Genomic DNA, 144,179 nt, shown 5'->3' with positions numbered 1-144,179 from the left:
CACTAGGGAAGAAGGAGCATTTGTACACATTTTTTCTTAGCATGGAACGAGGAATGTATATAGCTAATTACATTCACCATTTCACCTGTGAAACAATTTTTAAAAAGGTAAAAACGTGATTTAAAAATGTCATTTTATTACTCACAATAATAAGAAAGATAATATAAAATTCTATCTTCTCGATGTTTATGTTTTTGTTCTTTCGGGGTTCTTTTTTTTAAATCAAATCACATAACTTTTGTAAAAAAATTATTTCTACCAGACTTTGTTTATTTTGTCTAATTATTACAAATTCTCCAAGTCTACTCTTCAATTGTTTTTTTCAGCGTCTATGATATGGCCACATTTCTTTATATTGCTTTCTCTTCTTTTCCTGTCTTATTGTAATTTATTGCTCGAAGAATGTAAATGTGTGTGTGTGTGATTTGTGTATGGAGGTCTGGAGGTATCGATGAGGCACCAGTAATGTTTCTTTAATTCCAATACGATATCTGTTTTTGTCATGAGTTGTTCTTATCAATTCTGCCTGGTATTGTGCCCTGTAGGTTCGTCTTCTTCCACATGGTACTGTGTCCTGTGGGATCGTTTTTCTACCACCAGCTACTATTACTTGTACTATTACTTGTAGGATTTTTTCCACTTGGTACAATGCCCTGTAGAATCGTCTTCTTCCACCTGGTGCTGCGCCCTGTGGGATTGTCTTTTTCCACCTGGTACTGTTACCCGTAGAATCGTTTTTTCCACCTGGCACTGTGTCCTGTGGGATCGTTTTTCTACCACCCTGTACTATTACTTGTACGATATTTTCTACCTGGTCCTGTATGATCATTTTCTTCCACCTGGTATAAAACTAAAATGTTATTTAACCTTGGTTAGGCCAATAATAGAATATGCATCCTCCGTTTGGGACCCCCCCCCCCAACTCAAGAAAACATTAAGAAACTGGAACAGACACAAAATAGAGCAGTGAGATTCATAACAAACGAATATTCACACTTGACTAGAGTAACACCTTTAGCAAAATCACTAAATTTAGAAAGCCTTCAGGATAGAAGACATATAAGTAAAGTCGCAATTATACATAAAACACTGAACCATAATCTTCAAATACAAAAACAAAATTTAATAAAATACTCTGAAAGACACAAAGATAAAGGCATATTCCTCGTCCCATATGCTAGGACAAATTTGTACAAATACTCCTTTGTTTTGTTTGTAAAAATGTTTTACGTGTTTCGGATGTTCCTTCAGAGTTGAAGATAGTTTACTTCCTAGTCCAAACCTCCCGCAGGACGACGGGGGATGGGAGCGGGCAGGGTTTGAACCCTCGACCGTCGATAAATCCGAACGACAGTCCAGCGCGCAAACCGCACGACCAGGCAGCCATCCTTCTTCCCAAGTGCTATTAGATCATGGAATGGGTTGCCTTAGCTAGCCAGGAAAACCAGTGACTTGGCAGAATTTAAGTCATTGGTTAATATGCATGACTGAATGCATGACGCGTGGGACGTAATCATCTTCTTTTTTTAAGTAACGTCTGTATTATAAAAGGTATTGTGCCGCGTACGATTGTCCTCGACGAGATATTTAATCTTGTGGCATTTCCGTACGACTTTTATACGATTTGGGGCTTAGGCTAGACTGAGCAAGGTATTCATACTATATAATGTGTAACGCTATGGCCGATCTCATCAATCAACAGCGAATGCTATAAACAAAATGTTGGTGTTGGAAAAGAGTTTTCTCTCAAAATATTTATGGGTACGTTGAAAAGCTAAAACAGGGAACCACTGGCATTGGAGGTTTCGACACACCATCGAGTATGTACTGCGGACAGTTTGTTTTTTTTTATTATTACTATTTTATTTCTGCATTCAGTGTTATTACCACATGTCGCTTTAGTTCGAGGGAGTGTCTGTTAATCCTAGAAATCAATCTAGCCTGTCGTCAAGACACGACCCCACGCTGGGATTGGCTATCTTAATATTAATGTGTTCTTAATAGAACAGTAGCACAAAGGGAGGTAGCCAGGCCTTTTGAAACGCTTAATCATCACCTCTAGAGTTGTGTACCTTTACCAGGTTTCATTAATATGGGTTGGGCTCTAGGCAGACAACTGTTTCAAAAAATAAAATTATATAGTTCTATGGATCATCTATTGTGTAAGTCTGGCTTTAGTCAGGATCTGGTTTGTTTTGTATAGTGTATAAATAATGACAGACGTACGACTTGCTAGATGGAAACAAGCCTTTTTATAAATAATCGAACCAGGGCCGGATTTAAAAAACAGGGCAGGCGAGGCTACTACCCCGGGCCTTCACAAGAAAATGGCTTCTACAAAAGAGATTTTAAGACTCAAAATTTTGAGGATCGGCATCTTTTAAATAGGGGGGGGGGGGTTCGAACTATTTCTTTTCTCATTTTTACCGACACAAGACCAGTCCGCTTGTACCGTGCTCTAAATACAGAAATGCAGCTTCTGATCTACGGAAGTGGGTCAACCCGAGGCCTTACCCTCCACAATCTCAAAAATATAGACAATGTATATTTATTTTTTTTTTGAAAGTAGGAAAACAGATTAAATTTACAAGTACTCTATTTCTTTATTGTAAAATATGGCGTGCTTTTAGATATTTTAGATATTTTGCTTAGCTAATGCAGATAAAACCGTTGTGGTTCTATTTATGTTTTATCTTCGGGAAAAGGATTTTCTTTTGGGTCTCAATTTCTCAAATGTATGTCTCGACATTTTCGAAAGAGCCTGTCAGCTTTCTCAGATGTCATCTGTTGCCGTGTCAGAGATGGCAAATGGTTTGATGTTTATAACACTTCTACTGGGACAATCTAATCATCACACGTACAAAAAAAAAATCTAAACCCTTTGCATAATTGTGTTTAATATATGGGTCAGCGGATATCTCCTTCAATTAACAGTCTCTCGTGTTTTGTTACTATTAAACTATTAATAGTGAATATTTGTAAAAGTGGTGTATTTTTATGAAAAGATTGCTAGCATAAGTTTTGATTTTAAAAAAATAGATTTCAGAAAAGAAATAAGTAGCCGTTGCATCAGAACTTTGCATGGTCTAAAATATCAGATTTTCCTTATCTTTTCTAGTTTACAAGATCTAAACGAAACACTCCACACAAAACTAATAGCGTCTTTTCCCCATTCGGGGGTCGCTAAAAATGTGAAGATTATAGGAAAATAAATGTTTAAACTTTTAACACAATTTTGTGTAGTATCCCATCATTCCCATGTGTACGTTTCGTTGTACTCTCCATTGAGCGGGAAACAGCCAAATGTTTAAAAATAGATGCATTTGGTTTATTTTGACTTGCTTCCCTTGGTAGGTCAATTATACGCAATAAACACATAGCCACATTTCATATCCCATACACTAGAACAAATTCGTACAAGTACTCCTTCTCCCATGGTGCCATTAGAGAATGGAATGGGTTGCCTGAACCAGACAGGAAAACCAGTGACTTACCAGAGTTTATGTCATTGATGAACGCGCATGACTAGATTGACATATGAAATGCGTAGGACGTAATTATCTTTTTTTAAATTAACGTCTGTAATATATTAGTCAGATAAATAGAAAGATGAAATCTTCTGATAAATGATTGGAAGGGTGAAGAACTATATTTTTTAGAAAAGACGCTATTAGTATTGTGTGGAATGTCCGTCCGTCCGTTCGTCAGTCCCGTTTCGATATCGTAAACTATATAAGAAAATCCGACATCATAATATTTTAGACCATTCAAGTTTCTGATGAAACGGCTCCCTTTTTCTTTTCTGAAAGCGAAAAATCTAACATTTTTAATCACTTATGCGAGCAGTTGTTTTTTTTTCGTAAAAATACACCTCTTTTACAACTATTCACTATTATAATAGTAGCAAACACGGAAGGCTCCTTAGTAGGTGAGATGATAACTTACCATATGTGTAACACATTTATGCAAATGGTTTTAGATTGACCCTTTACAAAACAATTAGATCAATTAGATACTCATTATAATACATCAGTTAGGCCAGGTTCACATTTAACTTCACATTCACTTTCACCTATCCTTTGGTGGGCTGGACCGCTGCGGCACCACACAGGATCTGTCAACCTTCTTTCTACATTCTTCTCAGTCATGTGTCTTTGATAGAATTTCATTCTGATGTTCTTTCTGAAAATATTGAAACCTGCCTTTTTACCTGCCTGGGTGGACCACTTCAGGGGTCGATTTTGAGTTTGTGTTTCCACACAAACTGTCTTTGTAACCTTGTTTTTTTTTTAAGAAAATCTCAAGAACAATTGTCATCACTAGTTGTAGACTATGATTCACATCTGGTAGAGAATTCCTTCATAAGGCTGTAGAGCATTATTCCGGAAAGTTTTTTTTTCCCGTCCAGATTTTTAGATTTTTTTTTTCGTTAGACTTTCTTTACTTCCAGGTTTAATTTCATTACATTTTCACAGTCCATTGCTTTATTCTGTATCATCTCTCTCCACATTGTGCGATCCTGGGCAATAACTTCCCATTAGTCAACATCGATGTATTAGAATAGAAGAATAGAATATGCATCTTCTGTTTGGGACCCCCTCAACTCAAGAAAACATTAAGAAACTGGAACAGACACAAAATAGAGCAATGAGATTCATAACAAACGAATATTCCCATTTAACCGGAGTAAAACCTTTAGTAAAATCACTAAATTTAGTAAGCCTTCAGGACAGATTACGCAAAAGTAAAGTAGCAATTATACATAAAACACTGAACCATAATCTTCAAATACAAAAACACAATCTTAATTTGTAAAAAAAAAGTTCTAAGACATGAATTCGAACTCAAGGCTTAAGCCTCCTCGCGGAGGCCAATTTAACTTTTACCTCCACATCTGTCAAGTACGATTTATTGCCTTTGTCCAGTTCTGGGTTGCCTGAGCCAGCCAGAAAAACCAGTGACTTGGCAGAATTTAAGTCATTGGATAACATGCATGACTAGATGGATGACGTGTAGGACGTAATCATCTTCTTTTTTTAAGTAACCTCTGTATTTGATAAGAAGTTAGAAGCCTACATGTTTGTTGTTTGTTTGTTGTTTTACATATTTCGGATGTTCCTTCAGAGTTGAAGATAATTACTTCCTAGTCCAAACCTCCCGCAGGGCGACGGGTGATGGGAGCGCAGGCAGGGTTTGAACCCTAAACCATCGATAAATCTGAACGACAGTCCAGCGCGCAAACCGCACGACCAGGAAGCCATACATTGTATATAGCCCTACACTATAAGTAACTCTAGGTTTAGCCACCGCTAGTTACAACAGACTATCACTTTCTCTGGCAATTAATTACATCTCGCGTTTTTTTTTTTTTTTTGAAGCGCGAAATAAGATAAATGTCATAGTCAAAGAGGAAGAACTGTCATGTTCTATCCAATCAAAATAAGTGTCCTGGCCACGTTAACCGTTCGTCCACTCCCTTTGCCGGGCCAATCAAATCGATTGTCTCATTTACAATTACAATCGCCTGGCCGTGTTTATCTGCCCATTCATCACGCTTTACCTCCCGCGTGAAAATGTTTTTCTACCATTACACGGCTTGCCTGGCATTAAGAAGGAAGCTTATATGTTTGTTTAACCACAGGCGCCTTTGAGAGGTATGGCCACCGAACAGTGGCCGTCGCTTTTTATTAGGGGTGAAAATAAAACTAACAAATAATATCAGAAGTAAATATTGCGTTGGGACTCGCTCGGACTTAATCTGTTGACACAGTCAAGTCTGGTGACGGGGAGCCAATCGTATTGAGGGGTGTGAAAACAGTGAGATGTCAGCGTGACTCTGGGAGATTAAATTAGACAGTGGTGACCAGACGACGTCGCTGACGTAGTGCCAGATTTAAACTTGAGAGGGACCGAATCTATTTGAGATAATAAAGTAGAGCAAAGCAGAGGCGGATTTAGAAGTGTGCTGTTATCTGGGCAGAGGCGGCCTTAGCACCGCGAGGGGCCTGGGCGAGTCTCTTATCAGGGCCATGAAATATGTGTACGATAGGCTGACGGTGACACAAGTATTCTCTTTATCGCAGGGACTTGGGCGGTTGCCCTACTCGCCACCCCCTTAAGGCTGCCTCTGAGTAAAGTACCCCTTTCAAATCTTGCGATCTTTAGAGCAGGTGATGTTAAGCTCATGTTTCGACCGCTGACGGTTGACATGGGTGTCATGTACAACGACTAACAGCCTTTACATTCCCTAGTGCTGGGTGGACTCAGAGGCGCCCTAAAAATCCCGAAATTCAAAATCCTAGTCTTCATCGAGATTCGAACCCAGGACTCCCGGTTCGGAAGCCGAGCACATGTTATTACTCTGTCACCACCCATTTAAGATATGGAACCCTAGATATTATATGCCATTGCTAAATATTTCTTGGTGACCCTAGGTTATAGCTTGTGTTGCATATAAGTAAATCTTGCCATGGGCCCGGGAGCCATATCAAGCCTATGACACGGTTCAAATCTGGCACTCGGAGCTTCTTCCTAATGAAGCCTCTGAGAATAGATTCCAGTTGACTTGACACGTTTTTTTGGGGGTATTTTTGTTTGTTTGTTTTGTCTTTTTTTTTTCGCTAATGCGACCAGTGACGCAGCATTTTAACATCCATACAGCCAAATCAAGAAGTTTTCCTGGAGGTGACATTGGAAGTGACCATGACCTTCTTATGATGATTTTCAAATTGTTCCTAAAAAAAAAAAAAAAAACGTGACAAAACAAGGACCTACCACGGTCACATTCTTATACGCTTGCGAATCCTGGACGCTGACTGCAGATCTCGAGAAGAGGATCCTATCAATGGCATTGAGATGCTACAGAAAGATCCTAGGTATCACATTCAGAGACCGCATCACAGATGAAGATAATACAGCAATGGGACCCCACGATGACCTGCTAACTACTGTCTGAAAATGCAGACCTAAACTCTATGGCCACATCACAAGGAGATCAGGGCTCGCAAGAGAAAATGAAAATCGGACATCATGATACTTTAGATCAGCGATGCCCAAACTACGGCCCGCGGGCCGACGTTGTGCTATCCGGCTCGTCAAAATGTCGGCACATATTGTAGAAAATAAAAAGAAAAAGAGATAAAACTATATTTCCTTAAATAGTGATTCTCAATTTTTTTTCAAACAAATCTCAATCTATAGTATTATAAAAGTCGTACTTTTTTTTTGTTATCCAGCTGAACATAACATTTATGTTTCAGGCAACAAGATGATTGTTAGTTTTAGTTCTTGGGCATATCTGCTTCTGTCTGGCCGTGGCACCTTGTGTGTATGTGACACCGAGCACTCTTTCTGTATTTTGGATCGCGATCTTGAGATATAAAAGCTATTGACGCCGTGCCATTAGTGCATTAATGAAAAGAGAGACGAAGAAATTAAAAATAGACTCTGGATGTAGAAACTTCCGCCTAAACATTGGAGGATTGACGAAAATATTTATCGTGAAGAGACAGGAACTTTCACGCCTCTAATCAACTTAATATACTGTTGAATCTGAACCATGTATTGATTGTGTTCAGTACTGTCAATTGCAAGAAATCACTGGCGTTGAACCACATACCTCTCCAAGTTTTCTTGCAGAAATATTGAGTCCGAATATGAAGACGACTCTTTGACCATGAAAAGTGCTGTTTTAGGTTTAAGAGAATGGACCTCATTCACCAGTCGTAAACAAACAACATTTAGTCACGTGGCTAAATGTTGTTTGTTTACGATTGGTGAATGAGGTCCATTACTCAAACGTCTTTGACTTGACACATGAAATAGAACTACTTACGACGGAGTAATCAAAGCAAGTGCCTCAACTGAACTATCCCTTACGAGTTCGAGCGATGCACACAATTCGTGCTGCCTGCGGAAACTTTTCCAAATCTTGAAATACAAGCGTCAATCATGATCACACTTCTACAGTAATGAGACAGGCGAATGCCATGTTACGTATGCTTATCGCCTTACTGTCGAACATCTAGACTCCTTGCTCCATCTTGATGTCATATCTATAAAGCTAAATTTTCAGATAGTTTCGTATACACTTTAAACACCCTATTTACTAATTAATACTAAAAACTAGAGCCACTGGTTTTTAATAAAAATACTTTCAAGTCAATTTCATTTTTTTAAAAATCTTTTTTCAATGTGGCCCGCGACACGAGTGTACAAAAATAAAATGGCCCGCAGGCGGAATATGGCTGGGCATCACTGGACTAATTAATTAACTTTTTTAAATTTAATTATGTCTTGTCAATGCCGTTGATTAATAGTGCAAAGTTTAAACTTGATCTGAGAATGGGTGTGGGAGAGATAATGTAGACAAACTGTGAGGCAAAGTGAGTTGATATAAACTTTTTGAAAAAGTAACAGGTAGGTAGGCAAGAAAGGAGGTAGGCAAGAAGGGAGGTAGGCAAGAAAGGAGGTAGGCAAGATGGGAGGTAGGCAGGTAGAGAGGTAGGCAAGAAGGGAGGTAGGCAAGATGGGAGGTAGGCAGGTAGAGAGGTAGGCAAGAAGGGAGGTAGGCAAGAAGGGAGGTAGGCAAGAAAGGAGGTAGGCAAGAAGGGAGGTAGGCAAGAAAGGAGGTAGGCAAGAAGGAAGGTAGGCAAGAAAGGAGGTAGGCAAGAAAGGAGGTAGGCAAGAAAGGAGGTAGGCAAGAAGGGAGGTAGGCAGGTAGAGAGGTAGGCAAGAAGGGAGGTAGGCAAGAAGGGAGGTAGGCAAGAAAGGAGGTAGGCAAGAAGGAAGGTAGGCAAGAAGGGAGGTAGGCAAGAAAGGAGGTAGGCAAGAAGGGAGGTAGGCAAGAAAGGAGGTAGGCAAGAAGGGAGGTAGGCAGGTAGAGAATACATAACTATGTCTAACTAGAAAGAAATACAGTTGAGTATTTAGTTTGAAATGACTGATCACCTTGCTCAACGAGAATGTACAAAGGGAGAGAATGATACAAAATAAAACAAAATCTCTTTGTAACAAATTTAAATTTATTGTAACAATGAAGAGTCAATATGTTTTCAATGTTTTTGAAAGGTGAGTCACAAGTAAACATTTTTTTTTTAAAGTAAACTTTTTTTTTTCAACTCTGGAAAATAGCTGTGAAAGTTCTGGCAGTACCAAGTAAACTGATTCATTGCTGTAACCTAAAAATATTTTCATTTAATCAGAGATATCTCAGTTCCTCTGAGCTATGAATGAAATGTTTTATTTCTCAACTGTCTACAAAAACATACTTTTCAAAAAGAAAAGTCCATTTGTACAAACAGAAGAATTTAAAAGTAACATTCTTTAAAATTAAAAAAGAAAAAAAAAGATACTTGAAAGCTACATGTATAAAAAAAATTTCAACAAACAATGTAAAAACTAGGATTGTTCGTAAACAAACTTGAGTTCAAGCTTATGCATAAAAAGTTAGCCTAAGTATAAATGAAGTCCATTTTATACTCATGAGTACATTGGCTTTGTAAGTCATTATCCTCCAGATTTTTAGATCTACAAGGCCAAATTGTGACTTAATGTTTGCTATCAAATCAAATGAGTGCACATAATTAGTACACAAGTTTATAGTTGAAATAATTATACTTTTTTTTTAAATTATATGATATAAAATGATCACTTCCCTTTCTAAAAGCATAAAGACAATTCCTGCAAACATTTCTTTATTAAAATTGAAAATTTGAATTGTATTGTAAACATTTCTTTCATCAACTTCAGAATAAGAAACAAAATATAACAAGAAAAGTAAACACCTTAAAAGATATTTAGCAGTTGATTGAGTTGATTGAAAGACTGATCAGTCCCATGGGTGACTTTGTACAACATGTGCAGCAGCGTGGCAGGCGCTTGATTTATAACTGCGCCAGTTCAGTAATGTAGGCTCCAAATGTTTTCATCTGTGAAAAGTAAATCAATATAATTCAATGCCATTAGGAATATCTTTCTATGTTATACTCAATGTGTTATGCCCAATGTTACATATGATATCATTACAGGTTATACTTCTTTTAGCCAGCTTTTTGCTGCAGAGCTGTCAGCTCTTTTGCAGACTGTGCCAAAGAAAAATAGTGTGCTGTTCTCTTCAGTTGTTCAGCACTACCGTACAGGAGGTTGGTTATGTTAGGCTGTAGTGGTAGAAGGGTCTACCTAAAGTGGATTAGGAAGAGGCACTCAAAGAGGATGTGAGTTACGGTTTCATAAGGGTGGGCGCAGTGTCAAGAGTTTATTTTGTTAAGATGGTAATTTACAAGTGAAAGATTGTAGATTGGTCCAATTGCTGTAGTAACCCTGTCTATAATCTTTTTGTAATGCAGTCTTTAAATGGTCTAATATCTCTCAATTTTGTAGGATTTATTTTCCCTTTTCAATATCAATTAAAACTTACCAGTAATTAATTTTTAATTTTTTAGATTGATTTAAGTTTTCTTAGGTCCAGGGAATAATTGTGTGAAGTTTCAACTTGATCCCAGAATGGAAAGTGGGAGAGATAATGTTTGAGAAAAATGTGACATACGGACAGACAGACAGAGTGAGTTGATATAAGCTTTGTAATAAAGCTCCAATTTGTTGTGAAAATTAGACACCAAATTTAAATTGAGCTTTTTTGAAAACTCCTTAAATTGTGAATTAGAAAATCAAAACAGAATTTAGCATTCACTTACCCCTTTGATGTAGTTGGATCTGTTTAACTTTTCATTCTGGGAATGTGCTCCATCATCACAGGCCCCCATTGGAAGCAGGATGACATTTTTGCCAGTTGCCTCCTGAAATGTCAGAGTGACAGGAATGCTGCCTCCTTCACGAGTCAGATCTGGCTCAACCCCAAACACTGTTGATAGAATAGTAAAGTAAAGTTAGGTACCCCTTTCAGACCTTCCCATCTATGGGGGAAGAGGGTTGTCATGTCACCAGCACAGTAACTATCCACCTTGATTTCCCCAACCATTGTCAGGTAATTATTAGAGCTGGGTGAACTTAGGGGCTTCCTAAAAATCCTGAGGTTAAAAATCTAAGTCTTGACCAGGATTTGAACTTGGGAACACTGGTTTGGAAGCCAAGTGCTTAACCACTCAGCCACCACACTTGCTGAGAGTATGAGTATGCACAATGGTAAAAACTGATTCAATGTTAAATTTGAAAAGCTAAGTTGTTGTTTTATCCACTACTAACACATTTTGACAGCCTAAGCATATATTAAATATTCATATTTATAATTTATATTTATAAGAACTACCTAATCAAAAGCTAAATTTGTGTACAATCTAAACAATGTTATCCTAATAACAGAAAAGCCTTGAATCTGTTGTAAGACCCCATGAACCCAATATATTTTCATGTTTGTTTCCTTTCCTATGTTAAGTGTTTTATGCCTAGATGGCTATGTTCATTACAAATTGTGACTAGGACCAGTGGGTAGAAATGTAAACATTACAAAGATAGCCATAGAGTGTTGGGGAAATGGCAGAGTTGTAAAGCAGACCTGCCAAACCATTGGTCAAACTGATGCTTTATGATATCCTTACCAGACACCACTGAGTCCACCCAGCTCTAGCGAGTATTGCCTAAGTCTAGTTTATACAATTGAGACCATTCGTTATTGAATGCCTCAACACTGACCAGCGACGTCGCAACCTTTGGGCAGTGGAGACCATTAGCTTGTAGCCACGTCACAGGTCTGTATGACGTGGCGACAAGCTATTGATCACAGGTTACAATGTCGCAAGTCAGTGTTCAGCCCTTCTATGACTATTGGTCTCGGTACAACCCAGTGTTCTAAGTACAACCCAGTTGTTCATAGTCACTCTTCATTTTATGGGCTTTTATGCCACATGAAAATTTCGTCAAGTGATGGCAGATGTTAAGAAATAAGCTTTACATCACCTGACAATGGACTTCTAGTTCTTATTAAAAACCTAAGTCTCAAATAGAGCTATACATTCATCTGTCTATTTGGAGGTCTTTTAAAAGAAGTTTATATATTAAACTCATGAACTCTTATTTATCAAGTGTTATAAGACCAGCATTTAATTGATACACGTTTTTATTTGCTTGTTTCGTTATTAATATACATGTGAGATTCACTTGCTACAACATTCAACTGACCTGTTTTAATAGCTTTTCTGGCAGCCACATAGTTAGGGTCATTGATATCACTAACCCAAGGCTTGCCTCCATGTCCCATGGAAATCCTGCCAAAACAAAAGAGTCAAGTTATAAATACTTCCACCTCTAGGATTATAAACACACAAAAAAGAAAATAAATCATCTTTTTAAATTAGTATAAATTAAAAATAATTTCATTATTTAGTGGCCAGGAATTAAATTTGGATCAAAGGGACAGTATTGTAGTAAAGCTAAGGGAAAGCACTCAACAAAAGGAGGTAATAATAGACAATGTATTTAATTATGGTTATAAAATACACAATGAGACATGGACTTCAGCTATCAAGTCACAGGGAGTCTTGCCTTAAGCTCTACAAGTCCTTTTCTACCTAAACACTAGAACAGACCGCTGACACACTTCCCAGTGTCTCTCCAGGTCCTCAATATAGTTCACGTTCACTGGTAGCATGAAGGACGGCTCTGAGTTGTTAGCCTAATCAAACTTACTCCACATGGTTCGGGCTGCCTCGCTCTGCATGGACTTTATTGACGTGGGCTTTGACAAGCTCTTCAATTTTGTCTGGTGTTTGGTGGGGCACCAAACGGAGGGAGAACTTGCCAATGACTTTCCTTGGAATCACTGTTTTGGCCCCTGGCCCACTGAAAGCTCCTTCAATACCTGCACACAACCAAAAAGAAGATTCTAAATGTGTAATTTGATAATTGACAGACCTTTTCCTTTTACAAATAACAATATGTTACCAGCAGACGTCAATGACAATTTAATATGTTTTCTAATTTATTATGAATGAACTGAAATATTTCAATAAGATTTAATGAACTGAAGGTTTTCTGAAATGGTATGTAAGTTGAAAAAAATTATTACTAACTAGAAATGAAAAGTCAGAGCTAGTTGTTAAGTTTTGAATTAATTTTCTATTGAAAGTACCTTTGCTTACTATTTTAATATTTTATGTTTGTTTCTTTAAATGTATTCAAAGCTGAAACCAACCAAGAGGTTACAAAGGTAAAAAATTTGACCTAATCACTTTTCGAAAACATCTTACTTCCTAACACAGTTTACAAACTTAACTTTAGGTTCATTCCCAAGGGTATAACAGACTGAGTCTTTAAATATGGCTATAAATTATTGATTTAAACAAGTTTAATGAATAGAAAAAGTGTCATTGAAATTTTGTGTCATGATATATAACAAAAAAAAAACACATCAGCTTTATATTCAAAACTACTTTTTATCGCAGTTTCAACTTTGAAGTTTGCACTATTCCAAATATAACTTTACCATGAAGGGAGAGAGATGGGTAGCGCCATCTGGCCATTAAAACCTCGTGTTTCTTTGACTTCAGAAGTTTCTTAGCACCAATGTCTTTTTGGTAGTCTTCCTGTTTGGCAATGAAATAAGTTTTACATTCAAATCTAAGTTTTTTTCTGACTCAACAACTTAAATTGGGAGTGGAGAAAGTAGAGGTATAACTGTTTAACAGCTGAGATGGGTAGAAAACCTATCCAATATGAAGCATGGATGGTTGCCAAATGTGTGTGTGTGTGTGTGGGGGGGGGGGGGTTTGGAGAACTTTAAGGTGTATGCAGTAATAGAGGTGCCAACCCCCTAAAGATCAACTCAGGTGTCAATTTGCCCTTTCTGAATTACAGGGAAACAGCTGGCAGCAAATGGTTTTCTAAATGAGACAGCTGGTAACTCTCACCAAGATCACTGGACACACATTTGAGACGCAAAAAGAGAAGCAAAGCCAAAGATAAACACAAACAAACAAACAAAATTTTAACAGGCAGAAGCCAGACAACATCTTGGTCAGATCAGATGTGGCAAAATATGTAGGTCACAACTTTGTCTGCGTAGTCAAGTGAAATACTGCATTTACCTTTAATCTTTGAACTGTTAAGACAATGCAGTCCATAATATTAAAATTTTTGTAAGGAAGCTTGGTTTCAAGTCATTTGACCTGATCTTTGTTAATGTAACCAGATATTTACATGAAACCTGGTGTTCAAGGCCCATGACCACTGACCTTTCCACCTGATCATTGGTGATGTAACTATATATTAGAAGCTATTGTACTATTTAAGTTTTTACACAAAAGGGACATAATCCAAAAAAAAAATCACTGAAAACCAAACATTCTGTAGCTGAAATTTTATCTTTCAACTTTAAATAATGCCTAAGGTTTAGCAGACTCTTAAGACTTTCTAAAGTTTGGAAACCCACACTTACAAAAAATTAGCAGCAACCCAGACTTTCAAAAAATTAGGAACCCAGACTTTTTAAAATTTACCAGCACAGACTTCCTAAAGTTTACCAACACAAACTTCTTAAAGTTTAGTAACAAAGACTAACTAAAGTTTAGCAGACCAGACCTACATGATCAAAATCAATGGGCTCATAAGTCTGCAGTTCAGCATCAGTCAGTTCCTCTACGTCATCATAGATGCCAGGAATGAGTATTTTATGATTGACATCTGTGAGAGATGACATAATGGCGATGACATCATTCATAGCCTCATGCCTGTAAAATAAACATATTTTTAGTTTATATAAAACATTGGCCAAAAGAAAAAATTTGGATTGAATTCAAAGTCTGAGTTTAAACAAGAAAACATAAAAAATATTTTGAAAAATAAAAAAGCTTAAACAAAGTGTAATTGTACCGATGAGTTTGGATCAGTCATGTGATTAAATTTTTAATAGATCTAGACCAACAACAATAAATCTGTGCGATTAGAAATATTTTTACCAATTGTTTTGGTTTATCCCTATTTCATGCTTTTAGCTTTCTCACTACGCTATGATCCTATCTACCTATAAAATGCTTCCAAATGGCATGCATCTCAAATAGCCTCTGACAACCAGTCCAACTCCTGGCCTTCACGTGTGGCGCAGATATTGAGTCCGGCGGAACTGTTCTCACTAACAGGAGAAGGGACAAAGGCGAGTAACTGGCATCTAAACCAGTAAGCTTCGGGCAGGAGGGGCTCATTAGCCATGGCTGGCTACCCACCTAGGAGAAGGAAAATTCTGAATTCAAACCTCTGTTGCCTTGCAGCTTTACCCAATCATGGGAAAGGCTTCGGGAGTCAACCTTGAGGAAAAATCAGGAGCTGGCGACCCTAAGGCAGTTTGCAGCACCCAGTGCTACACTCTGGCAGAACCTGCGACGCCGCTGACCCCAAACTGTATCGGCACGGCCGTTCCTTTGGGTACATCAGCTGCGTGGAGAGGGGGAACTGATTTGTGGGTAACATCGTTCCGACCACAGCTAATGCCCAGGCATTCATCTCACTGAGATGATCCATAGTCGCTTTGCGACTGAAAGAGGCCATAGAATGATCCTATCACTTGCCTGGACCAGTTGGAAAGGGGTGGGGGAGAAAGAAGGGGGTATCTGGGTGATTGCTTTTTAAATGCATTTATAAAGTTTAAAAAAAAAAAGCATGCTCTAAGGAAAGCTTTGCTCTACTGTTTTGTTTTGTTTTTTTATTCTAAATAAAACTTACAATAGATTAATCAGGATTATTTCTTTTTCTTATAAAAATTTTAACACATTGTTCCTTATAAGGCCCATGATAAACATAAATAATTATCTTTTTTACTACTGTATTATAAAGATAAAACAGTTGTTTTTTTTTAGGCTGTTTTTTTTTATCAATAATCATTTCCTTTCACAGAGACAACACATCAAGCAAATTGTGGGGATCAGACTAATTAACAATGAATGAATATGGTGTGCAATACATATTTCTGAAAATGAAGTTAGACTGGTAATAACTCACACTGTGCCCCCATAGATGCCTGAGTGTAGGTCTTTGTCAGCGCAGGTCACCTCTAGGAAGAAATAACAGATGCCTCTAAAGGGTGAAGAAATAACACAAAAAATTAAGACTGGCATGATCAACATAAAACCCAATTTTTTTCACACCAATATACCCAGCTAGATTCAATACAAATTATGGCTAATTCAATTACAAACACGCACATTGATCCCTTTTTTTTTCAACAATAAAATCTTTACAATAATTGTATTATTTCTCAGTTAAACTTAGAGTTCAGAAAATAAAGTAAAAAAGCAAATACCTCAGTCCATAAGTCAAACATGGCTTGTTCTTTCCAAGCCAATAGTTGTCTGAGATGCATACATAGTCCACACCCTGAAAAACATGGTTCAATTTTTATATAGACATCCACAAACTAGACATGGTTCAATCTTATATCAATATCCACAAGGCAGACTTGTTTCAACAGTATATAAACATCCACAAGGTGGACATGTTTCAACCTTATATAATCATCCACAAGGCAGACATGTTTCAACCTTTATATCAACATCCACAAGCCAAACATGTTTCAACCCTATTAGAGATTTTCAACATGGCATAAAAAAAAAAACAAATTTTATTTTGGAGTATCTGGTGTACAGAACTAAGAACTTGTTGATTTATTTGGAGTATCTGGTGTACAGAACTAAGAACTTGTTGATTTATTTGGAGTATCTGGTGTACAGAACTAAGAACTTGTTGATTTATTTGGAGTATCTGGTGTACAGAACTAAGAACTTGTTGATTTATTTGGAGTATCTGGTGTACAGAACTAAGAACTTGTTGATTTATTTGGAGTATCTGGTGTACAGAACTAAGAACTTGTTGATTTATTTGGAGTATCTGGTGTACAGAACTAAGAACTTGTTGATTTATTTGGAGTATCTGGTGTACAGAACTAAGAACTTGTTGATTTATTTGGAGTATCTGGTGTACAGAACTAAGAACTTGTTGATTTATTTGGAGTATCTGGTGTACAGAACTAAGAACTTGTTGATTTATTTGGAGTATCTGGTGTACAGAACTAAGAACTTGTTGATTTATTTGGAGTATCTGGTGTACAGAACTAAGAACTTGTTGATTTATTTGGAGTATCTGGTGTACAGAACTAAGAACTTGTTGATTTATTTGGAGTATCTGGTGTACAGAACTAAGAACTTGTTGATTTATTTGGAGTATCTGGTGTACAGAACTAAGAACTTGTTGATTTATTTGGAGTATCTGGTGTACAGAACTAAGAACTTGTTGATTTATTTGGAGTATCTGGTGTACAGAACTAAGAACTTGTTGATTTATTTGGAGTATCTGGTGTACAGAACTAAGAACTTGTTGATTTATTTGGAGTATCTGGTGTACAGAACTAAGAACTTGTTGATTTATTTGGAGTATCTGGTAAACAGAACTAAGGACCTGTTGATAAGTTATATTTTTATTATTACAAAACTCTTTCAGACCTTGCAATCTATAAGGCAGATGATGTGAAGGTCATTGGTTTCTATGGCCAATGGTTACAGGGCAAAATGACCAACCATCTTTACTTTCCCCAGCTAAAGTCAGGTACCCATTAGAGTTGGGTGGACTCTATGTGCATCCTAAAAACCTAGAAATTCCAGATCCCAGACCTCACCAGAACTTGAACCTGAGACCACTCAGTTTAGAAGCCAAGCACTTTACAACTCAGCCATCAGTTCACTATGTATTTTAAAAATGAAATGATCATTTGTTTAGCAAGCAAGAGAGAAACACAGCCTATGGATGATTTATCCCAAGACCTGGGGGCAAAGCTCATGATGTAGTTTATGACATGACCACGTGTTTTCTTGATATTATACGAACCCTAAGATACAAACTTTCAAGTCGTCTGGGGAATGAACAGATCTCAAATTAAATTTATAATTAATTGACTGAAACATTTTTTTTTTCAATTAAAAAAAATTAAGATTTTTTTTTTAACTTCCACAGCCTTGAACTTTATACAATCAAACACATACAATCTCTACCATAGATCAACTAACATAATTTAGTTAACACCAGTATTGTGTTATCAGTTGTGATATAAACTGTATATCTAATATACTGATAAGATACTGCAAGATTCAGTCTAAATATTAACTTAGACAAGCACAATGTATAAGTTCTCTTAATCATCTGTTTTATACGTCATTTCATAATTAGGATAAGGGCCAAGTTACCTTAAGGAAATCATTTTTTCTTTTCTCGATCAAATCATCCAACCCTTCTGAGCCTGACTCTTCCATACCCTCAAAGACAAACTGTGAAAACAAATGAGATATTTTAAACACTTTTAATCAAATATCTCACCGGTCAATTAACGCAGGTCTCTAGCAAGTAAAGCATAAGTCATAGAGCCTGCAGTAAAAGAAAAATAAGTTCATTAATTTGATAAACAAAAAAAAAAAAAAAAATTTACTTTGAAATTAATTAAAAACTTACTTTGAAATTAATTAAGCACTTACTTTGAAATTAATTAAAAACTTACTTTGAAATTAATTAAAAACTTACTTTGAAATTAACTGGGATTTCTTTGCCCAGTTGTTGAAATGCTTCAATAACATTCAACCAGCCAAGCACTGGCCCCTAAAAAAAATAAACATCAATTTGGGTATATAGATCACAGGTATATTATCCGAAGACATAATGAGCTAACAAAGCATATTCATAAAAGTTTATACTGACCTTGTCATCTGTAGATCCACGGCCGTAAAGTTTTCCATCTACTTCTGTCAGTTCAAATGGCTCAGTGTCCCAGCCATCAATCTGTTGCAAAAATAATGAAAGAAATATTGATATCTTGTCAATGTTGATGTAATTTTATCAAAACATAAATTACAATTCAGACATGTCAGGGGGAGGTATGGCGAGAGTGAATGTTAGTTTGATATTTTGGTATGATAGTTATATCCCCTTGCATATGTATTCCCAGGTTGTGAATGTAAACAGTCTTGCACGTGTTATGAGCTGAATGGTTAAGTCTTCGTTGAATGTAACAGAGAGTGTGTTAAGTTAGTGAGGTCTTGTTCCCGGTCCAATTGGTTGGACGTTTACTTCCTGGACTGGTGTTTGTATTATTTCTTGAGAGTGATATAATTGTGTGCTTTATTTGATAAGAGTTTTTGGTATTCATGAAAGCTGGAGTTAGAGTTGAAGTATATTGAGTATTAATTGTTCTTATTTGTGTAACAAGTATTTGTGTAGCAAGTAATAAGCAATTGGAATTGTTCGTAATAGTAATAATCAAGCAACCTCCTAGCGAGCCACAGGAACCAAGTCAAGTCAAAGCATATAAATGAACCCCTGATAAGACAATTATTGTCAGGCAACATAAATTTCACTTATTTTTTAGCCAACCATTTATTGGATGGTTGGTTTTGTAGTATGCGGGCTGGAGTGTTGTTTGGTGGTTGTCTCGATGGTCCCAGGTTCATACCCTGTCCATTGCCATCCCCCATCGTCCCGCGGAAGTAGATTATCTAGAACTCAGAAGGATCATCCAAAACATCTAAAACATTTTACAAACACTTTACAATCATAATGCAACCAACATTTTCTTTGGTAGGTAACAAGTATTAAATAGACAACCAATTAAAGCAGTGGTGGCCCAACATTTTTTTTTTGTTATTTTAGACATACTTGTCACTGAATCGATTCCAAAGAAACTGAGGATCTGAAGTTTCATTATGAAGAAATTTCAAGGGGGCTGGATAGCACCACAGCATGGACCAGATAAGGCCTGTGGGTCTTAAGTTGCTGGATAGCACCAAAGCATGGACTAGATATGGCCTGTGGGTCTTAGGTTGCTGGATAGCACCACAGCATAGACCAGATAAGGCCTGTGGGTCTTAAGTTGCTGGATAGCCCCACAGCATGGACTAGATATGTCCTGTGGGTCTTAAGTTGCTGGATAGCCCTACAGCATGGACCAGATATGGTCTGTGACTCTTAGTTGGGTATCACTGCACTACAGTATGCTAGATTAGAGATGTCCTAAAATTAAAAAATTCCAACTTTCAACACGTTTTGAATCTACAACCCTTGATTATACAGTCAGCAACCGCTTTCATTTTTCCTTTAAATTCATAAACAAATTCCAAGAATGTTTCAACTTTTCTACTGACTGATTAAAACCAAATTAAGAAACATTTTCTTGCTTAAAAATGCTAACGTACACTATGTTAAAATGATTTATAATCTTTTTTTTTTTACACAGACCTTATCTGCCGGTTGTACGTCCAAGTGGCCATACACCAACAATGTTTTCTTGTTATGGTCATTTCCTAGCTGACCAAGGAGTACTGGAGGCAGGGGGATCTTGCTTCCATCTGGTAGGGTCTGGTCACCTAAATCTGCATATTCAACAGTCCCACCTAGTCTTTTAAGGAACTGCGTAGAAGAAAAATTTAAACATTTAGCACACAAAATTCTGAATTGTGACAAAATAATAAAAGGAATGAAACAAAACTTTAGAATGTTCCATAACAAAACAGTTTAAATGTCGACACATTTGAAGGCACAATATAAGATTTAAAAAAGGTAAAACATAAAATGAATGCTCAGTCAATGTGATGTGTAGCTTTGTAATGGGGGAGGGGGCCTCAACTTTGAATCTCAATGCAGACTAGGAATATTTTATTAAAGACTTATTTAAGCTGATAAGTGTTTGCTGAGTACCAAGAAAAAGGTAAGTTAAGTTCCCCTATCAGACAATGCAATCTATAGGGCAGATGACGTAAAGGTCATCTGTTTCTGCAGCCGAAGGTTTACAAGGGTGCCATTACAACGACAAACTGCTTTTACTTTGCCCAAAAAATGTCAGGTACCCATTAGAGATGGGAGTGAATCAGAGGTGCCCTAAAGATCCCGAAATTAAAATTCCAGTCTTCACAAGGATTTGAACCCGGCACCCTCCAGTTCAGAAACCAAGTGCCTTACCATGTAGCCACCACAACTCCACTGAGTACTTACAGGTAGAATGGAAACATTTTCACAGATACCTTCCCCTACCCTACCCCCAAATGTACACAACAGACTTAGGACCAAAGAAAAGTGAACATATAGTAGCAGCATGGAAGATGATTTTTACAAAAGCAACAATACTAGGTAACCTTCAACATAAGATTTCTCTGTAAAGCCAGCTTTTACAATACAAACTAAGCCATTTACCATGCCCTTTTTAGATGAAGCCTTTTAGGTTATGTCATATATGCACATTTATGGCGCAAATTTACATCTAACTCTCTCTTAATATACCATCGTTGACTTGACCCCATTCTTTCAGACTAAAAACATTAGTTGCTTTGTTTGCTTTCCTCCCAAAATGTTTTTAATTGCTTGTAATTTAATCTAGAGTAGTTTCCCTTTAGAATCATACAGATTTTTTCATTTTAAATGAGTTTTTACAAAAAATTGATGTTTTTCTATATAAATTTTCTGCATAGTAATGGCATAGGATAGTGATCTCAAGACAACTAATTTATAAGTTTTATAACTGTTATACATTATACATTAAGTCTTATGAAAATATGAATACCTATAATAAAAAATACATTTATTTCAATTTGTATTCTTCTTCTTCTTCTTCTAGCCAGCTTTATTGCTGCTGAGCTGTGAGCTCTTTTGCAGACTGTGCCAAGGAAAAAAAGTGTGCTGTTTTCTTCAGTTGCTCAGCACTGCCGTACAGGGTGTTGGTTATGTTGGGCTGTAGTGGAAGTAGGGTCTGCCTAAGGTGGATTAGGGAGGGGCATTCAAAGAGGATATGGTTTACGGTTTCAGAGGGGTGGGTGCAGTGTCTGCAAAGGGGTAGTTGTGTGGAGTTTATTTTGTTCAGGTGGTAATTTAATAGTGGTGTGTGTCCTGTTCTTAGTTGGAAGATTGTAGATTGTTCTTTGCGGGGGAGGAAGTTAATATTGTCCAGTTTGTTAGGCGTAGTCATTTCTCTGTACATGGCTCTGCCTGTGTTTCCTGATGCCCATTGGTTGAGCCACTCCTCTTTGTGATTGTTGACTAACATTGACCTTAGGGTGAGGTAGTTAACAGGTCTATCTGGTTGTTCCATAGTTGAACCTGCCTTTGATAGCTTATCTGCCTTTTCATTTCCCATGATGCCAATGTGTCCAGGGATCCACTGTAGTGTAATATTGATATTTAAATTGATATCATCTGGTGGATTATCACACTGAGTGTTGTCAACTCTCTTGGGCTGTTTGAGGTGCTGCTGTTAAGTGCTTCCAGAGTAGATTGGGAGTCTGTAAAGACAACAATATCTGATGGTGGTTGCACTCCTTCATATAATTTGTTTTCTACTGTCTGGAGTGCTATGGTAATTGCCTCAATTTCGGCTTGGAAGTTTGAGCAGTAATCACCACAGGGTGCGCTTATCTCAAAGTGTTTATTTTTAGGGAAGACCAGGAAGGCACCAAGACCAGCATTGATGGTAGCTTTGAAAGCCGATCCGTCTGTATAAATATGGATAGCTGTTTTTGGATAGCTTTCGATTGTTTCAAGCGTGCCTACTTTGAGCTCCAGTGGATTTGATTCTTTTGTTAAGGTGTTATTTAGTAAATGTGTTTTGATGGTTGGTTGTTTGTAGTTTAGTCCGGGTGTAATGTTTGAAAACCTGGTAATTTTTTCTCTGTTATTGGGTAGGTGGTGTTTTAGGGCTAGTTCGTCAGTAAGTTGGATCAGAGTCCTTTGCTTTTTTTGGTTGTTTTTCCTATTTCTCTGTGTTAGTAATTTATTTGGATGATCGTCCTCCAACCTTCTGTATCTCTCAATAGCTTCTAATGCTGCTCTGTTGCGCCTTAACTTAAGAGGTTCAATATTGGAGTCTATTTCACAGGCTGCTGTGGGAGTAGTTCTCATACCTCCACTAATTAACCGCAAGGCTTGGTTTTGGATTGTATCTAATGATGATTGATAGGTTTTGTTGGCAGCTACTTGTATGGAGAGACAGTTATCCATTACAGATCTGACATATCCAGTGTATAACTGTCTTAAGGTTTTCTTTTCAGCTCCCCAGGATGTTCCTGCTAGGTGTTTTATTATGTTTAATCTTTGTGATGCCTTTTCTTTTAAATCTGCCATAAAGTGTTTTAGAGACAGTCTTTGGTCTAGTTTTACACCAAGATATGTTGGATTTTCTTCTTTATTTATTGGCTGAGAGTCTATTTTTAGGATGTAGTTTCTTTTTGCTGTTTTGTTGCTGTGGCTAAAGATTGAATAAACTGACTTCAATTTGTATAAAAAAATCTAGTTCTAAAGCCACCTGTAGACAGTAGGTAAGTTTGTGTTGTTTTTTTATTCCATTATCAAAAATAAAATTTCATTTTGGTTTTATATTATAAACATCACTTTGTCTTATATAAAAAGGTCATGCAGTCCCCTTTAATTCTTACCAAATAAAACATTTTCTAATAACAAAAAAAAAACAAAGGTAGTGAAATACAAATGAACAAAATGGATAATTCCGTTGGAATGGGGGAAATAATTACGGAGAGAAAGAGTTAAATTACAATATAGTCACACACAAAAAAAAATAATTTCATAAATAAAGTTGATTGGGGTGGGGGGAGGGGGCTGTAAATTTTTTTTTTTACCTCTCCAGCCCATTCCACCATGCGTTTGATTTCTGGCCTTTTCTCTGGTATGGCGGAGACACTCTGTATAGCCACTGCTTCACGAAGTCTGTCAACATAAACTTCTGCCTTGCTGTCAATGTGTCTGCGGAGATTACAAATGTAACAAAGTAATGAGAATCAGACTTGTGTACACGTTTGAGGTATTCCTTCAAAAATGTTCTGCAGGATGGAAGAGAATGAGCACTTATGTGTCCGAATTTAGAAATATCAATTCCGAAGCACATACCACACAACTAGGCAGCCAAAGAGAAAGAAATGTTGTCAGTCAAAAAACTACATTTATAATGAAATTTAATTCGCCTTACCCCCAGCATAGCTTTTTCAAAGATACAAGTCACTTCTAGCAGTAATTAGTGCACATTATATGAATACATGTTACATATTAATTTAATTAAGCTGAATTTAAAATACCAGCCTCCACTAACATCTAAGCTAAATATCTTTGGCTCTGCAGATGTGTAAAAGTTTTCTCTCCCCTCATGTTGTACTAGATTTCACTTTTGTTCAACTTAAAACAACTCTTGCTGGTTTTACATTTTTCCATACTATGATTTATGACCCAATCTTTATATATATACAATTGTATTCACAGTAATTAATTACATTTTGTCATCATTATCTAATTGCTTTTAGTTGGCTCAAGTTCCTCGAAAAAAAAAAAAAAAAAGAAGATGATTCAACATTTCCTGCAACTCTGATGGGGCCATAACCCAGTTTTATTGACTAAAAATACTTGAGACTGGTTCACATACAATTATTTTATTTTTGAACAACCCAGATCTGAGGACTAGGAATTCTAAAGACCAGTTCATATACCAGCATTTTATTTCTCAAGGATATAAATCTTATCATGATAATGACATCAAACACACACAAAAACTAAGGTCTCATTTAAGAGGCAAGCTTATTTACTTTGTATGCCTAGGCATGAAAGTATCAAGTAACTGCCTAGATAATGTTATCATTGTGCATCTAATTTGTTAGCCATGTGTATATTGAGAACTTTTGTAGATGTTTAACAAATGACAACACTGACAGGGAAATGTGCACAATGCTACCTTGCTGTAGTTTTAATAATGTTTTCCTTTTGTAATTTTTCTTCTTGTACTCTTGCTTTACAAACCCCATTGTCATGATGGCTAATATCCCAAGGATATACCTAGGCTTGTTAAAAAAGTTTGTATTGCATGGTTAGATACTAAAATATAGGAGATTTAAAAAAATATTTTATCAATTGCCATTCTCTTACATTGGTGTTTCAGAGGCGAGGTGACTGAGTGGTAAATAGCTGCTGGACCAGAGTCCCGGGTTCAAATCCTGGTGAAGACCGGAATTTTTAATTTTGGGATCTTTGGGCGCTACTGAGTCCACCCAGCTCTAATGGGTACCTGACATTAGTTGGGGAAAGTAAAAGCGGTTGGGCATTGTGCTAGCAACATGACACCCTCGTTAACCGTTGGCCACAGAAACAGACAACCTTTACATCATCCTCCCTATTGATCACAAGGTCTGAAAGGGGGACTTTTTACAATGGTGTTTACACAGATTAATAAATGGAAAATTCCAAATGAAATCTAATGAAACAGTATAGGTTATTGTCATTTGTATATGTACAATTTGGCATTGCTAATTATTTCCTCACGGTTGTTATGTTACTGTTATATTTATTCAAAGTTCTGTGTCAGCTCACATGCTAAATGGAGAGTCTTCACAGGGATATGATATTTCTTTGTGACAAGCATTAAACTATAAATCATCACCACAACCATGATAACATTTTACTCAAAAATAAAATGAGGTCAGTAAACCAAAGCAGAAATATGTTTCTTAACAAGCAACTGAATTATGGTAAGTCTCAGATCAAAAAGTAGCAGCTTTTGCTAACAAATCTCCAATGGTACGAAGACGAATCATTATAGCAGGCCTGCGCACTGACCTGCAACATTGCAAACTGGGCAGTTTAGACCAACACAGGCATGAATACAGGTTGCAAAATAGCGGGTCAGTGCCCAGGCCTTCTAATACAATTGGTCTCAGTTGCACACACCAAATTTAGGAACATACAGGTTTAGGAACATACAGGTTTAGGAACATACAGGTTTAGGAACATACAGGTTTCATCATAAAAAAAATTTTTCTTTCAATTTTGCATGAATAGAAAAATCTGAAGTGAAGAAAAAAAACTCATTTTAAACTTCTGGCTGCATGTTGCTACACTAAGGCCCCTCTTTATCTGATAAGTTAACAACCTTGACCCCTTATGTCCTTCAAATGCTTGACAGCAAATATCGACTTCCTATAAAAAGTAACCTTTGTTGTGTTAGTCTTTGGAAGGGGAACAAGAAGCTTTGTGGATCATTAGCTCCTCAGATTTTGCCCACATATTGCTCAAGCATTAATAATGTCTACCTTTTGTAATTTTTCTTGTACTCACTGTACAAAACAGAATTCTTGTGATATTTACTTTCCCAAGTACATATCTTCAAGGTCTGATAAAATTTTAATTATTTTAGCCATCTTAGCAGTGAAATGGTTGTATGTTATCAGTTGGATAAATCGTTAAATGATTTACGAGTTCAAAGTCCTTAAATACCTTCCTATATGAGGATCAATCTGGTTATTTGATGACTGATGGACGCATAAAGCCTGAAGCCAACGTATATTTATATAAAAATAAATTAGTAGATAATAGCTGGACACAGAAAGCCCATAGGTCCACCCTTATCATCTTATCTTAATCTTCTACTTGTTGTGCACTTTGACCCCTGCTTTAATGTTCTAGCAGTATAAACCTGAACTCATTCTGAATTGAAATATTAATTACAAAATTATTTGATGATGCATTTGCAGAACTAAAAAAAAAAATGTTTATTCCTATGCAAAGTTTTACTGTGAAATTTCATAGTAGTATTTTAATCTCCCAATCATAAAATTACATTTTTTTAAGATTGTGAACATAGTCTGTTATGCCAATTTAAAATGTTCTAGTTTCCTAAGAATTAAAAAAAAATATATAAAATCTTTTGATGCATCTTAGTGTAAAGATTTACAATATTGTATTTAAATTTCTGGATCAATTATAGATATCTACTATATTATCATTTTATATGCAAGAATACAATTTAAAAAATCTAGATCTAGTATCATTATCATCTACTCAGACTGAAGTCTATCTTATCCTATCTTATATAATACAGATGTTACTTTTCAAAAAAAGAAGAAGATTACGTCCTACACGTCACGTGTCTATTACCTATTCAAGATCTTATCTTCTAAATTACACAAGTTAATTCAAATGAGAAGATAATTAAGCCTTACGCATATACCGGTCAATCTAGTCATGCATGTTAATCAGTGACTGTGACTTAAAATCTGCCCAGTCATTAATTTTCCTGGCTGATTCAGATAACCCTTCCATACTCTAATAACACCAGGGAAGAAGGAGCACTTAAGGAATGGAATATGGAACATGGAATAAAAAAATTTGCTTTTGTCTTTGTGTTTTGCTGAGTATTTCATTAGATTTTGTTTTTCTATTTTTAAATTATGGTTCAGTTATGTATTATCACTATTTTACTTTTTAGTCTTCTGTCATGAAGTGTCTCTAAATTTAGTGGTCTTACTAATTGTGTTACTTTAATCCAGTGATGCCCAAAGTATGGCCTTTGGGCCAGATTCGGCCAGCCCTAACATTGGACCACAATGTAGAAAACCACACAAAAAAGGTTGAAAAAATGTATGTCCTTGTGCTAGAAATGTCATTCTTTCTTCCATGGATTTCATTCTTTGCTATTTGTATATTCAATTTTTTTTTTTCTTGTAAGAACAAAATGTTAATGTTATAATTTTTAGGCGACGTGAATCTTCTATTATTTTTAATTCTTTAAAATGTCTGCTGCTGTCTTGAGCTAGCTGTTTCCTAGACATCTTGTGTGTGCAACCCAGGGCATCATTTCTGCATTATTTTAGATCATCTTTTGGTATCAAAGCAAGTGGTACTGTACCATTTAATATGTGTGTGTGTTAGTGAAAACAAAAAGTAGACTGAAACTTTGAAGAATAGTGGAAAAGTATACTTGGATGTCACAGCGGACTTCTTGCAACAAAAGTTATCAGAAAAGTTCTTTTTTTTTTCATTGATAAGGCCAGCGACATGAGTGTGAGAAATTAAAATGGCCTGCAGGCCAATCTAGGTTGGGTATCACTGCTCTAATCAAATATGAATATTTTTCGTTACAAGTTTCACTGTCTTTTTTTTTTTTAGTTGAGGGGACCTAGATCTAGGGTCTCTGTGACATTTTACACCTCGAGACATGACCTTTTGCCTTTGCAATTTCTCTTGTGACTAAAGACTGTAGAATGACTGACCTCTCCATTGCTTTAAAAAACCTAGGTGCAAAATTACTAATGATGGGCTGGCCACATTTGCCTCTCTTCCATGCTGACCAGATCCTAGTAAAGGGAGAACACCATCGCAATTTGGGGTCAGAAGGATGCAGGAGTTTACCAGAGCACAGAGGTCTTACCACTGTTCCCCTGCCTACACCTAGCTGCAAAACCAGCTTTTCTGTTAGGGTTTACTCCCTTAGTCTAGACTCTAAATCTAAATGTCTATAAAGGTCTATATCTTTGATCAAGTATATCATTGTATGCATAATAAATAAAATGAATATATTATAGATCAAGAATCAAGTCTTATAGTGCCACTAGCCGGATATTGCCAGCAGCCTGTGGGCGTTAGTTTGTGTATTACTAGTCTAGTGGAGTGGATTTAGATATAGGCCTATGTCAAACTTAGCTAATGTTATTTGCAAAAACTATCTTTGTAAAGTGTAGTTCTTAAAGTTAGATCTAGATTCTTTTGATCTTGTCTCATATAAACATGGCTGCATAACCTAGACCCATGAAATAGAAATACTTATACTTTCATCGAGTTGAGCAACTTTTTTTTTTCTTTTGAGGGTCTTAAGCTTGTTTTAGGGCTACTTTGCATATGTTACTGTTCCAGTTAAAACCCAAGGAACATTTATAAATGCCAAGTTTTATTAATATTGGTCAAACGGTTTTGATTCTTATCTTATATAATACAGACATTACTTCATAAACGCTAAGGACATAGGCCTACATACGTACGCCTTACTATATGCTTTATAAGTTTATATTATAGATTAGAGCATGGAATGGGTTGCCTGAAACAGACAGGAAAACCAACGGCTTAGGCTGACTTAGCAGAGTTTAAGATCCAATTTAACTTAATTTAAGTCATTGACTTTAGACATTTACATTGAATTTGAATGATTGATTAACATTCATGACTTATTACATTATATATAATTTATTAATTATAATATAATTTAAGTGTAGTTATTCAAACTTATTGATTATTGACTAGTGACTCTATTACGCAAGTTTTGTCTATTATTAATTATTATAGTTTATATAGAGTCTAAGTACCTGGATGACCGATCCTAGCTCGGTTAAATAATTTCCTAAGTCATTTTGGGAATATTTTTGTAATTACGAAAATGAACGATCATATAAATACTACTAATCTGAAGAGTTACATTTAGTGTTCTGTTAGTTCTAAATGTAATTATACATGGCGATTAAATATAAAGTCCCTTAAGTCCTTTTATAGTCTAGACAAACCACAGCTCACATTCGTCTTATAGTTTTACAATCCATTTTTTGTGTAAAACTATTGTAGGTCTACTATTACTGGCTTAGAAGAAAGTCTTTGCAGTGTAACTTCTTAGATGGTTGCGTTCAAATATTTCATTATGGAATTAGTTTACATTCATTATGTCTTTAGTACGAAACATCAAGTGACGCAAATCTCTACGTTATAGGGTAAAACAGGCACTTTGTGACAAAGTAAAATGGGGCATTTTTTCTTAATAGACTTAAATCATTGCATTAGTTTTCTAAAGAAACGTTTCCATGGGACACCTCTGTTACGCCAAACAATATGCTCGTTACCCATACGGGATACGTGCCCTGCCCAGCCTGACTGTCGGACTATAAGAAGTTCATACCATCCATCCATCCCAGTGGTGCTACAGCCCGTGGAGGGATATGGCCTGCTTATACACATCCCTCCATTCAGATCTCAACTGGGCCTTCCATCTCCAAGCCCTAACCCCAAGCTTTTTACCGAGGTGTATAGTTAAATAAAAAGAGGTTGCAGCGTACGCAAACTCGTTGGCCGCTGGCTAGATATCATGTTCAGTGTGAGCACGTAAGGCGTAGAGAAGCTTTGTTATGACCATTTCCTTTGTTTTGGTACGGGACAGTAGACACAAAGCACGAACTTATGGTAATAATTTAACAGCAAAAAAATAATAATACGGCTTGTCTTCGATTCCTAAGATTAATGAGGATTGCAGTATTTCCCGTGGCTACGCAGCCCCTGCTGTGACCTACAAATTTTGCCACATCCAGGGCAAGCATAACCATTGTCAAACAGTGGTCGATTAAGATTTTCTTTTCGCGTCTGCCTCTGTTCTCGGCAGCAGATTTTCTTTGGTCTCAAATGTGTATCCGGGGCTTTGAATAGAGGTTACGCTGGACAGAGCGGTATCCTGTATGGAAGACGAATCTCAGACGAACGCATGCCAAAGGCAGTCTTTTTTTGGTGAGCTAAAAAAGTGGACGACGTAAAACCGAAACGCTTAAAAGACCAGCTTATGGCGCAAACTTGCTTTAGCTGAAATAGAACAGCTGAAGGTCACCAGCAAAATAAACAACAAAGTACAAGGTATCTACACCGCTCTAGGCAATTCAAGTGTTATCAATTTATAAAGCCTTCAAAACACAATAACTAATCGTACATTGGCACATTTAATTTCATTACTTCTCTTTCATAGTTCTATAATAAATCAATCTACAGTAAGATGGTGTGCAAATGTTTAATTAGGTCTATTGATCCTTGAGAACTCGTTCTTGTTTGCAAAGAAATATTTTAGTGTACTGCGCTAAGCCTAGTGACGTAGGCAGCGTTTTTCCCGTTCACGTCATGGAAAATTTTCATTCATAAAACATTCTAGCCAAAATTAATTTTTCGATAATGAGGCATTTTCAAACCGATATAACTGTCGACCTCGAGTTTTCCCGATGTGGCCAATGAGTTGAGAATTTTTTTCTCACTATTATGCACATACCGTGAACTTTTAAAGAAAATCGTTAGAGCCGTTTTCAAAATAAAATTTATATATATATAAATATATATACATACATACATACATACATACAAGAATTGCTCGCTTAAGACTTAAGAGTATAGGATATCTAGTAAGTTTAGTAACTTAAGTCTTAAGTCAAGTTAATTAAGTAACTAATAACTAATTCTAAGTCTCTAAAGTAAAGTACGACTACTAGATGAGTAGATCTACTCTAGATCTAAATCAAAGTAAGTTTAACTTTGTAAGTTACTAAAACTTAGACTAAGTAAAGTCTAAGTTAAATTTTAACTTTGAGTTAAAGTCATATGATAAAGTTTAAATTTATTTAAACCGTAATTTAAAGTAGCACCAAATTTACTTACGCAAATAAAGACTCCATAGTAACAACTTAATCTAGGCTCGGATGGTAGATTTAGAATCCTATGTAGATCTATATCAATTCTAAATTAGATCTAGACTAGAGTCCACTAGGCTACAGTTACAGTAGAAGACTATGCGTTTGTATGATCAAAATCTAGTTTTATATCCAGTTGTAAGCCGAGGCAACTGAGGCCAACAATGCTACGTAAGTCTGTCACGTGAGTTCTATTTTAGGCACTTTTATATGAACATTTTCTAAGAAAAGAAAAGTTTAATAATATTTTGGCTTTTTAATATTGACATGTAGCTTATTTTTATCAAATTTTCAATTTCAAATTCTTTCTGAGAACATTTTCTTCAAAACTCTGACCTGAAGGGGCCTCGAATAACTGAAAAGATAAATCTTCAAGCCTTAAAAAAGAAAATAGATCTAGAATAATGTGCAGAAACCAGTAAAGTAAAGTAAAGGTCGTTGTCATAAACAAAACTCTGGAATCCCAATATTAATGAATTAAAAACAAAAACATCAAAGTTTCATTGTTTATGAAGTCTTAACAAATAAGACAACAACTAGAATGCTATTAAATATTGGTTAGACCGATATTAGAATATGCATTCGCAGCATTCTCTGTTTGGGAGCCTTCAACTCAAGAGAACATATAAAGACAATATAAAAGATACTACAAGAAAGACAAAGTTTTTCGAGCCTCGGTCGGCGCATGCCCTTATTTTCGTAGCATTTTAATTCACTACTTTCTCTCTTAAAAACTTTGTCCCTGGTGCTGTTATTCATTTATGTTTAATATATGTATGTATCATTTGTTTCAGCACCTAGCTTCAACTCTATGTTTACATTTAAGAAAGACAAAGATATAATAAGGCTTGTTTTCGAGTCCGAAGATATAAAACCTGTGTAGAAACGAAAGTTGCCACTTTTAACGAAAACGTATAACAGATGGACGCATATTTGACTTGATTTGAAGTTACACGCTCAGGCTAAATAAGAAAGGACCAAAAAAAAATCAGTGAGGAACTAGCATGTACATACTGTTGTAGACTTTGGCACTGTAGTGCAATTTTTCAAGAAAAGATCTAGAACAGGTGAAGGGGGTTTTGATGAAAATGTACAATTAAACAGATGATGGATATAGAGATATATAGAGATAGCTCCATATAAAGCTAAGCCATCTTATCTTATATTATAAAATACAAACGTTACTTCAACAAAGGTCAATCTAGTCATGCAGCCAAAGAGAAACCAGCCGTTCTATAAATTTGTAGAAGACCTAACAAGATAGTTCATGCGCTTGGTAAAGAAATTGTCTAATAATGGGAAGACTTTTGGGAGATTTTCACATCATGCAACCCTCAATTAGCGGCTTTCCTTGACGAGAGAAACCCGAAAGATGTGCCAAAGCTTGTAAAGCTGTGCCAACAGTATATTACAGCACATTTTTTTTTGTTACAAGCTGGCGCGGAAACATCAAGTAATTTTATTGCATTTTTTTTGGCAGAGCCTTCGGCATTTTTTTTTTCTTTTTTTACAATTCCTCAATTGAGCTTTCAAAATATTCGTCGGGTTAAAAAACAAATGAGCATCAACAAGATTACAAAGATAGTTTGTGTGGAAACACAAACTCAGAATCGGCCCCCGAAGTGGTCCACTCAGGCAGGTTTCAATATTTTCAGCATGAATATCAGAATCTATGAACTGCAAACTATCAACAACCACAGCCCTAAGCTATTTCCGCCTACAGAACAACAAAAAAAGAAGAGACGTGTTCGTAATGAAAGTGTTGCCAACCGATACTATTGTAATCAGGGCCGGACAATAGGGGAAGGTAGCCGGGCCTACTCACCAGGGAACCCACAAGAAAGGGGCGCCCACAATAGAGAAAAATTATCTTTTTGTTGTTGTTTTTTTTTTACTATTTTCACAGTTTTTACCGGCAACACTGTCGAGGTTAAAAAGAGTCCGTTTATAGTGTGCTCGTTGTACACCAAAGTAGCTCCGGATTTAGGCTACTAAAGTGCGTAAACCCTAAAAATTTATTTCTTTTAGTTGTTACTAAAATAGGAATATTAAATATTTTTATTTTTTTTAAGCGAAGAAAATTAAATTTAATAAAATTTATGAGTACCCTCTGTTATAATTTAATTATATGTATAAGTACTCTCTTGTATAATATGGCGCGTGGTGTAGATATAAGTATTTGTATTAAAAGCTATGTGTTGTTTTTTTATTAAAGCTTTAGAAAAAGTTTAGGGGCCTACACAAAAAAATCTGCCCCTGGGCCTCCACAGGCCTAAAAATCTGGCTCCGATTTTAATGTAAGGCCGACGGACGACATGATATACCACAAGATACAGAATTTAGGCCTATTAATTAATGTTTTCATTATTATAATAGGCCTATATATATGTATTCAACGGGCATATAGTTCAATGTAAACCTGGCCTAACTGAAGTTATTGAATGATTATCTAATGGAGGTTTTGTAAAGGGCCAATATATCAATTAGGCCCTAAATGAAGATACGTTTCCCTTTTAATATAATGGACTATATTGTATGTGATAGCCTACTACTGCTTGCGTGTAGAATATGAAACACTACTTGTTAATGGTTGTTTTAATTTATGTGTTTAACTTGTTTACAAACTAAATGCATTTTTTTTCATTTTTAAAACAATAGTAAACATTATAGTTAAAATAAAACATCTTGTATAACCAGTGGCGTAGCAATAAGGTAGCCTACCGGTGGGCCCGGGTTTGAGAATATAATATCTTATTGGGCCCCCTATTTCCAATAAGACAAATTTAGTGTCTGACAAAAAATATCGATTAGATCTATCTCTAGATCTAGTCTGTATTCATCGATACATTTTCAAGGCATAAAAGTATTACGTTTCATTCAGGTATGACTCCGTTCAGAAATAATGTATTAACTCTTTCTATCCTAACTGACGATACCAGCGCTGATTCCACCAGATTGTGGTAAATAATTACGGAGAGAAAGAGTTAAGACTCAATGTTTGCACAAGTTCTGATGACAAAAAAAATGTTTCAAATTAACAAACAAATGTTTATTAGTTCTTTTTTCCCATTATACACATTTACATCCAGAAAATACTCCTATTAGTCAAACTATTAAATATTAATAAAAACTATATAATTCTAGTTTTAAACCAAAGAAACGAAACGCATAAGCGCAACAAAGCGCATTAAATTTTTGCTTTTAGAAAAGAAAAAAAAAAGTAGACTGGCATCAGCAGAACTTTGAAAGATTTCAAATTTCATGATATCAGATTTTCAATATCTTTTCTAGTTTTTTTGCGATCTAAAAGAGACGGACAGAAGGACGGACAGAAAGATCAAACAAAACGAATAGCGGCTATTCCCCTATCGGGTTCCGTTAAAAAAAATCCTGGGTGAACATGGATCTCGAAAAGGGCCCTAACGATTTTATTTAAATATTGACAGTTTATGTATATCTGTTGGAAATATTATTAGCCTACTAGCTAATTGGCCACACAGGGAAAACTCTGGTCTCTATATCTTAACCAGAGGCGTTGTGTTAATATTAGAAGATATTACGTCATTGTTTGTTGTTTATGTTTTATGCAAAAGCAAAGAATCGGACGGAAATAAAAGTTAGTTATATATGTCTACCTTGATAAAGACAGTCTCGTTATTATCATTATTAAATAGTAACGTCTACAGTAATTTATTATTAATCTGTGACAACAGAACATGGTGTCAGATTTGGTTTCAGATCTTGTGTCAGATCTGGTGTTAGATTAGGTGTCAAATCTAGTGTCACATTGCTTTAAAGTGCTGGTAACAGGTAGATTTAGATCTATAGTGGTTTCTAAATTGCTAAAAGTACATTTTATTTGTGGTGTCGTTAGTTCATGTTGTTAGATCTAGATCTAGACATAGAATCTAGAATCTGTACGAATAATGGAATTATTCGATCCTCCTAAACCGTTGTCACTAGACGGTAATCTATCTGAAAGATGGAAAAAATGGAGACAAAGTTTTGAACTGTTTATGGTCGCCACTGAAAAAAATACGAAGCCCGAGCCAGTGAAGAAAGCTTTATTGTTACACCTGATTGGTGAACCCGCTCGAGACATCTACAATACTTTTCAAGTATGTGAAGATGAGACTGTAGACAAACTCATTGAAAGGTTTCAGAATTATTTTTTGCCTAAGTCCAACACTGTGTATGACAGATTTAAATTCTTTTCAAGAAAGCAGAAAGACGTAGAAACGTTTGAACAGTATTATACTGAGTTAAAGAATTTGGCAAAAGAATGCAAGTTTGACAACCTTCGAGATGAACTCATCAGAGATCGATTGGTATGTGGCATACAGTCGGATCGAGTGAGAGAGAGACTTCTGAGAGATGTAGACTTAACTTTAGAGAAAGCAGCAAGCATAATTCGTGCTGACGAGCATACACAGAACCAAATGATAGATATGAAAGGACTACATGTGGATGCTGCTAATAAATTAAAGAAGACAGAAGATAGAAAGCCAGTCAAAACCTCACAGGGAAAAATGGCAAAGAATCATGTAACAAGTTTCATTAGAGATTGCAGATCTTGTGGTGGATCTCATGGAAAATACAATTGCCCAGCATTTGGACAGACATGCCGAAAATGTAAAAAGAGACATCATTTCGCTGTAAAATGTCGTTCGAAACACTTCAAAGCTGTGAAGGAAAAATTGCTACCTCATGCTGTACCAGACACACCATGGAAAAAGGTTGCGACAGATTTGTTTGAATGGCGAAACAATGACTATTTGCTAGTTGTGGACTATTTCTCAAAATATCCTGAAATAAAACGACTAGAGAACAAAACAGCAGAATGTGTTATCAGGGCAATGAAAGGTATTTTTGCTAGACATGGCATACCAGAAGAAATAGTGAGCGACAATATGCCATTCAATAGCTATCAATATAGAGAGTTTGCTTCTGAATGGGGTTTCAAGATAACAACATCAAGTCCCAGATACCCTCAATCAAATGGACAAAGTGAGGTGTATGTTGGTATCGTAAAGCAGATATTCAACAAAGCATACAAAAGTGGGAAAGATCCATATCTCGCTATGCTCGAGTATAGAAATACTCCGATAAGCGGACTGCTTTATTCGCCATCACAACTGCTGATGAGTAGAAGACTCAGGGACATCATTCCAACTGATCCCAAACTATTGAAACCATCTGTAGCTGAAAATGCAGAGACATTACTCAACGAACGACAGAGGAAAAGCAAAGTGAGGTACGATGCAAAAGCAAGGTTACCTAAAGACTACTCTGTCGGGGAGAAGGTGAGAGTTCGTCTAGGACAAACATGGCAGAAAGCAGTCGTCATTAAGAAACATCCATCACCCAGATCTTACATCATAAAGACAAATGATGGGAAAACATACAGACGAAATCAACGGTTTTTAAACAAGAGCTACGAAGAAGACATCTCTGGGTACTATGACACCGACGAAGACAATGAACAGCAAACTGTTAGAACAAAAGAAACAGACAATTATAAACCAACATTTAGAGAACTTGCTGTGCCGGTCAAGACAACCAGAAGTGGTCGAGTTGTCAAAATTCCTTGTAAATATAAGTATTAAGAACTTTAAAAGGAAGGATGTGATGATAGCTTCAAAAGGAAGGATGTGTTAATATTAGAAGATATTACGTCATTGTTTGTTGTTTATGTTTTATGCAAAAGCAAAGAATCGGACGGAAATAAAAGTTAGTTATATATGTCTACCTTGATAAAGACAGTCTCGTTATTATCATTATTAAATAGTAACGTCTACAGTAATTTATTAATCTGTGACTACAGAACAGGCGTAGTGAGCAAAACGTGCGCCCGGGGCAAGAAACTTTATTGGCGCCCCCCCCCCTCAATTTTCCATGAACATCACATAAAAATATAGGCTTATAATAAAAGTATTTAATAATAATATAATACAAATAGCCTTAGAATGTATTACCTAACTAAAATATCTAAAATAATTTTATTTTTGGCGCCTATCTGCGTGTGGCGCCCCCCCCCCCCCAACGGTGGCGCTTGGAACACCGTGCCCCGCATGCTCCCCCTCCGTACGCCTTTGCCTTAAACACACGTACGTCAGAGGATATTTCCGAATGTATTCATTATTAAAGAAAGACAGAAATAGACGTTTCGGAACATTTGGCGCACCGTCTTCTAAGTCTACATCATATACTAGTACATAAGTCTTTGGTCTAGAATAGTTTAGATCAGTGATGCCCAGCCTAATTCGACTTGCGGGCCATTTTTATTTCCGATACTCGTGTCGCGGGCCACATGACCGAAAAGATACAAAAACGTAACGAAATAGAACTGAAACTATTTTATTAGAAACCCGTGGATCTAGTACTTACATTAATTAGCGAGATGTTTGAAGTTTGTCTGCTTTTCTACCCTTCGGGAATATGGCTTCATCTCTCTACTTAAAATGTGAGTAACATTATATCTAGCTTAACCACCGACTCATTTCATTTTCTTATATGTTTTTGGCAACTATTAAATTCTCCAATCTCTAGGCAAAGTTTAATAATATTTTATTCGCGGATCAAATCAAGAATGCTGCCATATTTGTTTGTTTGTTTTTTAAACAGCCACACTATCTTTACAAATCAAATACATTGGCTCATTGTCATATTCCGCAAAAAAAAAAAAAGTAAAGATCCGTTCACTTTTCCAGTTAGATTATACATTTAGTCCCATTTCATAAACACAATGTTAAAGGTCATGGTACCAGTCCTTCAGAGAAAAAGTTAGGGCCATAACGTAGGTAAAAATAACTTTATCAACCCTTTGGAGAGGGGATTTTCTACACTTTTTGCCGTCGTTTCGGCGGGCCGGATGGAAACAGTTCGCGGGCCGGATCTGGCCCGCGGGCCGTATTTTGGGCATCACTGGTCTAGATCTATGGGCCTATCACCAAACTAGAATCTGTCTTTTAAAGTTTCCATATTAAAACCAAATTAATTTTTTATTTAAAAACAAAAAGTAATCAGTTTCTTAAAGGAGGAGTTGTCTTTAAAAAAACTAATGTCTATATCACTTGTTTATCTCTTGGTTTCTCTGATATTCTATATTAGTTGTTTATCTCTTGGTTTCTCTGATATTCTATATCACTTGTTTATCTCTTGGTTTCTCTGATATTCTATATCACTTGTTTATCTCTTGGTTTCTCTGATATTCTATATCACTTGTTTATCTCTTGGTTTCTCTGATATTCTATATCACTTGTTTATCTCTTGGTTTCTCTGATATTCTATATCACTTGTTTATCTCTTGGTTTCTCTGATATTCTATATTACTTGTTTATCTCTTGGTTTCTCTGATATTCTATATTACTTGTTTATCTCTTGGTTTTCAATGATATTCTATATTACTTGTTTATCTCTTGGTTTCTCTGATATTCTATATTACTTGTTTATCTCTTGGTTTCTCTGATATTCTATATTTCTTGTTTATCTCTTGGTTTCTCTGATATTCCTTTTGCTTTGCTTTTTTTCGCTCCATTTATGGTAACGCTCGTTTGTCTACGATAATGAAAGTCATTTATGAATGCCCCGTAGCGGGGAAATCCAGAGATCATGTGACCAACTGACCAACTTGGGCACTTCACCTTTGTGTCAGTTTCGTATATACTACTTAACGTGTACAAGTCAGTACTCGACACGGGCCATTCGGGGATTTTTAAGCCCAGGATACATTCATACGAGTATGTTCACATGAACGCGAATAGTCTAGAGTCTAGAACTATATAGATAGAAAACTAAGGAAGAGAGGGGGGTAGGGAAGGGAGAGGGGGAGGAATTCTATGTTAATGATTGTGCGAAGCTTACTGGAAAAACTGGGAGTCAACGACCGCTAGGGTGCACGACAAAACAACTGGTATTTCATTTCTCGAAAACAAAAAAAAATGTTACTCAAGGGAGGTAATTTTTTAAAAAAAAAGGGGCAATTATTCTTCAACTACTCCTAGAGACGGTGGGAAAATTTGAAAGGTAGAAAAACGCAACAAATCGAGACATTGTTGAGTTAAAAGCACACGAGTACCACTTAACAAGGCTTGAAGTTCCAACAGTTGTAAGTAGATTCATATAATAATGATGATGTTGTCTAATCACTGACTACACATTTATAAGTAGGCCTAATAGAAGTTGTAATGTCACTCAATTGAAGCTAAAATTACAGAATTCAACAGATTATACAGTAGTAGTAACAATAGAGCCAAACAACAATGCGCCACAGACCACCAATACATTGAGTTTATGGAGGTGTATGTTTAATAAGAAACCAATACACTCATTGATAACTGGGAAACAAGAAACCTTTGGGAAAAAAAAAGGAGGGGAATAAAAAAGAATAGAGAAAGAGAAAAGAGAGCGAGGACATATGGAGAGAGGGAAGAAACATAGTAGAGAGAGGACGTGAGAGTAGAGAGGGGGGAGAGATTAAAGGAGAGGAGAGAGTATGCTAAAGGAGAAGAGAGAATAACGGAGAGAGTAGGCTAAAGGAGAGGAGAGAAAGTTAAGTAGAGGAGCGAGAGTAAATAAAGAGGAGAAAGAGAGAGTAAAGTGGAGAAAGGAAAGGAGATAAGAGTAAAGGAGACGAGAGGAGATAGAGGAGAGGCAGAAAGAGAGGAGACATGAGAGAGAAAACAGAGTGAAGACAGCGATGAACATTATTTATTACGAATTGTAACTAGGTCGAAATAGGTCGGTCAATATGGCACCTTCTCAATATGGCACCTTCTCAATATGGCACCTTCTCAATATGGCACCTTCATGGAACGACCATTTTCCAAAGAAATAAAGAAGAAAACCTGGCTATAGATTTACCAGCTCGTTAAGGCTATTGTAACGTACTGAACAAAGGGAGTGGGTGGGGAGTGGGAAGTTAAAGCTATTATACATCTATCTACAACTATCAACAACAAACTGAAATAGAGTGAACACTGTCAAAACCTTTACACAAAAATTCACCAACGACTCTCAGAAGGCTAAGAAAATGTAACATCGACAAAACAATAATTAAAATTTTCAATACAGCAACCATCAGCAGTCTAATTAACTTTGCCATCACCTGCTGGTATGGTAATACTTCACTGGCACAAAGACTTAGACTAAATAGACTAATTAAAAAAGCATCGTATATCACTCATGTACAGCTACCATCTCTTGAAGAGCTTTTCCAAGAAAGATGCCTTTCCAAAACACTCACGATTCTTAAAGACAACCTGCACCCATTAAACTACTGTTACATAAGATCTGAACGAAGTGGTCGTCTCCTTTTCATTAGAACTAAAACAGAAAGATGAGTATTTCATTAGGTTTTATTTTTCTATTTGTCAATTATGGTCCAGTGTTTTACTTTTTATTCTTCTGTCCTGAATCTTGACGGGCCATTGCTATCTTAAAATAATACAAATAAAAAATAACAATTAGGTGACTTTTAATCTCCCAGATGTACTGTTTAACGATAAAAAAAAAGACATATCGCAACTATCAATGACACTGCAGTGCCAGTACCAATTATATTCAGTATTCACTTCAAAAGAATGGTAAAGAACAGAGGAGCAAACATCGACAAAAACCAAAAAGGCCGACCACGAGTACGGTGGCTTGATGATGTAGTAGGCAGATCTAGAACAGCTAAAAGTTCGAAGCATGGAGACGTAAAGTCCAGGATAGATCAGAATGGAGAGATGTGCTAGAGCAGACCATGGCCCTCCATGGGCTGTAGCACCACTGGGATGAATGATTCACTTAAAACCCCCGTCTCAACCAAGACAAATATTCATATATATCCATCGTCACTAGAGGATCCAGAACTTTGGAGTGGGGGGGCGATTTTTTTCCAAACCCTAACCCTAACGCCCAGTAAACCCTAACCCTATGAATAAACGTGCGTAAAGCATATATATATATATATATATATATATATATATATATATAAGAATAAATAAGCAGTATTTCTCAGTATTTTCATGCATCCTTCACTGCAGAAACGCATTCTCCTGACATCTACAGCTCTTCATCCATCAGTGGAGTAGCCCCGACGCCAAAAGCGTTTTCTTGCATTCTTCACTGCAGAAACGCCTGCTCCTGACATCTACAGCTCACTATTCATCAGTGAGATTCGCCCCGACGCTAAAAGCGTTTTCATGCATTCTTCACTGAAGAAACGCATTCTCCTGACATCTACAGCTCATTATTAATCAGTGGAGTTCGGGGCGTAGCCCCGACGCCAAAAGCGTTTTCTTGCATTCTTCACTGCAGAAACGCATTCTCCTGACATCTACAGCTCTTCATCCATCAGTGGAGTTCGGGGCGAATCCCGACGCCAAAAGCGTTTTCTTGCATTTTTATCTGTAGAAACGCCTGCTCCTGACAACTACAGCTCACTATTCATCAGTGAGTTTCGGGGCGAAGCCCCGACGCTAAAAGCGTTTTCTTGCATTCTTCACTGAAGAAACGCATTCTCCTACCTAAAGCTCATTATTCATCCTATTAAAAAAAGGACTTTTTGAATAATATTGTACTTGAAAAATATTCTAATTTGAATTTATACGCCCTTAATACATTGCAAATAAAACCGATTTGTTCCTTGAAAAGATCAGATACCCCACATATTTAGATTAAGGCTTTGAGGATCGCCTCCGAAAAAAAAATTCGATAAATAATATTCAATAATATTCAAGCATAAATTGTGAGTTATAGTCCAAAATTTAACTAGAAAAATATTAGATTGAGTAAAGGTTGGAAAAAAGGGTACTCATCTCAATCGTGACTCATACTGAAAATTTTTGTTTGAATTCTAACTTTTCCAAAGCAAAGTCTTTCTTAAAATAATTATGATAAATTCATGTGAAATTACATAAACTCTGTTTGGAAATGGGAGGGACGGTAGAACGAAAACGATTTATCCTCGCTCCTTTTTTATAATTTCTGCTAATGATTGCATTTGGTATTAAAGAAGAAGGGTGGGGCGACTCGATATAAGAATTTAATTTATAGTATATATAAATTATATTAGTGGCTGATTTTGTTTACATTTAGTAATTTCTTAACTATAATACAAAAAGAAAAATTATTGCTTTGTCCGATGAGGGAAAGGAGATGGCATGTGTCGCCCCTCCCACCTTTTTCCTTTTTCATTTTATGTTTACTAATCATAAAATTTGAGATTAGAGTGTGGTGCGACATAATATACAAATGGTTTCACATATCAATTATATAGATATTCAACTATTTTTGTTCACAAACTATGATTTCTTTATACAAATAGGACCACTCCCCACTCAGAGGGCTAGAGCGGGGAGGGCAGTACGTGCAATCGCCCCCCCCCCCCCTTACCCCACCGAATCGGCCAAGATACCAGAAGGGGAGCGACATAATATCAAATTTATATATCAATTCAACTAATCTTGTTCACAAACTATGATTTCTCCATAAAAGTAGGACCGCCCCCCCCCCACTCAAAGGGTTTAGGTGGGAAGGGCAGTAGAGGTTTCGCACCCCCCCACACACACACACAAATCGGACAACAGGGGAACGACATAATATAAAGATCGGTTAAAATGTCAATAACAAGTTTTAATCACATAGATATTTAACTGATTCTTTTAGCAAGCTGTGATTTCTACAAATAAATTGGACCGCCCCTCCCACTCAAAAGTTTATGGTTGGGGGGGGGGGCGGATTGATGCTATCGCCCCCTCCCGACCCCACCAAATCGGCCAACATACTAGAGGGGGGGGCGAAATAATCTAAAAATAGTTTGAAATATAAATAATTAGTATATATTATTAACATAAGTAATAAATTCGTATACAAATTGTGTGACTTCTATACTAAAATTCATCCGCTCAGGGGGGGGGGGTCGGTCGAGTGGGGGGGGGGGGGGCGATCGCCCCTACCGCCCCCCCCCCCTGGATCCGCCAGTGTATCGTGGTTTGATAATGACCACTGAGGGCTTTGTTCTGGCGTTTTGTGCCTCCTCATGTGGCTGGTGAGACCTATGTGAGCCCGGAATGTTCGGCTGCACACTGTGCAGGTTATTTCAGCTGGAGCTAGTGTCGTTGTCATATAAGGATTGGACTCGCAATATTGTTCCTACAGCGGTCTTTCAAGACAGAACACGAGAACCTGGCAGATTCCAACTCTAACACTCTAGCCTACTTTAAATATTAAGTGGCAACAAAGTGGGACTTCTAGGATCCTTTTGGTTGACATCATACCCGGCACAATTGATGCGCGCAGATGAATCACTGGCGTTATTTCTTCTTAGGTTGTAGCATATCAGAATCTGTTGTGGCTTCAGGCAGATTGTCACAAGTTCAAACATTAGCAGGATTGGATCTACGACAGTGCATTATATAAAAATAATAACCATTAGGCTACATATTCCTATGATATCACTAACCATTATATATTCTTATGATATCAATAATCATTACATATTCCATTGGTTGCAATAACCATTACATATTCCTATGATATCAATAACCATTACATATTCCAGATGTAAAAATAAGCAGCTCACAAAAATAAATGATGAAGGCAGGCTTGTATTTTATGCGCTTTCCTCAAGATGGTCACTGGTTTGGGCCCTTCCCGCTGACATTTCCTACCGACCTGGGGGAGTGGGTTCATACGAGGATGTAATATTCAAATCTGCAGGTACATCCGAAACATGTAGGCCTAAAACAAACGCAACTATGGTTGCCAGACAAACAAGTGGACACTGCCTTACAAAATAGAAGTGGACAAATGAAAATTAAACTTTAAAAACTAGGCTTACAATGTATTTGATAAAATATGGCTCCACTTTTATTATGTACTTATTTTTCAAACGTAGGGATTTTTCAATAACTCATATACAAAGATATAGAGAGTAAATGGCTTCTGAACCGAGGGATCAGGGTTTTTAATTTCAGGATCTCTAGTTAGGCGCCTCTGAGTCCATCCAGCTGTAATGGGTACCTGACATTAGTTGGGAAAAAAAAGTATAGGGGGTGGTCGTTGTGCTGGCCACATGACACCCTCGTTAACCGTGACCACAGATACAGATGACCTTGACATCATCTGCCCCATATATCTGTTCATGCAGGGAGTAGTCAAAAATCTATTTATGAGCGAGCTTGTGTAAGCCCATTAAACAAAGATAATATGAAAATCTAAATCCAGTTGATGGATATATAGGCAATATCAATAAACCTTATCTTATCTTATAAAATGAAGACGCTACAACAAGAGTGTAAAAGCCGGACATTTTCATACTTCAGGCTAATGCTTTCTGGGCGGAGAACACGATCCCAAGAAAGGCGGACATGTTCTGATTTCGCCGGATGTCAAAGAGCAACGGTATAAGTGATGATGCCTAGCTAGGCATTCTATAGTATGGCAACAATTCGTACAAGTGCTCCTTCTTCCCTAGTGTCAAGAGATAAAGGAATGGGTTGCCTGAATCAGGAAAACCAACGACTTAGCTGTGTTTAAGTCATTGAATAACATGCGTGACTAGATTGACATTTTAAGAATGTAATTGTCTTCTTTTTTTTAATGAATACGTCTGTAACAGGCTATATAAGATAAGATTTCGTACTTTGAATAGATCTAATCCATCCATTCATCCCAGTGGCGCTACAGCCCATGGAGGGCTCTGACCTGCTTTAACACATCCTTCCATTCAGATCTCTCCAGGGCCTATCGTCTCCACGCCCTAACCCCAAGCTGCTTCAGATCTGCTTCCACATCATCAATCCATCCCATTCGGGGTCTGCCTTTGGGTCGCCTGCCTTTTGGTTTTTGTCTGTATACGATTTTCGCTCCTCTGTTATCTGACATTCTTTCAAGGTGACCTGTCCAACGTAGTCTGTTCTTTTTATTTCCGTCACTATTGGTGGGTCTTCATACAATTGATATATCTCATGGTTAGTGCGTGTCCTCCACCCTGTTTAATCCTGTATGGCACCATAGATTTTCCTAAGAATGTTTCGTTCCCAAGTATTAAGTAAATTTTCAGATGTCTTAGTTAGTGTCCAGGTCTCACTTGCATACATTGCTGCTGGTCTTATTATAGTTTTGTATATTATTTTCTTGGTTTTCCTTGAAATTGTTTTGCTCTTAAGTAAATGGTGGGTGCTATAAAATGCCCTGTTGCCTCCTGCTATTCTTTCCTTTATTTCTGTTAGTAGGTCATTTTTTAAATTAATAGTACTTCCTAGATATTTGAAAGTTTGAACGTTTTCAAATTCGTGGTCTTTGATTTTGATATGTTGTCCCTCTGTTTGATTGTCTCTTGTCATTGCGATGTACTTGGTTTTACTGTTATTGACCTCAAGTCTTGCTGGTCGAGATGCTTCTTCTAGTTGTGTGAAGGCAATGTCATCGGCATAAGCAAGGTATTGTAGAGGTTTGAATAGATCTAATAACGAAAACAATTAGCCTATCAGTCTTGCGGGTTTTTTGTTTTTGTTTTGTTGCTTATTTCCATGGTTAGATTGTTAAAATGTTTATTAGTGAGCACATGAAGGATAAAAGAAAGAGTACAAAAATTTGATGAAAATCCGTTAAATTCGGTCGTTTCTGAGATTTCGTGATGTGTGAATCAGTGAGTGGGATTTCTCGTACGTGTAGGCCTAGATCTATTTATAGAGGTTGACGTAATCAATTTCTTAAAAAAAAAAAAAACTGAGCTTCCAAGTTAATTTAAATGGTTAGCTTAAACACTGCCACTTAGACGCTTTGACAATATGATATTAATAATAAGTTCGTATTGATTATTTTATGTACAATAATAGATGAAAACCTTGAATCTGTTTCTCTCGCCGCTTCTATTTTAACAGGGAAAGAGAATATATAGGTTATGGTCTACTCTACATTTGTAGTCCTACACATGTAGGCCAACATATATAAATCTGGCTAAAAATTAATACTTACAATAAACTATCGCAAGGCATGAACTCCCTTCTATTTATTATCATCAGTTCTTTGGCTATTAGCAACATGCGCAGAAAATAATTTTTCCCCCTTTTAAAATGTAAAGTACACCCTTCCATCCTTGCGATCCATTGGGGCAGATGATGTAAAGGCCGTCTGCTTCTATGGCCAACTGTTAACGAGAGTGTCATGTGGCCAGTACAACGACCAATTAGAGTGGCTGTACTCATGGTCGCCCTATACCCTAGAAATCCCGAAATTTTAAAACCCAGCCTTCATTGGGATACAAACCCAAGACCCTTAGTTTCGGAAGATAAGCGCATTAAAACTCGGCAATCCTGAGTTACAAAGGAATGTCTCAATATATGTGTTTATTCATTTAAATGTTAGGCTACTATAGACATAACTGCGTCCGAAACTAAATCTCATTTGATTACACGTAGGCTACACGTCTGCGTCCGAAACTAAATCTCATTTGATTTAATGTAGGCTACACGTTTCTGACGTTCCATCATATGAAGATTCTTACGTCCTTGCCCAAACCTAGGGTTACCAGATGTCCGACAAAAGGAGGACAAGCCTTCCTTTTTGGGGTCGTGTTCTCCGTCCGGCAGGCACTGGCCTGAAGTGTAAAAATGTCCGGCTTTTAATAACAATTTGATATTATCCATCAATCGGTTTTATTCCTTCATATTTACTGGATTAATAGCACAGACTCACTCATAGACAGGAATGCCACAGCAACTTCAGCAAGTAAGATGACAAGTTTGACAAGCTCCTTCTAAGACAGGCGTTAGTTTGTTTCTAACCAATGGCTAACCTGTTCCCACCGTCACCGTACAAACACACACACACACTCAATACACTCCATAACATGTGTCCATCTTCAAGTAAACCTACTCAAACCGGCACCTTCGATATACGAAGGTCACGCCAAAACCCCATGCAGGAGATGACAATAGGCAGGATTGGAACTCGGGATCATCGTCGTAAGAGTTTGAAGTGCATTTCATCTCCTGGCTGCAGGACTGGATTTAAACTGGGAAAGGCGAAGAGCCATTTGAGATATGGGGCCGGATATTATATGACATTGCTAAATATGATTTGCAAATATCTACATTTTAGAGGGTTGAGCTATAGAGTGTACATTTAATATACAGTCTACAATAATGAAATAATAATAGTATAAATATCGGAACAATACGGGAGAATTCCTCGGGAATAGTTGGGAATCCCCGTATTTAGAGCTAGCCACTAAGGCACTTTTCTTCGAAAATAATGTAGACTTATAAAAAAAAAAGTTGGGAAAAGATAGAAGAGTAAGGAATGTTTCAGACTTGTGGCATTGGTACAAACAATGCTGAAGTAGATTCACAGCCAGTTTGGGGGATCTGGAGGCTATGAGCAACGAAGTATCGGAGCCCCAAAAGCCTAATTATTTTCCGAAAAAAAAAGAAACGCTTTTTTTTTTCGTCAAGTCTTTCAAGAATTGTATGCCAACAAGTAAAATTATTTCCAAAAAAAAAAAATTCATTTAAAACAAAGTCAGATACAATTTATTAAAAAAACAATTAAATGACCGAGTTAACAAAATGGATCTCTACTGACTCCTCTCGGCGAAAAGTCATTGATGATTTCGCCTAAATCTAGCTCCAGAAGTAAATTAACTTTTAATACTTCGATATCCGGTTTCGTCCCATTCTTAATCATTTTCATTTTTGAAAACTAGCAGTTTTCTGGTGCCATTCAAAACCAAGTACTTGTACTGGAATAATTGTCATGTCCGGGACGGTAGCTCTGACCTTTTTATTTTCAAGAATGCGATTTGCCTCGACCCCTTGCTGACACTTTCAAAGGCTACAAGGAAAGTGACAAGATATTTGGCAGACGATAATTTTAATGAAATCAGATTGAAAGATGTAGGCCTAACAATGTGTGCAGCTGGATATTCTAGATTTATCTGGGTATCTTTACATTAACATGATAATTTGGTTTACTTGTAAGAGTCAACCAAAGACTAAAGCACCTTGCTTTGAAATTTTGTGGCTAATGAAGAACTCATTTAAACTGAAGTTATTTATTGGAATTTGACTCGTCAGAAAGTTTAAAGGCTTGAATAGTTATAAGATTTAGATTCTTTTATATAGCAGAAGTCTCATTGGAAAATGGATGTCTGCCTGCTCGTGTGGTATGCGCTCTGGACTGTCTTTCTGTGGTCTCGATGGTTCAAACCCTACTGGCTGCGCTACGCCGTCGTCCTTAATGAGGTTTGGGATAGGATGTCATCTTCAACTCTGAAGGAACGTAAGATAGATGTCCACATTTGACAAACAATTTCAGCATCAGCTACTTGTTTTGAGATCAATAAAGTTATGGCACGAACTAGTTATTTGTTTCGGAAATAGGGAAAAGTTTTTACTCCGTGACGATGACGTGATTTCTCTTAAAAAGTAAGAACGAAATAGGAATCGACAAAACTAGACGCTCTTCACCATGTTATCTTATATAATACAGACGTTACTTTAAAAAAGAAGATGATTACGTCCTACGCGTCAAGCATATTAACCAATGACTTAAATACTGCCAAGTCACTGGTTTTCCTGGCTAGCTCAGGCAATCCATTCCATGCTCTAATAGCACTAGGGAAGAAGGAGTATTTGTACAAATTAATTGTAATTTGTCCTGGCATATGGGATGAGGAATGTGCCTGTATCTTTGTGCCTTTTTTAGTATTTATAAAATTTCATCATTGTATAAATAAGTAGATCTAGTATTGTACGGACGTAGCTGACATTCGGCGGTTCCCTTCTTGAGTATTAAATGTGTTAGTTGTTCAACACCAGAGTCGGCTACCTCTATTGATTGCTCGGCTTTTCGCCGGTGTTACTGAATTAGTTTTAGGGTTACCTCCAAGTTCATTGTTTGTATTCGACACCGCAGAAGCGCCTTAACAATAAATATTCAAAACCAGCCTAATGTAACCCAAAGACATAAATCATAAGGTTATCAGTTTTAAATTCTTTTATAAAGGCACCACAGATATTACAAGTTACACCACTTAGCTGGATCATCAGTAATGCTATGCCATTGGTTCTCCCTCCATCTTCCTGCCTCGTTCAGTCAACTTGCATTAGTTCTTTGTTGTTGATGCTATTCATGTTTCACTGATCATTCTCGTTCGAAAGTTGTACTACCCAGCCTACATTCCAACACAGTAATGTAGGACCATTCACGGCTTCAACACGGCAACGTGTGTGTGTGTGTGTTGTAGAAAAGAAATTTTAGTCTTGTTTTTAATCAATGTAATTTAATTTTAACTGAGCCTTTTTCCTGCCTTGTCAAGTACCGGAAGTTGTAGTTATTTTTATCAGTTTGTGTGTTTCTAAACAAAAGCAAAAAAAAATTATGGCTTTTATATAGCGCTACTTTCATGCTTATAGCATGCTCAGACCGCCTTGGTCCAATCTCAGTTGTGGACCGGTGGGGGGGGGGGGGGCGCCGGGAGCGGGTATCTAGAAGGTTTTTTCCGAGCTGCCTTTAGGCTCAGTAAACACTGAGTAAACCCTAGTCGGGTGTCGAACCTCGAGCCCCCTTCATAGGTAGCCAAGCCAAGCTAAGTTCAAGCGCACTTAGCCTCTCGACCACGCTTCCCACAACCACAAAATACTTCCACAATAAGCTTTTCACCAAACAGTATCAAACAGATTTCCTGCTAATGGACACATTCCCGGGGTGTGGTAGCTAACTATAGTGTTAAATATGAATATATATATGATGTCAGCTTTTAATTACGTATACTAATTAAAGGCAGTCAGAAACACATTTGAAACAAACGTTTCAAGGATATGGCTTTTATTTCAATAAAAAATGTTTTGTCCATCTAACAATAAAATACCGGTCACAAGTTCAAGTTGTTGAGTTTAAAACATAATTCTTCACAATATTAGAAAAATTCATCAATCAGCCATGACTGGAACAAGTTTCAATTAGCCTTTAAAAGTTTTTTTTTTTTTGGCAAAAGTGAAGTTATCTCCCTTGTGACAAGCTCTCTTCCACATATGCTCAAAAAATTTGTTACAATGGAAGGTGCAAAAAAAGCTACTACATCTTGTGACAGGAGCAAACTAAGATGGCTTGACTGACAACACTCTCCCACAGAACTATGGCTGCACTCAACTATTTAGAACAAACTATTTAAGTACAAATACATATGTACAGGTTTTTAAAATCATGAACTGCTCCTACATCAACATTTTGTGAAACAAGCTCATCACCTACAGCAATCAGTCACCCATCCACATACAAACTTTTGTTACAACTGCATTTATAGATCATGAATCACAAAAGTTTGGGGATGACCAAAGCAAATGTTGTGTTGCTTTTTTGGTCAACCTCCAAACGAATACATTTCAACAAAAAAAACAAAGTATGGCTCATGCCTTGTTTTGGCCACGACCATGGTATCATGAAAGATGAAATGCCCTGAAAAAGAACATGTGAGCAGAGAAGTGAACGAATAAGGCGAACCACGAGGTTAGGGTTAGCTTGTTCTAGCCTTCCTAACTTTGATGACATAAGCTGTGACCAGTGACTGGATCTTCTCCTGGTGGACTACTGTCTCATTGGAGCCACACACCTGTGTCAAGAGAAAATAATACAACAATAAGGTTATACCACACATAGGTCAAAGTATATATGCTAAAAATACTAGATAAATTTAAAAAGGTAAAAGTATATATATGCTAAAAGTACTAGATAATTTTAAAAGGTCAAGGTATATATGCTAACAGTACTAGACACATTTTGAATGGTCAAAGTATATATGCTAAGAGTACTAGATAAATATAAAAAGATCAAAGTGTATATGCCAACAGTACTAGATAAATTTTAAAAGGTCAAGGTAAAAAGAACTAGATAAATTAAAACTATTATTACTTCTCAAAATAAACCTTAAGTTTAAAAACAAAAGGAGGAGTTGCCAGTTGTCTGTCCAACAAATGACTGAAGTTTGTTGTGTGGTCCAAAATCTTTGCTGAGACTTAATTTACTCAAAAGTTAGTTGTGAGTACTGACACTAACTACATCAACTTATTTCAACTCATTGTAATTAAACTTATAAAACTACAGCTGAATGGATTTGTCAATTTCAAACTGATGAGATTAATTAATGAAATACGCATGATTCACCAGATCCCAAGTTCATCTGTCATGGATAGATCTAAGCATGTTTGCGAGTGTACTAAATTGGTGGCATAGTCAGCCAAAAGTGAAACAAAAATCAAGACACAAGGTGTTGTAACTAACAAGATAAAAGATAAGATACACTGAGTAAATGAAACCAATGTGATGAATGTGGCTCCTGCAACTAAGAAGATAAAAAGATAAAGATACAATGTGTAAATCAAACCAGTGTCCAAGAAATGAATATGTCTCCTGTAAATAACAAGATAAAAAAGATAGATACACTGTGTAAACCAAATCAAAGTGATGAATGTGGCTCATGGAATGATAAGTTTTCATAAATTACTATGCACCATCAACCACATAGATTGACAGACCAGCTCGGAAATTACTATAAATTTTCAAACTTGATCATTTAAGTAAATGGTAATCGCTGAGTGTTTGCAGATATAAAGGCCTTCACTAAAAAGGTAGGCATACCACTATGATGTACTAAGTGAGGAAACAAGTTTGAATAAGTATTAATTAAGAGCTTCTAATTTGTAAAACTCACTTTCTCCACAGCTCGTTTGAAAATATCTTTATATTCATCTTTTGTGATTTTTTTAGCGCTCCAGGCAGACTTGAGTGCACATCTGACTGCGTCTTCAACAAGCTGCCGAAAACCTTTTTTAACCTGCCAATGATAAATGTTTAAAGATGTCCAGCTTTTCGGTTTAGAAACGGATCTTCAATAGAATCATAAATAGAATCACTTGGTTCAAGGCCAAGTTCAAGAAAATTGTTCAAGCTTTTTTTTTTCAAAGGTTCTGAAGATTAAAATTGGGAATTTCAAGGTCAAAATGAAAAATTTAAGGTATAGCATTGCAGGAGAAATACCATTAGAAATGAAAATAAAAGCTTAACATATATCATTTCAAACAATTAACTAAGAGAAGATAAAAAATATTATCATTTAAAAGGTAATGACTATGAATTAATTTTATTTAATAATTTTATACAGTTTGAATTGTAAGAGTTTCTTTTTGTTTTGATCTATATTCCAGTTATATGCAAGACATAAAACATTGAACAATATGTCTGTGAGATGGCAAATATTAGCAATATAAACAAAAAAACAGGCGTTTATTTGAAATTGTAAATAAATTAATTCAATTGAGATCTGATTTCTTAAGAGACAAAAATTTTCTACCCATTCAATTCAAGGCTCTATGAGGAAATAACTCTTTCAGTAGACTGTCTATTAGATATTAAATCATAAAATAGACATTACTTGGGAAAGTATTTGAGTAGCTGCTGTCTTGTAGACATAATTAATTAACAAGTCTTCAATTCAATCTCTTACTGTGTTTCAGTCAAAATTGTATAACTAGATCTTTAACAGGAATCACTTACTGTTCTCCACGTTATTGAATGAATTTATATTTTTAAAATCATAATTACCTCACTAAGTAAAATGCTGGAGTCTACTTTATCAAATGTAGTTACTCCTTTGAATGTAGGCATGGGTGGCGATATACAGTAGCTGGCAGGCCTTCTCTCTTTAGGGGCCTCGGGTGACACACAATAACTGGTAGGTCTTCTATCATTTGGAGGCTCAGGAGGGCTTCTGATTTTGTGGGATATTAATTGGGAATATCTCAAGGATTCCCTCTTAGACTGAGTGTTCTCTGAATGCTTAGATAGACTTCTAGGTTCAGGTGGTGGAGGCTCCGGGGGATTCAATGGCCGGGATGATGTCAGAGGAACTGCTGATGTGCGGGTGTCAGTCTTGGTGATGGGAGTTGCAGGCTGAGCATAGTGGGAGGGGGTAGGATAAGGTGGTCGAGGCGCTGCCTGTTGGTGTGAAGCGTATCCTGCTGGCACAGTGCCACTGGAATATAGTGGCATCTGATTGGCTGTGGTTGGTTGGGACAAGGCTGATGGCCTTAATGGGTAAGGGGCTCTGGAGTATGGAGTGGTGGCCGCTTGACCCTGAGGGTGTGTCGGGGTAGGGTAGCCTGGTCTTAGGTGTCCATTCATGGGAATGTGTGTGGTGGGTCGCATTGCTGTTGATGCTGCCACATAGGCAGGATGAGGTGGCACTGTAGTTGGATGACCTGCAGCTACAGCAGGTGGATGAGGTCCCCTAGGAACACCTGCAGTCGGATGCCCATAGTATGAGGAATAAGATGGGTGAACCATTCCTGGGTATGGGTGTCGGGGATTGATATGACTCATTGGGTGAGTATAGGAATGCTGACCATTCGGTGCTGGATAAGATGGTTGACCATATGGATTTTGACCAGGTTGAACAGTCTGAGGATGAGGCTGGACAGCATGAGGATGAGGCTGGACAGCATGAGGATGTGGCTGGACAGCATGAGGATGTGGCTGGACAGCATGAGGATGAGGTTGTACAGCATGAGGATGTGACTGGACAGTCTGAGGATGAGGTTGAACAGTCTGAGGGTGAGATTGACCAGTCTGGACAGCATGAGTGTGAGGCTGACCATAATGCGGCAAAGAGACTGTTACTGGAGGCAGAGACTGAGCATAGGCTGAAGGCTGATATGTAGCTGGTGGTGGTGGAGGAGTTGGTGGAAGAGGAGGGTTTGGTGGCTCTTCCGGAGGCTCTTCTGGAGGATGGGGAACCGAGTCATCATCCACCACCCTCATCTCCTCTTTTTCCTGGTCACTGACTTCATCATCTTCTTCTTCCTCTTCACTGCTAGAGCTTTTGCTCTCCTCTTTAGTCCACCGGGGCTTTTTTTTTAACTTCCCACGCTTCAATTTCTTTCTAGGTTCCTCTTCTTCATCATCATCATTGAAATCATACTCAAAGTTCCTCTTTCGTTTCACTTTCCGTTTGTCTTTAGAACTTTTCTTGCTACTTTTATCATCATGGTGTTTAGACTTTGATGGCTTCTTGTCGAGAGAGTCGGAACCTCGACGGCTTTCTATCTGAAGATATTTTTTTTCTAATGAGCTTGATCTATGTCTCAAAGTTCCTTTAGTGTAAGGCCTTGTGGCTGGAAATCTTTTTTTGTTTTCATATTGGGGGCTCTCCTCTTCCATTTCATCTATTTCGTTATCCCCAATGTCCTGCGGCTGCCATCGCGTCGACCAGTTATTCAGCCTTTTGCCTCTGCCTCTGTGGTTAAAAGGTCCATCAGACAAACCTCTAGACATTCCAGGTACTCTTTTCTCCCTAAGTTTGTTTTGCTGAGGGTCAGGCAGACCTAGCCCAAATTTTTTGGCACTTTCATTACCTATGAAGTCTAAGATACTAATGGCATGAGTAGATTTATCTTCAGCCACAGTTTCTGTTGGTATTTTTTCTTCCTGCACTTCTTTCTTTGGTTCTTTCTTCTTTTTGGCTTCACTGCTCTCTGAAGATTTCAGAAGGGTGAGAAAATTAGCAAGTGTGAATGGATGAATGACAAATGTTTCATCGTCATCACTAGATTCTTCATCCGATTCCTTCTCTGGATTCTCAAGTTCTAGCTTTGCTTCAGGAGCAACGGTGGCGTCGATAGGAAGCTGCTTTTTGCATTCTTCATCATTGTTCATTTGCATGGTATCACTGACAATGTTCTTGACTTTACATGAGTCTTCTTCATCCTCAACTATCTCCCCTTCTTCATGATCATCTTTCATATCTTCCTCCTCTGTTTCAGAAGCCTCACCTTCCTCTTTATCACTCCTGTGATTGAATAACTCCTCTTTCACATCTGTATCACTCCTGTGATTGAATAACTCCTTTTTCACATCTGTATCACTCCTGTGATTGAATAACTCCTTTTTCACATCTTTATTTTCAATTACATTTTCAGAAAACTCACCATTCACGTTTTCGTCAATTCTGTTTTTGCAATCCTCTGTGATGCTGCCACTTGTCTGAGTTTCTTCATAAGAAGTTTGTTCTTGGAGCTCTTGTTTGATTTCCTTGAATGACTGACCCACAGAAATATCCCTCGACTCAGTCTCATGTGGAGTGTTCTGAATTGACACTTCAGTTGGTTCCTGTCGAACGACTTGAACATTATTTACGTCACTAGACAATTGATCTCTTGATGGACTCTTTCTTTCACTGACCTCACAATTCATAAGCTCATCATCAGAACTTGCTGCTTTCTGGAATTCAGCTTCCAGGGTCACTGCAGTTTTAGGGGATTTGTTGTCAAAATTTTCTTTCCTTGGAGATGGGGAATTCATCTTTGATGTGCTTGCATGTAATGAAGGACTGGTATTATTTTGCTTAGCCATTGATGTTGATGATTCTCTGGATGTACTTGGGGACACACTAGGGAGAGGTGATTTCTTGACAGGGGATGAACTTGGTGAGACTGCACTCAATGATCCTGATACCAAGAAAAACACTTTATTGTAACAAACGTTATCCATTCAAATGTTTCTATTCAAGAATGATACTGTCTAATCATTAGGTTGCTCTAAATAAAAATTGCACAAGAAAAAAGTAAAGTACCCCTTTTAGATCTTGTGATCTATGGGGCAGATGATGTAAATTTTAGTAAGGGTGTCATGTGGCCAGCTTAATGACCAACCACCTTTGTTTTCCCAATTAATGTCAAGTACCCATTTGAGTTTGATGTTCTTAAAAATATGAAATAAAAAAATCCAGGCTTCACAGACATTCAAACCTAGGGATTCCCTAATTTAAAGGCTACCCAAAGCTACCACTCAACCACTAAGCCCCCCCCCTCCCAAATCAACATTGTAAGGGCCAAATAAACAGGTTAAAATTAATAACTTAAAAATATTCATGTAGGCTATGCTATTATATAAGCAACTATATAATTTGACTGAAAGTTCTGTGGTCTAACACCAGAGTTAAAAGACACTCCTGTACTATTGGGTTACTGACAAATGTTGAGCAAATCATTTCATAAACCATGGCCAGCAGAAATGTATGAGATCTACATCACCTGCCACATGGACTTTTGTTTTACAATGTACTTCTACTGTACTTCTCTGGGGCTCAGTGGCTGAGTGGTTAAGAGTTCAACTTCTGAACCCAGGGTCCTGAGTTTGAATCTCTGAGAAGACTTGGATTTTGAATTTCAGGATTTTTAGGGTGCCCCTGAGTCCACCCCTAATTGGTACCTAACTCTAGCTAGGGAAAAGTAAAAGTTGTTGGTCATTGTGCTGGCCTAATGACACCCTGTTCATGAACCGCTAGCCATACAAACAGATGACCTTATCATCTGCCCCACAGATCACAAGGTCTGAAAGGGAAACTTTACTTTCTTTTTTTAACTGTAATTCTACAAGAAGTCTAAAACTTAAATGGCTCACCATCTCTATTTATAGTAACATGTTTACTGCCTTTGTGGAGCAAGTCCTGGTTCTGCATGATTGAGCCTAGCAAGTCAAAGGATGTAGATACAGCTGGACTACAAACATTTGATGCAGGAGCTTCAGTAACAATTATCTTCCTATTATTAAAAAACAAAAACATGTAACCCATTCTTTTCATCTTTTCATTTACATTCAAATTGCAATATTGTAATCCTAATGATCAAAGAATTCTTAAAATACTTGTAAGTGCCAGTAAATAATCATATATATGTCAAAAGAATTTCCACATAATGTTTCTATTCATACGGCTTGATGCTACTCCATTAACAAAGAATTTTGTCCAACCTTGACATAATTTCATTTGTTTTTGAAACTCCATCTGTCCTAATTAAAGATACCATGTTGATTCGACCACATTATATTAAATTAATTTTTGGTTTTATAAACTTGTATTTGTGTTATATAATAAGAGCATGCATTCTCCTATAATTCTATACCAAAAGTAATGTTTTCTGATTACAAACAAAAATGTAATTGAAGTTTAATCATAACAGGGTAGAATGTACAAATGTGAAAAATGAACAATTCTGTCAGAACGTGGAAAATAATTACGGAGATAAAAGAGTTTATCATCCTAAGACAAATTTTGCACACTCATTTCAAATATTCTAAACCATTTTCACTTGTAAATATTTACTCTGCCAAAATTTAATCAATAAATTGATAGGATATTGATCTCTCAGATATATTTCAAAAATTCATCAGAATTCCATGCACCCAAAAAATATTGAAAAATTATTCACTATTTCTCATTCAATCAGCTCCAGTAACAAACGCAAACATAGCTGTACACAACAAAAAGGCATGTACGGCTGTCTCACCTCTTAGGCTGGGAGAAGCTCAATGGTAGTCGAGATGATTTAGCTGAGCTAGACAGCAACGTTTCTACGGGGATGGCTGGACGATTGACTATCTGTCTTTCCTCGCCTTCTTGACTACAAGATGAATCAATAAACAAATTTTAAATAAGATAGTTGATGATTTTATTAATGCCAAAAATATAATTTGTTCAGAATTTTGTCAAAGTAATCACATTCTGGAACAAACATATTAGAGCCTTGTGCAACTAAAACTCTCAAGATATTTATAATGTTGCAATACTTCTACATGTATGTTACTATGGTTCTTGATATATTAATGCTGTAGTACTTTACATATATAAGATAAAGCTGAATTTGGCAGTCTCAAGAAATTCTATTTAGATGAAGTGAATATTAACTCTTTCACTCCTAACTGACGATACGTTGATTTGACCCTATTAAATTAAATTAAATTTTGATTTTATAAAATGTAATTTGTGTTTGATAAAAAGAGCATGCATTCTTCTATAATTGTATACTTTATAGAACATTTCCTGATTACATACAAATAGTTTAATCATAATAGGGTAGTGAAACAAAATAAATAGTTCCATTGGAACGTAAAAAATATTTACGGAGAGAAAGAGTTAAGAAGTATTAAGAGAAATTTTAGTGCAGGACGCTGGATATTTTAAGAGACACAGGCCTCTGTATATTTATTATTAGAAAATTAAATTTCTAATAGTTGCTTTAAGGTTTTGGTCATGTTCTGTTGTAAACTGTACGCTTTCTAGCTTTCATTTGTTTATGCTTTAATAGTGATCTTAAAATAACTGGGAGTTCTCTTTATATTGTTCTATTAAAAAGTGGAGCTTATAGGAGTGAATATTTTAAAATTGAAGACAGCAAGACAACTTACTCAGCAAACAAATAAAGCTCATCCTTACTGCCTAAGATTGAGAATGTTGAAGACTTGAAGTCTAAAGATGACCTGCTACTGCTATCTTGTCTGGCACCAGGAGGAGTTTTCTGTAGTGGAATCGACCTACCCACTGGTGGTCGTGATAGCCCTAATTTGTCGGCTATACGACTTTTGACAGTTGTGCCAGCACCTGCGGTACGAGCCTTGAAAAACAACATTTCATATTTCAATTGTTGAAATCAGATTGTTCAAGAAAAAAAGATTTATAGACAAAACATTGAGCAAAATACTGAAACATGTACAACTTCAAGGCCAAGTTGACTTTTCAACTCTCATTACTGATGTCTCACTAATATAACATTGAAATAAAAAGTATATATATAGTATATTAGTAAGATATATGAATGTAATCATAGCATAAAACACAAACATAATAATGAGGGCTTCTCGCATTAATTATAGTAATAAATATGTATTTAATTAAGTTGAAGTAGTAAATGAGATATTAAGTTTTAATTGTTCTCTTAAAGTGATTTTCATTTTCAAAAGGTGAGAAATAATTTCAATTTGCCTACCAAGTTTAACTAATCAACTTTATCATTAGTATCTACAGTAGTGTTAATGAAATAAGGTAGGGGTTCTTTAATTGGATATGTGCATTATCAATCCTAATGTACACTATAAAAAAAAAAAAAAGTAAAGTTCCCCTTTCAGACCTTGTGGTCTATAGGGCAGATGATGTAAAGGTCATCTGTTTCTGTGGCCTACGGTTAACTAGGGTGTCATGTGGCCAGCACAACGACCAACCGCCTTTACTTTTCCCTAACTAAGGTCAGGTACCCATTAGAGCTGGGTGGACTCAGAGGCGCCCGAAGATCCCGAAATTAAAAATCCCAGTCTTCGAATCGTGATCCCCGGTTCGGAAGTCAAGCGCTTTACCGCTCAGCTACCGCGCCTCCTATGTACACTATGCTTCCATAAATGTATTCCATTTATAGGAAGTTGGAATCATGAAGTTCATTTGGATCTTTACTAGAAGACCCTCCAAATTTCTGCTGGACACATAGAAAAAGAAGGCTTTATGCTCAGTAGTCAATAGACTTGGGAAACTTAACAAGATTTAGGGAAACGCTAATCACTCCCACTGATTCCTTACAAAAGCTGGTGAGGCTGAAGTAGATCTACTTGTTTTTTTAGTCTTCTTTGTTTTCCTTCTTTTTTTCCCTTTGGTTTTTCTCTTTCTCTTTGTTTTGCCTTTCTTGGTTGTTTTCCTTTTGGTAGTCTTCCGTTTCCTTGTCCTCCTTTTCTTTGTGCTTTTTCTTTTTCTGGTCACTGTTCTCTTTGTGCTAGCAGTGGAAGTGGAAGGCAAGGGCTCTTCATTCTGAGAAACAAAAAAATCAAAATAAAAGGCTTAACACAAGAATCACAAAAAATGTGAACAATGGTAAGAAGAATAGAAACAAGAAAAACATTTTAAATACTTTAAAAAACAACAAAGCTTATACTAAGCGTAGTTGTATCAATTCGTTTGAATTAGTCATGTATTTAAATTTGTAATAGATTTAGACTAACAATAATAAATCTGCGAGATTACAAATATTTTTACCAATTGTTTTTGTTTAGAGCCATTTCAAGCTTTTAGCTTTTTCAAAGTGCTGCTATGATCCTATCACTTGTCTGGACCAGTTGGAAAGGGGTAGGGGGAGAAAGAAGGGGGTTTCTGGGTGATCACTTTTTAAATGCATTTATTAAAAAAAAAAAGGTGAACAACCTGAATTCAAACTCTAGGGCTGAAGCCTCCTCAAGCCAATACACTAACCACTCTGCCAGCAAAAGACTTATGAACTTAACTTACAAAGTATCAAGGGGGCCGGATAGCAGAGTCAGGGGTCAGAAATAGCCCACAGGCCGTTAGTTGCACATCACTGGTTTATTTCTACATTAGTTGATACTTTGAGAAGCAGAGTCAGCTGGAATAGTTTCACTCTATGAAATACTTAGAAATAAACATGCAACATGGGAGATTTTCTTCCATGGCCAGGTAAAGGAGAGTGCTGAGTAGATCTTTTCCATGAAAGTGTGGGGAAATATCATTACTTTTGCTGATAATTATCTTCTACTATTATCACTGCTGATAAAGCAGAAAAGGCTACTCTTTCCTGGATATAATAAAATTAGCTAAGGAAGACGTCTTATAGTCATTACAGCATTTACATGGGGTTAAATATCTCCTATTATTATTATTATGATTGTCAAAGCAGAAAAGGATAGCATATACCTTTAGTGCAGGGGTTCTCAACCTGTGGGTCGCGATTTGCCAGGGGTCGCCTAAGACCATCAAAAATATGGATTGTTATTGTCTACTCTTCTATTGATGTATGAGCGTGAGGGGTCGCGGCAGAGTGGGAAGATTGTAAAAAGGGGTAGCCGAGCCTTAAAGGTTGAGAACCGCTGCTTTAGTGGATATAGTAAAGTTATCTAAAAGGAAGATAGTAACATTTTGGGCCTTCTCCTAGATACAAAAAAAAATAAGCACAATAGCAATAACAAATCAGCTGCTCAACATTTTGTTTACTTTTATTTTTACCCTTTTTAAATTAGGGACACTTTGGTTCAGAGAATGTTAGATTGCAGTAATTAAACTAGAGGAGAAAAAACTTTAAAAAGTCATTTTGCAAAATGAAATGTTCAAAACTATTTACTTCTTGTGTTTCTTGTTGGACAATCATCTCTGCCACTCTTCTTCTTCTCTCTGCCCTTTCTGCCCTGGCATCAGCAATGATTCTTCTCACTCGCTCACTAATTCTGGTTCTGGCAATCTGTCTGCCAAGAAGGTGAGGTTCCTCAGCTGCGGCTACAAAAAAATATTGTCAATAACTGGTTTGTAATTATTGAACTAACTCAATGTGCTTTGATATAAATATTCACTATTTCAGTTAAATCCAAACCCAGAGGAACAAATTCAAACATTACCTCCATTTCTACGATCATTACAGTCTGGACAGAACCATTCCTGGACTGGAACACTTGACAAAGGTGGATCAAGACATTCACAATGATATCTGCATGATTATATTTTATTAAGGACAAAATTGTTTATTAAAATTAGAACTCATGTATCATCAATTTTAAAATATAATAATAGCTACTTTATTTTGCTTTAAATTTTATTTTGAAAATGGTCTTTTATATTTATTGAGACGCCTAGATATTTTAGGAGAACTTGTGTAAAATAATAGCTAATTGTTAGGTCCATAAATGTTTAAGAATCCTAGGTCAACTTGAACAGTCTATGCTATAACAATTCTTCTTTACTAGTTATAGTTAGTCTTAAGTAACATAAATGTGTATTGTACTGTACTGTACATATCACTTTAACCTGTTGTAACTTGTTCTTGTATATCACTAAAAACTGAACACAAAAAGTCAAAGAAAAAAAAAGTAAATTTGTGACAAAAAGTAAAACAATCTTGACAATTTTAATTTTTCTAGAAATATGTTTAGCTTCAGAAAAATATATAAATAAAAACTTGATTATTTCAAATTGAAAAGCAACATCTATTTGAAATATAAGTCGACTTTTTATTATAAGATTTTGTTGTTGTTCTTAAGAATTGCAACTAAGAGACTACAAGATTTTGTAGGCCTTTTTAGTTTATCCAATATTATTAAAAAATTTAGGGATAATTTTATAGGAGTTAAATAAAAGTAGATCATCCTTCTTCACAATGTTCAATCTTTATATACTGAGTCATTGTTTGGACTCAGTTGTACTAACCCAAGATCACATCCATCACACAAGAGTAGCCTGTCCTCTCTGTCTGACCGGCCACAGACCTCACAGTATGTCGGGTCCTCCTCTTCATTTTCATTATCTTGTTTGTTGTTTTCAACAGAGATCTAACACCACACACAAAATTGCATTCATTAGACATGTGTCCTAACTGATTAACTGTATTTCTTAATTATGTAAGTATTTCAAATTTGTGGCCATTTTCATAATAAATGAACAAATTGATTTAAAGTTTACAATGAGACCATGGATCCTGTAGCCCTACCTATAAATGTAGCTGCCTTGAACATACCAAATAAAAAGTCAAACAAGACTTTATCAGGTAAAAGGAATATCCTTTTTCTAAAACAAATCCTAATACATGGAGAATATTGAGTTGCTTTTTTGTTTATATTAGTATGTATTATCTGTATAGTTTTCTTTATCAATTATCATAAGTTACATTATTAAAAGGAGGTGCGGTGGCTGAGTGGTAAATCGCTTGGCTTCCACATCAGGGGTCCCGGGTTTGAATCCTGGTGAAGACTGGGATTTTTAAGTTAGGGCTTTTTAGGAGTCCACCCAGCTGTAATGGGTAGCTGACATTAGTTGAGAAAAAGTAAAAGCGGTTGGTCATTGTGCTAGCCACATGACACCTTCATTAAACATGGGCCACAGAAACAGATGACCATTAGGTCACAAGGTCTGAAAGGGGAACTTTACATTAATAAACCCTCAAACAGGAAATCTGCTTGTTATGAACAGTAATGAAAACAAATGGCTGTTTTTTTTTCTCTTCTAATTTCTACCTGATACTGTACTAAATTTAATTAGCGAGTGCATCTGAAGATTGGCCAGTATTATTGTCCTGTCTTTTTCTTCCTGATACTATATTCAAAGTGAAAGTACCTGCTTGAAAATTTTCTCCTCCCTCCCATGTCTGGCTAATATAAGATGGAAGACTTGACGATCAACTGGACAAGTGTTGGTCACCTAAAAATAATTTCATAAAGTTTCATAAGCCCACAGTATTATAATCAAATAACTATCATAAAATACAATACATATTTTGTTTCCAATCAAGAAATAGGTTGAAAATGATAGTACCTTGGCCCATTCTTGAATACATTCTAGACAGAAGACATGATCACAAGACTCAGGAGTTCCCATGTCCTGGTTACGCAGCCGGTTCAAGCAGATAGGACACCTGTCACAGTTTTCATCACCCGAGGATTCAGCAGCGTTTTCTGTGTCACTCCCACCGTCTTCTTCATTCTCGTCTTCTTCATCCTCCTCATCATTGTCATCCTCTTCGTCATCATCTATACAGGAGAAACAAAAAAATTGTGGTTATCCAGTTTATTAGAACATAAAAGAAAAACTGGCTACATAAAACATTGTACAGCAGATTTGTGCAGTTGGTGTGTTTAGCAACGGGCAGTGTAAGTAGTACATCACAAGTGTTGACACAAATTCATAGTTGGTGCAAAGGGTTAACAAAGATTAGCAAAAGTACTCATGTAAAAGAAAATTCATAAGTGCAGTAAAACCACTGTTTTTAGCCATAATTGCTTTCTATGTCTGGGCTATCGCCATAAGGGGGTGCGGTAGCTGGGTTAGAATCTTGGCGCAGACTGGGTTTTTTTTAGGGCACCCCCTGAGTCCACCCAATTCTAAATGGGCACCTGACTTTATTTGGGACAAGTAATGACGGTTGGCCACATGACATAGAAGACCTTAACATCATCTGCCCTATAGATTGCAAGGTCTGAAGGTGGAACTTTACTGTCGCCATAATCCAGAACATTTGCAAATGGATGCATTTTTGTGTTCATTAAAGGAATGTAAGATAATGTTCTCCAACCTCCTAAATGGTCAACAAATAAATTTACAAAGAGAATCTTGTTTAGAAAAACAGAACATTAATGAAATACTCAATTTGTGAAGTGCATCCAAAATTACACAATATAATCACATAATGTTAAGACCCATTAAGATGAACTGATAAGATGCCCTAGCTCTGTCAAATGACATTGGCATTCCAAATAAAGTTTCTTTTGAGCTCACTAAAATGCTTTATTAATTTTTTAATACAAAAGTAAAACATAATTCTAACAACAAAATTGGAAACAAGGAAATCAAATTCCAAATTTGTTAATAATTGCTATTAATATTGGATATGTTTTCAAAATTATTATATATAATCAATGAAGCAAAATATGTTGTTGTTTTTTTTTGCCATGTTCAGAAACGGATTTGACTGTTCAATGTATTTGTCTCTTTAAGTAGACAATAATTTTTAAAGATATTGCGTTGACATGCAGAAATCCTGAATGTGCAATCAGCAAGTTTTTGTTAAGAGTTTTTAACTAGCAGGCGAGGGTTGAATCTTTATGAATTGTCCATGCTTTGAAAACTTTACTAGTGGTAAAACATTTCTTAAGGTGTGATACCAGTTGAAGACTGTACAAGAAAAATCATATGTTTAATATCTCTTTAAAGAGATTTACAAGAAAAATCAAAGGTGTCTAACTATTATACTGTCAGGGGGAGGTATGGTGAGAGTGAATGTTACTTCGATATTTAGGTATGATAGTTATATCCCTTTGTTTATGTACTCCCAGGCCCAGGTTATGAATGTGAATAGTCTTGCACGTGTTATGAATGGTTTAGTATTCTTTGAATATGCGTGAGGTCTTGTTCCCGGTCCAGGTAGGTTGGACGGTTGCTTCCTGGACTGGTGTTTTGTGTATTAATATTTATTGAGAGTTGATGTCATTATGTGTGCTCTATCGGATATTAAAGTATCATTTGTATTTCCATGGATATCTGGAGTTGAAGTTGAATTTAATCTAGTATTACTTTATTGGTATTATTATTTAGTAACCCCTAAGGAGCCAAGAAAGAAAGGAACCCGACATATACCTTTGAAGTTAATATTGTATTGGATATTAGTTCTTATTTTCAATTGTGATATTCTTTTTAATATAATATATTAGTTTGTTGTATTTGTACCATTGCTGTTGAGATTTACAGAGCAAAGTAAACAATGACTGGCACAGTAACAGGATTTGTACAATGTGTGGACAGCGATGTTTTTTTCTCTGTAGCCTACATTTCAATTTAGCCACTTCTTTCACATATACACAGACAATAAATCACTCTTAAAAAAAATACTAATAACCTTCTTCTTCAACATCATCGTCCTCTCCATTTTCCCCATTGATTTCTTCATTGTCCTCAGCACCATCTTCCATTTCCTCATCATCATCATCATCGTCACTTTCCTCGTCAGAAGAAATGTCCTCATCTATACTCTTGTCCTCCACATGACCTAATTCATCCATGGGATCTAATTCACCCACGTGGCCTAATTCACCCACATCTTCTTCTTTGGATGACATTCTTGAGTCAATGTTCACTTTTCAAACAGCAGAAATAATGCCACACCTGTAGAAGAGAATGAAAGTTGGTTAGGTTAGAATTTAAAACCTTTTTTTTTAAAGTCAGACCAATTCAACAATTATTACCATCAAAACAAGATTAACTCTTATATGAGGCTAAGCAGGGATAAAATTATTAGAATATGTGATGGTAAGTCAGTGATTGTCCAGGTTGTTATTCAAAAGTATGAAATATAAATTGTAATGAGAATCTTGCATGTACCTTTCTACTTAACTATTTATATTCAAAACAGACGGACAGAATCTGCAATAATAAAATTTATATTTTAGCCATATTTTGATTTTTTTTTTTCATGTATTAATTCTTTTTTGTTTATGGTTAGACTGTCAGATCTTTTAAATTGGATCTTAACAAACACATTAGATGGTCATTTCTATTCTGCCAAAACATTATCATAATTTGTGATATTAGGAACATAAGTACTTTTGAAGCCATGCTTATAAAGCTTTTAGCTGCCCTAACTTCTTTATTGAAGGAGTCACTATCTCTTATATTTCTATTCAAACATCTTTAAAACTAAAAAATAATTTTAAATAAACTTTAAAAATAATTAGTAATTTAAATGCATTTAAACAATACACAATGCCTGGTCATAAATATGGATTATACAATAAATACCCAGTACCTAGTTGGGTTTTTCTGGCTAGTTAGAATTTTGCCCTCCACAGAAATATCGATGTGAAGCTAAGAGCTGAACCAATGAATGATGCATACATGTAACATGTATATTAAGGCAGCACTGGAGTACAGTATATATATTAAACATTACTGTACTTTGGTGCTGACATTTCAAACAGAACTGAGAATGTCAAGATAAATAACTTCTAAGTTGCTCTTTAGTCAATCGATTAGTCAATCCCCAGATGATATATGACTTAACAGTTCCATTTCATTATAGCTTCACTTTAATACATTGGCTGGAAAATCAATGGAACTAATGTAAAAATAAAAAAAACAGTTCTGACATAGTCAGTTTTAAACTAAAACGTGATTCTTCTTTTGAAATCTAAGTCCTATTTTTCATTCAATAATTGCCCTGAATGTGTGTGTTAAAACGAGGTCAATCAAGCATTGAAATAAAAATAAAAAAAGACTCAAAAGTTTCAATGTTCAGTACTTGGTGTTTTATTGTTTGTATAGAGAATAGGACAAGAGTCATCACATACAATTAACAAAATAAGAAACAAATGATTCATCAACACACACTTTGATGCAGCCCAAACCATTGCGTGAACTATTGACCAATTTATAGGACACATGCAAATTGAACAGGTCAAATCCATTTACATAACTCTCAGGTCATTGACTTAAAATGATGTTCACAGGAAATCAACAAAAAAAAAAAGTTATAGCTTTACACAACTGTTACACGTCCTGTACATTTCCATCATCTATGCATGCAATCAAACATAGCCTATATCTCTAACACTCACTAGAGTTGTTTAATATAATGACAAAGCTGAAAATAATTTCATTTAAAAAAAAAAGCCTATTAAGATAATTTTTTGGGTTGCTGTAAGAACAATGTACAGTTGTATGATACAAAGGAACCCAAGATACTGGTACAAAATATATCCAGGGGCAACTTGTTTTCTTGCTAGAATTTTATCATTGTAAACACTTTTTCTTTGTTGAACAGTGTACTTAAACAAATACAAAAAATGTCTAATTTGAAAAAAAAAATGCTTTAAATTTATCAAACATTTTTGCATGATTTTCTGTTAGAAATGATTTTTTTTTATGTTATTTTTTCATCAAACTATATTATGTAAATGAGCAAGTATTTATAAGATATGTCATACTTTAAAAAAAAAGTAAATAAATTAAAAATCTTAGTTAATCAATGTCATTTTTTACCAAGGCTTAACTTTTAAATTACGTTAAGATTGAATTTTGGTTTAAAATAATATTGTTTTGCTAAGTAATTTTTTAAATTACAAACTATACATAAGGCAACCATGAAAAGCTGGTAGTGAAAACATCATATTAATATTTACAGATTCCTTTTATAGACTAAGTATTTAGTTAAGTGTTTTATTTAGTAAGCTGAAACATTCAATTCTAGCACAATATGAAAAAGACTTTACTCATATTTACTTTATTCTTTTATAATCTTGAATTGATACCATAGTGATTGAATTTTTTTTTAAATTCGTGATCTTTAGAGATCTTGAAGTCTAAGTCTACTGGCAAGTAATGGTCGATGCTAACTGTGCCAACCACATAGCTCTTTTTAATCAGTGGCTGGATAAACAGATGCACAATTAACCAATTGTCTAAAAGGGAAACACCACTTCAAATACTGTTTTAATAAAACATGTACTAATCACTTTATTTTATTTTCACTCGATTTTGATTATAGCAGAATAGACAAAGTTGGAAGAACAGAAATCAAGTTTCAGAAGTCACCAAATTTAATCTACTTAGCCCCAAAGAGTGAATCCCTACAATGCAGTAGACCACTGTATCCTAAGATACATCACTTTCAAGGGAAGTTGGGTAACTGTCTTGCTAAAGCAAGTAGTTCTTTTGGATGCCTCCAAGAGAGAGTGTGGCGGAATAAATCGCTCCGCCAGCCCACAAAATAATTGTCCACCAAGCAGTGGGTCTTTCAACCCTCCTATATGGATCTGAGACATGAGATCAATACAGAAAGGAACTAAGACTTCTTGAACGCTTTTGCCAAAAGTGTCTGCGCTCCATCATTGACATACATTGGAAAGATTGCACTACAAATAACATGCTACAGAATGGACACTATGGAGGAACTGCTTATAATTCAACAGCTACGTTGGGCAGGGCACATATATCCTGTATGGGGGACGGCCGTATGCCAAAGACAGTGCTTTTTGGTGAGCTGAAAGGTGGTTAGCACAGCAGAGGTGCCCCCCAAAAAGCTGATTTAAAGACCAGCTTAGGAGCCCTAGCTGCTTTCAAAGGAGACTTATTACAAAGGCTGCAGAATACACCTTTGCAGCTAAAATGAATTCTACAGCCAAGAACATATGTAGACAGTGGGAAAAGAACCTAAGCCGACCATCTCAGACAACAGTAATGTCAGTGCTGGATATGGCAAAATAGGTAGATCACAGCTGGGACTACATAGCCACTTGAAACACTGCCCTCCTCGTTAATCCTCAGACTCCAAGAGACAAGCCTTACTATTATTAACAAAAATTGTTAGAAACCTGCCAGTCAATGAGCCATTCTAGAAGGTTGAAACTAACTTTAAAATACAGCTTTTCTCTTTAAGCTTAACTTATGCAGTGAGGCCCAAGTTTTGTTGAAATAGGTCCATAATTCAATGGCTATGGTAAAGAGAAAAAATCAAAATACCTGGTATGTATTTTCTTGAATCTGGTTTGCCTATGTTAAACAATGCCACAATTAGAAACAGTTCACAAGAGCAATTAAAATTTTTTTTTAAATCAAATACATTTTGAAAATAATTTTTTTTAATAACTCCATTGGCTACTTTCTTGTTTATGACTTCTACCAAGAAGTCTACTGGAGAACAAGATTTAGCATTTAACAAAGCTTGAAATGTAGATATTTTTTTTGGTTGCCAAAACTATATAGAATAATTCTATTGCACACAAATAAAAAATAAACAAAGAAAATTAATTAGGTTAAGTGAAAATTCTAATGATAGACATGACCTGTTAAGACAATTTTTAAAAGGAAAGATCATGTGACAATATACAGTTTGAAACATATTTCTTAAATTCACCTCTTATCACATGTACCATTAACAAAAACAGACAAACTGTCTCATATATACCATGATGAAAAGAGAACACACACATATTGATATTTTTTTGTTATAAAAAAAATATGTTTGTATTTAATACTACATAGTAAGAAGAGAGACAGACAAACATTGTCCAAAATATCAAACATAAACAATATAAGACCACAAATAATTAGTGCAAGTTCCCTAAATCAACACAAGTTGCACACAATTCAAAAGTATTAACATTTTTTACACCAGTTACACACTCAATATTGCAGCAATAACTTCATACACAAAAATACATAAACAACTTTGCTAATTTATATAAATATATCCCTGTGTCTACTAAAGTACTAGCAGGTGGCAGCAGTTAACTTTCACACTAAAGCTGTTCAATTATTCCTCAAGTATAATACACAAAATGTTTTCTATGTTAAATAAATAAAATGACTGGCATGTGTCTGTGTGTTAAGGTATACCTATGTGTGTGTGTGTTTATGTAATGCACAATAAAAATATAAACTATCAACAAAATTGACCACTATATCTATCTATAATGGTTACTCCTCAGAAATGACTGTCACATTCTGGACATACACATTTTATTTTCATGCATCATCACAAAGTTATGTACAATTATTATACAAATTAGTTAGCACTAATTATCTCGTGACTTTTTTAACCCTTTCCCCATTCTGCCTGAGTGCTGGTGGCGCTGCAGCCGCTGTCCCTGGTCCATCTTTTGGACCTGTTGCCTCTTTGGGGGCATGTCCTTTCCTTTTCTTGCTGGAAGGGTGAGACCCTTTACTAATTTTATTTACATATGCTTCAACCAGCTGTTGAATCTTCTGAGGGTTAATATTACCACTTTTACTATGACACACCTGAAAATTGCAAGAGTGATTACAAATTACACATCAATGTTGGTCATCATAATTGACAGGTATAGCACTAGACATGCGTGCATTCTCAAAATCAATACAGAACAATCTGAATACCAACCTTTGGGACTGCTTTCCTGAGAATCAACTTGTACTGTTCTTTAGTAATTTTTTTGGAGCTATAGTATGGCTTGATGGCCAGCTTGACCTCATCAATAACTCTCTCTTGAAGGTGTAGCTTTTTAAGAAACTGGAAAGGTAACAATGGATTTTGAAATGGTTTGTGAAAAAGATCATTTTAGGTCAAATACAAATTATTGGTTCATGTATATTTAGAATTATTTAGACAAAAGTACCTTTTCTTTATTGGTGAGATCCACTGCTGAGGCAGGCACATCATCATCATTGACATCTAACCTATGTTGCTTTTTAGAATGAGATTTAGATTTGTCTGGTGGAGCTGTGGGACCAGGCTCTGTTGGATGGCCTTTGGGCGCTAGTTTTTCTATAACTTTGCTCAATGCTTTGAGATAGACTGCTGGTTGAATGACACCTTTGTCTCCAATTGAAACAGTTTTTGAAATATCATTAGAAGTTCTGTTTGACTTTCTACCCCTCCGCCTCCTATCATCTCTTTCACTATCTGAGGAATTGGGTGAGGGCAGTTCAAGTTCACAATCGTCTTCCCCGGGACTCATGTCCATGTCCACAACCTCAGTGGACTCGGCCAAATCACCCCCTCCACCTCTGCCACTTCGAGAGACTCTTATGGCAGGGGACATGTTATTAGATGCTGAATTGCTCATCAGTGGACCTTTGCTCACAAGATTGTTTGACATAGGTAATGGGTGTTTGAACATTTGTGGGTGGAGTTGCTGAGGTGGTGGAGCCTGCTGATGAGAAGAGACTTGCTGATCATCTCTGATCTGTGAAATTTTAGATCGATCCAGACCAGGCAAAAGGGAAGTCAACTGTGCCAATGGTGCCATAGTAGACATAGGCGGTCGAATCGGAGCAGAAAGTAGTGGAATTGCTTCTCTGGGTGGAGGAGGTTGTGACATTAGTGGGGCCGCAAATGACAGAGGCCTATTTTCTAACTGGAAAAGAGGACGGGTATCTGGTGTCGGAAGAAGACCTCTCTGGCCAGGAACAAAACCAGGTGGACCTGTATTTTGGTGCATAATGTTTGGGTTTGGGCCGTTGACGAGAGGCCATGGTGGAAATCTCTGGCCCTGCCCTGGCGGCGCGCCTGGGAAGGGAAGCAATCCAGGTTGATGCTGTGGGGATGGTTGCTGATGCTGTGGGGATGGTTGCTGAAGCTGTGGTGATGGTTGTTGAAGTTGTGGTGATGGTTGCTGCTGCTGCTGTTGATGGTGATATGGAGAACTTAATAAAGCCATTTGTGGCCGAATAGCATTATTGAACATAAGAGGCTGCACCGGAGGAGGGATAGAAGATTCAGACAATGATGGTACAGGTGGTGGCGAAGGTCTGACCTCTTCAGGAGGTGGGTGATCTGGAGGCACAGGACCAGACTCATTTGGAAAGAGAGGAACAGGGGCTTGAGATACTAGTGAAGTAGTGATTAAAATTGGTGCAGGAACTGGTTCAGCAAGAGTTCGCAAAGATGAGACATTTTCATGCTCTTCTGGTTCTTCTGTAGGATGAGCTGGATCATAATCAGATTCATGTACTGCTTTTCTTCTATCCTGAATCAAGCTGTCAGTGTGCTCATCTCTTGTTGGAGTAGCATCCCCTTCAAACTCATCATTTTCTGGCTCTTCTGGATTAATCTGAATAAGTGCACTGCCTCTAGCGTTGCGAGATAACTCAGGAGGTGGAGGAATGGATTCACCATCAACAAGTTTTGTGCTGTCATCATCAATATTGTGATGTGTTATGTCTACTCTAGATGGTGGGTCTTCTTCTTCATCAAGGTTAATTACAATCCTTTCTGGCTCTACAAGAATGACATCACTAGAAGCACCTTCATCTGAACTTTGGCTCCTTTGAAAATTTCTTCGATGCCCCCTTCTGACAATCACATTGCTGTCAGTGCTACTATCTGAAGAAGAGGAGGAAGAACTGCTACGGGCTCTCTCTCTTCTTTGTCTACGTTGAGATCTTCTAACATTCTCCCTCTCCTCCACATCACTTTCTTCTGTTGTTCTTGCATGTCGTCGTCTTCTCCTGTAACTGTCATCGCGATTTTCTTTGTTGGAGCTAGCTCTTTCTGACCTGCGTTGGGGTGTCTTTGAACGAGAATGTGTTTGACGCCTCGTTCTTCTTTCTGACTCTCTGTCATTGCTCTTTTCTCTGTGTCTGCGCTTTACTCGTTCGCGTTCTCTATCTACAGACCTCTCCCTTGACTTTGATCTTTGGCGTCTATGTCGAGCTACTCTCTCCCTTGATCTTGAACGCCTCTGTCTGTCAGTAGAGGGTGATCGTCTTCTTCGCTCCCTTGAGCCACTGCGTGTGTGGCGCCTTCTGCGTTCTTCTATTTCTACCCGCCTTGCTCTCTCTCTAGCTGCTATTTCCCTCTCTCTCTCCCGCTCTCTGTTTTCTCTTTCCTTCTCTCTTGCCCTTTCTCTTTCCCTTTCACTCCTAGCCTTTTCTCTTTCTCTCTCCCGTTCTCTAGCTCTTGGAGTACCATGCCTGTGTTCGTGTCTCACTTCACGGCTATCTCTAGCCTCTCGCTGTCTAGCCTCCTTTCCCTCGTGCCTCCTTTCCTCATGCTTTCTATTCTTACTCCGATGATCAGAATCTTGACTTTCCTCCCTAACTAGATCCAATGGTTCATAACTCTTCACAGAATCTTCAGCGCCAGAGCTGTGCCTTTTTCTGTAATTTTTAACTCCCGTTTTTTGAAACGCCTCGCCTTCATTCTCAAATGACCTTGACAACACAAGATTTTCATCCACGTCTTCCTCTCCTTCATCCTGAACAAAAAATCCAGCTAAAAATGATGGGAATTTCTGGGAATCTTCATCGCCTTGGTTACCTTCTTCTATTGTAGCCACTTCACGTTTATTTTTTTTCCTCTTCTTCTCTCTCTTCTCTTTTTTCTTAGTACTTCTTTTTCTGCTTTCTTCCACAATCTCCCCCGGTTCCCGTGGCTCCTCTACTCGACCACCACCAATGTCAAATGCCTGTTCATAAACTTCTAAAGACATTCTTTCATCAAAGGACTTTCTGCGTACCAGGCTGAGTCCTTCTCCATCCACCTCTCCCTCCTCAATGCTCTCAACACTAGCCCTGTCCCTTCTTAGCTCTACAAATCTTTGATCCTCCACATCCTCGTCGACTTTCTTTTGGCCTTTCTTACTCAAGCCTTTTTTTATTTTCTTGCCTTTCTTTTTAATTTTTTTAGAGCCTGCTTTCTTCTTCACTTTCTTCACAGGCTGCTCTACCTCATCCTCCATTCTTTCAGGGTCACTTTCCTCACGGAACAAATCAACGAGTGCCTCTTCATTACGACTATCAACTTCCTCCTGTCTTCTGTACCGTTCTTGCTCTGAAGGATGCATCTCCTGAGAATCCTCCTCTTCAGCATTATCTGCCTCCAACCCCCCTTCTTCTTCCTTATTTTCATCATGAGACCAAGTGTTAGCACCCGCATCACTCTCCGCAACAAAAGGTTCCTTTTCTAGAACAAAGTCACTGTCGTCAAATGTCACTTCAGGCACATCGCTGTTTACTTCATCAACAAGAGAATTCTGAGTGTTTTCATCTGTATCTCCTTGCCCCAGTGATGGGCTCTGACTCACAGATTTTTGTATCCTCATTGGACTGTCTTTTTGATTCACCGCATCCCCCGTGTCCAAACTTTTCTCCTCATTCAGCTCCTCGCATAGATCGGCAGCAGGTGGCTTCATAGGGGATAAACTATCATCCACTCCTTTAGTCTCAGGCTCAGAACCAGCAACATCCGCCTCATTTTGGGAGTCAAACTGGCTCTGGTTTTCTTCGTTTTCCCCATCCCCATCCCCGTCCTCATCGCTTAGAGTTGGCTCTGCAGGGTCGTACTCATGAGCCATTTCTTTTGGCTCACTAGCTCCACGATGAGCGTTGTGGCTTCCAGGGCCATCAGCGTCATCATGTGTTGGTTCTGCTGGATCGTAATCATCTGTTGGTTCCGAGGGATCATAATTTTTGGCTTCTGCAAATTGTTCATCAGCAGCTACACCTGGCAAAAACGGGAAAAAAAAAAAAAGATATTAGTGGTGAAAGATAACAACGATCAATACAAACTATAAGGTTGGAGATTGGCTTGAATGATTACCTTCTTGTCTATAGGCATGGTCATCTTGCTTAGCATCAAGATCTATGGCCATGCCTCCTTCATCATCAGATGTATCCCACGTATAATCCATTTCAAAAGTGCCTCACACTTTATTTACTAGATGAAGAATTGATATCAAATAATACAGCACACCGAGTCACATCAGTACATCTGAAATCAAAGGAAAATATTGTTAGAAAAATGTTTTACATCTTAAGTCACACTATATTAACTTGTTTTTAATGGAAAAAAAAATAAAATTAATGTTTGATTAAAAATAAATAACTGCTTAAAAGCTTACAAAAGAAAAAAATATTTTTAATAGCTAAATAAGTAGTAAGGCTTTAGAGTTCCTTGTTAGAGAATATCTGTGACAATTATAGTAGGGTGTGCAACAGTCTCACAGATGAAAAAAAAAAAGACATTTACTTTTTCTTTCCGAAAAAAAGTAACTAATACCAGGCCTCAAGCTGTTGAATGAAAGCTACACAATTGTATCATATTAATTTAAAAACCTGTATTGATGAATTCTTACTGAATCTTGTTTTAGAAACTTCAAAAAGCCTTTTAAACCCAGCATGATCAAACTTGGCATGAATAATACTTAGATATATAGGCACAGAATCAGGTAGGTTAAATATCTTTACAACGCAAATCAGGCACACCTGGGCAGTGTTTCCCAAACATATTCCTTAACGAAACACTTCGCATTCTGAGTATTTAGCAGAACACTATTTTTCTTAGAGAGATTAATTCATGTAGTGGCCCACTATATAATAGTTGTTCGTGGAACATCTATTCAGGCCTCGCGGAACACTAGTGTTCTGCAGAACCATAATACAGTTTGGGAAACATTGATATGTAGAATAAAATTTGTTGAAGAATTAATATCTATCAAATCAACATTTATGGAGTAATCCAAGTTTCAGAGTGGAACTGAAAGAAAAATACTGCTTCAGATGACTAATTATCTAGCCAGCAAAGAGCAAGTTTTTCTGACACCAAATTGTTTTAGAATCTACATTTCCATTTTTAAAAAAATAAATTTCTAAATGCATAAAGGTTTTAGGTTTTTGGCACATGAGCACAACTTAGACCATGTCATAAATGCATAAAGGTACAAGGCGTCTGCTAAACAAAACTCTTTTTTTTAAATACATAAATTATTATTTAAATAGAATAAAAATACAATAGCTTTTGTTCAATTTTTTATTTTGACGAATTTCTACCAATCTTTTTGTATTACTGACAAGATAGGAAAGGAAATAGACTAGGCCCTTGACATATGGCTTAAAATTTACTGTAATAATGTGTGCCCCATTTATATAATGTGGCTAATGATGTCTTTTATTTTTTCTAAATTTCAAAGTAATGGTCCATTTAATTTATAGCAAAACAAATCTGGATGTACTGATAAGTAATATTTAGCAAAGGTTGTGGATAAACAGGAAATGGTATGTAACATTTATTGTACCAGCAATTATTGTTTTTTCCTTTGAGAACAGTTCCAGACAATGCTGGGTATTTCATCTATTCCCATATATATAAGAAATAGTGAACTAAATGTCTTTTAGTTCAAAAGTATTTTTGCTAAATAAAACAAAATGGGATTGTTTTTTTCATTATTTATCCCTTAAAAAGAAAAGATTACACCCTTTAATGTTTGACTTTGACTTTATTGAGTACAAGTGATTTTAATATACTATCTAAACATAACATATATACAGCTGCCAAAAGGAAAAAATGATAATGGTTGTGTAATATGTCATCTAAAAAAATATTTAAAAAAACACTTTAAGAAAAGGGATTTTTGGTTGTTAGAATGTGTATTATTGAATTGTTAAAAAATATTTATCTAATTGTCAAGAAATATATAATTGAGACCTGCTTTAGCCTAACTAAAGCCTTCTATTGCAACAGAATGCTGTTTATGATACATTTTTATCTTAATTTTAAACATATTGAAATGTCAGGCTTTTACAAGTGGTTTTCATATCCTAGGGATTCTAGAGCTTGATCTAGTGACTGAATCTGCAAAAGTTAATAGCATATATTGTCTCTTTTAGCTGTTGCATTGTATTAAATTAAAAAATGATATTGAGCAAACACATTTTCTATCATTTTTATTTTTTGTTGCACAATATTTCTTTTATTGCAAGCCTTATTGCATTTCAAAATTTTAAAATGTTTGCCAATGTTTAAATATAAGAAATAAAAATTGTGTCTTTATTCTATATAGAAAACTTGTATTTGTACTGCATAGTTAATATTAGTCTTAAATCGTTAATATTAGTCTTAAATCTACCTTTTTTAAAATTCATTTTCTGCTTTTAATATCTTTTTCTAAAATCAGAACAATTTACAGAAACTCACATATATACTGAATTAAGTATCACATAATTTTTGTGTGTGCTTAAACCACTGAAAAAATTGTGCTTGCGTTTTATATGTGCTGAATTTCAAATAAAAATGACATTTCCAACATTATTTTCTAATAGTTGGGACATTTCTATAATAGGGTATCTTTTGTTCATGAAATGAGAGGAATGAATACAATAACTCCTATAGCAATACAATGCTGTGTGAGTATTTAAAAAATACCCAATGAACAACCTTCCATTGCTCTAGCAATGATCAAAACAATACACATAGAAAAATGGTATTGAGTGCTGGGACAAAACCCAATAAGCCTTCTGTGTCTATGAGCACATAAGATGCCCTGCATGGATCCAACCCAGGCCTAAACAAGCTAGTTTATAGCACAAAGCAGGATAAGCCATTGTCAAAGTTGGTTTGTACATTGCACTATTCAGGCCAATAATTTCTTTTTACCCCACTGTTCCATACTTGGAGCATTTCAATCTGCCAGGTCTGGTAAGCCTCATACTCCTAAACTTCTATGTGCATAACACTAGAAGAGAGAATTTGACCCTCTCAAGCCCCCACTGACAAAGAAGTTAGACGATGATAATGTGGCACAGCCCAATAGGAAGTTACTAGCTTTTTTTATTTTAAGCTTTTGTATATGCTGAATAGCCATTCATGCCTTTTTTACAGAACTAAAAGAATTAAAAATAAATATCTGTTCTGTTCTTAAATTGTTGAAAATATACAAAAAAAAACTAGATTGTTCTATTTTTTAAGTGGTTTATTTTGTGTTTTTTTTTTAAAGTTGCAAAATCTATTTTATCCAGAGTTTTCTCTCTTTACTTACTAATTAAATGGAACCATTTTTTAAAAACTAGAAATAGGGGTGAAAGGGTTAACATGTATTTAATCAGATGGCTACTATTTCCAGTTTAAAAAGGTCTTAAGTAAAGAAAAAAAAACTTTTTTTAAAAATTACTAACTAGATTATTTTTTTTAAATCTACACTTTTAATATCACTAGAACGAAAGAAAAGCTTAATATTGAAAAAGGGAGGAGGGAGAGCTACCCTGCTGTGTCAGCACTTTCACTTAGAAACATTTGGTTTTCACAAAAGAAAAGATTAACTTTAAGTCCATCTTTTCGCTCTGAACGACATGAGAAGTGCTCTCCTACTGAAGAGGGTATGTATCATCATTTCATAGAAAATATTTTAGAAGCACTGAAGAAACCACTTTCATAAGCCTCAACAGGATGAGAACTAAACCTCAAAATTAAGGCTCTGCCCAACAACTGGCTAAAAGGCTTTCACTTTTAATACTAACAGCCTACGCTCAGGACTTAAACCATAAAAAGAACTGTAGAAAATGCTATTTTAAAAAAAAAAGGGGGTGGGGGGCTACTTTTGCTTAATACTAAATCCCCTACATTATTCATACTAAAAGCTTTAACAATAATTTAGCCTAACTTCATTGAACAATATTAATGCTTTTTAAAGATTAGTATAGAGGAACTGAAGCTTCCATGTCCTTTTATTTGTCTTTAAAATAATTGATTAAAGTAAACCTTTAAGTGAATTTTTGTGGCTACTGAACAGACAAAACTTCACCACATTTAATTTTTTAGATCAAATATAGATTGATGTGGGCTAAATAAAACATGCAGAAAATTCTTTTACTATTGCATTGGCACTGATTTTTTGCCCAGGCAGGTATTCTGTATGATATTTATAGTACCATTTAGCATAATTTTGTTGTTTACTTTTTAAGAGTAATAAATAAAATAATTAGAATAATTTTACACAAAAAAAAACAACACTTTTCATTATATTATTACTAAAGGAATGTATGAATATTAATCATTCATAAGAATTCATCAATATACACCAAGTCTGTTTTTATATGTCATGTAGACATATAGTTACAATTATGCTTGAAAAGGTTAAAAGGATTCAACTGAGGCCGCTCAAAAATGGTCACAAAGGCTGCCGTCACACAAAAATGCGTTCATATTCAAATTTTACATTTAAAGACTTATAATTTTCTTTAAAAAAAATTTTTTTTTTTATCTGTGAGCATTAAGCTTTTAACAGAAAACTAAGAGCACAGAAAGAACAAGATAGAGAAGAAAAAGGTATTTTTTTTTACTTTTTAAATTTCAAAGTTAAACTGTAGTAACTGAACAAACTAGATACTTACTTCCAAGACCTCACTGGAATTAGCTTTTTGTGTGACAGGCAGCCTCCGAAGTTCAGGGACGGGGGATAGACAATTGTTGCAAAATGTTTGTCAACAGCAGCCAAAAAAACTTTTGCAAGAAAAGAATCTCGACGGTTCTTTGCGCATTTAAAAAAATCTAAACGGTATGGTTTGTGATGGCACAAGCAATCACCTATTGAGGTTTTGCTTCTACATCAAACAAATAAAAAAAGGTTCGTATACAAAACAATAAAGAAAAACTATACATTGAAGTTTGATAATAAACCGTTTGTCTCATTCTCTCAAAGAAGGATGTGTCATTTTTCATGTATAAATGATCTAGTTGTAAGTTGACCTACTTTTTAAATGAGGTTAAGAAAAACATAAATCCTAAAATTTAAACTATCTTGATATACCTATCAACTAAGAGCTTGGAATGAGTGAACTAGAACTGGCATTAAAATTATAGAAATTTATTATTAAAATAGATTATTTTTTAAATTTGAAAAATAAATTTACAACCTAACTTTTAAATATTTTTTTGTAGAATAAATAATGTACCACTAAACAAACTAGGCACACTAACTACTATTAGCTTTACTAAATATTATCAGTAAAACCTTTTATAAGCGATAACTGGCAGAATACTAATTTTTCAAAGGAAACTTATATTCATGATCTTAACTTGATAATATCCCAACTCTTTTATTACACAATTTACATGTTGGTGTCCTTTTATTTGTCTTCTAATAATTGATTAATAAGAATATGATGCTTGATTTGAGTGAAATAAAACCAGTTAAATTATTGCTAACCCTTCAAGTTCTTGAAGGCCAGTTAGTACACATGAAAAGTAAAATTTATATATTTATGATTTGTTCAGCTAATACTTGTGACATTTATATTTATTAAGAGAGCTGAAGAAAATCCTAAGCAGGTGTTAAATGTAGAACTTGATGATGTTAAGATTTCAATTGGTAGATCTCAGTCATTTCTAAATGTTTACTTGTCAACAAATATACCTACTTCAGATATATACTTCTAGGAAATAAAAGCAATGGAAGTTGTTATTTTTAATACAGTACATCTAATTTACATGTTGTGAGAAAAACAATTTAGATTATGTGATTTTTTAGCAGCAATTTAAAAAGTGTCAGCGCGAGCGAAAAACTATAGCTTAATTTTAATGCCTCAAAACTCCCTTTTACTTCTTAAAAATATTTTTGTTATGCAATTTTTGTAAATATAAATATTCAGTACAAAGCATATTATATTTTAATTAAAATAATGACCTTAAATTTAGCATTATGATCATGGTTACCAGAGCATTCATTTGATTTGCTTATTCACATTATTGTTTTTTTCAACATCTTAAGAAAATAGTTTTGAATAAAATATGTAGGAAAAGCTATTCATGAAATCTTTCTCAAGACAAATTATTATTTCTCATCGTTTATGATTCAGAGTAGAAATTTTCTTAAAATCCACTGAACATAGCACGTCTATTATGAGGCCTACATAAAAACAAAATTGGCTTTCTATAAGCCACTCATGTTGATGTTAGAATAGAATATTATTATTATAACTATAAAGCAGTCTGTGTGCTCTGTCCAACATTTTATTGTTACTTTGTATACTTTTAACATATTGCCTTATTCACATTTAGTTAGCTTCACCCTAAGCGGGAAGAACAACACATTTTGTGTGATTTTGATATTACCAGCACAGTATTTGTAAAAAGATAAAAGACTAAAATAAAATTCACCTTCTCTCAGAGACCAGTTCTGGATAATCAATTTTAGGATAATCTTGTCTGATTTATTTTGTGTATTATATTTGGCCGAATTAAAATTTAAGTAAGTAGAACGTCTCTGTTTCTAAGATCTAATCTTTATATTACAATCATCAACTTGACTAAATGTGCTATTAATAGTAATAATTATTATTACTAAGAAAAACAACAAGAGCTAGAAATCTATATTTAATGTTTTGTTTTATATTTTTTGTTTAGATTTAAATTTAAGTTGTAGGGTAAACATGGATTTAAAGACTAAACTTTACTAAAGTTATACCTAGATCTATTATAACATAAATTTTTATGAGTTTGAGTTTTTTCAGGCACATCTGCACAATTTAGGCCATATTGTGCCCGTAATCCTTTGAGGATCACTTTCCCTTTATATAACAAGGGCTAAATTCTATACAGTTAAATCATTAAGAAACAAGGTCTAGTCAATATTTCTAGAACCTAGTTCTATGACTAATCAGTCAATAATCCTTAGCCTTAGTGTTACGTACGCAGGTAAAAAAAAAAAAAAGTTTTTATTAATATATCCATATAAAATCTAGTCTAGATTTTACTTTACTTCTACTACTATTATTTACCTAGATCTGGTCATTAATACAAAAAAATAATATATAATATATGTAGATTAGATTTAGACGCTAAAATTCAATTTAGATCTAGATTTCTAGTCGTCTTCCTATAGTACCTAAAATTCTAAAAGTGTTTGACAAGATCTAGATTTCTGACTGCATCTTGAGATGAACTACATTAGCGTCTAGGCTAGATGATAAATCAATCTAAATCAAGATCTAGATGTAGATCTATCTAAATTCACATCGACAATTTACTCACAACTCAAAGTGGCGCACACTGACATTGTCATGACACTCTGGCCTCTGGTCAGAGACTTGACTGAGACTATAGATTTAGATTCTCTTTTAGATGATCATTTATTTATGATAGATCTATTAATTTCAGTTCTTAGATTTAAAACAAGAATTAAAGTGGATTTTAATAGATCTAGAATAAATTTCAATGTATCTATAACTAGATTCTAATATTTCTTAGAACTCCTAATCATCCTGATGCCTATTAGTTAGATACTAAACAGATCCATCATCAATCCAGAGGTTTTGGTTTTTTTAAATACAAAATTGTGAATCTTTTGTGGCAAATACTAACTGCCTCTAAGTCTAAGTGTCTAGAGTCTAGAGGCTCAGGACTTAAATCCATCAAAAGAACTAGAATTCTTAGAAGCAGTGTATGCACTAAATATAAAGTTGACTGCGCTGGACTGTTGTTAATACCCTGCCTGCTGCCATCCCCAGACCCAATCGTGCTAGCCTAGAGGAGGTTTGGACCAAGAAGTATTTAGAATCTCTACATTATGATTATCTTCAAGGAACATCAGTAAGATGTAAAACCTTATCCAAACAAACAAATCAACAAATCTAGCCAAGCTTTAGAATGTAGAGATGTCTACTAATTTAACTAATCTACTTATTAATATTTAGATTCTAGATCTAGATCTAGATAACTTATTTATTATTATTAGATCTAAATTTTGTATAGTTATTAGTTATATTAGTTATAAATTTCTATATTTAATAATATTTTAGAATTCAAGTTGACTTGTCTTAGTCATCTTAGACTGTCTTAGAGTCAGAGTGACTTAGACTTGACTTAAGTCATGAGTAGTCTAAATTTCAATTGTTCATTTGATGAGTCGATTTTACAGTAGTCATTACAGCAGGCCTAGATCTAAATTTATAGAAGGCCTAGACTAACTAGAAATCACTCATCACTGACTTGGTGTTTAACTTCTTTAGTCAGTTTAGACTTTAAGTTCTTGAATGAAACTTCCATTCATTTTTAACTTCAAAACTTGAACTGAACTTCAACTTCTGATCTGGAGTCTAGGACTATCAATGAAAATACTAGACTCTAAATACGGAGAATGAGACAACGTGTTCATAAGATAGACTAGACCTATAAGATCTAATCTAGATGATGATACTTTAAGTTATTTTAATAATAAACCTTCATTTGCAGAAGTGACAAAATAATAAGAAAACACGCTTATAGCATTTTCCAAAAATCAGCCATGATTGATGAAGTCCCCGGATGAAAACGATAGAATCAAAACGAGACGAATTTCTTCAATATGACGTCATTACAAGTTAAGAATAATTTTTGGTTAGCCCGGCGGTTCCCAGTCTGTAGATTTAGAATCTAGAGTCTAGACCCTGAACTATCTCGATAGGTTTTGAAACTATAATCTAGATCTGATCACCTAATTGACTAATTATTTGCACTGGTCATAACTTATCAAATTCCAGACATTTGGACTTAGCACAAACAAAGAGGATTATAATTCTGTAGCATTAGAGTGACTTGAAACGATTTTATAGTAGTCATTACTGTTAAAGCAGACCTAGTTATATATTTATAGAAGGCCTAGACTAACTAGAAATCAATTATCACGTCCATTGATGTTTCCAGGATATATAATATTTTGATTCAGTAGGCCTATAACCCTACTTTTCATTTCCACTTTCAAGAAAACGGTCGGAACCCCCCCCCCCTCCTGCCCATTTTCTTTTAAAGTTAAATTGCATCCTGCGCACCCTCGTACCACTCTCCCGCAAAGTAATCTGGCGGGAACCTCCCCCCATTTTTGTCCTCACTTCTAATGAAACATTATTACCTTCAATTCGACGCTTTCCAAACATTATGAACGTATGCCTACTTTTGCCTGTACATTCTAGTAATTGTTACGCTAAGTTGAAACGATCCACTTTATAACGACACACACGACACACACACCTACTTTTTGGCCCGTGAGTTCTAGTATCGCTTTTCTCCCCCCCCCCCCCCCGCGTTATACGGTTATGTTTCTTTGGCACATCGTATGGACTGTCGTCTCGATATAGTCCTGGGTTCCAACCCTGTCCTCCGTCATGCCGTGATGCCCCGTGGTCTTTCGGAATGACTTCAATTCTTATAAGGCACGCCCGAAACAAGTAAAAAGATGCTTGAACTATCTATTCCTCTACAAAGCCAAACCCATATGGGATGCTAGTGCTAGATATTAACGTGATAATACCCTTCTCCTTTCCCACACACACACACAATGAAATGAAAAAAACAACTAAAATAGGCTACAATCTCTGACTATTCTTAGGCTTCTCTGTGCAATATCGAAATGAAGGGCCGGATTTAAGTATGTGGAGCCCCCAGGGCATGATTTTTTTAGGGCTAGGCCCCTACTATTTTTCGAAAGCTTTAATGATTGAATTAATAAAGGGAAATACTTATATCTAAAAGCATGCTTTATTTTAGAAGAAAGAAAAAAGAGTTCCTGTAATTTTAATCTCATTTCTTTATATTTAATATGCATATTTTAGTTTTAAAAAGTGTTGTTGTTTTTTTTTATTGTGGAGGGTACGGCTCTTAAATTGGTAAACGCACAGTCGTAAATCCGGAACTGTATTTACTTAATCTGAGCATGCTACGTACACGCATAGGCCCTACACTTATTATATATCTAATCATTTTTTTTTTTGCCAGACGTAAAATGCGAAAAAAAAAATGTTAGAAAAAAAATTCTTTAAAGTTTCCAAAAGTCGAAATTCGGATCATAGACTTATATAGAGATATACTACAGATATAAGTCTATGATTCGGATATATTTTTCTCTTTTGTGGAGATTCATTTCTGGTGGAGGCTTATATTATAGATAGATAAATAATGTAGATCTGGTTCTTATAAACGGCAGTGCTGTACATGTTCAAATACCATAAACTTCACATAGATCTAGTCCTAAGTAATAAAAAGAAAAAGGGAAAGGGGCGGGTCCATGACAAAATAAACAATATATTGCCTGGGGACAAATCAACGGGCGTAGCCGGTGGGTAATGCTAGTAGCGTAAAATAAGTCGATATATTTATGCCATTGTTTGTTCTTTGTTGAAACTACTTAAAATGGTCGTATGTCTCGTTTTAATCTTTTTGCTCCTTAGTAACCATTTTTTGTATTTCTCTTTAAGATAATTTCTCCCACACAATTGGTTCCATTTTACAATTAATAACTTAGTTATCGTTTAACATTTTTTTTTTAAAGTTTCCCTTTCAGATCTTGCGATCTATAGGGCAGACGATGTAAAGGTCTTCTGTTTCTAAGGCCCATGGTTAACGCGTCATGTGGCCAGCACAACGACCAACCGCCTTTACTTTTCCCCAACTAACGTCAGGGGAAATAGACACACTAAAAACTATAAGTCTCAATGAACACATTTATTCGTTTTCTATTGGTCTCCTTTACTCCAGCATCTTGATGTGAATCGACTCCCCCATTTTTTACACAGTCCTGACTTACACACTTCGTTAGCTGTTCACTCAACCAAGGTCAACACAACTGGTCATTTCATACATAGCCTAACACAGCACACACACTACACTACTAGCCATAAGAATAGAACCAGTGCGCCCCACCCTTTTTTTCCCCTATGTGATATTAAGAGCACTGTAAATGTTTGTTTCATGAAATAACAAAAAAAAAAAAAAAACAACTAAGCAAGCGTTAACTTTACTGAAGACAATATCAATATATATATATATAAAATAATAATGTTATTAGAAAGCCCTTTTTAGGAGTATTGACAGTGACTTGGCAGAATTTAAGTCATTGGTTAATATGCATGACTGAATGCATGACGCGTAGGACGTAATCTACTTCTTTTTTTGAAGTAACGTCTGTATTATATAAGATAAGATAAGAATTGCTTCTCGTCGCGATTGACAAGCTGGTGATGAACGCTTATCGTTCACAGTGCTGAGAGTTCCAGCTCTTGCATCGTTTTAGGAACCCTAACAGAAATCAGGTTTTGGAGCCCGTAGGCAGGGGGGGATGTGAAAGATCACTGCTCTCCGGTAAGCTCTCCTTCAACCTGACCCCTAATTACGATGGCTCCCCATCCCTTTGGATCTGGTCAGTATGGAAGAGAGGCTATTGTTGACGTGTGGGCTGCCCAGCACTCGCAAATTTACCACCCAGGTTTTCCCCAGCAATGAAGAGGTCACTCCATCTCAAGTTGGAAATGGAAAAGATCGTCTCGCGAGAAGTAAATGCCATAGACATGGTCGGTCATCAACTCCTGATTAGCTTATTCTAGCTTCTTACAATAATAGCTTCTCCTTGTAACTGTAGGCCTACTTAAGTGGATGTATTGATGGTTAAGTTGCTACTTTGAAGAAGTTAATTGATTTGAAAGTGCAAAGATTGTCTAAAAATTTGGCTTCTCGGAAATCAGTGGGGAGGGGGTGCACGTACATGGCCTGCTTCAATGCCTGATAAGCCTAGGCTAGTTTTGTGTGGTGTAATGCACACATTGTAATAATAAAGAAATAAGGATAATAAAAATTATTATGACTATTATTATTAATAGTCTAAATTCTAATACAATAGCTTATCCTTACAACTGTAGGGCTACTTCAGTGGAAGCACTACAGTTGCTAATTAGAAGTTAGGCCTAATGAATTTGAAGGTGTAAAAAATTGGCTAGAATTCGGCTACTCAGAATCCAGTTGGGGGGGGGGGGTGCATTTGCACGTCCTAGCACCATAGGTTCCATTCTTTCAGATTCGGGCAGCAAAGAAGAGAGGCAGGTTCTGTTGTTTGGACAACTCAATACGTCACAATGTAGCCCTAAAAGGTTAGAAACTGACAGACGATAACATATTCATTATAGACTCTTTTCGTGCACATTTTTCTTTCCATAATTACATTTGAATGGAATCATCTACTTTTTCTGGCTTACAGCCATATTCTAATCGGGCTCATTTTTGACATGCATATTTTGCACATATAATGCAGTCTAAGCTGTTGTCTAATAAGAATGTATTAAAATTTTCATTTTCTGTGGATGTCTCCAGCTGTCTCTTTCAGAGACCATTCGCTGGCAACTGCCTTCTTCAATGGTGTGCTGTTTAATCTGATCGTAAATAGTGCGCTTCCTGGAATAAACTTTGTTACGCCCATTTAATGTAACCAGCTTTGTCACGCGGTCGCCAGCAGAATTTTGTTATTTGTTAGGAAGTCTGGTCAGGGTAGGCCCATTTTAGATCGAAAGCATCTTTACGGAGCCGTAGAAATAGAAAAACGAAACCTAATAAAATACTGAAAAAGATTTCTTATGCTTGAGAAAATTCGTACGAGTGCTCCTCATTCCTTAGTCCCATTAGAGAATTGAATGGGTTGCCTGAATCAGACAGCGTTGTCTTATCTTATATAATACAGACGTTACTTAAAAAAAAAAAGAAGACGATTACGTCCTACGGCGTCATGCATGTTAACCAATGACTTAAATTCTGCCAAATCTTTGTCAACACAAAGACCTTTATTTTCTCCAACACATGTCAGCTAGCCATTAGTGTTGAGAAAGGCGTACTAAAAACACGAATTGAAAACAAAATCTGATATTTGAACTCAGGGATTCTCTGGTTTGGATGTCTGGCGCTTGACCTCTTGGTTTTACTCTAGATTAAAATTTTTCATAAAACGGAACAATTTACGTTGTTTTTCTTTTTAGCGGCCCCCGAAAGGGGAAACGACGTTATTAGTTTTGTGTGAAATGTCTGTCCGTCTGTTCCGATTAGTTCTCGTAAACTAGAAAAGATAGGGAAAATCCGACATCACAATATTTTAGACCATTCAAGGTTCTGATGCAAAGGCTACTTTTTTTCTGAACGCGAAAAATCTAATTTTTTAAATCACTTAATTTATGCAAGCAGGTTTTTAAAGAGAAAAAGCTATTTAGTATGCATTATAAGTTAGACCTAATTTAATACGAATAGTAAGTAGTCTTCTAAGCTGCATTTTTCTTGAACAATAGTTCCACAGTGTGAAGTTGTTTTTTTTTTTTTTTTTTTTTTTTAAGATGCATGACGCGTAGGACGTAATCATGTTATTCTTTTGAAGTAACAGTAACGTCTGTATTCATTGGCCTCCTTCAGTCGTGAAACGACTATGGTTCATCTCGAACACTTTTTCATATGGCTGTGGAGCCCTATTTTGGAGAGACACTCCAGTCCACATAGGCCTATATTGCATGTCAATGTGGCTTTCGCTTTGGTGGTAGAGGAGCTGGCCATTTTCCGTGTGGCACGCTTTTCTTCAAGAGCTAAGGCCCATGTTTTCTCGATTTCTATAGCTTTCCCTCGAACACCGTCTCTCTCCAACTAGTTCGGTCTAAAGCTTTGTCTTCCCAATGGTCAGTATTAATGTTCACTGATTTTAAATCCCTTTTTATCACATCAACGTAACGGAGGTGGGGGCGACCAGTTTTTCTTGAGCCAGACGCAAGTTGCCCGTACAGAATGATTTTTGGGATGCGATTGTCCACCATCCGGCGAACATGTCCGAGCCAGCGCAGGCGGCGTTGCCTGAGGACAGTAAAGATGCTGGGAAGGCCCGTTCTCGCAAGTATCTCAGTATTGCATACTTTTTCTTTCCATGTTATTTTTAAGATCCTTCGAAGTCCTTTTCCTGAAGTTGACGGATGGAGAAAATCATGTCAATTGTGGATCTCTTTGAGCGAAAACCGCACAGTGATTCTGGATAGACCCGATCAGCAAGTTTTTCTAGCCTGGTAAGTATCATTCGAGCAAAGACTTTGCCTACAATGCTTAGGAGAGAGATTCATCTGTAGTTGTTGCAGTCGCTTCTGTCACCTTTGTTCTTGTACAGGGGGATGAGCTTTGCATCCCGCAGATCCTGTGGAACAGCACCTTCTTGCCAACATTTACAGAGCAGTTCATGTAGAGGTTGGCTTAGTGTAGTTTTGCATTGTTTCAGAAGATCTGAGGGGATACCGTCACATTCAGGGGCTTTACCGGCAGCCATGTTGTCTATGGCTTTGTTGAGTTCTAATAGGGTGGGTAGTTCGTCTTGTTCATTCATTGTGGGTAATTGGTTGATAGCGTTAAGAGCGTAGAGTTCGGAGTAATGTTCGACCCATCTGTGCATTTGTTCGCTCTTGTCTGTGATAGTTTCCCCAGTGGTTGATTTGAGAGGTGTTGACTTGTTTTGGGCAGGTCCGAGAGCCTTTTCGATTCCTTCACAAATCCCTCTTATATTGCCTGCTTGTGCAGCGAGCTGAATATTCTCACTGAGCTCTATCCAGTATTCATTGGCACAGATCCGTGCTGTCTTCTACACAGTGGCTCTAGCTTCTTTCACTGTCTTTCAGAGTTAACAGATTGCATTGGGTAGGTTTCGCCTTGTATGTAGCGAGTGCATCTCTCTTTGCTCTGATGACAGGTGCTAGTATAGTTGATTTAGAGTCGAACTAATCGTTTAGCTTTGTAAGTTTTCTTCCAAAGATGTCCAGGGAAGTCTTTTGTATGGTGTACTTGAGGTGTTCCCATTTTTCTGTTGCTGTATTTCCAGGAGCACTTTTGTAGTCGCGTTCAATTATTCCGTAAACTGTATCTGGAGATCAGGGTGGCACATCTTGCTTACATCCGATTGGGGTCTTCCAATCTGCTTGGTATGGTGGATTTTTTTTTAGGGAGAAGGTTGATCTTACAACACACCAAGGAGTGATCTGTGTCACAGTCTGCACTGTGATAGGACCTGGTAAACTTGACGTTTGAATTATATATATATAAAAGAGTGTTCTAATGCGGGCCGTTTTATAAATGGATTTAAGAGTGTTCCGGGCAAAATAACCAACATATAGATCTAGATATTTCTATATCAACTAGATTCTATTTCAACCGTAGCCTAGCTAGATCTAGTTTATATAGATTTATTTATGAGAGAGAGAGAGAGAGAGAGAGAGATGCTTCAAACGCCGACAGAGGGCGGGTCAAGAGATTCTGAGCAAACTAAAATTTCGGATAACTCTCCATTTAAAAACTTGAAAGATTGAGGGAGAAAGGAAATGTATTATAGACTACAGTACTAATCTAGATCTACAAATTGACTACAAAAACAAAACATCTTGAAGTACACAATACGTCAATAGTATAGAGTCAATAATGTAAGAATAGTAGATCTAGATATGTATCTATAAGATCTGGATCTAGTCTAGATATCTAACTTCAAACTTGTTTTTATATATATAATATTATAATATTAATAAAATTATAGACTAGATCTACATCTAGTCAAATTGACTACAAAAACAAAACATCTTGAAGTACACAATACGTCAATAGTATAGTGTCAATTATAGAGTCAATAATGTAAGAATAGTAGATCTAGATATGTATCTATAAGATCTGGATCTAGTCTAGATATCTAACTTCAAACTTGTTTTTATATAGATCTATAGATTCTATATAATATTAATAAAATTATAAAATACACGAAATTTCATGAATGACCGATGTCCGGCGATTATTTATATATATATTTTTATAATAATAATAATATTATTATTTATAATTGTGAATTTCAAAATGTGTAAACTTATTATCTAGATCTAGATTTAAACTTAAAACTAGACAACTAGATTGTCTAGATCTACACTACAGCCCCCTCCCTGTATACATGATAAATTAGACAACATAGTAATAGTTACATATGTTACAATTACTTAATAATAGATATAGAATCTAGATCTATCTACTAGATCTAGATCTATCTAACTTCTAAGTCTAAATCTTAATCTATCATTGATTCATTCTATCTTAACTATCTACTAGATTCTAGTACTAATGATACTAATCTACATATCAATATTTATCAATATCATATTAATTTATTAAATTATTATCATAAATCACATTCAATTAGATCTAAGTGATTAAAGGTAGTAATGTACTTCTGATAATAAATTATAGACAAATATTATATATATACTATAACTATTGTAGACTATTCTAGTAGAAATTCTAGTATATTCTAGTCTACTAGTCTAGATCTAGATTCTATAATTAAGTATTAATTATATTCTAATTATTACTAATAGTAGGCATAGAATGATAGATCTATATTCTAGGCCTTACTTACTAATCAAGACTAATGGGCCTAATCAAGTAAATTTTTTTGTAAAGAAATTGGTGGCCGGTACTCAGTGAATGAGTGATGTTATAAACGTCAATACAAGAAATGTAGATCTAATTAAAAAAATTTTCCCCACTTTGAAAAAGGTGCTGGTACGCTGTACTGGTGTGTACTGTGCCGTCACAAAAAAAGCACTGACTAGATCTAGTCACTAGTCTAGACTCTAAATATTAATCTAGATTCTAGATCTACTCTTCTCTAAATTTTTATCTAGATTTAGATCTACTCTTCGTCTTGTCTTGGTCTATAAGTCTAGTAACTCTAGTTCAATTAGTTCTAGATGATAGATCTAGAATCTTGAAATAGATTTTAAAATAGATTAGATTAGATCTAGATCCTAAACAAATAAAACATTATTTAATTTTAACTCTAGAGAGACTAGTCACTAGTCTATTCTAGATCTAAATCTACTTAAAAATCTAGTACTAGACTCTAGATTCTATCTAGATTTGAAACTTAAAAAAACTAATAGTTCTAAGATTCTATAATAATAAACTATATAATACTATTGTAACTATAATTATATAGATTTGTAGATCTATCCATAATCCATATATTACAATCTATATAATATTTTATAATGGCTATTTCTCTATTTAATTGTTATAAAAGTAGTAATTCTAATCTATAGACTCATAGACAATAATTGAGTAGAACTATTATAAAATACAATTATTATAGAGTTAGACTTAAAATATACTTTAATTTAAAGACTAAATTATTATTCTAGATCACTGAATATTTAATCATTAATCTACTAGTACTATGATACCTTATTATTAAATAAGTCTTAAATATAAGTTATTATTTAATCTAGATCTAGTTATTGGATATTTTCTCTAGTTAGGCCAAGATAAGAATATTTATATTATAATATTATCATTGAATATGGATATAATAATATATCATATAGATCTTATATATGCATCCTCTGTTTGGGACCCCTCAACTCGAAATCAGTAAATCATTTAATAAACTTCAACAGATATGCAAAATAGATCTGTAAGATTTATGACAAACACAAAGGAATATTGCCATAGATAAGTATAATTAAACTCCACACAACTCCCCCTTTGCAGACACTGCGCCCACCCTTATGAAACCGTAAACCATATCCTCTTTGAATGCCCCTTCCTAATCCACCTTAGGCAGAACTTACTTCCACTACAGCCCAACATAACCAACACCCTGTACTGCAGTGCTGAATAAGTGAAGAAAACAGCACACTTTTTTTCCTTGGCACAGTCTGCAAAAGAGCTCAGCAGCAATAAAGCTGGCTAGAAGAAGAAGAAGAAGAAAAAAAAAATTAGATTTAGAGTAACACCATTAGTAAAATCCCTAAATTGATAGACACTTCAGGTTAGATAAAGTAAATTAGCAATAATTCATAAAACACTGATAATTTAGAAATTTGTAGAAAAACAAAACCTATATCTAAACTACTCAGAAAGACACAAAGATAAAGGCTAATTTCTTATTCCATGGCATATGCTTGGACAAATTTGTACTAGTAGGTGCTCATTTATCCCTAGTGCCGCTAGTGGTTCTAGAGCTTGGAATGGCTTGTTTGATCTATTGAGCAGAGTTTGAGTCACTCATTAACATGCATGACTAGATTAACTAGAGACACATGTCGGACGTAATTATCTTCTTTTTTGAAGTAACGTCTGTATTTTATGAGATAAGTAGCCAGAGACTGATCAAATTCTGAAGCCCATTTCTACTGACTAGTAAAGAGGAGAGCTAAGGTTAGTTAGTAGTAAATTCTCTGATAAAGTGTGTCAATCCTTTGTAGTTTTCAGTCTCCTGGTGAAGTACATCTTTCCTTTTCAAATTTGAGCATTACATGAGCTTTTATAAATTTCTTGGCTTACAAAGATGGCTTTCAAGTGCCAACTCTGCCTTAAAAAAAAAAAGATTGTTTTCAGTGAGTTGGGTTAGATCCAACTTAGTCTTCTACTTCATACCCTAGGCTCTTAAGTCTAAGTCTTGGGGGGGGGGTTTCACCAAACAAAACACAACTCATGTTGAGATTTGATTGAGCCCTTTGATAGGTAGCCTATCACTGCCACTCAGCCTAACATGTGTAGAAGTGAAGAGAATGGCATTTTACAGGTTTTACACCATGTGACAGATTTATGAGGCATTGTAGAATTGTAATCCACTCCAAAAAAAAATATCATTAAGACAAAATAGTATTTTTAAAGATTCTATTAAACAAAAAAAAAAAAGATTTGATGGCCGAACGTCACAAACATGAAACCTAAAATGAAGTTTCTTACTATCGGAGGCTATCCTCATGAAGCTTGTTTAAGATGATAAAATCTTTTTCAGTTCTCAAGTTCTAACCCTTTTGTCAGCTTTACAATACTCAAGTATCATTGGGGTATATTTTATAAAATGTAAGAATATCTTTTAGTATCTAAGTGCATCATAAAAAAAGACGTTCTGTAAGATCTGTATTTAATTGATACTATAACTAGTAATAAAAATGTTAAATTCAAAGTTAAAAATGTAGTGATTTTGATGTATAGAAACTAGATTGAAAATCCTGGTTCTAAAGTCTTATCTCTGCTTATAAATTTAATCCCTCCAGAGCCTTATAAGTGTATTTGAATAAATAGTTTGTGACTCATTTTGTGTTTCAGTTCAGTTACATTTCTAAACAGCTATTAAACAGGTATGGGGGATGACACTGAATGGCTCAAGCTTCCAACTGAAGAGAAATGCCAGCACAAGGCTAGTACTTTTTAGCTTTTATTACCTATTTACTATAATGCAGGTCACAAGTCTCTTAGTTCACTGTACGCTTTAGTGATCATGCCCAAAAAAAAAAGAAAAAAAAAGATGAGCAGGACAAATAGTATTAGCTTAAATAAGTGGTTTTTCATTAGATACTTTATATATACACATGCAGATGGTCTCTGACAGAGATTCTTGGTTAGGAATTTATCACAATTTAGTCAGGGCTACAGTGAACTAGAAAAAAATGTTTTAAAGTAAAATGAATGGATCTGCTAATTAAATTACTTTTTGGGTGCACTTTCAGCTGATTGAATTAAAAAAAAAGTGATTATAGATGATTATTAGGACTACTTTATAGCAAACATTCTTTCTATTTTTGTTTTTTTGTCTTAACATTAAAATTCAGTTAAAAAAACAAAGTAAATACAGCTAACAGTTAAAAAACAAAGTAAATACAGTGAACAGCAGTGAGGAGTTGTTAAAATTCCCAAAAAGAAATAACCATACTACAATTTTTTTTAGTTCTAGCAGCAGAATTAGTAAAACTGTAACTATCAACTATCTGTTAACTGTTGATGCTATCATTAGGCATGGAAAGCAAGAGTGGCTGGCTATGAAGAGGCTACTAAATTGTTCAATGGTCTGGATGAGAAAAGTCAAGAATTTACCCGTTATGGTGGCCTCCTGAAGAAGTTTGTCACAGACAGCAATGCTGTAGCTCAAGAAAAAGGTTTAGAAGCTGTTCTTGCCTTTGTTGAAAATGCCCCTACGAACATTTGTGCAAGGTAAAAATACTTTGGTAGCATATATCAGATTCTTTACATTGTGTTAACTATGAAAGGGGATACATGTCTCCATAATAATTTTAGTAAATCTAATGCATACATTTTAAATTTGCGACATTATTATTATTATTATTATTATTATTATACTTAAAGCAGTAGAGAATGCTATTTATAATATTACAGAATTATTTAATATTCTGAGAGAAGTAGAAAATATTATTTATTATATTACAAAATTATCATATTTTTTTTGCCTTCCCCTGAATCAAATAATTCTTGAATGTCTATGAGCTTTCTTTCTCATAGTCGATATATATACTCTGGATTGAATCACCAGATAAAGCTAGTAGATATTCTATTTGAATATGTTTTAAAAGTAAGGTTAACCGTTTAACTGATATTGATTAAAGTTTAAATTGAAGCAGTAATGATTAATAAACATTAAATACAATTTTCTTTCAGTATTTTAAATTGCTTATTATGCATTCCCATTCAATGATGTTATATTAAGATTTGTTGTATCCGATATTTGGACACATCCTAAATGAAAGGCTTATGCTGTTTCTGCACTGTTTACATTTAGAACCTGTAATGAAGTTGTTAGTGGGATAGTGACCAAGTGTATGAACGCCAGCAAGCAGAAGACTAAAGATAATGGAACTGAGATTATTATGTTGTACATCGAGGCTGAGAAGCCAGACATTGTTCAGGTAATGGATTTATCTCTTTCTTCTCTTTGGTCCATAAAAGACAGTCACATGTGAACATGCCAAGGGGTAGGACATGAAATTGTTCTTGAACAACGTAATAGTGAACTAATTATATTGTTCATTTTTTGTATGTGTTTGAAGTGTTAACTTGTTCTGATTTGTTTAAAATAATAATTTTTTTTTCCATCAGGAATGTTTGATGGCAGGAATGGAAAACAAGCAACCTAAAATTGTTGTCGGCTGTGTCCAGGCAGTAACATCAGCATTAAGGTATTTATGTATAAATTTATTTCGTTTTTTTGATTGTTTTTGTCAGTATCTCTTATACCAACATTTTATTTAGCTCTTAGTTCTTGAGCGTATTCCTTATCTAGTCTGCTGTGCTATAACTTGTGTTTTTATTTGTGTGGCCTAAGAAAACAATTTAAAAATAGTCTGGCCTAACACAGCAAAGTTATGTTTTAACTTCTTTTTAGCAAAGATAAGTACATAATTTGTTTTTTTTTACACAAAGATTGCTTTGGAGTCGAATCGGATCTTTGGAAAGCTGATTTCATTTGGGGCATGAGTAAATTATGTTACAATTGATCTAATTACATTTTTATTTTGGTTTTGTCCTGCTGATAAACCTTTGAAGTTTTAATAATATAAAGACCTGCATTGAAAAGTCTGACCTGATGCTTACTTTTGATATAATATATTCAGGTGATTTTTTTTCCCCCGCAGAGATTTTGGCACAAAAGTCATTCAAGTGAAACCATTACTGAAGCTGTTGCCCAAACTATTGGATGACCGAGACAAAACTGTGAGAGATGAAACCAAGCAGCTGGTCATTGAGCTGTACAGGTGGATTGGGGCTGCATTGAAGCCACAGATGACCAACTTTAAACCCATTCAGGTAACAGTTGGTAGCAATTAAAAAAAAAAACCCTCTTATATCAAACTTCTTTTGAATACTTTCAATAAGTTGTAGACATCAGGATAAATTAAGCCCAACTAATGTCTAATGGTTTCATTTATTTTAATAGGGATATTTGCTAGGAAAATGTGATAAGTTTAGAATTGCTATTTTCTAACAAATACTGAAGTTTCTGACTTCCTTTACCCGAGGCTTGAGATTATATAATCTTTTGGCTTCTCATTTTTTTAGCCTCTGACCTCAGCACATCCCTCCATTCAGACCTCTGCTAAACCTTTCATCTCCTCACCCAAACCCCAAGCCGCTGTAGACCTCCCTCTACATCGTCAATCCATCGTATTCGCTGTTACCCTTTGGGTCGCTTGCCTTTCAGTTTTTGTCGCTACACAATTTTCTCTCCCCTGTTATCTGACATTCTTTTAAGGTGACCTGCCCAACATAGTCTGTTCTTTTTTTGTTTCCATCACTTTAGGTGGCTCTTCATACAATAGATGTATCTCATGAGTTACAAAAAAGAATAAATATAAATAAATACAAAATCAAGACAATATTTTTAGCAATAGAAATGCCAAGATTATCCTTTTTTTTGGCACCCAAAAGTAAATTAAATGGAAGACATGGAGGAAAAACATTTTATGCGACGGTTCAAATTTTGACGTGACAGATGCTTGGAAAGAACAAAAAGCAACATTGCTCTTCATTGCTTTCACCGCATCGTTGATGCATGATTTCAATTATATTTTGAATGTTAATGACACACACAACTTTAAAAAAAATATATCAATTTGCCAAATGTTACTGTTCAGAAATATAACTCCACTTGAGATGAAATATGTCAACTTTTGTTTTGATTACAACTTTAAAAAAAATATTTCTATTTGAAAATGAAATCCCTCATATAAGTTCATTTTATCCTCCCCCTCGGCTAAAAAATTTTTTTTTTACCATGGATTCCTAACGTTGCCCTTCTCTTTCATATCATTTAGTTAAGCAAATTTTACCAAGCAAATCAGATAACAAACATAACACCAAGCTAATCAGCTAACAAACATGACACCAAGCCAATCAGCTAACAAACACGACACAATTTTAAATTGAGCTTACAAAAGAAATGTGCTTGTACTGGCCTACTTAAGCTCGAGTTCTACTCTATATTTACACTTTGGCAGGTTCAAGAGTTTGAAGCTGAATTTGAAAAGTTGCCTGCTGGTAAACCTGTCCAGACTAGATTCATGCGATCCCAACAAGATCTGAAGGCCAAAATGGAGGAACAAGCTGTGGCTGCAGCTGAGGGAGGCAATGAAGATGGCGTGGATGGAGCAGGTACTACATTGTTTCTTTTGTTAGTATTTTTAGAGGTTGTTGTCTTTAAACCAAGCAGAAAGTGAAGGCCCTTGGTCATAATTCTGGCTAGTTAAATGGTTGTAAGTCAATCTTAGCTGACATCTACATGACCTTGCTTGTAATGAATAGAAACTTAGCACTACTGTATTTGTACCATAAAATATTCATGAACACAATTATAAAAACAGACAACCAAAGTATATAAGGCAATAGGGAGGAGGAGGAGGATGATCTGGGACATAGCAATCTGTTTGGCTCACTTAAGAGAAAGCATCAACTAAAATAGGTCTGTTTTTTAAAAAATGACAATCGCTTGTTTTGGCCATGTACCAAGATTTTCAGTGGTTGTCTACATAGATCAGTGCCAAGAAACAAAGAAGAGAGGTACAAAAAAATAATGGAGGGACAGCATCATGGAATGGATGGTCTTTCACTGGATGAGGGACTAAGGATGGCAAGAACAAGTAGGGAATGGGTGTCCAACTGTCTTGAGGGACAGTCTTTTGGAGAGTTGGATTTAAAATTCTGAAATTAAATCTTCATGTTTTTTGTTTTTTCATTGGTTTTTTTTTCCCAGTAATTTTGACTAGTTCTACTGTTTATTCATTTTAGATGAAGAAGAAGCCATTGACCCTTATGATTTGATGACACCAGTAGACATTCTTGCACAAATTCCCAAAAACTTCTTTGAACAAATTGTAAGTGTTCGTAAGCTTATCTTGACCAGATTTGTCTTTTTAATTAAACAAAAAAAGTTTCAATTCAGTGTATTAATAAGGAAACAATTATTTTAAAAAAAATTATTTTGAAACACCTGTAACCAAACCTGCTCAAAATGAATGCTGCTTACATTTAGGAAGCCAAAAAATGGCAGGAGAGAAAGGAAGTGTTAGAGGTGGTTCAGAAGTTGTCAGAGAGTCCTAGAATAGAGAATGGAGACTTTGGTAACTTGATCAGGGCAATCTTGAAGGTAAGAAACCAGCCAACTATAAATACCTTGAACTTGTATTGCTTTTCATAAATCCCTATCTAACCCAATCCTGCCTACATTTCTAACTTTTCTTAAATTGATCTAAGGTTTTACTATAAATAGATGCAGGGTTGCTTGTACGTAAACTATACATAGATTGTTTTTACTTTGACTGGTTCATTTGACTTTATTACATCCTAAATATTTTAATGTTATTACCCTAAAAATTGGTTTGTTTTTTCTGAGTATTTTTAGTTACCCAAATAAATAAAAAAAAAAAAAAAAATAGCATGATTTGATGATATGCTTCTAATGTTCTCTCTAGGTCATTGCTAAAGACTCGAATGTCATGCTTGTCACCATTGCCGCTAAAACATTGGCTGGTATTGCCAAGGGATTGAGGAAAAAATTTCAGCCATATGCAACTCAGGTTAGTTCTTTTATTTTACTTTTGCAATCTATTGTGTCGTCACCAAATTCCAATACTTTGATTGGCGGTTGGTCTTAATTTGTTTGGCAATTCTTGTTATAGTAGCTACTGGAACAATTACCTCGGCCTAAATGTGCAAATGTGCCAAAAATCAAATCAACAATTATTCTTGTATTATTGCTAGCATGGTGGCTTAATGATACACATGTCATGGGCTTGAAGCTGTCATAACCGTTTTTTTTTTAAATTTGAACTTCCTTTTATTATATCCACTTAGATGTGAGTTCCCCCACCTTCATACATAGTAAAATAAAGACATTTCTTGCCTCCTTGCTGGTGCTGGTCAAATTGAATTTGTTGAAACTAGTAAAAGTAAAGAACAGTACACAACACTTGGTAACAAATCACTTACCAACGTCTAGATTTCTTAATAGTAGACCTGATAGTGAGTTGAATATTATTTTTTGGCTTCAAGGCTTTTGTTTATTTATATTACTTATTCATGCTGTATTATTTAAAGCTATTGTAGTAAAAACACTAGATATTAGCGGCCCAAGTTAATTACCATAGCCATTGTTGAAAATGTTTGGCTCTTGTATATTTCCTGTTGTGATTGAGACTCAACTCTATGGCAAGCATTATAGGAATAAATGATGGGGAACTAAGTTGGGCCTGAGACTAGTGTGAAATAGCATGCCTTGAAGCAAGTCATTGCTATCCTGATTGTAAAGACAACTCACTTAATAAGCCACTCAGAGAGCAGATACAACTTAAAACATACCCGTTGTGTAACACTATGAAATAAATTTAGATTTTAATTTCCCGTTTGGTGTACACACGCAGAAGAAAAAATAAAGTGTAATTTTGTATGTTTCTGACCGGTTTGATGCTCCTGTATCTTTAATATGTGCTATATTCTTGAGGTGAAGCGGGGTAGACATGTCATGTCAAGTCTTAAAATTTCAAATTTGTCAATACATCTTTTTTTCTGCCTTAATTGTTTATTATATGCCCAAATATTGGTCTATAGGAATATTTAATATTTTCTACATTTGAACTGTTTGTTTAGTGTTTAAACTTTTGGCAATGTTGTGTACAATGTATAACAAATTTCTGAGACAAGTTTTTCTCATTTCTGTTCATTTCTACAGTGTGTTTCCACGATTCTTGAAAAGTTCAAGGAAAAGAAACAAAATGTGGTAATTGCACTTCGAGAAGCCATTGATGCTTGCTATGAATCGGTAAATATTGATAGATTTCAATGAAAATGGTTAGGGTTAGGGTTAGGTTTTATTTGTTTTCTTTCCTTTATTCATATCTTCAGTTTTAAATAAACATAAAATTAAAGCTACCTACATCATATGAGGTGCAAAAAAAATTATTTAAAAAAACCTAACAAGAATAATTTTAAATAGATTTTCTTTGCTAATCAGTCGATTTAAAAAAAAAAATCTGCTGTATTTAATAACTAACAAAAATGGAAGTCTAAAATCTTTTAATTTTCATTTTTTAACTCTTTACTAACAATTTAATATCTGTTATACTTTTTCTGTGAATATTTTCTTTCAAATAATGAATAAATGTCCTTTAGATAGTGGAGCAGAGAAGCAGGCTGTCAAATCAAATACCTTATTTGAAAGTTTTCTTAAGTCTAAAATTTGTTTTTTAATGTTGTTTTTGTACTAGCTATGTGTGAACTCTTTTAATAAGTCCTCCCAATATCTTAGCAAAGTCTAGTTAAGGAATGGGGGAGCTTTTCTGGTTAAGTGCATTGGAAACTGGTATTGAAAACAAAAGGTTTAATAAGGTTTTGGAGTCTCCAACTATTCCTGTGATCCTTATATATAACCCTTGTTAATTTTATATGGCTTTTGCTAAGGTTTAACAACCAGAAATGAAAACAAATAAAATGAAGTACTCTTTAAAAAAAATAGTTTTACTGTTATAATTTATTTTCTTATGTGTTTGTCATCTAGATGACATTTACAAGATCTTTGACAGAGTCAAGATATAAAGTGTGCTTAGAAAAAAAACGTATCATTAGCATGGAAATACAAAGTCATGCCGTCTTGTGTCTTGGAAGAAATAAACACTTGAATAGAGATAAAATATTGTGGTTTAGGCGGGCAACAAGTACAGGACTGTTAGGAGTAGATGTTTATTAGTGGCATTACCGTCTGAGATAAAAAATAATTTTGTCACAGATTAATTTAGAAGCCATTATGGAGGACACTGTCGCTGCCCTAGATAACAAGAACCCAAGCATCAAGATGGAGACTGCGCTGTTCTTGTCTCGTTGTTTTGCCAGGTGTACACAGGCCACCTTACCAAAGAAGATGCTAAAGGCTTATGTCACACCTTTACTTAAGGTACACCTGCCACTTAATCTTACTTAAGAATGTCACTTGAAGGATTATGTATCTTTAAATAGCTCTGATACGTTGGGATAACAATTTCAATTTTATGTCTAATTTTTGGTTTTGTTTTGTAAGACTGTGAATGACACAGACCCAACAGTAAGAGAGGCATCCTTCGAGGCACTGGGCGTGGCGATGAAAGTTGTGACAGAGAAAAACATTTCCCCCTTCCTGACAGACATTGATGCTTTGAAGTTACAGAAGGTACCGCTCAGGTTTCATAAACTTTATTTAAGATAAGATCATTTTATTGGTCCATACAAATGCAAATGAGGTTTGACTACAATTTTAATATTTTTTTTCATAGAAATATTTATTTTCAACATTTTTGTTTAAAATCTTTAATGTAACTGAAAGAATGTTTTAGTGCCAATACTAAAAAGACTCAATCATTAGAAAAAACAATTAGAAAAAAAGGATTATTTTTTGGTAAGTAAAAACTTATCAGAAACCATGTTTTGAAGACAAAGTTAAGAATCAAAATAGTTTTTTTTTTTTCTAAAAACATATAAGTGTATTATAAATAAAATAATTTTTTTTAAAAATAAAGACATTGTATGTAAATACAAAGCTCTTAGATTTGCAGCAGTTATTGTTAGTGTATAAACATCTTTTATTTATATATCTATAACATTTTTTGACAGAAAGAAAGGTATAAAGAGGGTAAATATTTAAAAATAACAGATTCTTATTGTTGACCCTTGATTGTGATCCACAGATTCAAGAATGGTGTCAGAAGGCTGTCTTACTCAACTCTAAAGGAGAAGCTCGGGCAGAGAAGTCAGCCCCAGCTGCGGCTGCACCAGCTGGGAAAAGGCCAGCTTCAGCTCCTGCTGCAAAGGCTGGCAGTGAAGAGCCCAAGGCAGTGAAGCGTCCACAGACTGGTGCTCCTAAACCAGGCGGGGTAAGTCATTTGAAATCTCCGTTGTAAAACTTTTGTTGCTTTTTGGTGCTACTCATCATTATAAAACTTTTTAAAAAAAAACGGATGGTAACAGTTGTTTTAAGGATAGTTTGAAGGCTGTTTCATTAGCTGTCATTGCCTGTGTAGAGTATTAGTTTACTTTCCATAGTTGTTATGTTTGGCTGTTATTAATTAGTAATTTCTATTGGATTTAGTTTTAGGTAGATTACACGTTTGTTTTGTGTAGGTCAACTTTAAATATGTGGGGCTTTTTTTTTCCATTTTTCTTTTCATACAAAATTTTATGTTGAGGTTAACTCTTTCTCTCCTAATTAACGATACCATCGTTGATTTGACCCCATTAAATTAAATTAATTTTTGGTTTTATAACTTTAATTTGTGTTTTTTAAAAAGAATGTGCATTCTCCTATAACTCTATACCAAAAAGTAACATTTTCTGATTACAAACAAAAATGTTATTGAAGTTTAATCATAACAGGGTAGAATGTACAAATGCGAAAAATGAACAATTCGGTCAGAACATTGAAAATAATTACGGAGATAAAGAGTTAAAACTTTTAGGAAATTTCTGTGTGCCCGTCTCACTGAACAGTATTTAATCAGTCTCTCTTTGAGAATGTAGAAATGACATATCTTCTATCAAAACTCAAAGGGCCTTAAACTATGACTGATTTCCCCTGGCTATTCTATTATTTAATTTTGGATAACGTTTGGCTTTTTATTATTTGTTATAAGGTGGAATGATGGCTGAGAGATAAAGTGCTTGGCTTCCAAATCAAGGGGGTCTCCAGTTTGAATCCTGTTGAAATTAAGATTATGGATTTGAGAATTTTAGGTCGGTTATGTCTGTCCAACTCTAAGGGATACCAACACGTTAGTTGGGTGAACGTAGAGGCAGTAGTAGGACATTGTGCTGGCCACATGACACTGTTTTTAAACCATTGGTCATAAAAACTGACCTTTGCATCATCTGCCCCTTAGATGGCAAGATCTAGAAGAGAGCTTTACATAACCTTTCATAAAGTTGAATGTTAAAACAATGTATAAACATTTCTTTCTAAACAATGAATAGAAATTTGTATTGTTATCTTGTCTTTCAGCCTCCCAAACCAGGAGCTGCTGCAGGAAAAGGAGGCAAGCCCAAGGTAAAAATAATTCTCATTTACAAACTAAATCTCTGATTTTATGGATAAATTCTTGCAAATTTTTTATTTTTTTTTAATGTAATGGGAACACTCTTTAATTGTCCGAAGTGTTTAGGAACTTAGCATATTGGGATTGTTCCAGAACTTAACATATTGTGGTTGTTCCAGAACTTAACATATTGGGGTTGTTTTAGGTATTAGTGAAGATTTCTCCTTCAAGTTTATATAATAGCTTCACTTTGTTCTAGCATTTATTAGGCAAAAAAACAAAAGCTTTTTGTTCATGACAAAAAAACCCCACAAATATTACCATCAGAAATGATTATTTCTCTTGGCATGCTGACATTGCCTGGTTTTTGTTGAAATTGAAACTTGTTTCACATTTCAAAACATTAAAACAAACTCTCTTGCCTTGAAATCATTACCGTTATTATTTGCCTCACCCATTTCTACATAATCTTATCAAACACTCTTGTCTTTATATTTATATAGACTTTTTTGTTTTATGCCTATTTCAGCCAGCAGCAGGTAAAGGACCAGCCAAAAAGGGGTCCAATAAACCTGAAGAAAAAATAGAGCCAACGCTTAGTGTAAGTAGTAATAGAATTCAAGCTCATGCATTGATTACTCTAGTTACCTGATGCCTACAGCTGCCATTGTAATTTTAAAAATAATAATAATCTTGATTATTCATGAGGAAATTTGTCTTACATTACATTACGTTATAACTGTATTATACATTATAACTATAGAAACAAAATATACAACCAGACTAGCTTCAGTCAAATGAACTTGTGAAATAATAATAATAATAATAATAATCTTTATTGTCCGTAAGGAAATTTGTCTTACAATTTGTGCATTACACCAAACAAAAAACATTATAACTATAAGAAACCAAAGTGTACATTCACACCAGACTCACTCATACTTTACATGTGACAAAGTTTATACCAGATTGTTCTTATTTAATGATTTGATTGCCAGGGGAACAAAAACTCTTTGTGTCTGTTTGTCTTTGCTATCGGTGTCTTGTATCTCTTTTGTGATGGTAAAATGTTTACATTAGATCAATTATATTCAATGATTTGATTGACAGGGGAACAAAGGAGTTTTTTTTGGTCTTGTTTTTATAAATGATATCATGCAACTCCTTTGTGATGGTAAAATCTCAAAATCCTAGTCCAGAGTTTGCTTGCTACCAATGATTTAATACTTGTACCAATACTAGCAGCATTTATGACTTTCTGTTTTATTTTTAATGTCCTGATTGCCATACCAAACAAATACTGCAGACGTAAGCATGGTAAAACATTGACAAAGATTTTTCGCTTACAGTAAAGGAGGACATTTTTCTTAGTAATCTTAATCTTTGTTACCCTTTTTTGGTGATATAATCAGTATTTGCAGTAAAATTGTATTCAAATATTGTTGTCATGAAAACCATTAGCTACATAAATGAATCTGTTTGAGCAAAAATCAAATTTCTTTAAATAAAGATGTCTCAGTTTGGTTTGCATTTTTAACATTTCCAAATAACCAAGAAACAAACAAACAAAAAAACAACAAATAACATTAATATTGATTACTAGCTTAATTATCTGTAATTAGTTTTGACTTATGGCAACCACTAAACTTTTGATATTACTTCCTGAACATGTGTTGACCTTAATAGAATTAACTAAAACTGTTTCTTATAGAAAGATAGATCTAATTTTCTTAGGATTAAATAAGTCAATGTCAACAGATGATTCAACATAAGTTAGTTTGATTTTTACTGAAACAATTATCATAACAAGAATTGAAGATACAATGTTTGATAGATGGCCTGAAACAATTATCATAACAAGAATTGAAGATACAATGTTTGATAGATGGCCTTCTAACTTTAAACTTTAGCAGCCTGATATTTAAATATTAAAAAAAAACTCTTGGTATTTTGCTGTTTCCTTACAGTCAGGTAAACACGTTCCATATTGGGAGTCACATCGCAATCACTCCTTTGGAGGAAGTGTAACTACTTAATAGTTTCAGTTATTGTTGACTTAAATTTATTTTTTTTATGACATCTTTCACATTATGTTTAGTGTTGAGTGTTGAATATGTTTAGTTAAAAAAAAATTAGAATTCAACAAAACCTTTTTTTTTTACATCCTAAACAATATGAACGTTTACGTCACAAAAAAGAAGTCAAGCGATAATGTTATCAATTGTTTGTAAAAATCTTATTTTAAACAATTATTTAAAAAAAAAAAAAACAGAAGCTTTTACATTTTCTTTGGTTCAACTTTTATTTTACTCTTTCCCGTAATGCTAGAAATTCAGTTTTTTGTTCTCCTCTGAAATTCATCATTTGCTTTTCTTGTTTTTCATCACTGTGATGATGTTATTTGTAATAATGATTGTAATGAAATGACGAAGTAAGTACATTTAATATTCTCATGTAAGATGAAAAGCTTATTATGTCACATCCTTTGTAACACTTTTTGGCTTCTTGTTTAGGATGAAGCTGTGGAAGAAAAAGCCCAGAGTTTCCTCCCTGGAGATATATTAACCAATCTGGCAAGTGCCAATTGGAAGGAAAGACTGGCTGCTATGGAAAGTTTTGTCAAGGTATTTGAAATATTAACACCATAGCACATACTATTTATGGTACTGCAACTAGACTTTGTACTTAAAACATAATTAAAGTAATCCAGTACCTTTACAAGCAGGCCACTAGTGAAGTTCAACAATAACATTGGAGACTGGTTTAAAATCAAACTTGCTGTGTGAAAAGACTGCCTACTTTCATCAAACTTTTTCTTCCTTGAAAAGATATTGAAGGATGCTCTTGAAGCTTACTTACTCTAAGCTTTGGCAGAAAAAGATATACTAACTTGAGCTTTGAGAATGACATAGATGGTCTGGTGGGTACAGAGAAAGATCTGGCTGACTTGGTGATGCGCATAGATAACACTTCTGGTGGGAAGCATGGTCGAGAGGCTAAGTGCGCATGAACTTGGCTTGTCATGGCTACCTAGAAGGGGGCTCGAGGTTCGACACTTGACTCAGGCAGAGTTGCGTTTACTGAGCGCCTAAAGGCAGCACGGAAAACCAACTCCTAGATACCCCCCCCCCCCCCCAAACTGGTCCACAAATGAGATTGGACCAAAGCGCTCTGAGCATGCTATAAGCATGAAAGTAGCGCTATATAAAAGCTATAATATATATCATGATGTATAGCCAACTGGACATCAGTATCGGAGGCGAAATGCTATCAGAAGTTTTAAATACCTTGGAGATATAGGATCCAAACTTAATCTACTGGCCAGAACTGCACAGTCCACAGCAACACTTGCAAAGCTCAAAACAATCTGGAAAGACAAAGACCGTAACCCTTGACACTAAAATCAGATTGATGTGTTCCATTGTCAGGGCCACATTCTTATTCTTGTAGTTATTTATTTTCCCCCCTTTTTTTAGCGCATTAAACTAAAAGTGTGTTTTAAAAAATATAGATTTATAAAATGTATGCTTTACTACTGGTTTCACACATTTGTTTTTTTCTCACATACTATTAAAAATTAGAATTTATTTTTCAACCTTTATCTAATATCCTCTGTTAACTGAACAGGTAATGTAAAAGATAAGTAGTAACTATGCTTAGAATGTAAAGATAAGTACTAACTATGCTTATAATGTAAAGATAAATACTAACTATGCTTAGAATGTAAAGATAAGTACTAACTATGCTTAGAATGTAAAGATAAGTACTAACTATGCTTATGTTTGGGTGCAAATGATTAAATACATACCACTGTGCTCTACAGGTTGTCAGCAGCACTGGTAAGGAGGAAATCCCTTGTCAGGTTTGTGTCAGAGTTCTCAATAACAAACCTGGTCTGAAAGAAACAAACTTTCAGGTGAGTGACCTGTCGTAGAAACTACCAGCATAATTTATTTACTTGGATCTATCATCTGTTAACTTTCAGGAGTAAACTACCAGCATAATTTATTTACTTGGATCTGTCATCTGTTAACTTTCAGGAGTAAACTACCAGCATAATTTATTTACTTGGATCTAGCATCTGTTAACTTTCATGAGTAAACTACCAGCATAATTTATTTATTTGGATCTATCATCTGTTAACTTTCAGGAGTAAACTACCAGCATAATTTATTTACTTGGATCTATCATCTGTTAACTTTCAGGAGTAAACTACCAGCATAATTTATTTACTTGGATCTATCATCTGTTAACTTTCAGGAGTAAACTACCAGCATAATTTATTTACTTGGATCTAGCATCTGTTAACTTTCATGAGTAAACTACCAGCATAATTTATTTACTTGGATCTAGCATCTGTTAACTTTCATGAGTAAACTACCAGCATAATTTATTTACTTGGATCTATCATCTGTTAACTTTCAGGAGTAAACTACCAGCATAATTTATTTACTTGGATCTATCATCTGTTAACTTTCATGAGTTAACTATCAGCACAAGTTATTTACTCAGATCTAGCATCTGTTAATTTCATGAGTGGCATACCCAGTTGGAGACTAAGAGGTTTTATGTTCATGTTTAACATTGTTTCTGATGTTTCTTCAGAATTGAATAGTAATACAACCTAGCTCAAACCTCCCTTAGGAAGGCGGGGCATGGTGGCGGGCAGTGTTTGAACAAAAGCCCAGTTAGATGACAGTCCAAAGCTCATACCACATGACCAGGCTTGGTTGCCAATGTGAAGTAAAAGTCCACAAATCAAATTACTACCTACTGTAGACACATCAACTTTCAGATATTGCACCATTGTGTCTGACACATTATTATAATTTGTTTTCTTCAAATGTATCCTTTAAAGATTTTGTTGACACCTTTCAATTTTCAAAGATTCATTTTAAGAATTTTAATTATAAATTTCAAAACAGACTTTGACTATTAATTATAACGTTAGCAGACTTAAAGATGGCCTGAATAATGCAAATGTGCTAAAATTAAACAATCTTAGAGTTGAAAGGCTGTTAATTTTGCTCAACTAGCAGCTTGAGGTTTAGAAACTTGACAGAAATAGAATGTACTATTAACCTCTACACGCCCCAACTCTAATGAACACCCGAATGTTTCAGCAACTTTGTTGTCTGTTTTGATGATCCGTTGGGGAATAGTATAAAGTCATTAGCTAGTTGAAAGTGTGCCATTCAATATCACACAAATTCTGGTTAATAGTGCCTGTCTAACGAACACTTGTGGCACGCTGGACAACTCACTTGGCTCAGTATGAGATAGCATTTTATGTTCATATATTGCTCTGTGTATCTGTTGTCTGCATCAAAGGTTATAGGAAAATCTCTTGAGCATGTAAAATTATTTGCATTAAGTTGGTAAAAAAAATAAGCTTGTTATAAAAAAATTTTCAGGAATGTAGCATTTGCATGTTCATTACTTGAGAAAGGGGCTTTGGACAGCTTAGATGTAAAGGGCTTGACTTTTGGGATTTTTAGGATGCCCCTGAGCACACACAACTCTAGTGGACACCTGGCATTAGTTGGGGGAAAGTAAAGGCAGTTGGTCATTGTTCTGGCTACATGGCATCCTCATAAACCATCAGCTATAGAAACAGATGACCTTTACATCACCTTTCACATGGATCTGATAGATGCACTTGACTGACTTGCACTTTCAGTTCTTTCAAATTGTATGAAATCCTTGTGTACTTCAACGTCTTGTCCTTTGGCTTAAGGTTGATTCTGTCTCTCATCTTTTCTCAGCCCATTTGTTCTCTAATACAAACTTCCGTGCATTAGTGTTGAATTGTTTCATTTATACATTGTATGTTATAGTCAGCACTTGTTATTTTTGTTATTCTTGTAGGTGCTGAAACTTAAGTTGGAGCTGATAGCTCATCTGACTCGCAACGCCAAGTTCTCCAAAAAATGTGCAGAGTTTGTGTTAACAGATATTGTGGATAAACTTGGAGATGCTAAGAATGGTGCAGCAGCCAAAGACTGTTTGACTGGAATGTCTGAGGCTGTAGGCTTGGACTACATCAGTCTAGAGGTAAATCAAAGGGTCATTCTTTTTTTTTTTTTACTTAGTAGTGAAAATGATTTCTTTCCACTGACCAGAAAGTATGGGAATGACATGAAAATCACAAACATTATAGATTTTTTTTTATCAAGACTTTGTTTGGAAGTTTGAATTATTTCAAGAATGGCTTTGTACATTAAATTTTTTTTGTCCTTTGCCATTGTGTCCCTTTTGTTTGCAGTTTCATCTTCATTACAAGTCCTAATCTGGTCAATTGTACTATCTTTGTTTTTGTAACATGACAGATATCAGAGGCTGATTTGATTTAATTTTGGTTTTGATACAAATAAATATTTTGTCTAAGATTCAGTAATCATGTTGTCAAGATGTCACTATCAGAGTTTTAATCTGCAGGTTATGACCAGAGCCTTTGAACAAAAAAATCCTAAAAATCAGCAGGAGGCTTTGACCTGGCTGACAACAGCCATACAGGAGTTTGGTCTGAGGTGATTTAAGGAAGATAGATACAAGTTTGGTTAGACAAATGTTAGCATTAATTGCACTTACAATTTGATACATAATTGGGATACATCAGCACTGACAAATTAATGCAACTGTTCTTTCTACTTCAGACTAAATGTCAAAGCCTTATTGGCAACTATCAATAAATCCCTGGCTGCCACTAATCCAGTAAGTTTATAGTTTAATCCTTTACAGTTTACTACCAATTGAAACCTTACTGAAAGTATCAAATTAGTTGGCCTTTTACATTTAAACAATTTTAATTTAAAGAAATGTTTAGTATTACATTTTTTTTATTTAAAGTACTGCTAACCTTAACAATAAGCTATTTATTCTTTAACGCAATTGTGTAATGAAAACTTTTCAATTTAAGTTGAACATTCTATGTGTAAATCTACAGTTATGAAATTATGTATGTACACTCTCTTCCTTACCAGGGAGTCAGGCTTGCTGGTATAAGTCTACTGGGTGTCATCTATACGTACATGGGGGACACACTTCGTGTGCTCTTTGAGAATGAGAAGCCTGCCCTGCTACAACAGATTGATGCTGAGTTTCAGAAGGTAGTATTATCTGTACACGTTGTTTTGTTTCTTCACTTTGGTTAGTGCTTTCCACACATTTTTTATTTATTAGACTGATGTCTTTTTGAGTATGGATATGTAAATAATGTCCAATATGGATTAGAGTATATATTCTATCCAACAAAGTGCATCTCTGCAGTGGCACACCTTTCAATTGATAAACAAAAATTAAAATCAATGTATGATTTTGTCTTGACACGAGTCATTGCCATTCAGGATCCATCAAAATTTAACTACGACTCAAAACCCCCAAAAGTTGATTGATCCTGGGTTGGAGCCATGTGGACTTCTTTGGGCAGTCAGGCTCTTATTTTCTATTATTTTGTCTCATAATGTAACTCCTAATGTGTAAGAGTTCTACAAGAAGTATTGTCTTTTTGTGTGTCAGATGAAAGATGTAAAGCCCCCAGCACCAACCAGAAAAGTGATCACTGATGTGGATGAACCAGACGGAGAGGATCAGCCAGATGGGGAGAATGAAGAAGATGGAGAGGCGGAGATTCAAGATCTGCTGCCCAGAAATGACATAAGGTACCACCTAAGTATTTTTATATCACAAATTTTTGTTGGGTTGCTTACATGCCACCAAACTTGGGAGTTTATTTACTTTAAAAAAAAATAATTAAAAATGATTTTTTTAATGCTTGTAATTGATAAAGATTTATTTAAAAGAAGCACTCATTTCCCCATTCATGTGTTTTTTATCTAATTGCTCGTGTAAATTGGAAACTTAAATGTTGATTGGCTTGACTAAAAGACTGGTTGGTTGAACATTCATATGTCTATTAAACACTCTGGTTCAAGACTTTTAGACTTTTAAAATTTTATTTTGAACAAATGTCTGGAAAGACGTCCATAATTATCATACGGGCTAATGAGTATTTAATCTCATCTTGGAAAAGTTGAGATTGCTGATCATTTTACGATTATCCATGAAAAACATTGACTTTGGAAGCATATGAAAATTTTACCTGAGCTAAATCTCTGTGGCACTTACTGTAGATAGCATCAGAACAAATTTAGTCCAAGCAGAAACAAAGGTTTAGCTCTTAATCACTCCTTAGAATCAAATTTTTTTTTTCTCTTTTTTTTTTTACTCCCTATATTTATAATTCAATTTTTTTAATGTGTTATTTATTTCTAGCGAAAAAATTACTGAAGAACTTTTGGCTGAGTTAACAGACAAGAATTGGAAAGTTAGAGGCGAGGGTCTACAGAAAGTGAGCACCATTTTATCTGAAGCCAAATTTGTCTTTCCTAGTTTGGGCTCTCTGCCAGAAGCTCTAAAAGCCAGGCTAGCGGAATCCAATAAAAATCTGGTAAGTCAGATTTTAACATTTGAACTATAAACCATTCTTATATTTATGTCAAAATTTGCTCTGAAACAATGCTTTAAGTCTAAGATCTATTTTTTATGCTAATATTAATAAAGTTCCTTATATCATAATAAATGGAAAGCATTTAAATATTAATCCAATGTATAAAGCACTGTTTTGCTTATGTTGTTTTACAAAGTAAGGCTAAAGGTTAGTTTTCTTACCTGGAAATAAATATTAATAGTATTAATAAAAACAAAACTAATTCATTTTTGTATAATTTAGGATAAAATACTTATCTGAGAACATTTGATCCTCAGCAAATGACTACCATAGGGATATGTTCCACTTTAGCCACATCCTTAGGACCACATTGTAAAGGACCTTTCAAAGTCATTGGACCTGGCCTCCTGTTGTGTTTGGCTGATTCCAAGGTTACTATAATTTTATCCATATGTTTAGTTCTTAGTATTTATTATGTATCAGTTTCTCTGACTCGACATGTCAATTTGGCCATGATGATGGGACCGTACTAAACGTATTCTCTTCAGTAGGTATATGTTTACACCGTGTTTGTTTGTGAAACAATTTTGTCCATGCATCCATCCTAGTGACCCTACAGCCCATGCAGGGCTCTGGCCTGCTTCAACACATCTTTCCATTTCTTTCTATTTAGGTATATACTTATACTTAATGTTTGTGAAACAATTCTGTCCATGCATCCATCCTAGTGGCCCTACAGCCCATGCAGGGCTCTGGCCTGCTTCAACACATCTTTCCATTTCTTTCTATTTAGGTATATACTTATACTTAATGTTTGTGAAACAATTCTGTCCATGCATCCATCCTAGTGACCCTACAGCCCATGCAGGGCTCTGGCCTGCTTCAACACATCTTTCCATTTCTTTCTATTTAGGTATATACTTATACTTAATGTTTGTGAAACAATTCTGTCCATGCATCCATCCTAGTGGCCCTACAGCCCATGCAGGGCTCTGGCCTGCTTCAACACATCTTTCCATTTCTTTCTATTTAGGTATATACTTATACTTAATGTTTGTGAAACAATTCTGTCCATGCATCCATCCTAGTGGCCCTACAGCCCATGCAGGGCTCTGGCCTGCTTCAACACATCTTTCCATTTCTTTCTAGTTAGGTATATACTTATACTTAATGTTTGTGAAACAATTCTGTCCATGCATCCATCCTAGTGGCCCTACAGCCCATGCAGGGCTCTGGCCTGCTTCAACACATCTTTCCATTCAGATCTCTCGTGAGCCTTTCGTCTCCATGCCTGAAACCCCAAGCTGTTGTAGAATTGCCTCCGCATCATCAATCCATGGCATTCGGGGTCTGCCTTTGGGGTTGCAAACTATTCTGTCAACCCTATCCAGAAGTAGAATATCATAGGATAAACAGCTTGCCTGAAAACATGTTGGATTTGAACTATGAAAAGATAAACATGCATAAGTAACAAAAAGCTTTATAAAAAATACATTCCTATATATGAATCTGATGGTGGTCTATCATTGCTACTTCTATTTATTTCTTGTGATGCTTCAATATTGCAAGAAGTCTTAGCACTTAGCTTAGCACATTCAGGTGCTATTAACAATAAAGGGCGTTTGGACTGGTACTTCCAACCCACCATTCCTGAAGAGTTTGCAAGCTAATAGCAGTATTGTAATAAGAACACTACACATTTGATATTCATGTCAATATATATTTGTAAAACAATCATTAATTAAAAGTATAATCATTTACTGGTTCTTTTTGTTATCTGGTAATGAACAATTGTTAATATATTATGTATCAATAAAAGTTCTAATTACTGAAATAATGGAATAGATATAAAGTTTCATCTGTTTCTTGAATCATTTTGTTTATGCATCTCTTGGTTATCTTAACATGTTTTTAAGTTTCTGTTTATAAGTAGCTATTAATAGCTTGCAATGCAAGAAGTGAAGAGAACTGTGTTTCTGTTTTTAGCCTGCACTCAGAGAGAAAGTCGTCGCTTGTTTAAACGTTTGGGTTGAGCATGCCACCATTCTGCCTCTGGTGGAGAGTGAAGCGCTGTTTGATGCTTTGAAAACTGAGAGCCCATTCCTTAGAGCTGAGGTAGGTCCATGTCTTTAAAATAAGCTTTTTCTTTTTATGTCAGAAGATTCTTTCAAAGGTTCTGGTTCATCCAGCACTTGACCAGTTTCAGTGACTCATTAAAGAAAGTATTTTTCCTGAAAAATTATAAATTAGTAATTATGGTTTCTTATCTAGTGTATATTTATTTTAATGCTTCAATAAATAAATATATATATTATAATGCAAGCAATACAGTAATTACTAAAAATGAGAAAAAATATATATTAAAAAAGTGTCTTACAACTATCAACAGGTAGTGCCATTTATAGTGACATAAACTTATTATCGAAAACCTTTTTTTTTTTAATTGTAAACCATTTTTTACAGATTAGGAGTATATCACATTTTGTGATTTTGGCCTTGAAATCTAATTGTTCTATCTTTGTCTGATCCTAAAGTTCAAGGACATTAATCATTGAAAATATTTACAAATTATAGACCAAGTGCTAATAATGTATTTCAGCTTTTGGGCTGGCTGGCTGAGAAACTCCCAAATCACAAGCCACTCCCCCCCGAACTCAGGAGTATCTGTCCCTATGTGCTGACCTGCCTGGAGGACAGGAATGCGGATGTCAGGAAACGAGCCCAAGAATCTCTTGTTCCACTGATGATCCACACCGGCTATGACGCCTTCTTAAAAGCTCTTGGAAAGTGCAAGGTAGTTAAGCTCTGTCGGTTAGGGACACTGGAGAATATTTTTTCATTTAGGGATAAGATTAATATCAGGTAGTGAGCACTGAGAAAAGGAAAGATGTTACTCAACTTGGATACTAAATGTGACGATCACACTTGCCGGGGATTATATTATCAAATTTGACAATTCAATGAAATGAAGAAAGAAACATCTCTCTGTATTTTCTTAAAACTTCTTTAATAATACTTTTTCTAATTTCACATAAAATGACTTCTCAATTCAATAACAACTTGACTTGATACTTCATAAATAAAACTTAAAGATACATGAAACTTCACTTAGTATAACTTCAACTTCAACTAATAAAACTTTAACTAATGGACCCGCTAATATCACAAAACTTATAAACATTACTAATCGAGGACTGAGCGAGGACCATTGCTCTACAAGAACTACTACTATGCGAGGACCATCGCTCTACAAGAACTACTACTATGCGAGGACCCCGTCTAACTGACTTTCCCCTAATTTATACTTTCTTTGATCGTACGTTCCAGAATCATGGAACCTTCTCAGATAATTATTTTAGTAACTTTGACCTTCTAGAAGCTGACGTGTGCTATTTTTTCCCTTAACCCTTTTCTTTGATTGGATATCTAAAATTAACTTGTTTACGCTGGACACTTGCACTGGTTTGAACTTGCTTCTAGAAACTGGTCGAAATAGGTCACAGACTCGACTCATGACACTAAACAATAGCCTTGAAGAGTTTCAAATAAGTCTTACTTTCATGCAGGAAATTTGTTTTCCATTTATATATGTACACAGAACATTTGATATGAAATGAAATATAAATAAATGAGCTACAGTCATGCTTATAACCATTCATAGTGAGTTGGACAATCAAGACAAAGACATTTTTAAAATTAATTTTTGTACAGCACAACTTTTTTTTTGCTTATAGAATGCTTAAGATATCTTTTGGTCCAATCTCTATTGTGGAGGTTGGAGGGTGTAGCTGGGAGCAGGTTTCTGTGATGCTTTTAGTCTGGATTCGAAATGTAGCCCCCCTTGATAGGTAGCCTAGAGGTTTTCACCACACATCCACAAATTGTATACGTCTCATGCCAATAAAACAAAAGATGTTTTCTCAAAATGATCTGTATCAGTAAAACAATTCAGGATTTTTAGCCGCGCCCCCCCCCCCCCCCCCCAAATCTGTTACTTCCTTCCCCTTTAATATTGGTCTTATAAGCTGCCTTTATTGCTAAATATATATATATATATAGTGGCTGGATAATATACAGTACATAAAAGCTTACAGCTGCCTAACCTTGAGATTAAAACACTTTTACTTTTGAAGAGTTGGGATTAGCTTAAGAAGAAAATATCTGACATTTTTATTGGCAACTTTTCTTAACCTTATTTAGTGAGTTTCTTTTATTAACCCCCATGTAGCCAGCTACAAAGGATCAGGTTCAGCCACTGTTAGAGAAGGCGAAAGGTGAATTGCCAGCTAAGCCTGTCAAGACAGCGGCCAAGAAGCCTCCTCCTGCTGCAGCAGCTCCAGCAAAGAGCACCTTGAAGCCTGCACCTTCCACCGCAAGTATATCAGCCAAGTCAGAGGAGGCAGACGATGACGAGCCCGCAGAAAAACCTGTCAGATCCGAGAGTAAATCTCGTGTGGTTAAAGGCAAGGGCAAGGTAAGTGTGATGTCATGTGACTAGTTATCTAAGCATGCTTCAACATTAAATTCTGAACAGGTCACATTGTCAAAGTGTCTACTTATTTAGTAATAGTTCTACTTTTCAAAAGAACTTTTTACTAAGTATCTATGATACATATCATGTATCACATTGGGACATACGAGTTGTCTGTCACACTAAATGACTTGCTGGTTGTGCGGTTTTGCACGCTGGACTGTCGTTCGAACTTATCAATGGTCCCAGGTTCAAACCCTGCCCGCTCCCATTCCCCGTTGTCCTGCAGGATGTGTGGACTAGGAAGTAAATTATCTTCAACTCTGAAGGAACATTCGAAACATGTAAAACAAGTGCATTTTCTTATCACACTCTAAAAAACCTGTTGTAAATATCATTTCTCAACCGTAGGCTTGACTTTTTTGTGGATCAGAACTGATTGTAATTAGTTTAAAGAATGATATAAACTTTATTTCAAGTAAGGATCAATGAGGTGGACATTACAAATACAAATATTGACTGGCCAGTATAGTGAGATTGTTGTGAAAGGATTTCACTCACATTAACAATGTGACTAAATGATTCTTTCTCTTGTTTCTTTGAATGGAATGATCAGCTTCATGTCTCGATCCCACATCATCATCTGAGCATTGACAAAGTGATAGTAGATCTATTTTCTGATGTACTTTAGCAAGAGGTTTTTACAAGCAAGTTATGTTTATCAACACACTCTTCCATTAGCTGAGCCATGAATGTCTGGAGCGTAGGAGAACTTACAAGGCAGATACCATATGACAGGATGGACTGCAGTGAAACTCAAGTCCACTTGACCACCCTTGAAGATAACCATGAAACTGCCTTGATGTGTGTTGTGGTCCTGTCTACCCATATGATGTTATATGTAAATGGATCTTAGCAAAGGAAAATTCCAGTAATTTTGTACCAGAAGTTCATGTTCACAATAATGAATTTTTTGTTCTCATTGTACTTATTTTTCTTTTGAATTCTTGAGGTCCTATGAGTTTTCACCACTGATTGGATATTTAATCTTTTTGATAATGCTTCTTTTAGTGGTCGTACCAGTCCCGCATAAAATATGCTTTTGTTTTGTCAGCCTGCACCAGCAGCCAGCAGCAAGAAAAAAGAGGAAGAAGACTTTGGTCCTATCATGAACATGACTGTCTCCAAAGAGCAAAGAGTCAAAGAGGAAAAAGCCATGAAGGTAAAGCTTTGAAATAGTATAGAGCTTGGTCATGCCTGTAGTTGCATAAACCTCTCCTTTGAAACTTATGATTGAAGATGTTATGACATAATAATATTTTCTACAGGTTATTTCTGTTGTCTAGTGTGTACAATAAATCTATTACCTATCTAATAATCATAGATAAACATTCCTCATCAACATTCAAGATATGAATTACAATAAATAAGTACAATAAATTCTTTACCTATGTAATAATCCTAGATGCTTGTAATAGTTCTGCTTTTCAAAAGAACTTTTTACCTGAGTATGTATGATATACATCATATATCACATTGGGACATAGAGTTGTTGGTTAAACAGTTAAACCAAATGGCTGACTTGCTCCTTTCAATGTTGACTGATGACTATTCACCATACGAATGACTCGTGTCACACTTTAGTACTAATACATCACTTTTGACCTGTTACGAGGGGTTGTGTGGCGACATACCAATAATATGTTTTATACAGTACACCTTGTCTATCTTGTTTCTCTTTCCTAAGCCTCTCTAATCTTTCTTGTTTCTAAGATAATCTTTTCATTCTTGTTCCTTTTTTTGTCTTTATAGATCCTCTTTATTTTATTGCTCTAAAGTGACTCAATTATACAAAAAAAAATTCTAATTAAATTATAGTTATCACCACAGTTTGTGATTTTCATTTGTGACCATTTGATGAAATCTTTGTGCAATAGTTTACAAGAGAAACTACTACAACAGATAACTGTCTTCTTTCTTGACTTCCTGCAGGTGCTGAAGTGGAACTTCATAGAACTTAGGGGAGAATTTATAGAGCAACTCAAATCCCAAATGGAGAAAAATTTTAACCGTGCCATTATGGCTGACCTGTTCCATGCTGATTTCAAAAACCATATAAAAGCCATTGAGCAACTTATAAAGGTAAATATCACAATAAGACCAGTCTTTTAATACATTTTCTTAACTAATCATTTCAGAAACTTGTTTTTAGTTTTAATATATAAGCTTCCTGGCTGTTTTTGTATTCTTTTCTTATTTAACTAACTTGTTTATCTTAAAATACATTGTAAAGTGAGAGAATCGGGTTATTAACAAAAGAAAGTTAATAGAATAGTTTGAAATACAAAATCTTTCTTTTTTTCCCAGTGTATTGAGACTCAGGAAAAAGAGACTTTGAACAATCTTGACCTTTTGCTGAAATGGTTTACAATCCGTTTCTTTGACACAAATCCAAGCATGTTGAACAAAGCCTTGGACTACATTCAACAACTCTTCTCTATGCTGGCTTCCCAGGACTACCACTTGAGTGATTTAGAGGCCAGCTCATTCATTCCTTATCTCATTCTTAAGGTGAGTTCTCATGTTTCTTTTATTTTTTTATCACCTATTTTTACCAAAAGTTATAAAAAAAAACTTTCAACTAGGTCTCTAAATACTTAATGATTCCTCTTTCAGAGGTTTTAATACAAACTTAGAAAAAGTAACTATTAACTACCCAGACATATCAAGCAAATATTTTGCATGTGGCTTTCCATAACCTTTGTTTGATCACTAGAGTTCAGATCCCAAATCATACTTTAATTTGTATAGTGCTGTTAACAAACTTTGATATGGGTCTTTCTATGAGTTCCATTTTTCTGTTTCTCTAATCCTTAGAGTGGAGATCCTAAAGACAATGTGAGACGAGACGTACGAAACATCCTGAAACAGATGTGTAAGATTTATCCCTCTGTCAAAATGTTTAGCTTTATTATTGAAGGATTGAAGTGTAAAGTGGCCAAACAAAGACAAGGTAAGTAGAAATAGATTGATTTACACTGCAAACAAATTGGATAGGTCTAGGTGAACCTTACTTACTAGAAATAAAAGACTGGAATAAGTGAACCTTTCATTCTACAGATCTAGAAGATTGTGATTACTGAACTTAACATATTTCAGATGATAGAAGATTGTATTAAGTGAACCTTATACACTACAGATCTAGAAGATTGTATTAAGGGAATCTTACACACTACAGATCTAGAAGATTGTAACTAGTGAATTTAACTTTCTTCAGATCTAGAAATGCTGCTGCCTAGTGAACATAACATTTCAGAGGCAAACTTTGCAATATTTAATGCATTGACATACATGTAGATACACGTTATTCACACCATTAACCTATAATGCTTGCTGGTTATTCATCAGAAATAGTTACTCTCATGACCCATTATCATACCCTCCTAGCCTTTACCTGGGAATATACAGTCCTGGCCAAATACAATTTCAATTTACATGCCAAAAAAAATAACATAAATTTCTCTAGGTCAAAAAGTAATTAAGCACCAAAGATGAAGATGGTTAGACCATCTACTCAGACTGATGACATTGACCAATATCAGACACAGGAAAACATAGAGATCATTGAAGAATGAGCTGAAGTATGGGCATTGAATGTTCTTCACTAGAAAGATAAAGTCTTGAACAGAATAACACAACATTCACATGTTTGTGTCTTGCTTGCCACTGGTCTCTGAGAGCTGCTGATCAGATATACAGATCCAATTAAGTTGAACTAGTCGACCTGCAGCGTAGCATACGCCGCTATTTTGCAGTGCCAACCTTAGGCCACTGCATCCTATGCGACCTCAGTGGGCCCAGCACATTTATAGGACCGCGCTAATTTGAGGTGTATAAATTATTAAATTAAACCATTTTATAACTTATAACAGATTTCCCGCTGCCTCCTGTCAGGAGGTCCTGGAAATCTGAAATTGCAAAATATAAGAAAAAGTCCTGGAAATATCCGGAAATTATTAAAATCTTTTGAAAACTCATACAAATCTCCTGAAATATACAGACGAAAATTCTCTTTTTTTTTCGCTCTTAAATTACCTAGGATAACTCCCTCCGTCCGAGTTGCAAAAATAAAAGAGTGATCTTTCCATTGTGTCCAAACTCTTGAGCGTGCTCTGTCACTTCGATAGTTACTACAGAGTAGATTACTCCCCCCCCCCTCCCTTTTTTTTTTTCAACGTGAGGTAGAAATAAAAAAAAAAGAGTGATATTGCAACGGTCCTGCCCTGCTATTTTGTGACTATGTTCTTCCCCCCCCCCCCCCCCCCTCATGTTTTCTTGTGGATTATCCGCAGAGTGATCTTTCCTTTACTCCTTACTACTCGACAAAACTCTTGAGGGAAGAAGAGAATTATATATATAGATTGTTATTTTACTCTGATAAGGTTTTAAGTGCAGGGAAAATGTTTTGAAACTGAATAAATGGAGGTGCAAAAAAATTGTGAAAATTATCAAGTCTATTAACAGCACTGCATACAGTTTTCAGTTTGTTATTTATACCTCATTCAGACGTGTGCAATGATTATTTTCTAAGTAACGTCTTTGCAAGAGTATGAACAGAACTGAACATGATTGGGCATTTCATTAGTAACTAACAAACTTTATTTCTAGACATAGCCTGGTCCTGCGGTATGTGGGCTGGAATGTCATTCAGACTTGTCGATAATCCTAGGTTCATACCCTGTCCGCTGCAATCCCAGGTCATCCTGCAGCAGGTTTGGACTAGGAAGTAAATTAGAAACATCCGAAACATGTAAAACATTTTACAAACATTTTTACAAGACTGGATAAGAAAAGTAGAAATTGTGGCTTTTTGCTATGATATTGAGTGGCCAGTATAACTAATCAACTACCTTGACTTTTAGCAGCAATTATATGGCAATCATCGTGGGAGGCGTGGTCGAGAGGCCAAGTGCGCTTGAACTTGGCTTGGCTTGGCTACCTAGAAGGAGGCTCAAGGTTCGACACCCGACTTGGGCAGAATTGTGTTTACTGAGCGCCTAAAGGCAGTACGGAAAACCAACTCCTAGATACCCCCTCCCCCCACTGGTCCACAATTGAGATTGGACCAAAAGCACTCTGAGCATGCTATAAGCATGAAAATAGCGCTATATAAAAGCTATAATAATAATAATAATAATCATTCAGGTTGAGCATTACTAACCATGTACTTCTTATTATTCCAGAGCTGCTGGAGGAGCTCGGATGTTTGATAGAAAATTATGGCATCAATGTCTGCCAACCCTCCCCTGCACATGCCTTAAAGATTATTGCTGCCCAGATTGGGGACAGGGACAATGGTGTGAGAAACGCTGCCCTAAACACCATTGTCGTTGCCCATGGAATTATTGGGGAAAATGTTTACAAGTTTATTGGCAATGTAAGCAGGTCAACTTTAGTGTAATGCTTCCATCTTTTGTATTTATTTATTTATTTTTTGTTAAGTTAAGACATTTGATTCTTTTTCTTGTCAACTTTTTTTTTGTGTGCTGCCTTCAGACTTAAAACATGCAAGGATAAGACTTATCTTGAGAGCCAATATAGTGTTAAAGCCAATATAGTGTTAAAGCCAATATAGTGTTAAAGCCAATATAGTGTTAAAGCAATAGAAGTTTGTCTAACAATATCCTCCTAACGTACTTTGTGTTCATTAGCATCTGTCAGTATCTTCATAATTATTTTTATTCTATTTGTTTAATGTCTACTTGCCCTCTTTTTTTACAAATTACACATTGTTCATTCTTACAAATCAAAACATTGAGGAGGCATTCACAACAGAGGTCAGCTGGAGTCATTCAGACAAAAAGTCACAATTTAACGAAAATAATAAAAATAAGTATAAAGATACTGACACGATCTAAATTTCCTGTCTGTTCATTATCATCCTGGCAATACAATATCATTTCAATATCCTGGATATAAAAATTAGTATATTTCATTTACCATATTTGGCTTGAGACTTTTATGATGCTATTTTCTTTGTAGCTAGGAGGATTCTCAGAATATAATTCTTGGTTCCTGTCATTGTAGAACTGCAAGACATTCTAGCATGCTGCGTTGCAAAATTTATTACCTAATGAATGTTCATGCTAATGAAAGAACTCTCACTAACACAGAACAAATTAGCTTTAACTAGATTGTTACTGCTTTCTGTTAACAAAATCTGCTTCTAGTTCAAACCGCATCATCCAGGTTCTGATCATCTTTCTTGGATTACATTTTTGAATCTTTTTGTCTGATTGTCATTGTAAAACGTATAAAGTGGCCTACAATTAGTTAGTTTCTATCTTATCTTATAAATTACAGATCTTCTTTCAGAAGAGAAGAGAATTGTGTCCTAGTTTTATCCATGTCTTAATATATTCGTACATAGTGAAATGTAAACTCTGCTAAGTCTTTGGTTTTCCTGGTAACCCATTTCTTGCTCTAATGGCACAAGAAAAGAAAGAGCACTAGTAGACATTAAAAATCCCTATATATGGAATAAGAACTCTTGCCTTTATCTTTATCTTTCTGAATATTTTATTAGTTTTGTTTTTGTATTTTCAACTTTACTTTTTAGTCTTCTGCCCTGAAGTGTTTCTAAACTTAGTGATTTTACTAACGGTGATACTCTACTCAAAGAGTGAATATAATTTGTTATGAATCAGTGCTCTATTTTGTACCTGTTCTAGTTTCTGTTTTGCTTGAGTTGAGGAGTCCCAAACAGAGGATGATCATTCTAATATTGGTCTAACCAGGGTTAAACCTTTGTTCATGTTTGATTAGTAATAGTTTCTTTTAATATACCCTACTGGTTTGTTTGTCTTGAATGCTTTAAGATGAATTAGTTTCTCTACCACTGTGTGTCCTCAGCTGAATGACAAAGAACAAAGTCTTCTGGATGAGAGAATCAAGAGAGCCACCAAGAACAAGGAAGCTAAGCCAGTGAAAGAACCTCTGCAGCCTCAGCAGCAGCCACAAGCTCAGCGACCAAAGACAGCTCCAGTAGGAAACTTGGCCAAAGCAGCTTCTCAGTAAGTCATGACTAATGAACAATTCTATTTATTAAGTTTTTAGAATTATTGGATTCTGTTCTTTTCCAATTTACTTTCTGCTAGTCGTGTAAGATAAAAAAAAAACATTGTAATTTTCTTTTTAAATACAGTTGACTCTTGATAATCCGACTCATTCAGTAATCCAACACAATGCCAATGTAAATTCATGTAATTAATTCTGTAGTACATATATTTTTAGAATGTAGGTCAGGGTTAAATTGTAATTTAGTACAGTATGTGAAAGCTGCAATCATGTTTTGTATTTTTTGAGATGAAGATATTTTTCTTTTTCATCCATTGTTAATTTTTAAACTTCGGACATTGAAGAGATAAATATGACATCATTAATGTAATTTTCTTGACACATGTGGTTAAGTTCTTGAAGTGCAGCTAACCCCTGGTAATCCAACTCTTTCAGTTTGCAACCTTCAGATTGTAAAGAGTCACAATTGTAATTTCAATTTTTTTTTATCTAAAATTTTTTTTAACCTTAACATAAACTATAAAAGAATAATGTTTAATTTAAAATGCTGGCAGTAAGATCCTTAGCTTCAAGAATGACTTCTAAACAATTATTCATTTTTACAAATCTGAAAGAAACTTGAAAAGATCTGGAACCTAATCTCTCTAAACATTCAATTTTATCCTTCTAATCATCATCTTAAAGATGTTTTGACATTTATTAACCACACAACAATTGTTTGTGTCCCAAGGCACTCTAATTATTTACAAAAATCTAGCATCTCTATAGCTATAAAATGTTTGACTGTGCATTGTATATTATTTATTTGTGATATTTTATATCATTAGATTTATTGAACTATGTTGAATTTCAGGCTAAAAAAGTATTATTTTTTTAAAAGAAATTATTAGCATAGCACTATATTAAACGTATTTTCCACACAAAAGTTATTCTATAAATCATAAAAAAAAATATAAATTAAGATGTCATTTTTAGCATTCTTTTGGTTATAGCAAGAAATCAGCATTGTCCTATAACACAAGTCCTATTTATCACTAATGTCCTATCCATCATCAATGTCCTGTTGTAAAATGAAATTATTTTGATCCATCTTTCTCGCTAAACATTGACACATGACTGTCTCCCCTGATTGCTTGTTTGATTTGGTAAGTGACAGTTTACAACCATGTGTTGCATGCTAGACAGTAACCTAGAGAGATCAGTTCTGGAACCTGTATTGTGTACTGAATGTACTTGTATATGTATGTGACCTTATTTGTCACCTTATTGGATGGGCTAACAGTTCTTTGAATGAATCACTTCTTCCTGAAGCCTTGTAGGGAGCATAGTAATGATGGATACCCTTCCCTGACCTCTCCAATCCACTATCTACACATGAAACAATGAAATGTTACAAATCAGAGCCCTTGTGACTTCATGTTTGTGTGTATTTAAAAAAAAAAAAATAGTTTTAATTAATGACTTCACCGTATTGATAAAATACAATTCAATTTGACTTTTGAAAAGCAAAAAAACACAATAACTATATTTGCATTAAAAAGAAACCACAGATATTGTTTCAATGGTTCGATAACTATAGAATTGGTCATTTTGTTTAGCTTGACATAGTAAATAATGTCTAGTCCAGCTTTGGTGAATAACAGTTTGAAATGATATCTTTTGTTTCTGCTTGTATGTCAGTTCTACGTCTGCTGATTAAATTTTGTCAAGTCAACCAGCAAGACATAAAACATTTCTTGAACTTTTGTTGTGACTCAATAAGTAAATGTTTTATGATAGCACAATGCATCTAAGTTATCCAAGTTAGGAGTCATTTCTTTCGAACTGGTGTGAAGCAACTAATTATTATAACAGTACTTTGAAATAGAATTTTTGCATGTGGGAAAACTAATCATAAAATCTTATATCTTATATATTACAGACGTAACTTCAAAAAAGAAGATAATTACCTCCTAAAAATTTCATGTCATATCTAGTCATGCACGTTAGTCAATGACTTAAACTCTGCTAAGTAGTTGGTTTTCCTGGCCGGTTCAGGCAACCCATTCCATTCTCTAAAGGCACTAGGGAAGAATGAGCACTTGTATGCATTTGTTCTAGCATCTGGAATAAGAAGTGTGCCTCTATCTTTGTGTCCTGAAACTTACAGTGCTCAACAGATCAAAGCTTGTTCTACAGTTTGTAATTATAGTTTTTTTTTTTTTTATGAAAGCAAGTTGAAACCTACTGCAGACTAAGTCATTGAAACCTTCACTTCATCTCACCCAGATGTATTCTGTTGAAGAACTCTTCTGTGTGTTCTTATTTTCTATGAGGATGGCAAGGGCTAGACATTAGATTATACTCTATGTGCATGGTCTCACTCAGGAGATTTGGAGTTGGATAGTGTATTATCCCACTTAGAGAAGTGACATTGATGTTTTGTAATGTACGGCCTAATGCATGCCAATTGTTTTATTCTAGGCTGTTCTAATTTTATCTAGTCCTCCCTGTGTGTGTAATTCACAATGGTCAAACCGAGACCAATTGTTATAGAAGGCCTGAACACTGACCTGCAACGTCACAACCTGTGGGCAGTTTAGACCAATGTCTCATTGCCACGTCACAGGTCTGTACGACGTGACGAGCAATTAATCTAAACGGCCCACAGGTTGTGACATTGCAGGTCAGTGTTCAGGCCTTCTATAACGCATGGTCTCGGTCAAAGCCCCTAGCCCCGAAGAATAATATTGTTAGATTATTCTTATTATTTATTAGACTTTGAGAATGTGAATAAGGATCCTCTTCTATTTGTAGTTGACCTATTGTGTTTTTTGTTTTAACCCTAACACCAAGCAGAGAATCTTATCGTACTTGTGTGTATATGTTTGAGTGTCTTAATGTTTGGTTAAACTACTCAATCTATATCAAATGTTTCATCCTAGTTGTTTCCCTCTGTTAATATTCCAAAATTCATTTTTCTCCTTATCTCATTTCTTGATAACTTAGTCATAAAAATAGACAAAATATTCACAAACAATTTCAATCATTTTAGATTATGAAACAACAGTTGTGTGTTCACATTTACAATGGGGCCAACTATTAGAACCTTTTATATAGTTGTAAGCCTTAGACAGTATTGATACAGTTTGGTGGCCTCAGTCTGTCAATACTGACAAATATCTTTTTTTCTTCTCTTCCCACTTAAAGACCTAACATTGCCAGGATGGAGCCGGTCAAGAAGACCTATCACCTAGAGCTGGAACCAGAGGAAGATTGGGAGCCAGTCTTTCCTCAATTAATAGAACTTGACCTGGACACTGTCATGGCTCCTATAGCTAAACCAAAATTCATGTAAGTAATTGAAAGTGTCATGGCTCCTATAGCTAAACCAAAATTCATGTAATTTAAAAACTGTCATGGCTACTAGAGCCAGGCCTATATTCATCCTGTAATTGAAACATTGTTATGGCTCTTGCAGGTAAACCTAAATTAAGACTGGACATTATTCATCTCTCTTTTGCCGTTTATGTTTTGTTTTGTGTTTTTAATTGCTCTTATATATCACAACCTATATGCTTATAGCATGCTTAGTGCACTATGGGAACAGGAAGGGGGGGGGGGATCTCGAAGAAGGCATTTTGTGCTGCAATTAGGTGCTCAGTAATACAACATTGATTGATTTGAGTGTCGAAATCTAGCCTCTGGATAGGTAGTCTAGCGGTTTAAGCCTCTCAGCCACACATCCACATTCTAGTAAATATTACATACAAATTGTTAATGCAATTGTAGATCAGTGTATTTGAAACATATTTCATCCACAACTTTACATCACAATGGCCTACTTGAAACGTAATGTTCATAGTAAATAATTACTTGTTTATTTTGTTCACCATTAGGGAACGTCCTGCCTCACCCAGTCTGGCTTCCAAACTGATTGGTTCAGCAGATGTCTCCGCCAGTATTGGCAGTGTGGTGTCTCTTATATCCAATGTGGAGATCAACACCAGCATCAAAGCTTTAGCCCAGGTACTAGCTCTGCCTTCACTCACTTGTTTAGTTCTTTCAAGACCTTAGCACATGTACAAGTAGCAGCATAGTTTTTCTACTGCATGATGATAAGAGTATTATTTTCTTAGTTTTTATTGTTTATCTTTCAAGCAAGAACTTGGTTTATGAAATTTTATTAGATTTATACGTAATGAAATTCTCATCCTGCAGAAAAAAAGAATCTATAAGCACTTCATAAAGAAAAATAATGGAGAAAATTAGTTAGTAGCGTTTAATAAGAAAATTTTTTCTTTTTGATTTTATGTTAAGTTAGATTCTGATTAATGTAGGTGATATTCTTTATTTGTTGATTAAGCTTAATAGTCTTTGTTTTTTAATTTTATAACCTAATATTAAGATTATGTCCCTTCTTTTTTTTAAATTCCCTTTTCTCCCCACCCCCCTTATTGGTTTTATATCTTCTATTTTATTTGTGTTAGATTGATGAGGTCTTGAAAGACGAAAGGAAAGCCTCTGTCATGGCCAATCACATAGATAATCTTCTGGTGGTCATTACGTTGCAAAGTAAAATGGGTCTAGGCAAACACCTGCATGACCCCCAAGTGGACAACAAAGAAGTGATTCGCCTCTATAGATGTCTGCTGAGTACATTGTTGAGTGTGAGTACTTGAGAACTACTAGATGCTGTAGTTCTGGCTTTGTTTAGCTTTAGAGAACCACTGGCTGCTTTAGCTGTGATTTTGTTAAGTACAGGAGAACCACTAGCTGCTGCATCTGTGACTAATTTTACTTTGGAATCGTTCATTAGCTACTAAGTTCACACTCTCTTGGGTTGTTTTTTGTTTTTTTTGAAAAATTATTTTATTTTGTGAAACAAATCTGTGAGATTGATATTTAGGTATCATTATTTGGGAAATAAGGAGGCACAAAACCCCATTGCATAGCCCTCAGCCCCCTGGATGACAAAAAATAGTCATTAACGAATGGACTATATATACATAAGTTTTTATGTTAGAGCAAAATACAATGAATATATAGGAATTTTAGTTTTTTTGTTTGTTTTTTTTTAAATTTAGAATTAAAAATATCCATTATTGGGAAATGAATTGACTCCAGTCCTGAACAGTTAAGCATTCATAAAATATTTGCATAGTAATCAGTTGTGGACCAAATGGAAAAGCATTCACTAATACTAGTGAACAAAATAAAATAGCTATCATTTACAATTACTATTGCATGTGGAAGAAGCAATCATAGTGGACAGAATGGGTTAGAGAAAGGATTAGTAGTCACTAGTGATCTGTTCTTTTAATGCATTAGACATATTTAGTATCTTTTTGACTAGTAAGGCTAAATGTAACCTCACCAATGAGATTGTGGCTTTTTGCAGATATTTGACAAAACTCCAATGGGCAAGAAAGCCTCCACACACACATTAAAAGATCTAATGAACAGCCTGCTGACTGTCCTCCTTGACACTAGGATTGAACAAATGGAAGATGGCCCGCACATCATTAAGACAGTCAACATCACTGTGGTCAAGATCATTAACAAATCAGACGCCACCAATATAACTTGGTGAGTAGACACTTATCCTGTCACATGGTTCAATGCATCATTCATTTTAATGATGAATTAGTGCGGGCTTTTCTGGGGGGGAGTAATCCTGGGTTGTGAATGTGGGTCCAGATAACTCTACTGATGAAGGCTCTAATACTTTGGGGGGTGTTGGGTGTGGTAGAAGGTCATGTCAGATTTAGCTTGGTAAATGTGTTGCTGCTAGTCCTTGTTACCAAGGTGGTGGTACATGATTTGATTCCTCTAGAATGTTTTGCCATATCTTCTTCACCATCCTCTCTCAATTACAACAGTATTCTAGTGCTTTTATTATATTGTCTTGTCACTCTATCTTGTTCTTTATGCTGACTTGATCAACAAATTCAAGAACTTGACAGCTCTGACTCAGTAAGACTTTATGTAATAACAATCAAATAGTATGCTAGTACCCTGAAAGTCTGACCATAAAATTGCTTAACTTTACTGCACCATAACATTCCTACTTTCACTGAACTATTTAAACTTCATTGCCCTCCATTCTGCTGTACTCCAGTTATATAAGATCCCCCCCCCCCCCCAAGCCGATCGCCAGCACTTTCTAGATGATATGCATGTTTAGCTCATGGGCAATGTTCACACCAGAATGTGGTTGACCACCTGCAGTACGCTGGCTTGTACAACCTGTGTGGGCTTTTCTCACACACGCACTACCCTCCCACACCCACATCCAGGTAACTAGTTTATTACAGCACTATGTATTGTTAATTCATCATTTGTTTCAGCAGAACTTTCAACAAGTTTCTTGATTTTTACTTTTAAAATTGAGTTGATAAATATATGCCTCTAGTTATGTCTAAGTTTAAGCTTGGCTGGTCATGGCCAAACTCTGTAAGATCTGGAAGCATTACATCAGCTTCCAAATAAAATTTAAAAAATGTATTCTTTGCTAGTAGTCTCTGTACTCCTATATGGTTGTGAAAGTTGGACACTTAATGCTGAGGCTGAAAGAAGAATCCAAGCTTTTAAGAGTAAACGCTTCAGAAAAATGCTGGGTATCAGATACCAGGAAGAAAAGGCAAATCAGTTTGTCAACAGGCTGGCAAAAAGGAGGAACTCCTCAATACTGTGAAGAGACAAAGCTGAGCTGGTTCGGTCATAATTGTAAGACATACTTTTGAAAGTCAACATTCAAGGTACAGTGGAGGGAGCACGAAGAAAGTGTCATCCGAAGAAAATCTGGCTGGAGAACGTATACAAATGGTCCAGACTCTCTTGAGATCCTGCTAAGAACTGCTGCTACAAAATGTCACAGCTCCTCTAAGATGTCAAGGGACAGTTGATCATAATGAGTTCTGTTTTCGATGTCTTAATATTTATTGTTTGCATTTTTTCTTTCCCAGTGCAATCATCTCACTAATGAGGGAATGTTTACAAAGTGAGACATGTTCCTACAAATTTTTGGACTTGGTCATTAAGGTATCCCACATTTCTAAGTAGAACTAGTGTACAAGTGTTGTTCAAACTTTTAAACTCTTTCTCTTCAGAAGTATTCTCCACAATTTGACATAATTATCTTTATTTAGACTAGCTCCCCACATTTTTTGTCAGTAGTGTGTTTGTGAATTATGGGTATTTTATTTAACATTAAGCAATAGGCTTTGGGGGTTGCATTGGAACCTATGTATTTAATTTTTCTAATTATTTTCTTTACCTGTCATAACTGTCAGTAGGACATGCTTGCCAATGATAACAATGTCTTCGATTCCGAAGATTAAGGATGCATGCAGTGATTCACATGATTATGACCCATTTGCAACCTACACATTTTCCCACATCTTATGCAGACAAAGCCATTGTCTGCTGATGGTCTGTTTAAGTGTTCTTTTTGTCTTCTGCACCTGTCTTCAGTAACGGCTTTTCTTTTGAGTCTTAAATGTTTGTCCTGCAGCCTTTGTGAGAGTTCTCCAACTGTCTCTTTCATAGGCCATCTGTTGCCAGCTACTTTCCTCTATGCCGGTGAGGGCGCAATGGTGCCTGAGTTGATCTTTGTAGTGCACCTCTGTTACGCCATCTTCATTTAAGCTCGCTAAAGAAGATTGCCTTTGGCATGCGGCCGTCTTCCATGATTGGCAATGATCAATCTGTATTTAACATAGTTGGTTTAAAATGCATTTCTCATCTTAATCTTCAATTCTTGGCGCTCTTTTAGACATGAACCAAAATTCACAAAACTCATAGCAAAAAATAAAGGCCATTTTTTTTTCCACTATTTATTCTATTTTCTCATAACCTTATTTTTATCCTTTTGTTTTAAATAATGATATAAAAAAAAATGTTTTGTTATGATTTGAATGAACTTTATGGCATACTTTTGTAACACTGTTTCAAATTATAATATAGACATTTTTGTATTTGAATGCTGGCTTTTATTCTCCATTCACTTTGTACACACACAAAAAAAACAACATTGTCTGTTCTCAGTGCCTGTGGAAAATTTTAAATTTGGTGCCAGAGAAAATCAACGAGCTCAACTGCGACCGTGTGATCTATGAGACACACTTGTTCTTCCAGCAGTTTCCCACATCCAGCTGGAAAAGTCGACCCAATTTGGACATGCCAATCAGAACAATCAAGACATTACTACACAATTTGACCAAATTGAAAGGACACAAGGTAAGACTGGATGTAATGAATATAGGTAAGTGCAGAAATGGCAAACTAAGACTAGACATGCTACAAGCTAAGAGTGGACTTGATGCAAGCTAAGACTGGACATGATATAAACTAAAACCGGACATAATGCTAGCTAAAACTTGGACATGACTTAACGTAAGACTAAACATGATACAAGCTAAGACTGGAAATGATATTAGTTAAGACTAAACATGATACTAGCCAAGACTGGACATGATACTAGCCAAGACTGGACATATTACTAACTAAGACTGAACTTAAACTTAGACTAGATGTGACTTAAAGTAAGACTAGACATGATACTAGCCAAGACTGGACATGATACTAGCCAAGACTGGACGTGATACTAGCCAAGACTAGACATGATACTAACCAAGACTGGACGTGATACTAGCCAAGACTGGACATGATACTAGCCAAGACTGGACATGGTACTAGCCAAGACTGGACATATTACTAAGACTGAACTTAAACTTAGACTAGATGTGACTTAAAGTAAGACTGGACATGATACTAGCCAAGACTGGACATATTACTAACTAAGACTGAACTTAAACTTAGACTAGATGTGACTTAAAGTAAGACTAGACATGGTACTAGCCAAGACTGGACATATTACTAAGACTGAACTTAAACTTAGACTAGATGTGACTTAAAGTAAGACTAGACATGATACTAGCCAAGACTGGACATATTACTAACTTAGACTGAACTTAAACTTAGACTAGATGTGACTTAAAGTAAGACTAGACATGAAACTAGCCAAGACTGGACATGATACTAGCCAAGACTGGACATATTACTAACTAAGACTGAACTTAAACTTAGACTAGATGTGACTTAAAGTAAGACTAGACATGATACTAGCCAAGACTGGACATGACACTAGCCAAGACTGGACATATTACTAACTTAGACTGAATTTAAACTTAGACTAGATGTGACTTAAAGTAAGACTAGACATGACACTAGCCAAGACTGGACATGACACTAGCCAAGACTGGACATATTACTAACTTAGACTGAACTAGATGTGACTTAAAGTAAGACCAGACATGATGCATGCATGAAAGTAGTTCACCCTCATCCTAATGTTTGCACCTGTCATCAGGTTTTTCTTGAAAGCTCCCCTTTAAATACTTTTAGATTTTCTCCTGTCTCTTTGTTCCCCCCCGAAATCTTGGGTTTCTATTTGTGTGTCTTATAAAACATGGCTGAAAGTGAGTCTTTGAAGTCTATCATGAAAGAACCAAATACTCGGTACTCGTTACTTGCACATTGTAGTGGGATTGTGGAATCCAAATGCTGCAAATGCCTCTTGAAAGAAGGGGAGGGAAATAGGAAAAGGAAGCGACATGATTAAATAGTATTATCAGTAATTAGTTATTGAATCAAGATTAAATTCTTTATTACACTACCAGTTTCAAGATATGTGTTAATGCATTTATGAAAGAGTCTCATTTGTTCATAACAATACTTCATATTGAAGACCTTGATAATTTTTTTAAAATCCCTGACATATGATTGTATCTCTCTCTATGTATTTACCAATAGTTTTTTATATTTAACTTGGGTATTGGGAAAAGTTCTGCTTCCAACCCCTGAATTCTTTAACTATTTTTAAGTGTTTCTATGTTTGATATGATTTGCATTTTAGCTGCAAATATATTCCATTTCAAAGCAAATTAAAAGAGCAATACTTCTTGTTAGTATTATAAAAAAAAATATTACCAAAATCTTGTTTGATTGGACAGATCTTAAGCCACACTGGTTTGATTGGTGCCTCAGAGAACTCAGAAGTGGAAGCATATCTACACACAGTTCTAGCTAAAAGTGGGAACAGAACTGAAGACTTGAATGCTGATAAGGTCAAGGTCAGTTTTCATTTGCTAATACCCTATAAAACAAAAGAAAAGGTCAATCATTTTATGACCTACCTACCTAATGTTTTCATGATGTAAGAGTATATATATATTTTTTTTTTTTTAAATTGTAAATGACAAAACTGCTGACATAAAGCTTGCTATGGTCAATTTAAAACTATTCTCTCCTGCTTGCATTTTTAAGAGTGCATCAAAGAACAAAAGAGTCTCCAAGACACATGAGCTCCTGACGGAGATTTTCAAAAAAATTGGCACTAAGGAAAACACAAGGGAGGCAAGTATTTTTTATTTTTTTTACTAATGATATTTCATTTTGGGAAAGCAATTTTTTTTAGAGCAGTAGTTTTTATTGCTATGTCATCTTCTCTCATTTCCTTCCACCAAACCATTTAGACCAGGGGTTCTCAACCAAGGGGGTCGATTGACGATTTACCAGGGGTCGCCTAAGACCATCGAAAATATGGATTGTTATTGTCTATTCTTCTATTGCTGAATGTATGTGTGTGGAAGGGGTCGCAACAGAGTGGGGGGGTTGTAAAAAGGGTCACGAGCATAAAAGGTTGAGAACCGCTGATTTAGACCATTATTTCATCATTGATGTATATAGATAGAGACTCAAGGGCTTAAGAATTTTTCAACACTGCATATTGCTTAGAAAAAGGTTGACATATTTTTTTTTCAACAAAACTTTTAAAAAGTTGTGGCTCTATCCAATCTGTGTATCTGTTTCAGGGACTGAATGATCTGTTTGACTTCAAGAAAAAATATCCTGAGGCTGACGTGGAGCCATTCTTGAAGAAAACTTCACCCCATTTCCAAAAATACATCAGCAACATGTTATCAGAGATAGAGAGAGAAAGAGGAGGGAAGAAGGCGGCAGGTGAGTTGGCAGCATTCCCTAAGTCAGGCTTAATGGTCCATATAGTGAATGTGGATAATATAGAAGGTAGTTCTCTTGAAGGTGCTTTTATTGAAACTTTAGAACCAGTGAAAAAAAAAATAACAAGCTGACACAGATGTTCCTTTTGAATGTGGAAAATATAGAAGATAATTCTCTTGAGTCTTGAAGATGCATTTATTGAACCACTGTAAAACACAAGCTGACAGAGTTTAGTTATACCAATGTAGGTTCCTTTGCATGCGAATGGCGCTTCTACCTTACATCACGTTTAAATTGCATTCACTAATGTGGCTGTGAAGTGACTAACAGGAGCTCAGATTATCATTAACAGACTTAGTGGGGAAAAAGATGATCTTGTTGAATTGTTTTTATAACATTAGGGCGCCCTTTCATTAAACCCTAAGTGACCCTTGGCATTTATTTTGAAACAATCAGGATGATGAAATGAGATTTTAACTTTAAGTGTTTTTTTAATCAAGATATGACCAAGACAAAACAGCATAAACACAATAACAATTTTTGCTTATGGGACCCGTTAAAAAAAAAGCAATAAAATTTTGTAACTAATTTATAATTGTCATTGTTTTGAGTTTAAAGATGTGTGCATCATTTTATGTAACTGTACAGACTCAGTAACAACTTGCTTATCTTTTCCATATCTGGTGCAGAGTCGTTGTATATAGGGGGTCTATTTGAGTTTCTTTTTTTTAGGCTCTCTGCATAATTTTTTAGCCAAGGCTGTTCTTTTCTTTGGGTCTCTCAGTTGTTTGTCCCACTACCTTTATAAGAGTTTAGTATTATTTATAATAGTATTAAATTTCATTAAAGGATAGATGCAGTTCAATTATCTCAAAGCACTGCAAACCTCTGACATCTCCTAGTCAAGGGAGATTCTGTTCTGTTACAATTGGACTTCTTGGTAAATGCTTGAGGATAAAGCTAATGATAATTATTATTTTTCCTACTAGGAGACTCTGTTTACAAGGAGAATCCATCAGATGAAGACAATGAGACCACAGTTGGCCCTGAAATGCCTGATGTGGATTTCTACAGGGAAAAACTTCGAGCATTGAGGGCTAGGTGTGGTCTGGACAGTAACAATTCAGGGGAGGTAAGATTCAATAGGCTTAAGTCTACATATACGTCCGTCAATAAGTACAGCCATCCATCTAAACACTCCAAGTAGATGTTAAATGTATTATAATTGTAAAGTAAAATACAATAGAATTACATATTGGAAACCTTGCTGAGTCAAAGTAAAAAGCTATTTAGCCTTCATCAGCTACAAACAAATGAAATAGACAAAACAGTTAACACAGGCTCATAGTTAACTTATGTCTAAAGATGTTTGCTATCAAATCACAGATCAAAACTTTTTATCCTTAATGTATCTATATCTAATGTATTTTTCTACACCATATTTCAAACACTATTCAAGAGAAACAATCAGGACATCTCATCCCACACAGGATTTTTTAAATCTAATATATAAAGTAGAATGTAAGGAATATGTATGTCCTGCATGGAAATCAAAACTGTTAGACCAATATTGATAAAACTAGTCATAAATGTTCCCTACCACAACCAGAGGGCCTTAAAAATAAAAAACAACAACTCCTAAATGTATCTCTATTAAAGAATAAAATAAATTTGTTAACAAATCGGGTAAACCTGTTTTCACAGTATTTTATATTTGATATGAATATGTCAGCTAAACTGACTTTGTATGATACATTAACTGATATATAACCCTAACAATTCTTTCACATTGATCTCTCAGACTGACAGTAACAGAGCAGTCAGTGGTAATCATCCAGTGACTGTGCAAGCTGATTCTCTTGATGACACAGACCATGGGGAGATGGTAAAATTGAATTTGTTTTGTTTTACAAAGTTTCCATCAACTCTGTCTGTCTGTCTGGTAAAAAATTTGTACACATTATTTCTCCAACACCCAATCTTGGATCAAGCTGAAATTTTCAACAATTATTTCTTTTACCTGACAACACAAGAATCATTTAAAAAAAAACAATTAGTTAATTAACTTTTGGTAATTAATTATTGTGGTTGGTATCTTGAACAAGGGAAAGAAATTGTACTTGACTGAGGTGGTGGTAAAAGCTGAATTAGTCCCTTTTAAAGTAAGTTTTGAAACAGTTTATACATAACTATACAATCTTCTATAGTCATAAGCAGCTCACTAGTAGAGTGGTTAGTATTTCGGCTTTAGGAGTTGTGAGCTAAGAATTTGAAATTCAGATCGTTACCCCTTATTTTTTGTAAAGGCTTTTAAAAACAGGTTATGGTGAAATTCACCCAGATATTTCTATTGCAATATGTGTAAAATTGTGAAAAATTTCACGGTGGTGGTTCATGGCTGGCATATAAAAGTGACTTCAGTTTTTATACAAGTGTTAGTGGTATCTAACTTTGTTGCATGGTCAGAAGCATCACCATTGATTCTGAACTATTGACATCAGCTTTTATTTTTATATGACTTGTAGATTTATATTCCAATTCTGAACAGACCCCATCAGGATTTTCTTTATTTTAAGTTTTCTTTAGCCTGTCCTCTACAAGGGCTTAATCTGGGCCTTAAATGTGTGTCGCGCGGCCTGCATGAGAGTTCTCTATCTCTTTTAGAGGCCGTCTGCTGCCAGCTACTTCCCTCTATGCCAGTGAGTGCAAAATGGCACCTGGCTGGATCTTAATAGCACTTAGGGGTTGCACTTCTGTCCACCTTTAAGCTTGCCCCAAAAAATCTCATTTTGCATGCAGTTGTCCCCGCTTCTAGTGCTTCTATACTGTCCATGTCAGCCTCCAGCAGAACATGGTTATCTGTAAGTTTGTCCTGCTAGCGTATGACCATGAAGGAGCGGAGGCACCTTTGATTGAAGCGTTTGAGAAGCCTTAGATACCTTTCTTTAAAGCACTCAGTTCTCAGAACCATACAAAAGTGTGTTGAGAACCACTGCTTGGTAGAAAATGATTTCTCTTTATCAGCTGGAGCAATTTATTTCACCTCTCTCTCGCTTGGAGGCAATCATGAATGCCATAAATATGACTACATATAAATAGACTGGTACATTTCTATTTTAATTCTTAGATAGATTTGAGAGTTTTCAACTTGTTTGAGCAGTTGCAAACATAAAACTAAACCAACCATCATAGAAAATAAATATATAATTCAACAGTGAATCCAATTGCTTTTATTCTTCCACTGTGTCTTGAACAGGATATTCAATGGAAGAGCAGTGCTCCTGCAGTCAAAGAAGAAGAACAGCAAAAACAAGTGATTGATGTGACCAGTCTAAAGGCAAGGCTGGAAAAAATCAAGAAAATGGCAAACAGCTAAACCTAGGAACAAACAATTCCACTCCATTTAGTTTTTGATATTTTTTTTGTTACAAAAAAGTCTTTCTGGAAAAACAAAAAGACGTAAAATGCCTTCATCTTCTTCACATCAATGTTGTTTTTTAATTTTTAAAATTGCCATTTTGCAAGAAGCTTGTTGCGACATTGATAAGTATGTCTGTGGAGCTAATAGAAAGAAACGAAGCGTATGTATACATCTGTCATTTTAATGACTTTCACTTATCTGGTAGCTCCATTTGGCTGTTGTTAATTTCCCATGGAAAATTTTTGATTTCTTAAAACAATGGCTAGGAAAAAATAGTTGTTTTTTTTTAAATCAGGGATCTATATGCAATATATTCCCCCCTGTACATACTTATAAATAGATCTATGTATATTTATACAAGTTTTTGTTGATGCTTGCCTTTAAAAATGTTGTCTTTAGTTTCCGCTACAAATGTCTGGTAGTACAACAGTATTATGATAATACAAACGCCCTTTAGTTATATCAAGCTTCTATTATTTTTAAAGTACATCTGTCTTGCATATTGCATCTGTTTTGCATGTTGCACTTTACGGATATTGAACCACTTTGAAAATTGTCCTATATAAAAGGGTACCACAAGGTTTTGGTTAGAGTTGTTAGGGTTAACCCTAACCCTAACCCTAACCCTAACCCTAACCCTTTGTATGCTACTTAATAACTACCCCAGTTGTGCTTTTGTAAATTTATGTTTTCATGTGTATGCACAATTGCATATTTGAATGGCTTCAGCGCAAAATTTTATCCAATTGAAGGAGAAGGTTGTACATGGAAAGGTTTTGCCGAGAAAATCTGGCCTTTTTTTTTCTTTTGATGAAAAACTGGTTTTATTGTGAAATAAATCTCAATACATTGTCTTTAGATTATTTTTTAACAATTAATGTGGGTTTTTTTTGCCCCGAAGCCACCAGCGTCATAAATTTCTGTGTGTGTGTGTTGACTTTGCAAATGTGTGTATGCAAATGTATGCAAGTGAACTCTTGGATAATGGATATATATGTTGTTTTTTTTATAATGTGAGTTTAAAAAATGTGTTTTATTGAATTAACACAGCTGCCCAGTGTATAGAATCTTAAAGCAAGTTTAAAATCAGCTTCTCTAGAATTGCGTCATAAATTTCTGTGTGTGTGTGTTGACTTTGCAAATGTGTGTATGCGAATGTATGCAAGTGAACTCTTGGATATATTGGGTTTTTTTATAATGTGAGTTTAAAAAAATGTGTGTTATTGAATTAACACAGCTGCCCAGTATATAGAATCTTAAAGCAAGTTTAAAATCAGCTTCTCTTGAATTGCGTCATAAATTTCTGTGTGTGTGTGTTGACTTTGCAAATGTGTGTATGCAAGTGAACTCTTGGATATATATGGGTTTTTTTATTATGTGAGTTTAAAAGATGTGTTTTATTGAATTAACACAGCTGCCCAATGTATAGAATCTTAAAGCAAGTTTAAAAATCAGCTTCTCTTGAATTGCTGTGCTGTCCCTTGTTTGAATGTCTCATTATAGTTTTTAGCTTGAATTCATTGCACAGGCTAAGGGAAGTTTATATATAAATATATAATTTGTGGCTACAACTTTCTGTTTAGACTGTTACATAACAACATTAATTAAATATTATTTCAACAAGAATCATTTCTGTGTTTCTTTTATTTATCACATTTTGAGTATTCCGTGATGTAAGCATGAAAGTAGCGCTATATAAAAGCTATAATTTATTTATAATTTGTTTAAGTTAAAAGTGGCAGTACAAACAAATCAAAACCTAGAAATGAAGATATTTTTAGACTGCTTAAACTAAACAAGAATCAATGAAGGTTAACATCATAGACATACAATAAAAATATGGTTATGATTAGCACTGATTCATTGCTAGTATCTTATACAAATCGCAAGCTTTCAAACACCAACAGAACAAAAAAATATTTTAAACTTTACATTTGAGTAATTGGAGAGGTGGCTAAACGCTTAAGCGTTTGACTTTTGAACTGAAGGGTCTCGTCGAGTTTGAATCTTGGTGAAGACTGACACAAGAGTTGTTGGCTTCCTTCAGTCGTAGAGCGACTGTGTCTCATCACTTTTTCGTGTGATTGTGGAGCCCTATTTTGGAGAGACACTCCCGTCCACACATATCGAAGGTTAAGGTTACTTTCGATTTTGTGGTAAGAGAAGCCGGCCATTTTTTCGTATGGCACGCTTTTCTTCCAGACCTGAGGCTTATGTTTTTTCACTGTCCATAGCTTTCTTGGTCACCGTCTCTCTCCAACTAGGGTGGTCTAAGGCTATGTCTTCCCAATGGTCAGTATCAAAGTTAGAAATGGGAAGGTAAAGGCGGTTGGTCTTTGTGCATCAGCCACATAAACATGATCTTTACATAGTCTGCCCTACAGATCGCAAGGTCTGAAAGAGATTCCTTCCTTTTTACATCTGTTCTAAACATAGATAGAAATACATATAGTCTACTGTCTGTGGGTTTAAACTCCCAACACCTGAAATTAACATTTGTTATTTAATTATTAGAATTATTTACTTCAAATAAAGAAGAAAAAAAAAAGAAGCCTATAAAAGAAATATTGGGACGAAAGCGTCAAGGGAATTATCAAATTAATCTTAGACCAAAATGCCAAGCCTACATCACTTGTGTGGTTTTAATTTTAAAATATTCAATATAGAACGATCACATATCTAATTATTCAGACTCTTTAGGTCAAATGTGACGTGAATCGATATATTGCCTTATTTAGAGATAGAGCAGGTTTAGGGCCACATTGACTAGTTTTATTTAGAGATAGAGCAGGTTTAAGGGCATATTGACTAGTTTTAATAATAGAGTGGATCCCTTTCACATTTTATCAGTGCACGCCCTGTGTTGGGCATTTAGAACTATGCCCTGTGTTTGCTATTAGACCTTAGTGAAGCATCTATTTAGAGATTCAAACCGAATGCATAATTTGTAATGAAGTAGTTTCCATTGATGCGTACGATCTAAGTACCGGTATCACAAAATCATGGCATTGACAAGTCCAGCAGTTTACCTTGCTAAATAGACCTATCTCTAACTTCTTATCCTTTAGCCTATGTTTAGATCTATTTATGTAGGCCTAATCAACAAATACTAAGACTAAGACTGCTTTATTGATCCTTATGGAAATTTGTTTTGATTACATTGACATAAATGATACAATCATATAAAGATAACAGAAAGAAACACATAAATAGAACAGACACAGCAAAAAGAGTTCATTTAGCGACTACACACAGGCATCTTGGTCCTTTTCATGTTTCTTGATCAACGAGTGGCGGTGATATAGTCTGACCGAGTAAGGAACGAACGAGTTTTTGTACAGCTCTGTTTTAGACTTGATTGACAGAAGTCGACCACTTTGCGACGACTTGACGTAGTTATGAATAATACGATACTCTAGTAATCTGCGCAGAATTAGTTATGTAGGCCTAGTAATCAGCGAATTCGATACTCTAATAGTCTAACGTAATTTGAGCTTAGCAACATTGGTATAGGCTATATCTATAAGCTATGATAAGAATCGTGGTCTAGGGCGTTAATATTCGTTGGTCCGGAGTAAAAATTATTGAACTAAAGTAATAACTCTTCTACACTTCTTGCAAATTCTAACCTATAATCTATAATATAAAGTTTTGAGTGCTATTCTAAACATTCGTCTCCTGCAGACACCGGTTTGTTTCATGGCTGTTTGAAGAGAATGTCAGATATCATCTGAGATATGACGGTCTACAAACTGTTGAGTTTTGGTGGACGTTGCAAATGATTATTCCAGTCGCCTGCTGTTGGCCTATTTCAGCCGTAGAACGACTATGGCTCATCTCATAGAGCCCCTTTTCATGTGACTGTAGAGTTGTAGGCTTAGGCCTACTCTCGAACGACATTCCCCTTCACATATAACGCAGGGTAAGGATAGTCAAGGTGGCATTCGCTTTGATAAGAACAATAAGGCTTGTCTTCGAGACCGAAGATTAATGAGGAGTGCAGCATTACTCGTGGCTATGCAGCCCCAGCTGCGACCTACATAATTTGCCACAAACAGAGCAGACATAACCATTGTCCCCTGGTGGTCGATTTAGATTTTCTTTTCGCCGTCTACGTCTGTCACCAGCAGTGGATTTTCTTTTGGCTTCAAAATTTCAATTGTTTTTCCCGAGGAAACTTTGAAAGTGATCTCCAACTGTCTCGTTCCGAAGCCACCTGCAGCCAGGTGCTATCTTCCATGTCAGTTAAAGCAAAATGGCGCATATGCTGGTCTTTAAAGCGTTACCGTGGGGCATCTCTGTTACGTCGACCACCTTTCAGCTCACCAAAAAGGTCTGCTTTAGGCATACCTTAGTCCCCCTTACGGGATATGTGCCCTGCCCAGCGTAGCTGTCGGACCATAAGGAGTCCCTTTATAGCCTACTGTTTATACCGACGTTCTCAAGAACATCGCTGTTTGTAGTGATGTCTTAAATTGCCACCGTATGTCCTTGATGGACTGCAAGCATCTTTGGTGAAAGTGTTCAGGAAGTCTTAGTTCCTTTCTGTATAGCGGTAGTGCCCATGTCTCAGATCTATATAGAAGGGTCGAGAGAACCACTGTTTGATAGGCACACATTTTTGTAGGCAGGCGGAGCGATTTATTCCGGCAACGTCTGTATTTTATAAGATAAGATCTCTCGCCTGGAGGCATCCAAAAAGCACAACTGGCCCTGGCCAGACGGTTATCAACTTCCATTGAAAACGAGGCGTGTCCATTTACGGTGATCCTTGGGGCTGAGTAGGTTATATTGGGCGGCTTCTTGAACATAACTTCGCTTTGGTGGTACATTATTAAATTTCAAAGTGATTATAGGAAAAAGTGTAAAATAGAACAAACCAAATCCCTCTACATTTCCCGGTCAGCATTTGTTCTTACCAGAATATCAAGTGAGATGCCGGGGTCAATACGCTGTTAATTATTTGCCTACATCAATCTTTGTTACGCCCCTTCTTGAGTTCTAGCATACAGACTAGTTTCTCTAGTTTTATTTTGAGCTATTTCTTTTGGTGCGCACATTTGAGTTTTTGTGTATGTTTCCACGGAATGACGCAAGCATTTCGCGCACAAAAGAAAAAAAATTGAACGCAAACAACTGAAGTTCAAGTCTATTTAGCAGAAACATCGGCGTCTGTGAATAAACCGCCTGTAATATTCAGACTCCCTGGGTATATAATTTGAATTGTAAAGAAGTTTACTAATTTGAAGAAACAATATTTAGATCTACTGGTTTGTACAGGACTTAGATCTAATTTTGCAGCTGTGTTTATTAGCATCCCAAGTCTTGATTACGAATACTAAAATCTTAATCTAAGTATCAAAGTTTACTTAACATTCTTGAAATGAGTCGCATACAGTCTTCTAAGAGCGAATATAGCGGTACCGTTGGCAAGGCAGCCGCCAACCATTGCAACCACTCAAAATTCGTACGTTCGTCGATTGATCACGACATTAACAATGGCAGCTGCGTCGACCCGGAAGAGAAAGAGCATAGCAACGGCGAAGACGCCAAAGAAGGCGGCAAAACCAAAAGCGAAGTGGATCTAGCAGATCTGTTCAACAGCACAGGCATTGAGTTCCACAAAGTCAAAGATAGCTACGACCCGAACGTTATCCGGGCTCTCAAGCATGACTTCTTCAACAAGATCCAGAAAAACGGTCGCCGAACTACCCGCTCCGTCAACAGGAAAGTCGTGGACGATTCTTCGGATCAAGCACCTGCCGATGGCCAACTGATGACCAAGAAGGAGTTCATGGACAACTTCATCCGAGCATACGGCAGCCCTGTGGATTAATTATCGCCTCGCAAAAAACTTTTCTAATGGTCTTCCCATATCAAGTCTTCTTCAGAGATCATTCTCATGGTCTCATTCTTGAACGTTAATAAGTTGTCAACTCTAAAGCAAGGCCTTCCTTCAATGACATTGTGACATTTCAAAGAATATTCAAATATTATTTATTATTACTATTTGGAAAACAAAAAAGCAATGTAATTATTCCGTAATTCTTCATCTGAATTTCTTCTAATTAGCAAAATATCACAGGATGAGGTACACAATTTATGTCATTTGAGCATGTTTCAATTATGCCTACTTAGATATTAACTGATATTTATTTATTTGAATTTTAATTTCATATTTTTATAGAATTTTTGACATTAAGAATATGTTTAGTCTGTCATACATCATTACTTCATATTTTGAACTTTGAGCTATTAGCATGAATGTTCTATAGATCTATAGTGTTACATCATTAAGATAGACATTTAATAGTTAATTAGTATTGAACTATAGATATCTAATTGTTAATTAGTATCGAATTTATATAGACATT

At 35.5% G+C, this 144,179-nt stretch overlaps 3 protein-coding genes and 1 long non-coding RNA gene across 4 annotated transcripts; 2 read left to right on the top strand and 2 right to left on the bottom strand.

Moving 5' to 3' along the window:
• Positions 1–9,702: 9,702 nt before the first annotated feature.
• Positions 9,703–31,390, bottom strand: LOC106050636 (cytosolic non-specific dipeptidase-like). Its single transcript, XM_056043540.1, has 14 exons — positions 31,186–31,390; positions 23,601–23,724; positions 20,218–20,388; positions 18,685–18,765; positions 18,511–18,585; positions 18,180–18,260; positions 16,247–16,320; positions 15,946–16,020; positions 14,537–14,681; positions 13,439–13,538; positions 12,643–12,814; positions 12,136–12,221; positions 10,695–10,861; positions 9,703–9,929 (listed from the first exon to the last, which is right to left on the bottom strand). The coding sequence occupies exons 1-14, from the start codon at positions 31,200–31,202 to the stop codon at positions 9,885–9,887; spliced, it is 1,413 nt and encodes a 470-aa protein (XP_055899515.1). The 5' UTR covers positions 31,203–31,390; the 3' UTR covers positions 9,703–9,884.
• Positions 10,019–15,961, top strand: LOC129928632 (uncharacterized). Its single transcript, XR_008780084.1, has 3 exons — positions 10,019–10,142; positions 13,810–13,992; positions 15,841–15,961. It is a non-coding gene; the product is annotated as an uncharacterized LOC129928632 (long non-coding RNA).
• Positions 31,391–50,019: 18,629 nt separating the features above from the next.
• Positions 50,020–79,508, bottom strand: LOC106071069 (uncharacterized). Its single transcript, XM_056043232.1, has 19 exons — positions 79,147–79,508; positions 74,582–74,752; positions 70,656–74,485; positions 70,421–70,549; positions 70,093–70,302; positions 67,812–67,929; positions 65,405–65,641; positions 63,328–63,542; positions 63,130–63,213; positions 62,227–62,348; positions 61,422–61,510; positions 61,151–61,302; positions 59,605–59,829; positions 58,446–58,651; positions 57,548–57,661; positions 56,664–56,803; positions 52,809–55,708; positions 51,919–52,041; positions 50,020–50,820 (listed from the first exon to the last, which is right to left on the bottom strand). Exons 2-19 carry the CDS (start codon positions 74,670–74,672, stop codon positions 50,725–50,727), a joined length of 9,081 nt encoding a protein of 3,026 aa, XP_055899207.1. The 5' UTR covers positions 74,673–74,752; positions 79,147–79,508; the 3' UTR covers positions 50,020–50,724.
• Positions 79,509–93,611: 14,103 nt separating this feature from the next.
• On the top strand, positions 93,612–138,400 carry LOC106077439 (cytoskeleton-associated protein 5-like). The gene is made up of 46 exons (XM_056043231.1): positions 93,612–93,743; positions 94,338–94,534; positions 95,118–95,244; positions 95,435–95,514; positions 95,971–96,142; positions 97,333–97,486; positions 98,120–98,205; positions 98,364–98,477; positions 98,803–98,907; positions 100,059–100,148; positions 101,112–101,276; positions 101,400–101,528; positions 102,043–102,228; positions 103,350–103,394; positions 103,913–103,984; positions 105,351–105,407; positions 105,897–106,007; positions 107,207–107,299; positions 109,252–109,437; positions 109,822–109,913; positions 110,040–110,097; positions 110,367–110,492; positions 110,902–111,044; positions 111,658–111,832; positions 112,150–112,263; positions 113,819–113,947; positions 114,432–114,626; positions 116,061–116,306; positions 117,418–117,525; positions 118,296–118,445; positions 118,671–118,874; positions 119,181–119,316; positions 121,547–121,740; positions 123,216–123,376; positions 126,570–126,713; positions 127,259–127,388; positions 127,850–128,029; positions 128,761–128,948; positions 130,328–130,403; positions 131,409–131,600; positions 133,376–133,495; positions 133,689–133,778; positions 134,237–134,384; positions 135,374–135,516; positions 136,186–136,269; positions 137,641–138,400. Exons 1-46 carry the CDS (start codon positions 93,687–93,689, stop codon positions 137,758–137,760), a joined length of 6,072 nt encoding a protein of 2,023 aa, XP_055899206.1. The 5' UTR covers positions 93,612–93,686; the 3' UTR covers positions 137,761–138,400.
• The last annotated feature ends 5,779 nt before the right edge of the window (positions 138,401–144,179 follow it).

The sequence above is a fragment of the Biomphalaria glabrata genome, chromosome 10 (genome assembly GCF_947242115.1).
Source record: "Biomphalaria glabrata chromosome 10, xgBioGlab47.1, whole genome shotgun sequence".
Taxonomy (NCBI): domain Eukaryota; kingdom Metazoa; phylum Mollusca; class Gastropoda; family Planorbidae; genus Biomphalaria; species Biomphalaria glabrata.
Note: the sequence above shows the minus strand (reverse complement) of the source record. Positions and strands in the feature narration are given on the sequence as shown.

Coding starts and splice junctions, on each gene's coding strand:
- LOC106071069 (XM_056043232.1), bottom strand. CDS start 74,672: ATGGATTATACGTGGGATACATCTGATGATGAAGGAGGCATGGCCATA. Junction 63,214..63,327: donor GTATTCAAGAATGGGCCAAG/GTACTATCATTT, acceptor AATTATTTTTAG/GTGACCAACACTTGTCCAGT. Junction 57,662..58,445: donor GAGCTTTATTTGTTTGCTGA/GTAAGTTGTCTT, acceptor TTCATCTTGTAG/TCAAGAAGGCGAGGAAAGAC.
- LOC106050636 (XM_056043540.1), bottom strand. Junction 14,682..15,945: donor GGCATCTATGGGGGCACAGT/GTGAGTTATTAC, acceptor TTTATTTTACAG/GCATGAGGCTATGAATGATG. Junction 13,539..14,536: donor AGCCCATTGATTTTGATCAT/GTAGGTCTGGTC, acceptor ATTGCCAAACAG/GAAGACTACCAAAAAGACAT.
- LOC106077439 (XM_056043231.1), top strand. CDS start 93,687: ATGGGGGATGACACTGAATGGCTCAAGCTTCCAACTGAAGAGAAATGC. Junction 101,277..101,399: donor ATGTCACACCTTTACTTAAG/GTACACCTGCCA, acceptor TTGTTTTGTAAG/ACTGTGAATGACACAGACCC. Junction 123,377..126,569: donor TTGGCCAAAGCAGCTTCTCA/GTAAGTCATGAC, acceptor TCCCACTTAAAG/ACCTAACATTGCCAGGATGG.